At 48.8% G+C, this 121,157-nt stretch overlaps 6 protein-coding genes across 6 annotated transcripts; 3 read left to right on the top strand and 3 right to left on the bottom strand.

Annotated features, from left to right (window-relative positions):
* The first annotated feature begins 2,994 nt into the window (after positions 1-2,994).
* LOC149275525 (uncharacterized) lies at positions 2,995-4,530 on the top strand. The gene has a single exon (XM_089504643.1). The coding sequence runs from the start codon at positions 2,995-2,997 to the stop codon at positions 4,528-4,530; it is 1,536 nt and encodes a 511-aa protein (XP_089360769.1).
* A 10,437-nt stretch (positions 4,531-14,967) lies between these two features.
* LOC149275524 (uncharacterized) lies at positions 14,968-16,083 on the bottom strand. The gene has a single exon (XM_089504642.1). It carries the CDS (start codon positions 16,081-16,083, stop codon positions 14,968-14,970), a length of 1,116 nt encoding a protein of 371 aa, XP_089360768.1.
* A 17,233-nt stretch (positions 16,084-33,316) lies between these two features.
* LOC149275522 (uncharacterized) lies at positions 33,317-70,774 on the bottom strand. Its single transcript, XM_089504641.1, has 14 exons — positions 70,703-70,774; positions 70,404-70,592; positions 70,199-70,322; positions 68,728-69,901; positions 56,490-57,087; positions 56,225-56,430; positions 55,609-55,704; positions 51,287-51,383; positions 50,988-51,176; positions 50,783-50,906; positions 49,282-50,485; positions 38,128-38,548; positions 34,789-35,151; positions 33,317-33,514 (listed from the first exon to the last, which is right to left on the bottom strand). The coding sequence occupies exons 1-14, from the start codon at positions 70,772-70,774 to the stop codon at positions 33,317-33,319; spliced, it is 5,055 nt and encodes a 1,684-aa protein (XP_089360767.1).
* On the top strand, positions 45,571-46,449 carry LOC149275523 (uncharacterized). The gene has a single exon (XM_089504616.1). It carries the CDS (start codon positions 45,571-45,573, stop codon positions 46,447-46,449), a length of 879 nt encoding a protein of 292 aa, XP_089360742.1.
* A 9,725-nt stretch (positions 70,775-80,499) lies between the features above and the next one.
* On the top strand, positions 80,500-84,576 carry LOC149275521 (uncharacterized). The gene is made up of 4 exons (XM_089504640.1): positions 80,500-80,571; positions 80,682-80,870; positions 80,952-81,075; positions 83,033-84,576. Exons 1-4 carry the CDS (start codon positions 80,500-80,502, stop codon positions 84,574-84,576), a joined length of 1,929 nt encoding a protein of 642 aa, XP_089360766.1.
* A 29,751-nt stretch (positions 84,577-114,327) lies between these two features.
* On the bottom strand, positions 114,328-115,977 carry LOC149275520 (uncharacterized). The gene is made up of 2 exons (XM_089504639.1): positions 115,455-115,977; positions 114,328-115,370 (listed from the first exon to the last, which is right to left on the bottom strand). The coding sequence occupies exons 1-2, from the start codon at positions 115,975-115,977 to the stop codon at positions 114,328-114,330; spliced, it is 1,566 nt and encodes a 521-aa protein (XP_089360765.1).
* Positions 115,978-121,157: the final 5,180 nt, after the last annotated feature.

Genomic DNA, 121,157 nt, shown 5'->3' with positions numbered 1-121,157 from the left:
AGCCCCCAGTATCGCCCCGATTACCGGAGCCCCCAGTATCGCCCCGATTACCGGAGCCCCCAGTATCGCCCCGATTACCGTTGCCGCCGTGTCGCCCCAATTACAGGAGCCGCCGTGTCGCCCCAATTACAGGAGCCCCAGTATCGCCCCGATTACAGGAGCCCCAGTATCGCCCCGATTACAGGAGCCCCCAGTGTCGCCCCGATTACAGGAGCCGCCGTGTCACCCCGATTACAGGAGCCCCCAGAATCGCCCCGATTATAGGAGCCCCCAGAATCGCCCCGATTACCGGAGCCCCCAGAATCGCCCCGATTACCGGAGCCCCCAGTATCGCCCCGATTACAGGAGCCCCCAGTATCGCCCCGATTACAGGAGCCCCCGTATCGCCCCGATTACAGGAGCCCCCGTGGCGCCCCGATTACAGGAGCCCCCAGTATCGCCCCGATTACAGGAGCCCCCAGTATCGCCCCGATTACCGGAGCCCCCAGTATCGCCCCGATTACCGGAGCCCCCAGTATCGCCCCGATTACCGGAGCCCCCAGTATCGCCCCGATTACCGGAGCCCCCGTGTCGCCCCGATTACCGGAGCCGCGGTGTCGCCCCGATTACAGGAGCCCCAGTATCGCCCCGATTACAGGAGCCCCAGTATCGCCCCGATTACAGGAGCCCCAGTATCGCCCCGATTACAGGAGCCCCCAGTGTCGCCCCGATTACAGGAGCCGCCGTGTCGCCCCGATTACAGGAGCCCCCAGAATCGCCCCGATTATAGGAGCCCCCAGAATCGCCCCGATTACAGGAGCCCCCGTATCGCCCAGATTACAGGAGCCCCCGTATCGCCCAGATTACAGGAGCCCCCGTGGCGCCCCGATTACAGGAGCCCCCGTGGCGCCCCGATTACAGGAGCCCCCAGTATCGCCCCGATTACAGGAGCCGCCGTGTCGTCCCGATTACAGGAGCCGCCGTATCTTGCCGATTACAGGAGCCGCCGTGTCGCCCCCGATTATAGGAGCAGCAGTATTGCCCCCGATTATAGGAGCAGCAGTATTGCCCCCGATGCGGGAGAGAGAGACATGACACTGAAGGTGAAGGTGTTAAACACAGAGGTAGGTGTGAGGGCGCCATGTCAGGGCGCCGTGCCACACCTACCCCTCGCTGACAGGACCAGTAAATGGTATATATCAGTGGATGGGAAGGGCTAGTCCTGGAGCAGGGGGCATTTTCCCCCCAGGGTGTCCCAGCCATGTACCCAGTATCTCCAGTCCACCCCATGGTGTTCCAGTCATGTACCCACTGCCCCTGGGATCTCACCAGCTCTGCACTCATTACTTCTGGGCTACAGCCTGTCCCCACAGGTTGCCATAGCCCAGGACCTACTACCCCTGAGCTTCCCCAGAAAGTTGCAGCCCCGTACCTCTTACCTTTAGATTTCTAGCCCTGTAGCCACTACCTCTGGGCGTCCTGGTTACACAAATCCCTTCCTGACACTGATCTGCACTGCGCATGCTCCTCCCACAGCCAGCACGTAAAAGGCCGGGGAAACGCAACTATGAGCGGATGTGACGTCTCATGGAGTACACTGGGCGGCCATCTTTGTTTCAGGCAAGTTCCCCCTCACAGCCCTACAGGGAGTCCACCAATCACATACAGCGCTTTCCTGCCAGTGATTGGCTGCTCTGAGAACAGAGTGGGCGGAGCTCTCTAATATCCATCACACTGAGCCGGCCAGGTGTGGCTGTGCATGATAGGAGTTGTATTATTATTAATAATAATAACAATAATATGAGACATCCTTCGTGTGGGGCTTCTCTGCTGTCCCAGGAGTCCTGGTATAGCTGTGAGAGGAACTTGCCAGAAAAAAATATGGCCGTCCTGTGCACTCACTTCCTGTTACATCACATACACTCATTTCCGTGCTGGCTGTGGGAGGAGCATGCGCAGTGCAGATCATTGTCTGCTACTAGGAGGATTCTTAGTAGCAGAACGCCAAGAGGTAGGAACTACGGGTTTTAGACGTCATAGGGAGCTGAGAGGTAGTGGCTACCTGGCTGGGACAGCCTGGGGGAGATGAGGTAGTGGGTACAGGGTTGGGACACACTGGGGGTGGACCAAAGGTAGTGGCTACAGGGCTGGGACACCGTGACTGGTGTAGAGGAACTGGCGTGAAGCACGAGATGTGGGTGAGAGAATCCTGAAGTACCAGAGATAGACGGGGGGGAGAGAGACGGATACGACGGGCGGAAAGAAACCGGCGAGAGAATCCTGAAGTACCGGAGATAGACGGGGGGAGAGACGGATGAGACGGACGTAGCGGGACCGGCGAGAGAATCCTGAAGTACCGGAGATAGACGGGGGGGAGAGGGGTTAGTAGAGAGCTGGATGGAGGAAGATAAGTCTGGCAGCAGCGTTCCTGGCGGATTGTAAGCGGTATGAGGGACACCGGCTAGCACAGAGTTACAGGAGTCAGGATGTTTAATTTCCTTCCATAGTTTGGTTTCATCTTTTAAACATTCAGATATCGCTTTCCGGGCCCTGTTCCCGATCTCTGATCATTAAACTGAAAAGAATGAGACCAAAGGCCGAACCTCGGGGGAGTCGACTCGAAACACCCAACTAGAAAATACCCCATTACCAGAAACTCTGTCTTTTCACCAATTCTCTGTTTTTTTAAATAATATTTAAACATGTTCTCAAATAATTTAATTCAATCTTTTTCTTTAAGGAGTGTAAATATTCCGAATAACCAGACATTCCGACCACATAGATGGAAGATCGTCTCCTGCGTCATCTCTCTCATCATCGAGTCTGAAGATAGAAATACAATCACAAGGATAATCGTAAAACGATCCGTAACGAGGAGTTTGGGGATAAAAGTGCCGCCACTCGCAGCCGAGGAACCCCAATCTCCGGTGGATAAAGTGTTTAGTGAGCAAAATAGAAACATTCATAGAAATTTGAGGTTCTGGATGCGTTGGATCCAATCTCGGCCGTACAGAAATGGATCAAACAGCAGAGGAAGCCTTTCCGTGTTCCGAGTGCGGGAAACGTTTTACACAAATGAGTGATCTTAGAACTCACGAGAGAATTCACGCCGGGGACAAACCGTACGCGTGTTCCCGATGCGGGAAACGTTTCACCTTATTGGCAAATCGTAACACACACGAGAAAGTCCACACGGGGGAGAAGCCGTTCGCATGCGCCGAATGTGGGAAACGTTTCATCACGAAACCCAACCTTATCCAACATGAACGTCGTCACACCGGCGAGAGACCGTTTGTGTGTTCCGAGTGCGGAAAAGGTTTCACCACCAAGCAAGCGCTTACCAGGCACGAGCGGATTCACACCGGGGAGAAGCCGTACGCGTGTTCAGAGTGCGGGAAAAGCTTCTTTACCAAGCCGGAGCTACAGAGACATGCGCAGTTACACAGCGGAGAGAAGCCGTTTGCCTGCTCGGCGTGCGAGAAATGTTTCATCACGAGGTGCGAGCTCAAAGACCACGAGCGCGTTCACACCGGGGAGAAACCGTTCGAGTGCTCCGAGTGCGGGAAACGTTTCCGGCGGAAGATGACCCTTAGTTTGCATGTGAGGCTTCACACGGGGGTGAGACCGTATCCGTGCGCTGAGTGCGGGAAACGTTTCATCACAAAGCCCCAGCTGACCCAACATGAACGGAGTCACACCGGCGAGAGGCCCTTCGCGTGTCCCTTGTGCGGGAAATGTTTTTCTATCAAATCAGATCTCAAGCAGCACGAGCGGTGGCACACGGGAGAGAAGCCCTTCGCGTGTTCCGAATGCGGAAAGTGTTTTAGCAGGAAGTCCGAGGTCAACAAACACCTGAGAACTCACACGGGAGCCAAACCGTTTTCATGTCCGGAATGCGGGAAGCTCTTCACCGCGGCAGGGAGCCTCAGCGCTCACAAGAGAGTGCACACAGGAGAGAAACCATTCGCGTGTCACGAGTGCGGGAAATGCTTTGGCACAAAGTCAGAGGTCAATAAACACATGAGAACGCACACGGGGGAGAAGCCGTTTCCGTGTTCCGAGTGCGGGAAATGTTTCACCACAAAGTCAAATCTCGCGATACATGAACGACATCACACGGGCGAGAAACCGTTTGGGTGTCCTGAATGCGGGAAATGCTTTACCAGCAAGTCAGAGCTCACCGTGCACGGGAAGCATCACGCAGGCGAGAGACCGTTCGCGTGTCTGGAATGCGGAAAGTGTTTTTATACAAAGCAACGTCTCCAGCAGCATGCGCGATGTCACACGGGGGAGAAGCCCTTCGCGTGTTCAGAATGCGGGAAATGTTTCACCACAAAGTCGGGGGTCAATCAGCACCTGAGAACTCACACGGGAGAGCAACCGGTCGGGTGCCCTCAATGCGGCAAATGTTTTAGCAGAAAGTCACAGCTGAGTACGCATCAGCGAATTCACACGGGGGAGGCGGCAATGGCGTGCGCTAAATGCGAAAGCAACTCGAGCGAGCGCCAGGATACAGACGAGAAGACGCACGTCGGAATGGGAGAAATATAACGGAGATGAGCAAATTCCTGCAAAAAGGAAAAAAAAAAAAGGCAGGTTAGATGAAGAACGAGATGCCCACCTGAAGCCGGGTGAGGTGCGGAAGGAGAACAAAAGAACAATTAGAGTCGCTTAAGATCCCAAAGCCAGACCTATCCAACCATTGTATATATTTTTTTCTTTAATTACCACATTTTAATATGGAAAAGAAAAAATGTCGGTGCGCTAAGCTAGTCTCAGGCTCAAATAATACAAATGTATAATATGAGGCCTACCAAACAGTGTGAGCATGCTGCAAATACAGTGTGTTGGCTGTACAATGTATACAAAAAACAAAATACTGTCTGCGCTTCTCACCCTAATAAAGTTGGCAACAAATATATAAACATAATATAAATGAGAGGTTTTGGTTATATGAATTGGCCAAAGCATAATTAAGCTCACCCGCCACGTCAAGGCACACTCTCAATAGGGTGAGAACCGACTCTCACCTCCTACATAGTGGGCACACAAAGCAGTTTATACGGCTACCAAAACCAGATTAATGTATTGGGGGAGGTGCAATTAAACCTCCTCCCATTTAACCCCTGGACAGCAAGCTGCAACCAGACTGATGAGGAGCCAACAACCTCAAATATGTGCCAACAGGGAAAATATATATGTTATTTTACAAACCGAATCTCCATCACGTAGCGAGTATGATCTGTGAAGGCGTCTCTGAATGTTTGACTTCTAACGTCACTCCTGTGATATTGCGACGAGGATATTACGCGATGATCGGGGTTGCGTATATGAGGATTATTACACATGGACGAGTATTTTTTGAAATCATAGCGCATGGTCAGATCTGAATTGATTTTCTGACCCGTAGATTTTGTTAGAAGCGATAGCTGAATAAAAATAACATTTACGCCGCGAGGAGGTCGGCCGTTCTCTGTACGGTTGGGTCTCGTCCTGAAAGAACCGGATTTTTCACAATCCCGGCGGAGCTCACATCGCGGTCGGAATGAAAAGTCACGAGAATCGTTTATTTGTTACATTTCCTAATTACTATAATTCATACTCTGAGGTCTTACGTTGGTTTGAAGAATAGGAAGACGACGTTGGGCCAATGAGCTTTTTATCTGCTGCGCATGCGATGGAAACCCCGTTAGAAGCTGCTCCTTTAGCCCAGGGCAGCAGCCAGAGATGCAGCCTGCGAAGGGTTAAACGAATAGAGGTCTTTGCATGTAACCCCAAACACGAAGCAGAACTAGCGCTGCGGTAAAATGGACTCGTTCTGCCGTAACATTGTGAGGACTGACGGGTAATCCCGCTATCGCCGCTCCTGTCAGGGGGGGGTATATCGGGCAGAGAGTGAACATTTCATCGGCAAAGATGATGTTAGAAGCGGGAAAAGTGGGCAGCGTGAGGGGCCGAGCGTTTGTAGGTGTATGTACCGTGTCTACGTGCGTGTGTGTGTAAAGTGTTTGTGAGAGTGTGTGTTAGTGAGTGTAGGTGTATGTAGCATGTCTACGTGTGTGTGTAAAGTGTGAGAGTGTGTGTGTAAATCTGTGAGGGGGAGTGTGTGTTAGTGAGTGTAGGTGTATGTAGCATGTCTACGTGTGTGTGTAAAGTGTGAGATTGTGTGTGTAAATCTGTGAGGGGGAGTGTGTGTTAGTGAGTGTAGGTGTATGTAGCGTGTCTACATGTGTGTGTGTGTAATGTGTGAGAGTGTAAATCTGTGAGGCGGAGTGTGTGTTAGCGTTTGTAGTATGTAGCGTGTCTACGTGTGTGTGTGTGTGTGTGTAAAGTGTTTGTGAGAGTGTGTGTGTAAATCTGTGAGGGGGAGTGTGTGTTAGTGAGCGTTTGTAGGTGTATGTAGCGTGTCTACGTGTGTGTGTAAAGTGTTTTGTGAGAGTGTGTGTTAGTGTAGGTGTAGCGTGTCTACGTGTGTGTAAAGTGTGAGAGTGTGTGTGTAAATCTGTGAGGCGGAGTGTGTGTTAGTGAGCGTTTGTAGGTGTATGTAGCGTGTCTACGTGTGTGTGTGTAAAGTGTTTGTGAGAGTGTGTGTAAATCTGTGAGGGGGAGTGTGTGTTAGTGAGCGTTTGTAGGTGTATGTAGCGTGTCTACGTGTGTGTGTAAAGTGTTTTGTGAGAGTGTGTGTTAGTGTAGGTGTAGCGTGTCTACGTGTGTGTAAAGTGTGAGAGTGTGTGTGTAAATCTGTGAGGCGGAGTGTGTGTTAGTGAGCGTTTGTAGGTGTATGTAGCGTGTCTACGTGTGTGTGTGTAAAGTGTTTGTGAGAGTGTGTGTAAATCTGTGAGGGGGAGTGTGTGTTAGTGAGCGTTTGTAGGTGTATGTAGCGTGTCTACGTGTGTGTGTGTAAAGTGTTTGTGAGAGTGTGTGTAAATCTGTGAGGGGGAGTGTGTTAGTGAACGTTTGTAGGTGTATGTAGTGTCGGTGTCTACGTGTGTGTGTGTGTGTGTAAAGTGTTTGTGAGAGTGTAAATCTGTGACGGGGAGTGTACATGCGCATGTTGGTGTGTAGGAGTGTGTGTGTGTACATGCGCGTGTTGGTGTGTAGGCGTGTGTGTGTGTACATGCGTGTGCCAGTGCTTATGTGATGGAGTCCTTTGCTCCAAGCACTGAACTCCCAGAGACACTAAAACGGGAGCTCCAGGTAGCCGCCAAAATTCCAGATTGTGGCAATATGTGGCGAAAGATGGCCGATGCGGCCCCCGTGATTAACCCTTACATAAAATTATGGTTGGCGGCCGCCGTCTCCTCTGTGACCGGGGTAACTGACTGAAAACACCCCCTGCGGGACGAGCGGAGCGCGCATGATGCTTTAATAAACAAATCAATCCACCAATCACATCCAGCGCTTTCCTGTCAGTGATTGGCTGCTCTGAGAACAGAGTGGGCGGAGCACAATCATATCCATGCATTAAAGGAGACATCTGTCATCACACTGAGCTGGCCAGGTGTGGCTGTGCATGACAAGAGTTGTATTAGTAATAATAATATGAGCCATCCTTCCTGTGGGGTTCCTCTGCTGTGCCAGGACTTCCGGTAGAGCTGTGAGGGGAAGTTGCCTGAAACAAAGATGGCCGTCATGTGCACTCACTTCCTGTGACCTCACATCCGCCCATAGTCGGGTTACTCCTGTCACTTCCGTGCTGGCTGGCTGTGGGAGGAGCATGCGCAGTGCAGATCAGTCGGAGACAACTTGTGTAGCCGGGACGCCCAGTGGTAGTGGCTACAGGGTTGGGATAGTAAAGGTAGGAACTACGGGGTCGTGACAACCTGGTGGATCTCTGAGGTAGTTGGTACAGGACTTGGAGAGCTCAAAGGGAGTAGGTAAAGGGCAGGGACACCCTGGGGTGGACCAGAAGTAGTAGGTACAATGCTGGGACACCCTGGGGTGGACCAGAAGTAGTAGGTACAATGCTGGGACAGACCAGAGGTAGTAGGTACAGGGCTGGGACACCCTGGGGTGGACCAGAAGTAGTAGGTACAATGCTGGGACACCCTGGGGTGGACCAGAGGTAGTAGGTACAACGCTGGGACACCCTGGGGTAGACCAGAGGTAGTAGGTACAGGGCTGGGACACCCTGGGGTAGACCAGAAGTGCTAGTTACAGTCCTTGGACACCCTGGGGTATAACAGAAGTAGTGGGTAAAGGGCTGGGGCACTCTGGGGTAGAACAGGAGTAGTGGGTACAGGGCTTGGACACCCTGGGGTAGAACAGAAGTAGCAGGAACAGGGCTGGGACAACCTGGGGTATACCAGTGGTAGTAGTTACAGGGCTGGAACACCCTGAGGTAGACCAGAGGTAGTGGGTGCGGGGCTGAGATTTTATCATTGAAGTATGTGGCACAGTCAGAGGCAGTGAGGTTAGTGGAAGGGGTAGTTGCGATGGGGGGGGGTTGAAGGCACTGAAGAGACGCTTAGGGTTATGAGACGAGGAGGTGAGGGAGGTTTCATTAGTAAGGGTGAGAGCGGGGTAATACAGGAAATCAGACATCGAGTTGGGCGACGGTTAGTGTGCCGAGGTTCATAATGGGAGCATCTCGAAGAACGAGGAGTAGTTGGGGCTCCGTCATCGAGCGGAGGTGAGGTGGAGTTGTACAGGGAGGCGGCGAGTTTGGGGAGATGGTTGAGGAAGTAAATTGGTTTAGAAGTCCTGGCGATTGAGAGGTCTTTGAGAAGGCGAGGAACGGGGTAGGAGGCAGGATAAGAAGTTGTGGTCAGGGAGGGGGAATTATAGAAGTTAGTGAGAGAGAACACGCTAGAAAGAAATAAGGTCCAAGGTGTGACATCATCATGAGTTGTGTGAGGAGGTGAAGGAAAGCGGTGTCTGCTGGGACGCTGACGTCTCCAAGGATGACAGAAGGAACATCAGAGGAGAGGAAGAGGGGACCCCACGAGGAGACGCGGTCACGAGAGGGTTAGGAAAGGGAAGGAAGGAAGAAAGGAGGGCCAGGATTTGGGGAGATGTCCGCTCTGCTGCTACAAATAGAAGTGAGAGAGGTGGGGATAGGATTTGTGGGAGCGGAGAAAGGGGGGGGGTGCCTGGTGGCTGAGGGGAGGGAAACATTTCATTAATGACAGAGGAGAGTAAAGGGAGCGGAATAAACACAATAATCCGGTGCGGCAGCAGCTGAGTATTGATTGTCGCGCTCCCTACTTACTGATCGCTGCTTGTTGGGTGTTTACCGACCAATTAATTACCCGGCAATCAAATCACAGACACATGGGGTATCGGAGAGAGGGGGTAACGGGGTACTAATAATTTAATAAAGACAAATCAAACACCCAACCAACAAATGTGACCCATGACAGCTCTGGGGGAGGGGCAGTCAGGGCCCAGGAGTTAGACCCGGACAGTCCCAGAGGCAGCTGCCGAGGGCCCGGATCTGGTCTAGGGGCCGATGCTCCTTCCTCAGTAACCGGCAGACCGTCCTATACAGTGACCCTGTGCCGGGTGATGTGACGGCTGCTGCGCTCTCTTTGGGGGTTTTGTCTTTTTGCCGTCACGTTATTAGAATTTGTGGTACAGGGAGGCGTCTGAGCGCCAAACGCGGTGACCCAGGAAAGAGTCCGGTTTAGGACTGAACATGGACAAGGATCCGGTGACTGAGAAGATCTTGAGCCTCACCCTGGAGATCATCTCCCTGCTGAGCGGAGAGGTGAGGGGCCGGTGTCTCTGGGGCCAGAACATGGATGTCGTTATGTCCACAAACTGCAGCTCAGATGTTTCTTTGCTCATCGATATTTCAATATCTTTCCCGATATACAGGATTATATGATTGTGAGGAAGCCCAGTGACTGCGTCCCACCCAGCGACGGCCCCCGTGTGTCAGACGGACCCCCCGGGACCCAGAGCCCCAGCCCGGTGCCTCCACCTCACTCGCTGACCCACGAGAGGAACCGCGAGCAGAAGATCCTGGAACTGACCAACAAGATGATGTCCCTGCTGACTGGAGAGGTGAGCGCTGCTGGGAACGGGACGTTATACAGTAACACCGAGGCGTGTGTCTGGATGGTGACGGCTCATTGTGTGTCTCAGGTTCCTGTGAGGTGTGATGATGTCACCGTCTATTTCTCCATGGAGGAGTGGGAGTATTTAGAAGGACACAAGGAGCTTTACAGGGACGTGATGATGGAGACCCACCAGCCCCGCGGCTCTCCGGGTAAGAGGTTTAATCCCTGCGGTCTGTGTGTAGATATTAAGGCATCTTCACTGTAACAAATAACGTGTAAAATGTGAGGTCCGTATAATAAATACTCGGCAATAAGGCAGCCGCGAGAGATCTGAAATCTGCTTGTTTGGGAAAGCGGCTGCTTCACTTAATTTGATGATTTCTCTCCGGCAGACGCGTCCGAGGTCAGAGATCGAGCCCCTAATTCTCCGCTGGACTGTAAGACGTCTCATTTTATTAAGGAGGAATCCGCCTCATGTGAAGAGACAGACATTTGTGACCCGGCGGAGTCTCCACAGACAGAGCTCACATCGACTCGTAATGAGGACGGACCCCCCTCAGATGAAGACGGAAATGTCTCAGCCCCCGATACGCACACAGAACACGACGGGGGGGATAATACGTCTGTCCACGTAAAGGAGGAATCCGCTTCCAATGAAGGTTATTGGATCCCAACCGAACCCAAGGGATCTACTTCTACTGATAAAACCCAAACCAGTAACACACATTTTCAGTGTGAAACGCCCCCCGATGAGGGTACATATAGCTGCCCCGAGTGTCAGGAACGGTTTACCAGGGACTCTGATCTTCTTCTACATCAGACCATCCATAATAGATCGGCGGCCTCCTCTCTGGACTGCGGGAAAAGTTCTAACTCTGAGTGCATTAGGCATCGGCGTAAACACAGAGCTAAGAAGTCTTATTCCTGCTCAGAGTGCGGGAAATGTTTTACCAGTAACTCAAACCTCGTAAAACATCTCCGAATTCACACCGGTGAGAAGCCTTTTTCATGTTCCGAGTGCGGGAGATGTTTTGCCAGGAACTGGAACCTTGATCAACATCTCAGACTTCACACCGGGGAGAAACTTTATTCCTGCTCCGAGTGCGGGAAATGTTTCGCAAGGTCCTCCGATTTTGTCTTCCATCAGCAGGCTCACGCAGGGGAAAAAACATTTCTGTGTTCCGAGTGCGGAGAACATTTTAGCAGCAACTCAAACCTTGTTCAACATCTCAGAATCCACTCTGAGGAGAAGCCTTTCTCGTGTTCAGAGTGCGGGAAAAGTTTTAAGAGTAACGCAAATCTTGTTCGACACCTGAGAATTCACACCGGGGAGAAGCCCTTTTCGTGTTCCGATTGTGGGAAATCTTTTAATCAGAAGATACATTTTGTACGCCACCAGCGGATTCACACGGGTGAAAAACCATTTCCGTGTTCCAAGTGCGGGAAATGTTTTACTAGTAGCACGGGCCTTGTTGAACATCTCAGAATTCACACCGGGGAGAAGCCTTATTCCTGTTCCGAGTGCGGAAAATGTTTCGCGCACTCCTCGGGTTTTGCCGTCCACCAGCGCAGTCACACAGGAGAGAAGCCGTATCCGTGTTCTGTGTGCGGGAAAAGTTTTACCAGTAACTGGAACCTTGTCCAGCACGTCAGAGTCCACACCGAGGAGGAGCCTTTCTCGTGTTCGGAGTGCGGGAGATGTTTTAAACAATACTCTAATTTAACCTTCCACCAGCGGATTCACAGCGGAGGACAAAACGTTCTCATGAGTTTGGAATTGTGTGGGGAGCAGCTACTCGATCCTCGTTGAACATCTCAGACTTCATACCGGGGGGAAACGTTATTCCTGCTTATTGCGGGAAATGTTTTACACACGGTCCCCCGATTTCGCCCCCTCCACCAGAGGACTCACACAGGAGAGAAACCTTTCCTGCGTTCTCTGGGTGCGGGAAATGCCTGCCCTGTAACTCGCATCTTGTTTAGCATCTCAGAATTCGAAGCAGGGAGAAGCCATAAAGGGTTTGGACTGTGCCACAACACTAAAGGAAATCCCGGTATCTCTGGGTTCTTCAAACATGTATGTGCTTCTCTGCCACGCACACGACCCTCAATCGCTGAAGAATCGTTTTTCAGCCATCCTGTCATAAATGTCACAAACAATTTTCCATCACCTGACTCCAGCGACTATTATTATGATTCTTTATTTATTAAGCACCAACAAATTATGTAGCGCTGCACAATTTAAATGGAGTGGTTAACAAACACATGACAAATACACATTCAGGATGCAAAAGAAATAAAATGGCTGGCGGGTAAACGGAGGGTGTTAGTGCGTGTCTCAAAATGGTGATTTGCAGAGAGTTTGTGTGGTTTCAGAAAAAGCTGCAAGAGACAGGAAAGAAAAATAAGAGCAGGAGGTCAGAGCGGAGGAATTATGGCTGTAGAAGGTGGGAGGGGAGGGGTTATGGCTGTAGAAGGTGGGAGGGGAGGGGTTATGGCTGTAGAAGGGAGGAGTTATGGCTGTAGAAGGTGGGAGGGGTTATGGCTGTAGAAGGTCAGAGGGGAGGGGTTATGGCTGTAGAAGGTCGGAGTTATGGCTGTAGGAGGTCAGCGGGAAGTAGTTATGGCTGTAGGAAGTCAGAGGGGGAGGGATCAGGAGGGAAGGAAAGTAAGGATGTCCCCAAGATTTGAAGATTTTGCTACCCCGGTGCCATAAAGTCAAGATTTTATTAAAGACAGGAGGCTCGTATTACGCATTATCCTTAATTACTCATTATCAGGAGGTGAGCAGGGTAATAGATGTCTTCTTTCTTTGAACAAGCAAACGTATCGAGCCATTCCGTTAAACGACGAAGTAAAACGAGTAACGATCAAAGGAACCACTTCCGTGAGCAGACCGTGCCGATTAACCTACGAGAGAAAAGATAAAGAGATACATCGGGGGGGGAGGGACAAAACTCGCCTCCTGTCTGTAACAAACGGTAGAAAAATCTCTTTTTCAGGAGGCTCGAATTATGCAAGTTTAAAGCTAAAGTAATTATGAAATATAGAATAAATATATTTAAAATAAAACCTTGGAAGAGTTAAATCACTGGACCAATCAGCTGCCTATGATCCAGCGAACCCATCCAGCTAAAGCGGAAGAAGACGCTGCCAGATCATGAATGGAAATCAACTATTATTGGTTTAATGAACTTCATAAAGGTGATCATTTTGGGTTGTGAGGGGGAACCGGGATAAAAAGATGGATCTAGTCAGCGTTTTTGTCCTTTTTTTAAATAAATGCACCATGGGGTTCAAAACATGGACAAGAGAAATGCAAACAAAAAAAACCCCTTAACTGAACTGCAGATCAATCAGTGCTACTCGCAGACTTCTGCAGGTGCCTCCGCGTTCTTCTCTTCCTGCTTTCCCAGGCGGTACAATGGAGCCATGTGACGGGACGGAAAGTCACGTGACTCTGCTGGTTTCCTGCTTGTCCTGGGTGAAGCGACAGACGTACAGGTGAGTGGCAGGGCGCCCGCGGAAGTGATCACAGGGGTTGCGACCCCTGCGATCACAATTAATGCGGGCTTTTGTCCCACATTAAAGACGGCCATGGCGGCCGGCCGTTTTATTAACATTTAGGGTGGCCTGGGGGCGCCACGGCCCCTCCTTACAATGTTTTTCCAATCAGAGTAAATCCTGGAGTTCTTCTTTGAGGTCGCTGCATTGTCCCTAAATCAGACTTTTGCAAGCAAACGCCCCTCTGACCACATGACTGATTATATGACACCATCCCCAAGAATCGGGTCCCATCTTTGATCTGCCAATAAGTGATGGTGGGGTAAAGGTGATGGAAACCCCTCCACTTAACATAGGAATGGAATTCCTATAACTCAGGGTCCTTATCTGTTAGGCCATGAATCACCACAGGGGTCCTTTGGGAAGATGACCCCTCTACCCAGAACAGATACAGAGGGCATGCACAAAGAAACATTTACATCAACCTCAGATTAACTCATTGAATGCCTAAACAAAGAAACTAACCACCTCTGCTGGGTTACCCTTCCATGCATCCACTACGTTATATGAGTTAATCATGACAGGCATGCCCGGAAACTGAACACAAGGGTAAAGAAGAATGGTGGTCAGAGATGGGGAAAGGGCAATGAGAGGCTACAGGGTAACACTACTTGCCCCCCCCCATACTCTATTGCACGGATGGATATACTTGGCAGCAAGTCTAAAAGGAAGAGTCAGAAGAAGAAGGTGGCGTTTAGGAACGTCAGGTAAGTTTTCTGTAGAGTTCACAGGAGGGTGATACAGATAAAGAGCTTTTCATCCATATAACGGGGAAGGATGCGTATCCGCACGGAATCAGCAGCTTTCATGAGCGATGGCTGCGCCAAGCAGATCCCCCATCTCTCCTGAATCGGTTGCCGTATCAGCACCTCGTAGGGATGGAGGAAACCTGCGCTCTTTGCTCGTTGAGTTTATTCCCCGATGTGAGATCCTGCATCTAATACATGAATTTGTTCATCTCCGTTGCATTTCTTTATACATATTGCCTCTGTAATGATTCGGTGAGGTAGGACCCCGGATGGCGGAGTGAGCCAGGCCAAACAGGAACCAAGAGAACGCCAGAGAACCAGCCGGGTCAAACAGGCAAGCAGGATAAGCCGAATCAGAATCCAGAGGCGAGGCCAACAAGCCGAATCAATACCAGACGAGCAGGAATCAGTAGCCGAATCAGAGAGACAGGAACGAGGTCAACAAGTCGGGTCAAAACAGAGCAGTCAGTAACAATCTAATGCACAAGCAAGCAGCAAAATACACCAACCAAGGGTGACCCAGAAGAGGAAGTCCCAGGCAGAAATAGGGAGAGATGACCTGAGGTTATAAGAGCTGTGTTACTGGTTTGCTGCGTGGCCGACCACGCGGTGAAGACGCCGGACGGGAAGCGGGGAGCACTCGCTGCCCGAGAGGGACGCAGAGTAAGTCCTTACAGCCCCTTTCCAAGGTGCGTTTTCTCGTGTGCATTCCGGTTCTGGCTTAAGTTAAAGCGTTTCCCGCACTGAGAACACGCGAACGGCTTCTCTCCCGTGTGAATTCGCTGATGCCTACCCAGCTGCTGCTTTGTGACGAAACATTTCCCGCATTCTGAACACCCAAACGGCTTGGCCCCCGTGTGAGTTCTCAGATGCTGATTGACCCCCGGCTTCGTGCTGAAACACTTTCCGCAGCGCGGACAAGTGAAGGGCTTCTCTCCCGTGTGCACTCTCGCATGCGCGCGGAGGTTTTCTGCTGCACCAAAGTGTTTCCCGCATTCATGACATGAAAATGGCTTCTCTTGCGTATGAATCCGCTTGTGCTTGGTAAGGTTGAAGTTAATGGCGAAGCGTTTTCCGCACTCGTGACACGCGAAGGGTTTCTCTCCCGTGTGCACTTTCTTGTGAGCACTGAGGTTTCCCGTCGTAGTGAATCTCTTCCCGCATTCAGGACACGGAAACAGCCTCTCTCCCGTGTGACTTTGTTCATGATGGACAAGCTGCGGCTTTGTGACGAAACATTTGCCGCACTGAGAGCACGGATACGGTCTCACCCCCGTGTGAAGTCTCACATGCAAACTAAGGGACATCTTCAGTCTGAAACGTTTCCCGCACTCGGGGCACTCGAACGGTTTCTCCCCGGTGTGATGTCTCTTGTGGTCTCTGAGATCAGCGTTTGTGAAGAAACGTTTGTCGCATTCGGAGCAGGCGAACGGCTTCTCTCCCGTGTGCGTTTTCTCGTGCCTTTTACGATGCGCCATTGAGGTGAAGCGCCTCCCGCAGTCGGAACACGCGGACGTCTTCTCTCCCGTGTGGATGTTCTCGTGTCTGTTACGATTCCCTAACGTGGTGAAACGTTTGCCGCACTCCGAACATTCAAATGGTTTGTGTCCGGTGTGAACTCTCTCGTGTATTCTAAGATCAAACTTTAGTCTAAAACATTTCCCGCAGTCAGGACACGGAAACGGTCTCTCTCCCCTGTGGATTTTCTGATGTTTATTACGATTTGCCAATAAGGTGAAACGCTTCCCGCACTCGGAGCACGGAAAGGTTTTCTCTGTTTGATCCATTTCTGTACGGCCGAGATTGGATCCAACGCATCCAGAACCTCAAATTTCTATGAATGTTTCTATTTTGCTCACTAAACACTTTATCCACCGGAGATTGGGGTTCCTCGGCTGCGAGTGGCGGCACTTTTATCCCCAAACTCCTCGTTACGGATCGTTTTACGATTATCCTTGTGATTGTATTTCTATCTTCAGACTCGATGATGAGAGAGATGACGCAGGAGACGATCTTCCATCTATGTGGTCGGAACGTCTGGTTATTCGGAATATTTACACTCCTTGGAAAAAAAGCAAAAACAGTTATTATTTAAAACACAGAGAACTGGTGAAAAGACAGAGTTTCTGGTAATGGGGGTCATTTTCTATTCATTCTTTTCAGTTTAATTATCAGAGATCGGGAACAGGGCCCGGAGAGCGATATCTAGATATTTAACGGATGAAACCAAACTAGGAAATTAAATCAGAATCGGCCGCCATCTCCCTGCAGAAAGGTTTGGATGAAATAGACTGGGAAGTAAAATGGCGGCTGCGTTTCCACATAGATAAATGTCAGATTCTGCATTTGGGGGAGGAAAGTAAGCAGGATCGTTATAAGCTGAACGGCCACCTACTGGGGAAATCTAGTATGGAGAAGGATCCGCAAGTTCATGCCGATTAAAGACTTTCCAGCCGTCTATATTCTCAACCCACTCAAGGCCGATTGGTTAATGTACAGGAGCCTTCTGTGTCCACAACCCCTGTGTTCTCTATTATCAATACAGCTTTTCCCTCTCTTCAGCCCCCAGCTTCGCCTCCCCCACGCCCCGTGTCTGCCCGCTCCCGCGAATCCTATCCCCACCTTCACTCTCTCTTCTGCTAGTTTTAGCAGCCCAGGATTCCTCCCCAAACACCGAGTCCCTTATTGCTCCTTTCTTTTTCCCGAAACTAGAATAATTTCCTCCGCATACCCCTCCTCTCCTCCTCTCCCCTCTGCTCTCTGGGATGTAAGAAACAACCAGAAGCGATCACCTCTACCTCCCGGCACCTTCTCGCTCTGACTGACGTCTTGTAACGCTGCTTCTCCCGCTGCTCTCTCCTATGGCGGCCTCCACCTCACTCATACTCCCAGACCTGATGTCAGGACGGGTGGTGGGGCCAGCTTCCAGCTCAACGTAAACCTCTCCACCCATTCCCTCCACTCCATCACTCTGTTTCTCAATCTACCGAGACGCCCCTCACTAAAGTTACTAATGACCTCCTGGCTACTAAATCCAAGAGCCACAACTCCCTGCTAACCCTACTGGAGCTTTCTGCTGCTTTCGCCCCGTGGACCATCCTCTCCTCCTTCAGACTCTTCATGCTCTTGGTCTCCGTGACTCTGCTCTCTCCTGGTTCCCTTCCCACCTCTCTGATCGCACCTCCAGCGTCTCTGTCTCCAGTAACGCTCCCCTCCCCTTCTCAGTCGGGGTCCCCAAGGCTCAGTTCCGGGACCTCACTTGGCCGACGAATCTCAGCCTTTGGCTTTTAATATCTCCTGTATGACGACGACACCGAGATCAACCTCTCCTCCCCGATCCCTCCCTGTGATGAAGAAGCGGGTTTCTGGGTGATTGCGGCGGCCCCCCGGATCCCGCCAAGGCTCTGCCCAGACTGCAGGGTCACTCTGTGTAACCCGGTTATTCCCTGTAGCTCAGCGGTGTCCAGTTCTGGCCCCGAGGGCCGCAGACAGAGCAGGATTTTAGTGATTTCATTAAACGATAAGAATTATTTGGATGGCGCTGCCTGTGAATGATCTGCAATCCCCACAATCCCTATCTGTGCAGCTCAGGGCCTGGAGATGTCACATGACAGCTTTATAAAGAGAATTACAACTCCTATCATCCTCAGCACCCCATTATAATACACACACACCCAGCTTCTGCATCACAATACACACAAAGACTGCAACTCCCATCACACAGCGGTCTCCTCTCACATAAGGCTAAGATTACCATAAAGGAAAAGAAGACTTCAATTCCCATCATCCAGTCTACTTCCCATCATGCATTGGGCTCTAGCAGCCATTTTAGGTCAAGCATTACGAACTAAAGATTCCAACTCCCACTATCCGTGTGACCGGGCAGAGAGACAACTCCCATCACCCCTATCTCCGCTTGGACTCAAAACCAAAACCCCAATAATGACTACAAACCGATAATCCTCACAGGAGAACGTCCGGTCTGCAGCTTCTCCATGCACAGGAAAGTACAGCAAACCGGAAGCTAAGTGGAACGCAAAACCGGAAGTAACATATTGCACAGAAGAAACGCATCTTGAGAAAGCCTATGGGAGTTTGCAACTTACGTCCTGTATTGGAATTTAAAGAGAAGTGTGACCCCAGGAGCTGACACTCTCCCTGTAACCCCTGGCAGGTGTGTGTGCAGGTAATTGCTGGGGGAGGGGCAGTCTGGGCCCAGGAGCTGACTCTTTCCCTGTAACCCCTGGCAGGTGTGTGTGCAGGTAAATGCTAGGGGACGGGCAGTCTGGGCCCAGGAGCTGACACTCTCCCTGTAACCCCTGGCAGGTCTGTGTGCAGGTAAATGCTGGGGGAGGGGCAGTCTGGGCCCAGGAGCTGACACTCTCCCTGTAACCCCTGGCAGGTGTGCGTGCAGGTAAATGCTGGGGGAGGGGTAGTCTGGGCCCAGGAGCTGACACTCTCCCTGTAACCCCTGGCAGGTGTGTGTGCAGGTAAATGCTGGGGGAGGGGTAGTCTGGGCCCAGGAGCTGACACTCTACCTGTAACCCCTGGCAGGTCTGTGTGCAGGTAAATGCTGGGGTTCTGGTTATACTCAGCTTTGTAACCATACTCAGTACTGATCTCCGGTGTGGCCGCTTTCTCCTTGATTTCTCCGTTTCCCTCGTTCCGGGGCAGGATATCGCGGCCGGAGCTCCGTCTGAGGTCTCTGTTTTCTTCCAGTTAGACCCGGACAGTCCCAGAGGCGGCTGCCGAGGGCCCTGATCTGGTCGAGGGGCCAATGCTCCTTCCTCAGTAACCCGGAAGCTGACAGGTGAGTGTCAGTCACGGAGGAGACCGTCCTATACAGTGACCCTGTGCCGGGTGATGTGACGGCTGCTGCGCTCTCTTTGGGGGTTTTGTCTTTTTGCCGTCACGTTATTAGAATTTGTGGTTCAGGGAGGCGTCTGAGCGCCAAACGCGGTGACCCAGGAAAGAGTCCGGTTTAGGACTGAACATGGACAAGGATCCGGTGACTGAGAAGATCTTGAGCCTCACCCTGGAGATCATCTCCCTGCTGAGCGGAGAGGTGAGGCGTTGGGGATTATGACTTTGGCCGCTTCATGGTTAATGAGGAAGTTATCAGGAAGGAAATACCTTATTGGCTCGATTATAGGCCGCACCCTTACAGTATGGTGCTATTTAAAAAAAAAAAAAACTACATATGAGTGGAACGGTAAAGCAGCATTTTATCTAATGAACAGGAATAAATGTACTTCATGGTGTTTGGTATCTATTAACCCCTTAAGGACCAGGCTGTGTTTTACCTTTTGTACCATTGGGACCGAGGCTGTTTTAACACTTTTGCGGTGTTCGTGTTTAGATGTAATTTTCTCCTTACTCATTTAGTGAACCCACACAGATTATATGTTGTTTTTTTCAGGACAAGAAGGGCTTTCTTCAGATACCATTGTTTTAATCATATTATCTAATTTCCCATAAAAAAAATAATAAAATATGATGAAAAATGTAAAAACCCCCCCACATTTTCTGACTTTTACCCCAAAAATCTTTTACTCATCCAAAAAAACTAATGAAAAAACCCATTACATAGATTCTACTATTTGTCCTGAGTTTAGAAATACCCAGTGTTTTTATGTTTTTTTGCTTTTTTTCTACACATTATGGAGCATTAAGTACAGGTAGCGTTTTGCTATTTCAAAGCCATTTTTTCCAAATCTAGTAATTCTTCCCCCCATGTGCCATTTCGGGTATCTTTGAAGCCGGCCAATGCAATTTACCCCATCAAGTCATATATTTTTGAAAACTAGACACCCCAAGGTATTTCAAATGCTAGTATTTTAACCCTTTCCATGCATGAGATTCTACCACCAGCCTTTGCCACACTTTGTGTTAGTATTTTTTTGGTATTTTTTTTTACACAAATTGTACTTTGGGTATACATTTATAGCTCCAGGTATACGTCACTATCAAACAACACCCTAATATGTGTTCAATAACATCTCTCGAGTACAGTGATACCACCCATGCATGGGTTTGACTGCTGTTTGGGGTTAAAAGGCCACATTTGGGAAGTGCGCTTTTTTTCCCCTATTTTGGTCAGTCTGTGCCTATGCCCTATCTTTGAGCCTGGCCACTACAATTTACCTCATAAAACCATATATTTTTGAAAACTAGACACCCCAAGGTACTTAAAATGGTAGTATTTAACCCTTTCCATGCATCAGATTATACCACCAGCCTTTGCCACACTTTGTGGTAGTATTTTTTTTTGTATTTTTTTCACACAAATTGTACTTTGGGTATAAATTTATAGCTCCAGGTATACGTCACTATCAAACAACACCCTAATATGTGTTCAGGAACATCTCCCGAGTTCAGTCATACCCCACATGTAGGTGTTTGAGGTTAAAATGCCACATTTTGGAAGTGCGCTTTTTTCCCGCCATTTCGGTCAGTCTGTGCCTATGCCCTATCTTTGAGCCCGGCCACTCCAATTTACCCCATCAAACCATTCATTTTTTTAAATTAGACACCCCTTGGGTATTTGAAATGCTTTTATTTACATTTTTCCACGTCAGGATTTTTGGGAAGATACAGCGCTAATTTTAGCACTTGCTCATAATAATAAACTTTATTTTTTTATTTTATTTATTTTACTCTTTTTGGACTTTTTTTTTTTACATTTTGCTGGAACTGGATAGTTCCTCTAAAGCATAATAATTTTTAAATGTTACCATGTTTTTTTTAAGCTTTTTCTTTTTTTCCTTTTTTTTTTTTTTACATATTTTTTTTTGTTTATATTTTACTAATCACATAGTGATTAGAAAGCTGGGCTCCATTGACTTGTATGGTTGAATGCAGTACCTGTATTCAACCTGCAAGTGGAGCCAGAGTTCTCTAGAGGGTCTGGAGACTGTCTAGCGAACTTTTTCAACTTTATTATTTTTTTTTCCCGGGCCGCCGCCATCTTGCGGATGGTGAAGACTGCGTGCAGCTGCGGCTGTGACCGCTCTCCGGTGCGGTCACAGTCCATCAAGAGGTACGTGTTTGGTGTCGCTGGATGCCTCCTGATCGAGGCATTCCAGCGACACCATTGAAGTTTAGGAGGTGATCGTTGATCGCCTCCTAAACGCTTTTAAAACGGGCGTCCGCCGCCATACAATGTATGGCGGCTGTTGACGCCCCGGGGAGGGGCCAGACATGGCCCATCATGCCGATCTCGGTGTTGCTGAATGCCTCGACATCGAGGCATTACAGCAACACCGTTTAAGCTTAGAAAGTGATCGTTGATCACTTTCTAAGCTTGTTTAAGTCTGATGACATGTCAGGCACGTCATAGGTCGTTAAGTGACCATTTTGCATGACGTGCCTGACCCGGCAATGGACGTTAAGGGGTTAAGCAGTAAGTCAGCATAGGTTATATACAAACAGAAATTTGGAAAACCAATAGCCATTTTAAGGTCCCCCCTTAATTCATAATGCAGCTTACTTATAGACATACCCCCCTGCCCCCTAGATTTGCCACTCTGCCCCCCAGACTTACCAATGCATCTAGCGGGGCAGCCGGTGGACGCCTGAGCGATGCACAACCGCCGAAGTTGTCTGCGTGCATCGCCTAGACCTTCACCGGCTGCCAGAGAGGAGGATACAGGTCCCCTGTAGCGCTGCGGGGGATACGCATCTCTGGCAGCCGGTGGACGTTTGCACAATGTGCTCAGACAACCTCCGCTGGGTTTCTCTGGCGGAGCGCCGGAAGGTCATGTATCGCCGGCGCTCCTTCATAGACCTCCACCGGCTGCCAGACAGAAGGGTCCAGGACCCCTGCAGGGCTGCGGGCAATCTGGATCCTAACCCTGCTGCTTACCCACAGCAGGGCTAAATGAAAAAGAAAAAAACTGGTGCCTGGAATTGCATGTCGCGGACATCGGGTGATAAGAATTGCCCATCCCTGCGCTAAACCCCGATTGTACGCCCCACCCCCACATTAAAAAGTTAAAGTGCGGGGTGTCCTATAATCTGGACAATACGGTACACAGAAGCGTCACTTAAACCTAAATGTGAGCTTGAAGAGAGTAGGAAGATAGATGGAGAACTGGATGCTGGCGGCAGCATCACCCGGGCTCCTCAGAACGGTTCCCCCTAAACTCTGATATACTGGGCATGATCTGCTAAATGGTTATACCGTATCTTTTAACTCAGTGAGGTTGTTTTGTAGTCAAAGGAACACAAAATTGGTGGAGTCTTATTTTGCAAAATCAGCCGGACAGCAGAGGTTCAACCAATCAAAGAGTTTGAAAGTCTCTCTATCTCTGTTAGGACTATATGATAATGAGAAAGCCCAATAACCACGGACCGGCCAACATTAGCCCCAGCCCGGTGCCTCCACCTCACTCGCTGACCCACAAGAGGAACCGCGAGCAGAAGATCCTGGAACTGACCAACAAGATGATGTCCCTGCTGACTGGAGAGGTGAGCGCTGCTGGGAACGGGGCGTTATACAGTAACACCGAGGCGTGTGTCTGGATGGTGACGGCTCATTGTGTGTCTCAGGTTCCTGTGAGGTGTGATGATGTCACCGTCTATTTCTCCATGGAGGAGTGGGAGTATTTAGAAGGACACAAGGAGCTTTACAGGGACGTGATGATGGAGACCCACCAGCCCCGCGGCTCTCCGGGTAAGAGGTTTAATCCCTGCGGTCTGTGTGTAGATATTAAGGCAGCTTTACTATATATATATATATATATATATATATATATATATATATATATGTGTGTGTAAAGGAAAAACCTCTTACACGTATCCTATAGCAGCGGCCATCTTAACTTAATGAGGAGGAGTAATAATGCGGATCATGAGAATAGAAGTTCTCTCTCCACTATCGTTTAAGGGAGACTTTCTAACTTATTGTGCCACTTCCTGCTGCTTGATGTTGATTGGTTTAGGTAGCCATTAGAATAGTGTGGGAGAAGAATGTAGAGAACTTCAGGTCAGGGAATTGATCAGGCCATGTTGACTCTGCCACAGACTGCCACTGAGCTTTACTGAGGTGAACCTGACATTTCAGAGCCTCCGAAATCTGCTTGTTTGGGAAAGCGGCCGCTTCACTTAATTTGATGATTTCTCTCCGACAGACGCGTCCGAGGTCAGAGATCGAGCCCCTAATTCTCCGCTGGACTGTAAGACGTCTCATTTTATTAAGGAGGAATCCGCCTCATGTGAAGAGACAGACATTTGTGACCCGGCGGAGTCTCCACAGACAGAGCTCACATCGACTCGTAATGAGGACGGACCCCCCTCAGATGAAGACGGAAATGTCTCAGCCCCCGATACGCACACAGAGCACGACGGGGGGGATAATACGTCTGTCCACGTAAAGGAGGAATCCGCTTCCAATGAAGATTATTGGATCCCAACCGAACCCAAGGGATCTACTTCTACTGATAAAACCCAAACCAGTAACACACATTTTCAGTGTGAAACGCCCCCCGATGAGGTTACATGTAGCTGCCCCGAGTGTCAGGAACGGTTTACCAGAGACTCTGATCTTCTACATCAGACCATCCATGATAGATCGGCGGTCTCCTCTCTGGGCTGTGAGAAAAGTTCTAACTCTCAGCACATTAGGGATCAGCGTATTCACAAAGGTGGGAAGCCTTATTCCTGTTCAGAGTGCGGGAAAAGCTTCAAACACAAGTCCCATATCATACGCCACCAGCTGTCTCATACGGGTGAAAAACCATTTCCATGTTCTGAGTGCGGAAAACGTTTCAGCAGGAACTGGGACCTTCTTCAGCACTTTAGGATTCACACCGGGGAGAAGCCTTATTCCTGTTCAGACTGCGGGAAACGTTTTAACAGAAACTCTCAGCTTGCTGAACATCTCAGAAATCACACCGGGGAGAAGCCCTTTGCATGTCCTGAGTGCGGGAAATGTTTTAACAGAAACCCTCAGCTTGCTGAACATCTTAGAGTTCACACCGGGGAGAAGCCTTATTCCTGTTCAGACTGCGGAAAATGTTATAAACGAAGGTCGGATTGTGTAGCCCACCAGCGGACTCACACGGGTGGAAAACCATTTCCGTGAGTTTGGAAACGTGTGAGAGATGTCTCCGAAGTCACACCACGGAGAAGCCTTCTTCCTGCTCCGAGTGCGGGAAATCTTTCACACAGTCCTCTGCTTTTACTCTCCATCAGCGGACTCACACAGGAGAGAAACTATATCCGAGGTCCGAGTGCGGGAAATGTTTCACCAGCAACTTTCACCTCAGCACCGATTAACCCGGGGCCGTCACAGGCTCCTTCTCAATCATGGAGAAGGAAACAGCGATAAGATGACCAAGCAGTCAGTTGTTTTGACCGCTGCTTTGACCACGGCCCTTGAATTGAAAGCCTCAAAGTGTTTTCGGGTAGGCTGGTGCATGTCTGTGACCTACCTGTCTCTGGGAATCTCTTTAAGTGCCCTTTGCTCTGGCAGCTGTTGTGGGTTTGCTGCTGTCGCCCCCAGCTAGGGCCTGCAGTATGGGGGATGGAGGGGTAACTGATTTGTGGATCCCACATGGGGGCCGCACATCAGTGCCGTATGAGACTGGAGTCCAGTTCACCCTAGAGGTCGCCATTACCCGGGTCTCAGGGTCACCTTCTTCTTTCCTCACCCCTTCACAAAGCCTCTCCCCAGAAGAGGAGGAGCTCTTCCCTTGCAAAGACTACACAAAGAAGTCATAGATTAAATCGTTTGTGTAATGGACGGTTTGTGGGTCCCCCTGTGAATGGGGGGGGGGTCTACAGAGCGTAACGAGCGGTCTAAGATCGCTGGGGTAGTTTAGTATTAGAGCGCTTCTGATCTAGACTGTGTCTAAACCGGGGCTTGTAAGAGGGGTGAGAAGCTCCGATCGAAGAAGCCCTCCACCCGGGGACAGAGGAGATAGAGGGAATTAGTGGCAGTTACAATAACCCCATTTTAAGATGGAGGTAATAATTGCTCCGAATCACAGAGAAAAGTCTTAGTTTATGTGGTCAAGGATCTGAACCCCCGTCAAAGCATGCAGGAGACACACGTGCGCTTTATATACATGGAATGGAAGGAAGTCACACCTTTATATAAAATCATTGCCATATTTTTTCAGAGCGAATCACCCCTCGTCTTATATTCGAGGTCGTCTTATGATCAGTTTTGACTAAGATCCAGATCCCCGGCAGCGCTGCAGGGACCCGGATCCCCCTCTCTGGCAGCCGGTGAACGCCTGTGTGATGCCCACAGACAACCTCCGCTTCTGCCGGCACTTCCTCTGGGGCTTCTATGACAGAGCAGTGGGAATAAAAACAAAAAATGCACTTTTCTCAATCATCGTTTTTATTAAATATGAAAAGAATAGTTTACATGAATTACTTACTAGTAAAACTTTTTTCCTAAATATTCAGATTTTGAGGGGTCGTCTTATAATCAGGGGCGTCTTCTAATCGAGCAAATACGGTACTTCTGGACGTCTCCCAGACTCAAACCAGTATGGAGCTTACTGGGACCAGTAACACCAGGTGGGGATGGTCTTTGTGATGGCTTTGGGAGAGTTGCAGCCGTATGGTAGCGGCTTCTGATCGGCTGCCCCGGGCCATATCCCTAATTCTCCACCTTAGGGCCCTGAATCCCAGGGATTCACCCCCCCCCCCCCATCAGACAGAAGCCGTGCTCCAGGAGGGCTGATCTGATTCCTGTTTAGATGCTGGAACCTGAGTCTGATCCTGCAGAGCTCTGTGTTCCTCTCTGGGTTTTATCGCTCTGTGCATCTGCCGATGCATTTCACATATATCTTGGCAGCGTTCCTGCTCTTCAAACCTTAAACATAATGGCGCTAAGCGACACTCTTATCCCCTTGATGACAATTGCCGGTCCGGGCACGTCACCGAAAATCGTGACGATTATGACAATTGACGTGCCAGGACCGGCACGTCTTTAAACGGGTGAAAAAATCGATCCGTGATCGATTTTTTTTCACTCAAACGGTGTTGCTCTAATGCCTCGACATCGAGGCATTGAGCAACACCAAAAAAAACATTCCCGGCCCCCCCCGATCGCTCCTAGGAGCAAATAAAAAAACATGTTTGAAAGCCTGCACGTCTTTCAAACATGGCGGCGCCCGCCGCCGAAAAACGGGTTTAGGAAGCGATCGCGAGTCGCTTCCTTTGCTTAGCTGGTGTTGCTAAGATGCCTCAGTATCGAGGCATCTTTGCAACACCTGTTTAGCAAAGAAAGCGACTCGCGATCGCTTCCTAAATGCTCAACTTACCTTCCCGGTGCCGGCGTCTTCGAAACACATGCGGTGTTTCAAGATGGCGGCGCCCATCAAGCCGGGGGCGGAGCCTGCTGTCATCATCGGGGGGGGGGGGGTGTTGCTGGATGTCATGGACATCCAGTGAATAACACCCCTAGTGGTCAGATCACTCATAAGAGTGATCATGATTTGCTAAATCAAAGGCAATGTTTTCTAAACATTGCCTTTGATCAGTATTGGATCTGCCTCCCTCCTTCACTTGCTTCTAGTGAGGGAGAGAGACAGATCGGTGTGTTTTTAGGTATTCTCAATAATATTTATATATATTGATCCAAAGGCTCTTATAAGAGCCACCCATTTAATATTAACCCCTTCATTGCCATTGATCACTGCATAAACAGTGATCTTGCATAGTGGCAATTGTTTTTGGGGTTCTTTTTTTTTACATTTTTTTTTACTTTTTTTTTAGGGTTTTTTTAATTTTTTTTATTAGAGCCATTAACCCTTTCCTTCCCCACTATTTTTGCTGCAATTGTTGCCATGCAGCGGTATACGGCTGAGGAGGCATGTTCCAAATTTGGCCCTTTTGCCCCCAAACAATCTGACAAACCCATGCATGTGGGGTATCAATGTACTCAGGAGATGTTGCTGAACACATATCGGGGTATTGTGTGACAGCAACAACATACCAGGAGCTGTAATTTTACACCTGAAGTACAAAGTATGTTTAAAAAACAGCAAAAACAATTACTATCACAAACTTTGACAAGGGTTGGTGGTAGGATTAGTGCATGGAAAGGGTTAAACTATCAGCATCTAAAATACCCTGGGGTGTCTAGTTTTCAAAAATATATGGTTTGGTGGGGTAAATTTAATTTGCTGGCTTCAAAGATGCCCCAAATACCACATGGAGACAGAATTACCAGATTCAGAGAAAAATGGTTTTGAAATAGCAAAACGCTACTTGTACTTATTGCCCCATAACGTGTAGAAGAAAGCAAAAAAACATAAAAACATTGGGTATTTCTAAACTCGGGACAAATAGTAGAATCTATTTAGCAGGTTTTTTCAGTAGTTTTTTATGATGAATAAAAGATTTTTCAAATAAAAGTGAGAATTTTTTTTTTTTTTTTTCAATTTTTCGTCATATTTTATTATTTTTATTATAGAAAATTACATCATATATAAAAAATTATGGTGTCTGAAGAAAGCCCTTCTTGTCCTGAAAAAAACAATATATAACTTGTGTGGGTTTAGTAAATTGGTTGAGAGAAAATTACAGCTAAACACAAACACCGCAGAAACGATAAAACAGCCATTGTCACGAAGGGTACAAAAAATAGAATCAGCCTTTGTCACGAAGGGGTTATGGAGTCTGACTTTGAACGTGAGAAATAAACCTCTGAACGCACCGATTCAGGGAAGAGGTGAACATCTCCTTATGTAACACGACTATCGTCGGCCTGGCACACAATTTAATCCAGAAGTAACTACTTCCAGGCGCAGGCAGCCTTAGAAATTGCTACCAATTGCGTTGGCAAACGCAGATAGTGAGGCAACCTTTGCCTCCAAACAGCATATCTGTTCCTCCAGCTTGTCAGTGCCCTCAAACAGCTTGCCTGTGCCATCTCTGCCCCCAAGCTGTTTTTGATTAATCACCCCTGCTTTGTTTACTGATCGTGGTCCTCATCGCCTGATTTAACCCCAGCTTGTCTATAAATCAGAAATTATTAAAGGGGACAGGCCCTGGCGGGGGGGCTTCTGTTTTTCTTCTGCTCAATTTTAATTAGATGGGAAAAGAATTTAAAAAAAGAAATAATACACCCTCCGTCACGGCACCAACATGCTCCTAATAGGTAATCCATTTATAATCCTTGAGGCATAAGTAGACGCTTCACTGAATGGGGATCTTTTAATTCACTTTTTTTGTAATCCCAAGGTCATATATAAGCCTATAAGTGACACGGGCATGAATCCTCCTCTTTTATTGTATGCTGTATGACAAATTAAAAATAATTTAATAAAAAACCTTCAGCTATATTCAGCTTTCATTTAAATCTGACACTGTGATGTCATAACTGTGACTTTTTTTACGATGTTTATATAAACCGCTACTCTGGGTAAAAGATTTCCCGCATTGAGAACAGGAGAACGGTCTCTCTCCCGTGTGGGTTCTCAGATGACCAACCATAGCCGACTTTAACCGAAATCTCTTCCCGCACTCCCAGCATGAATAGGGCTTTTCTCCGGTGTGGATCCGCTGGTGTTTAGTGAGGTGCGGACCGTGAGAAAATCTCTTCCCGCACTCGGAGCAGGAATAAGGCTTCTCTCCCGTGTGGATCCTCAGATGCAGAACGAGGTTCGAGCTTTGATTGAAACGTCTTCCGCATTCCGGACACGCGAACGGTTTCTCTCCCGTGTGAATCCGCTGGTGGGTAACGAGAGCGAAGTTAGAGGTAAAGGTTTTCCTGCAGACAGAACATAAAAATGGCCGCTCTCTTGTGTGAGTCTTCTGATGACGGGCAAGAGCTGAGCTCTCAGTAAAATATTTCCCGCATTCTGAACACGAGAACGACTTCTGCCCCGTATCCCACCGTCTCTGCGTCTGCCCTGTGATGCAGTCTGCTATATAATCAGCCTCCCCGTCTGATATGTCACCCTCATCGCGGGAAGCCGCATCCTCGTTAACATGAGACGGAGTGCAGTCCGCGGGCGCGGGTTCTGTCGGAGTATCTGCCGGATCTTCCTGCGTGACGGGGGTCGGCGATGTTTGAGCAGGAGCCCGCCGCGCAGGTTCTTGTGATGTGTGAGTGTCGCGGTCTGACTGCCCTGTAATATCTTCCAAAGACTTGCTCGTCGTCACACTTTCTATATTCACATTCTGAGGGTCTGTTTGAAGAAGATCGCGTTTCTCTTCATTCTCACAATCCCCGGAATTAATGAAGATGTCGCCGCAGGCAGATTCAGCTACTGGCATAAAAAAAAAAAGAAATGAAACCCAACTCTAGATATTAATCCACCTGAAGATCACGGAGACAGCACTGCTTGTGACAAACAGGCCAGAGATCGGTCATCGTATTACCTGGAGAGCCGCGGGGCTGGTGGGTCTCCATCATCACGTCCCTGTAAAGCTCCTTGTGTCCTTCTAAATACTCCCACTCCTCCATGGAGAAATAGACGGTGACATCATCACACCTCACAGGAACCTGAGACACACAATGAGCCGTCACCATCCAGACACACGCCTCGGTGTTACTGTATAACGTCCCGTTCCCAGCAGCGCTCACCTCTCCAGTCAGCAGGGACATCATCTTGTTGGTCAGTTCCAGGATCTTCTGCTCGCGGTTCCTCTCTTGGGTCAGCGAGTGAGGTGGAGGCTTCGGGTTGGGGCTCCGGGTCCTGGTGTACCCGTTACACACATAGTGACTCCTTTTACACATGACGGGGCCACCACGTTTCTTCATAATAATATAATCCTACACAGCGTGAGAAACACATAATGCCAGCAGATATCATCACTTAGCCCTGGAATATGTATAATTCAATACACTTTCTGCACTCCCTCAAACGCTGTTGAGACCAAACAGATTATCAGATCTCCGGCTGCTTGGCTCAGTAAAATAAAGTGTCTACCTCTCACCTCTCCAATCAGCAGAGACAGGATCTCCAGAGTGAGGTCCAGGATCCTCTCGGCCACCCGGTTCCTGTTGATCATCGTGTCCGTCCTGTCCGTCCGTCCGTTAATCCTTGGCGTAACCAGGAACAGAATATATTGTATTATAAAAACGGCTCTCAGAGCAAAGCAATTAGATGAATGGGGAGGCAGCTGCAGTTTAGTGTTAGAAGAATCCCAACGCAAAAGCATTGAGGACCCTGGGCATTAGTGGGCGTGATGTGTGATAGGTGAGATGAGAGTGACGTTTTATGGGAGTGATGTGTGATAGGTGAGATGAGAGTGAAGTGTTATGGTAGCGATGTGTGATAGGTGAGATGAGAGTGACGTTTTATGGGAGTGATGTGTGATAGGTGAGATGAGAGTGACATGTTACGGTAGCGATGTGTGATAGGTGAGATGAGAATGACGTGTTACGGGAGTGATAGGTGAGACGAGAGGGACGTGTTATGGGAGTGATGCGTGATAGGCGAGATGAGAGTGACGTGTTACGGGAGTGATGTGTGATAGGTGAGACGAGAGTGACGTGTTAAGGTAGCAATGTGTGATAGGTGAGATGAGAGTAAAGTGTTATGGTAGCGATGTGTGATAGGTGAGATGAGAGTGACGTGTTACGGTAGTGACGTGTGATAAGTGAGCTGAGAGTGAAGTGTTATGGTAGCGATGTGTGATAGGTGAGATGAGAGTGACGTGTTATGGTAGCGATGTGTGATAGGTGAGACGAGCGGGACGTGTTATGGGAGTGATGCGTGATAGGTGAGATGAGAGTGATGTGTTATGGGCGTGATGTGTGATAGGTGAGATGAGAGTGACGTGTTACGGTAGCGACGTGTGATAGGTGAGCTGAGAGTGAAGTGTTATGGTAGCGATGTGTGATAGGTGAGATGAGAGTGACGTGTTACGGTAGTGATGTGTGATAGGTGAGATGAGAGTGACGTGTTACGGTAGTGATGTGTGATAGGTGAAATGAAAGTGACGTGTTACGGGAGTGATAGGTGAGACGAGAGGGACGTGTTATGGGAGTGATGCGTGATAGGCGAGATGAGAGTGACGTGTTACGGGAGTGATGTGTGATAGGTGAGACGAGAGTGACGTGTTAAGGTAGCAATGTGTGATAGGTGAGATGAGAGTAAAGTGTTATGGTAGCGATGTGTGATAGGTGAGATGAGAGTGACGTGTTACAGGAGTGACGTGTGATAGGTGAGATGAGAGTGACGTGTTACGGTAGTGATGTGTGATAGGTGAGATGAGAGTGACGTGTTACGGGAGTGATAGGTGAGATGAGAGTGACGTGTTACGGTAGTGATGTGTGATAGGTGAGATGAGAGTGATGTGTTATGGGAGTGATGCGTGACAGGCGAGATGAGAGTGCCATGGTTATTACATTAATGTGTGCGTGTTAGTGCGCAGCTGTGTGTGCGTGTAAGCATGTTAGTACGTCTATAAGTATGTTATTGCGTGCATGTAGGAGGAGCTGGGGGCCCCAGCATTTTTTGTTCTGCCCCCAGATGAGTAAGAGATTCCTCTGTACAGTGCAGCCGGTCAGCCATCATAATGTCCGTCTATAACTGCACTGCACCGAGTACATTAACAATCTATGATTTGCCCAAATACCCCAGCTGACCCCGAGCTGGTGTCCAGGACGTGTGTACGTTTCACATACCCGTTAGAAGTCAGTGCTGCCCCCTGCAGTAGGAGGGGATTGGAGGGGTAACTAAATGCTGCCCCCTGCAGTATGGGGGATGGAGGGGTAACTAAATGCTGCCCCCTGCAGTTTAGGGGCGGGTAACTAAGTGCTGCCCCCTGCAGAATGGGGGATGGAGGGGTAACTATGTGCTGCCCCCTGCAGTATGGAGGGGTAACTAACTGCTGCCCCCTGCAGTATGGAGGGGTTACTAAGTGCTGCCCCTGCAGTATGGAGGATGGGGGTACTAAGTGCTGCCCCCTGCAGTATGGAGGATGGATGGGGTTACTAAGTGCTGCCCCCTGCAGTATGGAGGATGGATGGGGTTACTAAGTGCTGCCCCCTGCAGTATGGAGGATGGATGGGGTTACTAAGTGCTGCCCCTGCAGTATAGGGGGTGGAGGGGTAACTACGTGATTTACCCCCTCTAGCTGCCCCTGTGTACGCCCCATTCACCCCGTTGTGTAAAACCGGCACTCACCTCTTTTCCTCGACTACCGTGCAGCGGAAGTGACGTTACTTTCATGGATCGCCTTAGCGGCCGCCATTGTTTATATGGGCAGACACCCATTCTCCCGGTATTTAAAATCCTTTCTCATCCCGAGGGGTTTATTCGTGTCGGAACTCCGCGGGGATAGAGAGGAATCTGCAAATAATCCCCAGAAACAGCTTCCGGTAAGTGGAAGAAACGCCGAGTAACTGGAGTTACAGTGTCGATTGTACAGGCAGCAGTAGCCGCCATCTTGTTGGTGGATTAAAGTTTACATTACTGATGGGTTAGAGAGTCTGTTTTCCCGCCCACAGAATGGCCGCCATTTTTCCTCTTTCCCTTATATTTATATGTAGAAAGATGAACAGAGATCATCAGGCAGTAAGATGGAGAGGAGATAAAGCAGAGGGAATTACTTACACTTAACAATAACCCCATTTTAAAATGGCAGTTCTTTCCGCATATAATTAATTGCCAAGAATTAAAGAGAAACGGTCTAGTTTAAGGGGTCAGCGCTCTGAAATCCCCGCCAATGCCTGCAGGGGACACACGCGTGTGCTTTATATACACGCCTTTTACGCCTGCCTGCGTCCCACATTCAGACCAGTATAAAGCTCACTGGGACCAGTAAGACCAGGCGGGGTGGCCTTTGTAATGGCCGCCGGAGGGTTACAGCCCTATGTTAATGGCTCCTGCCATATGGCCCGGGCGTGTCCCAAATCCTGTCTCCATTTTTGAAGGACACTACACCTGTTGTGCCTGGTGCCATGTTTTAGCCCTGGGGTCCGGTGGCACCACCGGCTTGCCTCATCCCCCAAACTTCTGGATCACGAGCAACATTGTGTGGACGATGCCCATTACACACCACGCAGGACTCTGCGTACGCGTGATGACCCACCACGCAGGACTACGCGTACACTTGATGCCGCACCTCGCAGGACTCTGTGTACACGTGATGCCGCACCTCGCAGGACTCTGCGTACATGTGATGACGCACCTCGCAGGACTCTGCGTACACGTGATGCCGCACCTCGCAGGACTCTGCGTACACGTGATGCCGCACCTCGCAGGACTCTGCGTACACGTGATGCTGCACCTCGCAGGACTATGTGTACACGTGATGACGCACCTCGCAGGACTCTGTGTACACGTGATGCCGCACCTCGCAGGACTCTGCGTACACGTGATGACGCACCTCGCAGGACTATGTGTACACGTGATGCTGCACCTCGCAGGACTCTGTGTACACGTGATGACGCACCTCGCAGGACTCTGCGTACACGTGATGCCGCACCTCGCAGGACTCTGCGTACACGTGATGACGCACCTCGCAGGACTATGTGTACACGTGATGCTGCACCTCGCAGGACTCTGTGTACACGTGATGACGCACCTCGCAGGACTCTGCGTACACGTGATGACGCACCTCGCAGGACTATGCGTACACGTGATGCCGCACCTCGCAGGACTACGCTTACATGTGATGACCATACCGGGGAACTCTCCGGGTTTGACCCAGAGATTGGAAACGGTGCACAATGCCAGTCAGCAGCCACAAAGGCTAATAAGATATTGGCGTGAATAATATTCACGGGAGGAGGATACCATCTGCCTCTTTACAGGTAAATGGTAAGACCTCACCTTGAATATGCAATTCTGGCCACCGTTCCTTAAAAAGGACATTATGGAACTAGAAAATGTGCAAAGGACGGCCACAAAATGATTAAGGAGTGTAACATATAATAATAATAATTATTTATTGTTTTATATATATCGCCATCAAATTCCGTAGCGTTGTAAATACTTGCAGGGCCAATATAAAAAGCCTTGTATAAGTGGGAAAGTCTGAAAAATACCTTAATTGGGGTTTTCGTTATGCCTTCTTTTGGATCAAAGCAGGAAGGAGGTAGAAAGGCTGAACTTCGTGGGCTGAAGTATTTTGTTTAACCTAAATTACTACGTTACTATGTATTAGGAAAGATACCGCGAAACGCCACCATCACTTATCCTGACACTGAAAGGGGACGGAGTTACATGAGGCACTACCAGCAGGATCGTTATGTACAGGTTTCCGTGGCAACTGCTCCACTTCTAGCTCCTGGGCCACAATGCTTTTATTTGATGCGAGGCGGGAGGATAGAGATGGTGGTGAAGACGCCACCAAAGAAGACAGGAGGCGACCCCTATAAACAGCAGCTTTGGCAGAAAACATTCTGTATGTTCATGGGAAAATTAATATTTTTTCCAGTCACATTATATAATTTGAGCTATTTTAAGAAAAATAGCTCACCCCATCAACAGCCTGCACCCCTCCTTGGAACATCATATTGTTTATTAAGGCATAGATATTCACGTAAATCTGGCACTATGATGTCATACCCGTGACTTCTCCCTCACATGGATCTTATGATGTTTGTTTAAAGCGGATCTCTGGGTAAAAGATTTCCTGCACTCACTACACGAGAACGGCTTCTCTCCCGTGTGGGTCCTCTGATGTTTAACCAGAGAGGACCTTTCCGTGAAGCTCTTCCCGCACTCCGTGCACGAGAACGGCTTATCTCCCGTGTGGATCCTCAGGTGGCTAATGAGGGAGAAGTTATGGGTAAAGCGCTTGCCGCATTCGGGACACGAGAACGGCTTCTCCCCCGTGTGGATCCGCTGATGCTTCACGAGAGACGAGCTATGAGTGAAGCTCTTCCCGCACTCCGAGCAGGAATAGGGCTTCTCACCAGTGTGGACCCGCTGATGGATAAAGAGGTGCGAGCTCTGGTTGAAACGCTTTCCGCATTCTGAACATGTGAAGGGCTTCTCTCCCGTGTGAATCCGCTGGTGAGTAATGAGAAAGAAGCTATAGGTGAAGGTCTTGCCGCACTCCGAGCATGACAGCAGCCTTTTCCCTGCGTGGGACTTCGGATGACGGGCAAGAGCCGAGCTTTCGGTGAAATGTTTCCCGCATTCAAAGCAGGAGAGCTGCTTCTCCCCCCTGTCGTATTCTTTCGAATCAGTCTCTCCTCCTTCCCCACATGATTTGTTACAGAAGCATTTCTTCCATTCCCCGTAGTCCTTCGGTGGCAGTTTCCTCGCGCCGACCCCACTTATGCTGTAACTGTATTGTGTCTCGGAACGTTCTCCCTCCTCAGAGGAATCCGGCTCTTCCTTAATCCGGACCGTTAAGTAGTCCTCCCCTGGAAGCTCCATGGACGTGTCTGGCAGGTGTCCATCTTGACCTGAAACGGCTTCCTCCTTGACAAAGAAAGAGGTAGATAACGTGCCGGTGGGCTCCGGAGGTGAATAAATGCTGTTGTCCGAGAGACCTTCATCTGAGTCTGGCTCCTCTTTGATGCAAACTGCTAAGTAATCGGCCTCCCCGTCAGTGGCGTCTCCCTCGTTGCAGGAGGCCGGTTCCTCTTTAGTATGAGATGAAGTCTGAGGGTCTGTTTGAAGAAGGTCACATTTCTCTCCACTCCCACAATCCCCAGAATTTATAAAGATATCCTCGCAGGGAGATTCATCTACGGGAAGGAATAAGCGATCAATCATTACATCATCCAGTAATTAATGCTAAACAAAAAAAAAAAAGACCCATCACCATCCCCTTACCTGCTGAGCCGAGGGTCTGGTGGGTCTCCATCACCACGTCTCACGAGATCTTTACATCCTGCTAATTACTCCTGAGACACACAATGAGCCGTCACCATCCAGACACACGCCTCGGTGTTACTGTATAACGTCCCGTTCCCAGCAGCGCTCACCTCTCCAGTCAGCAGGGACATCATCTTGTGGGTCAGTTCCAGGATCTTCTGCTCGCGGTTCCTCTTGTGGGTCAGCGAGTGAGGTGGAGGCTCCGGGTCCTGGGGGGTCCGTCTGACAGACAAGGGACGCAGTCGCCAGACTAAAGACAACAAAGAGATAGTCACAAGTCAGATGCTGTCTCGTTAGCTTAAATATACGTGTTGTCCGTGCGTGTCCTATGTGAACATACGTGCGATTTAGTTTGCCGTCCCTCCACCTCTTGACCCTCCCAGACACGCGGCTTCTGCCCCGTCACATCCCTTTGCCAAAATCAAATGGATTCTGGACCCTGTTGAAGTCTTTGAAGTCTCCATTTTCCCATGACCAGAATGTGACTGGCCTGATGTGTCCTCTCTGGCCCCGGGGAGCCCTTTCAGTAGTACATGCGCTCTGAGGTGCTGCAAGGGACGCTGGGTAATCTCCGCATACGGGCTGAGTCCACAGAACCTTTGCAGTACTGAATTCTAAACCACAGCATTTGGACTTAGGTTATAAATCCAGGGCAGCTGGGAGGTATGGTGCATAGCACTAATACACACAGTGTATGGGGGGGTATATACCTCCAGCATTATATACCCCTTCTAGTTACCCCTGCCCCCTGTATGCCCCACTGATTAGCAGGAGGGGACCCCCCCATCACACAGTTACCCCATTGGGGAAACCCCGGACACAGACAAGTGTTCGCCCTCTTGACGTCACACACAGCTCTCCCCGATAATTCGAAACACGCACTCACCTGTTTGTAACAACGCCGAGTATGTGGAAGTGACGTTTGATTCGGTATACCGCCTCGGCGTGCGCCATCTTTGTTATGGGAAAAAAGCCTTTTTCCAGAACTCCAGTTATTCCGACATCTTCGCTTCCTCCCGAGAGGTTTATTAGTATTAAAGACGCAATAGCAGTAACACAAAATGATCTGCGACTATGCGCTGAACGACACAGGCAGCTTCCGCTAACGCGCCCATGACAAAACGGAAGCGTCGCTATTAACGTCAGCGGCCGCCATCTTGTTGGTGGGCTCCAATTGACATTTTGAAATATTCTCCTTCCCCACATAAATTACCGCGAAACAAGTAAAGGAACCCCAAAAGCAGCCCTGTAAGTATATTTAAATATATCTCATTATATAAAATATTACTAATCACCCCCAAAACGCCTTCATTTATTGTAAGCTCACCACAACGCAGCAAGACAGAGCGGCAGTGTATTTATTTAGCAGAACGGAGGTCACACAGACAGCAAGGACACAACATGGACGCCACACAGAAACGGCGATAGTAAAGCGTTAAATAACAACGGTCTCTTTTATAACATTAAATGCGCTTAGACGGTAATTGCACCTTCTGTCCAATAGGTTGGCAGTTTATATTGGCCGCTGGTGTTCAATTGAACTTCCTTGTGAAGGCCAAGGTGCCCCTGACTGCTAGTTCCACTCCAAACACCGCTTTGTTTCAGTGGGGAGAGGTTTTGAGGTGACACCGGTACGAGAACGGTGCTATCCACCAGGAGGCCAGAAACCCCCACAGCGGAGATTCAGATCACGGCCCAGAACGGAGTCACGGGGTCTCCGAATATCCGAGTGGCGGCCACGAGCCTCACATCCGCGCATGCGTTTATTACCCAACCAATTGGATACATTCTCCCAGGACAAAAAATACCCCAAGCAGGTTATAGGCGACGTTTCCCGGGAAGAAGACCTGGAGTGGAGGCCATAAATATGGGGGGGTCCGTTTTCGGAGAAAAATGAAATGGATGCAGAGAGGCCGAAACGCTACACAGAGCAAGCTTCCCTATCGGTAGTGAGTGTGTTCTCCCTCACGGCCCGTGCTCTGGTGGAGTAATGGACGGACGGCCTTAGGAAAATGAAATCCACAGGAGCTCCCTTTCCAGCAGCAGGTTGCATTTCTTCTCCCTTTCCGAATGAACCCGCATGTGCGTCTTGAGGCTGGACTCCTGGCCGAAGCGCCTCCCGCAGCTGGGGCAGGTAAACGGCTTCTCCCCCGTGTGAGTCCTCAGGTGCGTCAGGAGACTCGCCTTCTGAAGGAACCTCTTCCCGCACTCAGAGCAGGAGAACGGCTTCTCCCCCGTGTGGGTCATCAAGTGGTATTTAATCGTCGACTTCTGGTTAAAGCATTTGCCGCACTCGGGGCAGGAAAACGGCTTCTCCCCCGTGTGGACGGTCTGGTGCCGGACCAGGTCGGATTTCTTGATGAAGCGCTTCCCGCACTCTGAGCACGGGAATGGCTTCTCCCCCGTGTGAATCCTCTGGTGGACGCGAAGCCCCGAGTTGTGGCTGAAACATTTCCCGCATTCCGAACAAGAAAATGGACGATCGGCCGGCCGCGGTCTCTTTTTAGCGTTACAGCAGTGACATCTTTCTGGATCTGTCTCCTCACAGGACGCCTCCATGATATAAGGAGACGTGTGCTCTGTCTGCGTATACTTTGTAGACGTGTAAATGTTCGAGTCCGTGACCTCCTCGTCCTCCCATGCGGCGGGTTCCTCCTTGATGATGGTCAGTGTATATTCTGTCTGTGTGCCCTCCCCGGGGGCAGAAATGTCTCGGTCTGTGAAACTTCTCAGCCAATCCAATTCCTTCTTATCTTTGGTATTAAATTCTTTGGTAACGGGACCCGGAGCCAAAACCCCGTGGTGAGACCCGTCAGCCACCATCTTCTTGGCCATGGAACCATCTACTGGGGGGGAAAAAGGACAAAGCTCTTTAAAAGCCTTTCCTTAAAGTACGATACAGTCTCTTCTACAGACCCTCTGGAGGTCTCTACGGGGGGGAAGAGAACTGTCTCTAAAGGGAGGACCGGCATAATAACAACCCCTCTCTAGATACCCCTTCAGTCTAAGCCTCTCTTGCTAGAGGTGAACATCCACCATTATTACTGATGCTTTCTCTGGGTCTTCCCTATTACTTCTAGAGCCAACAGACCAAACTCGATCTTACAGAGCGGGGCATACCAGGCGAGCCGAATCCGCCACCGGAATCCATATTCCTACATTCTTCCAGAACGTCTCTCTGCCGTTTCCTCCATGGCTACAGCTGCCCCTGCCACAAAGGAGATGACCTTCGGGTTCTGACTGTCTCTTGGGTATTACGGCCCTCTCGGGGTTTTATTTTATTTCTGAGATTAAAGAATGTCTCTGCTCGAGGCTGATTTAACCCCTTACCCCACGACATGAGCAGCTGGTGGTTTTCTACTGTCCCTCCACCGATGTTCCTCCATTGTCCCTACGCAAAGAAAAAGACAGAGACCTTACAGGAACCTGAGACACACAACGAGCCGTCACCATCCAGACACACGCCTCGGTGTTACTGTATAACGTCCCGTTCCCAGCAGCGCTCACCTCTCCAGTCAGCAGGGACATCATCTTGTTGGTCAGTTCCAGGATCTTCTGCTCGCGGTTCCTCTCGTGGGTCGGCGAGTGAGGTGGAGGCACCGGGCTGGAGCTCCCGGTCCCGGGGGGTCCGTCTGACATTTGGGGGATGCGGTCACCAGGTTTCTTCAAAATCATATAATCCTAGAATATGAGAAATGATATAGTGGGCGCCTCTCATACAGAAACGTCTCCCCCACGCTCTCTCTCGGAGTAGATACTCCCTCTGCCCCCCCGATCCTGTAATTATCAATTAAATTCAGTAAAGGTTATAATGAGAGATAAAGGTGCAGAGTCATCATATTCCGGTCCACCCTCACCTCCCCGGTCAGCAGGGAGATGATCTCCAGGGTGAGCTCCAGGATCCTCTCAGACACCCGGTTCCCGTCCTTCATGTCACCGAGCCGGTCAGACGCCTTCAGAAAGGACTCTTCTCACAGAGGAACGGACTCCCTGCAGAGACCACGGCGGTCCTGGGATCACAGAAAACACCCCCCATATTTATAAATGTAATAGACGATCAGATATTAGCAAAGGAAAAGCAGGGGTGGGGGGAAGAGGAGCAGACTTGAAGAGAGGTGGGGAGAGGAGCAGGCATGCAAAGCGATGGGAAGAGAGGGGAGAGGGTGGGGTTTGGTGGCTCATTCAGCACAGGGGCAGAAGTGCGCGCAGCCATCCATATACTGTCGCGCGCACACACACACACATACACAATCACTCACACATACACAATCACTCACGCACACACATACACAATCACGCACACACACAATAACGCACACACATACACAATCACACGCACGCACACTGTCCATAGCATGGGATTAAAAAAATGAATGGAACGCAAAAAAGGACCCAGCTATGGAGTAAATGCTGCCTTACCTCCTACTGAGATTAACCCCCTGGTGGCTGTACCAGGAACAGCAGGGAAATCATGCAAATATTCAGCCCTCCCTTGGTTACCCTGCAGATAGTGGGGCATGCACCTTATGGGTGTCAAAGTCCTGTATCTACTACCTCTGCTATGCTCAGAATGTCCAGCCCTAAAGCCTCAACTTCTCCTCCCCAGGGGGTAACAGGCCTCTATTTAATACTTATGGGCACCTAGGAGTCTTAGATCTGAACCCATTATCTCTGGGCTCCCCCTGGGTGTACCAGCCCTGTACCCACTACCTTTGGTCTGTCACACAGCTCAAGGGCCTGATCCACAAGCAGCCTTGCAGTTGCTGAGCAGGCTCTGCGCGCATGCGCGAAACACGAGCGGCACTAGGACCGGGCAGAGCAGGAATCATTCCTGGGGACGGGACGCTTTAATAACATGTCACAGCACCAAGCGGCCATCTTGGTTTAGGGCATTGCTCCAATTACTGCCTATGGAAAGTAAGGGCAAGGCCTGAAATGATTAAAAAAATGCTTAATACTTAATGACCCGTTTTTTTGCATTTATAAAAATTTGTAAACTTATTATATACACACTCACACCAATGCCATACAGTAACATACATACTAACACCATGCACACACGCTAACACATTATATACACACTCACACCAATGACATATAGTAACATACACACTAACACCATGCACACACGCTAACACATTATATACACACTCACACCAATGCCATATAGTAACATACACACTAACACCCTGCACACACACTAACACCCTGCACACACGCTAACACCATGCACACACGCTAACACATTATATACACACTCACACCAATGACATATAGTAACATACACACTAACACCATGCACACACGCTAACACATTATATACACACTCACACCAATGCCATATAGTAACATACACACTAACACCCTGCACACACGCTAACACCCTGCACACACGCTAACACATTATATACACACTCACACCAATGCCATACAGTAACACACACTAACGCATTATATACACTCTCGCACCAATGCCATACAGTAACACACACACACCGTATGCTCACATACGCTACAAGCACACTGATGCCTAATCACACAGCGCACTCCTGTGGAGGACCTTCTTCCACACGCTATCCAATATTCTGTCCCTCCCTGCCCCCAACCGGCTCCCAAAAACTTCTGGAAGATTCTGCAGCTCCCTGATTTGTGTATCAGATCAAATTCCCCAGCAGCAAAAGGGGTGGGAGGAACGGCTATCTTCTCCATTAGAACTGCTGGTTGCTAGGCAACCCAGCAGCAGATTTGCCTGTAGTTCTCGGTAGTGACCAGCAGATGGAACCTCTGAGCACACGGCTGGATCTATCCAAGACGGCATTTTAGTGCTGGGTGTGAAAGTTAAAGGACTCCTGCTCAGCAGTGAGTGAGGCCTGGGATTGGGGCCTGTTTATCCAGTGTGCAGAGGGATGCTGGAGCTTCTCAGACGAAGCATCCAGGGAGACACCTGTAACCAGAACACCATAGAGAACTGTTCAGGTGGAGATTGCTGTGACCAGTGAAGATGGCCCAGCATTCGGTGAAGGAACAGGCCCCAGCATTCGGTGAAGGAACAGGCCCCAGCATTCGCTGAAGGAACAGGCCCCAGCATTCGCTGAAGAAACAGGCCCCAGCATTCGCTGAAGAAACAGGCCCCAGCATTCGCTGAAGAAACAGGCCCCAGCATTCGCTGAAGAAACAGGCCCCAGCATTCGCTGAAGAAACAGGCCCCAGCATTCGCTGAAGAAACAGGCCCCAACATTCGCTGAAGAAACAGGCCCCAGCATTCGCGGAAGAAACAGGCCCCAGCATTCGCGGAAGAAACAGGCCCCAGCATTCGCTGAAGAAACAGGCCCCAGCATTCGCTGAAGAAACAGGCCCCAGCATTCGCTGAAGAAACAGGCCCCAGCATTAGCTGAAGAAACAGGCCCCAGCATTCGCGGAAGAAACAGGCCCCAGCATTCGCGGAAGAAACAGGCCCCAGCATTCGCTGAAGGAACAGGCCCCAGCATTCGCTGAAGGAACAGGCCCCAGCATTCGCTGAAGGAGAAGGCCCCAGCCTTCCCTGACGGAGAAGGCCCAAGGAGCGGTCCCCAGCATTTGCTGAAAGAGCGGTCCCCAGCATTTGCTGAAAGAGCGGTCCCCAGCATTCACTGAAGGGCCCCAGCATTCGCTGAAGGAACGGGCCCCAGGGTTCGCTGAAGGAACGGGCCCCAGGGTTCGCTGAAGGAACGGGCCCCAGGGTTCGCTGAAGGAGAGGGCCCCAGGGTTCGCTGAAGGAGAGGGCCCCAGGGTTCGCTGAAGGAGAGGGTTCCAGGGTTTGTTGAAGGAGAGGGCCCCAGGGTTCGCTGAAGGAGAGGGCCCCAGGGTTCGCTGAAGGAGAGGGCCCCAGGGTTCGCTGAAGGAGAGGGCCCCAGGGTTCGCTGAAGGAGAGGGCCCCAGCGTCCGCTGAAGGAGACGGCCCCAGGGTTCGCTGAAGCAGAAGACCCCAGCGTTCGCTGAAGGAGAGGGCCCCAGGTTTCGCTGAAGGAGACGGCCCCAGGTTTCGCTGAAGGAGACAGCCCCAGGATTCGCTGAAGGAGCGGGCACTTCCCTTGCTGAGCTGCTGTAGTTGCAGGCTGTGGAGCGGTAAGGCTTAAAACTTCACCCCATCCCCTCCCATCTAACGACAGGGTCCCCTGAACCCCCTACACAACTAAGAGACCTTGGTGCCCAGTTCTCTCTGACATACAAAATCTGGGAAAGATTACAGCATAACCCGAGCCATATGGTGGATACCATTATAATGGACCCCAACCATGTGCCCCAACTAACAGTAACCGACTGCTCTGAGGGTGATGCCTTGGAGTGGGTAAAGTTTGTATAGACACTTAAACTCCTGGTAGAGCAGGGCTCAACAAGCCCCAGGTCTCCATGGCGAGCGGCTATATCTTTTTGCAGGACAAAGGGGAAGCACTGACCTCAGCCACCATTAGGGAATCCAAGCCCTACTGGTAGGAAGGAAGTGGCAGTGGAGACACAAGGAGGGAGGGGGAAAGAAGGATGTGTGTATGCTGTAGAGGCAGTGCATGTGTGTATATGTATAGTGTTAGCTAGTGTGTGTTCGTGTATGTTGGTTAGTGCATATTATATTATGGAGACATGATAGTGGACCCTTAGAAGACAGAATCTAAAGGGGATTTATGACATTAAATAGATGAAAATAAAACATGATGGGGGGGTCCTACATTTTTTGTCTGATCCAAACCAAATTTGCAGACCCCTTATATTCCTGCATAGTACGTGTTATTGTAAGGCACATGCCTCACAGCACTGTCCCCGAATGTCACTCAGGAAGGGGGAACGCTGGCGTGCAGCACAGTGCCGCTTCTCTGACGTCATCATTCAGTCGCCACCTCAGCTCGTCATGAGGAAGCGGTACCCAGCATGACGTCCAAAGCGGTGGGTCAGCACCATTATACGTGAGGTCACTCCCAGCAGCCCCGTATAACCTCTCAGTTCCTTGTGCTCTTTATTCTTATGCACTATGTGTGCTCGTCTGCCTCCAACCAAAAAACAGTGACAACAATGGAGGGTTTCCAAGCTAGAAGCACGGCCATAGTAGCGTCTGAGAACCGGGTTTTCCATGACATGGCAGGGGAGAACAGGGTCTCCCAGGCTACAAGCAGTGGGGGTGGACAAGCAATAAGTGGCTGAACTAGGCGGGGAAAGTAGGCTGGTTATTGGCGGAGAAAACAGGATAAAAGACAAAGCCGGGTAGAGTTTAGGGGAACCGTTCTGAAGAGCCTAGCTTTAGCCGAGTTGATGCAGGCGCGTTTATGATGCTTCCAGTTTTCCAGTGGGGGGCAAATGTTAGTTACCCATTATTAGTAAAATTAAATGACTAGTGTAGTAGTAGCTACAGACCATCATGAACCTGCGCAATACAAGCTTCTCTGTCTAGTTAAACTACTTTAAGCAACATATTGCTTCTCCCTCCCATGCTGCTCTTTGAATTTCCAGGTGGAGAAGTGCCCCCTCTTGCCCCCCTCCACACGTATAGTGCTTCTGCTGTGACTGTTGTGTTAATATTGCGGTAATTGGGACGCTGCGTTGATAATTGTCTCTCTGGTGAAATTATTGGTGTTTTGTTAGAGCAGGTTTAAGTTACTATTGTTTATTAAACATTGTAATCTCTGCTAGTGTTCAGGTGCAGATTGTATTGGGGTGCGTATTGCGTTGTTTGGATAGTTCTCTTCCAGAATGGTGCCTGTGTCTGTAATTCGCCGCTCAAACGCCATCTTGGTGCAGAAGTCATAGACAATCGCTCTAAAATAAATCTGTTGTGTGATTGGGATCGCGATAAGCAGGCAATGCTTAAGAATATAGATGGCTGGAAAGTCTTTAATCGGCATGAACTTCCAGATCCTTCTCCATAGTAGATTTCCCCAGTAAGTGGCCGTTCAGCTTATAACGATCCCGCTTACTTTCCTCCCCCAAATGCAGAATCTGACATTTATCTATGTGGAAACGCAGCCGCCATTTTACTTCCCAGTCTATTTCATCCAAACCTTTCTGAAGGGAGATGGCGGCCGATTCTGATTTAATTTCCTTCCATAGTTTGGTTTGATCTGTTAAATATCTAGATATCGCTCTCCGGGCCCTGTTCCCAATCTTTGATAATTTAACTGAAAAGAATGAATGGAAAATGACCCCCATTACCAGAAACTCTGTCTTTTCACCAATTATTTGTGTTTTAAACATGTTTTCAAATTACTTAATTCAATACATATGTCTTTTTTAAAGGAGTGTAAATATACCGACCACATAGATGGAAGATCGTCTCATGCGTCATCTCTCTCATCATCGAGTCTGAAGAAACAAATACAATCACAAGGAAAATCGTAAAACGATCCGTAACGAGGAGTTTTGGGATAAAAGTGCCGCCACTCGCAGCCGAGGAACCCCAATCTCCGGCGGATAAAGTGTTTAGTGAGCAAAATAGAAACATTCATAGAAATTTGAGGTTCTGGATGCGTTGGATCCAATCTCGGCCGTACAGAAATGGATCAAACAGCAGAGAAAACCTTTCCGTGTTCCGAGTGCGGGAAACGTTATACACGAATAAGATATCTTCGGATACACAAGAGAATTCACACTGGGGACAAACCGTATGCGTGTTCCGTGTGCGGGAAACGTTTCACTACACTGGGACATTGTAATAGACACGAGAAAATCCACACGGGGGAGAAACCGTTTATATGTCCTGAATGCGGAAAATGCTTTACTAGAAAGTCAGAGCTCACTCTACACGAGAAACATCACATAGGCGAGACGCCATTTGTATGTTCTCAATGCGGGAAGTGTTTTTATACAAAACAGCATTTCAAGGAACATGAGCGATGTCACACGGGAGAGAAACCATTCACGTGTTCAGAATGTGGAAAATGTTTTACTACAAAGCTTGGGGTCACTCAACATCTGAGAATCCACACGGGAGAGAAACCATTTGGGTGCCCCGAGTGCGGAAAATGTTTTACCATAAAGTCAAATCTTCTCATACACGAGAGATATCACACGGGGGAGAAGCCGTTCGCATGTTCTGAATGTGGAAAGTGTTTCTATACACAACATCATCTCAAGGAGCATAAGCAACGTCACGCAGGCCAGAAACCCTTCTCGTGTTCAGAATGCGGGAAATGTTTCGGCACAAAGTCCCACCTGAGCACGCACGAGCGAACTCACACGGGAGAGAAGCCATTCGGGTGCTCTGAGTGCGGAAAATGTTTTAACTCAACGTCAAACCTGATCAGGCATCAGCGAATTCACACGGGGGAGAAACCGTTTGAGTGTTCGAAGTGCGGAAAATGTTTTATCACGAGTGACTGTCGGAATAAACACGAAAGAACACATCGGGAACGGGCAATCAGAATAGAGAAATGACAGGAGATGAACAAAATCACACATAAAAACACGAACAAGGAGAACACAAGGCGCCTTAAAAAATGGCTGCAGAGCCACTAAAGTCCACGTTCGAGACCCCTGAACACAGACTAAACCCAGACCTATCTATTTCATTATTCTACAAACTGAAACCCCATAACCTTTCTAACGTCACTCCTGTGATATTGCGACGAGGATATTACGCGATGATCGGGGTTGCGTATATGAGGATTATTACACATGGACGAGTATTTTTTTAAATCATAGCGCATGGTCAGATCTGAATTGATTTTCTGACCCGTAGATTTTGTTAGGAGAAGCGATAGCTGAATAAAAATAACATTTACGGATTTTTCACAATCCCGGCGGAGCTCACATCGCGGTTGGTATAAAAAGTCACGAGAATCAGTTATTTGTTACATTTCCTAATTACTATAATTCATACTCTGATTCTTACGTCGATTTGAGGAATAGGAAAACTACGTTGGGCCTGAGGTTCTCTTTATCTGCTGCAAGTTTTAATATTTCACAACCGTTTTTTTTTTTTTCTTTTAAAATCTTTTTATTGAGTTTTCCGTCTTTCGTTTACAACAAAATCAAAAGCAACAAAAACGCGATCCCACAAGTACGTCCCCCAGAGAAAACCAAAGGACAACACTGCTACAAATCAGAGACCGTTAAAGACAATGGGTGAAGTCACAGATTTTTTCCCATTTTTAAATCTATTTTTATATATTTTTTTAAATTGTGTGGTACAAAATGTAACTTGTATTTGTATAAAAAAAAAATTCCCAAAACAATTCAATGTTATACGAGTTGCAAAAAGTGCTACAGAAATAAAGTCGTGGACAGGAGGAAGGTTCATCATGATTGATGAGATCATTGTAATTTATTTTACAATGATCATTGTAATCATTGTAAGTTTTTATTAAAATGTCACCAACAAGATGCTAAAATCAATAACTTCCAAATATATGGGTAGAGACTGACATCTAGTGGTCAGGACCGGTACTGCAAGGAGCAACAGCTGGAGTACGGGACCAAACCGTTCTAGCGTTGTAACCGGATAATGCTCTAACGTTATAAATCTGGATTATTACATATTTAGGAGAAGGTTAAGGATAAGACGAGGAAGAGCTGGGATTTTCTCTCCAAGAGATGATCTATCACACATTATTCATTCACTATACAGAATGATTTGTGGACAGTAAAGTATACGGGATTTATCTGATTCCTTCATTTCATTTTGTTAATTCCCCAATTATGATTTATTTTGTGTACGGTGGGTAATGATGGAATGCAAGCCTCTGTTATGGAATAATTGATGGACAGATTTCTACTGGGTAGAATCATATTGTCATCCCCAATAAAGATAAACGTGTTTTCTTTAATACATTTGAGTCAATTTACTTAAATTAAACCTAAACTAATTTACTTGAATTGTCTATATGTGACCTGGAGATGACTAAATGGCCTTCATTATGTACAAAAGACTGGAGCTGAGTGTCCATAACCCTCCTCATCTCGGAAGTAATAATCTCGTATAATGACATAAACACCGGTCTCTGACACGGAAACAGGAACCGGCCACGTTGAAGAGATGGTTGTTATGAGGTAACACGTCTTCTGTAACAGACGTTAGCTCAGAGTAAATCCCATTCTTAATAACCCTGCGTCTTTCTCTTCATATCTGTTGTGCTGACCGGCGCACACGCAGAGGAGGGTCTGGATGGCCGGAGGGCACAAGCAGCCAGGACTAAAACTACACCTGATATTGAAGTAAGAAGGTAATGGAGGGAGAGAGTGAGCCAGGGAATGAGAGTGTACGTGAACAGGTGTATTGAACAGGACATGGGTATATATACACACCGACCCGGGTGAAATACACATCCCGCCCATAGTAAACACTCCAGCCGTCTGCCTGGCGCCTTTCCCCCTGGTGCCCTGCTGTGAAATGTTTCATTGTACAGAAAACAGGGTGCATGGTACAGGGTAATGAAGCCCAATGGCGAAGCGCGTTCGGGTAGCTGACTATACTGAAGAACGGTCATGAATATTTCCTTATCATCATCATCATCAGTTGGGGTAGCTGAAGAGCAGGTTCACGTTTCCGCTGACTCAGCAGCAACAGAAACCTTGACACTGACCTACATCAGACTTAGATGCAAAATGCAGACTTAGAAATCAAACTGACAAATACAAGTAAGCTAACGAAACTAACCCTAAAACAGACAAAATCTGCTAACTACTTAAAATCTAACCTACCAACATTTTTTTTGAAGGGGTTAGAATTGATCCAAGGAAAAATCTGATGGCCTTTTGGAGTCAAGAAGGGTTTTTTTCTCCCTAGGTGGTAAAATAAAAAAAAATGGCTTGATTAGTTTTTTTTTGCCTTCTCTAGGATCAAAAACAGGAAGGATTCAACATAATAAGACTTTTTTTTTTTACTAATCAATACAAACCAGTATCTTTTAAGAGAAAAGGCCCCATCGGTGAGTCAGGAGCAGGGACAATTCAGCTAGGAGTAAGGTGAAGGCGCGCTCCCCATCCACAACCAAGCAGAACCGATGTTGGAGATCAAGTGATTTATTACCTGGGATGTTCAGTGATTGGTGGATTAAGAAGGGGTTGTTGCTATAAAACACTTCTTTGCCATTTGTAAACAGTTTCTAGCTTGTGTGTGCGCTCTGGTGCTTGCTGAGATTTGTTTTAGTGCTAAAACATTTGTCACAGTCCAAGCACTTGTACGGCTTCTTCCGGCCATGAACGCTGAGGTGTTTACGACGGTTCGAGTTACAGGTGAAGCATTTTCCGCACACAGAACACGGAAACGGTTTCTCTCCCGTGTGAGTCCGCTGGTGGAGGGAAATATCTGAGGAGTGCGCAAAACATTTCCCGCACTCGGGGCAGGAATAAGGCTTCTCCCCCGTGTGACTTCTTAGATGTCGGGCAAGGCTTGCCTTACGGGTAAAACATTTCCCGCACTCGTTACATGGAAATGGTTTCTCTCCTGTGTGACTGCGCCGGTGGAGGGCGAAGTCTGATGACCGTGCAAAACATTTCCCGCACTCAGAACAGGAATAACGCTTCTCCCCGGTGTGAATTAAGAGATGCCGACCAAGACTTGACTTGCTAATAAAACATTTCTCGCACTCAGAACACTTAAATGGTTTTTCACCCGTGTGAGTCTGCTGGTGGCGTACAAAATATGACTTTTGTTTGAAATATTTCCCACATTGTGAACAAGAATAAGGCTTCTCCTCGGTGTGAATTCTGAGATGTCGACCAAGGTTTGAGTTGCTGATAAAACATTTCCCACACTTGGAACACATAAATGGTTTTTCTCCTGAGTGAATCCGCTGGTGGTAGGTGAAATTGGAGTATTGTGTGAAACATTTCCCACACTTGGAGCACGAAAAAGGCCTCTCTCCGGAGTGAATTCTGAGATGTTGAACAAGGTGCCAATTACTGCTAAAACGTTTCCCGCATTCAGAACAGGAATAAGGCTTCTCCCCTCTGTGAATACGGTCCGGCCTAATGCGCTCAGATGTAGAGGTAGACTTTTTCCCGCAGTCTAGAGAGGAGACCACTGATCTATCATGGATGGTCTGATGTAGAAGAAGATCAGAGTCACTGGTAAACCGTTCCTGACACTCGGGGCAGCTATATGTACCCTCATCGGGGGGCGTTTCACACTGAAAATGTGTGTTACTGGTTTGGGTTTTATCAGTAGAAGTAGATCCCTTGTGTTCGGTTGGGATCCAATAATCTTCATTGGAAGCGGATTCCTCCTTTACGTGGACAGACGTATTATCCCCCCCGTCGTGCTCTGTGTGCGTATCGGGGGCTGAGACATTTCCGTCTTCATCTGAGGGGGGTCCGTCCTCATTACGAGTCGATGTGAGCTCTGTCTGTGGAGACTCCGCCGGGTCACAAATGTCTGTCTCTTCACATGAGGCGGATTCCTCCTTAATAAAATGAGACGTCTTACAGTCCAGCGGAGAATTAGGGGCTCGATCTCTGACCTCGGACGCGTCTGTCGGAGAGAAATCATCAAATTAAGTGAAGCAGCCGCTTTCCCAAACAAGTAGATTTCAGAGTCTCTTTCAGATAAATGTCTTCCACCTGCGGAGACGCCGCCATTTCTAAACGCTCCCCGTCTGGCAGAATCTGTAAAACTCGCAAGTCTTAACAGCGGCCCCGGCTCCTGAGATCTCTCGCGGCTGCCTTATTGCCGAGTATTTATTATACGGACCTCACATTTTACACGTTATTTGTTACAGTGAAGATGCCTTAATATCTACACACAGACCGCAGGGATTAAACCTCTTACCCGGAGAGCCGCGGGGCTGGTGGGTCTCCATCATCACGTCCCTGTAAAGCTCCTTGTGTCCTTCTAAATACTCCCACTCCTCCATGGAGAAATAGACGGTGACATCATCACACCTCACAGGAACCTGAGACACACAATGAGCCGTCACCATCCAGACACACGCCTCGGTGTTACTGTATAACGTCCCGTTCCCAGCAGCGCTCACCTCTCCAGTCAGCAGGGACATCATCTTGTTGGTCAGTTCCAGGATCTTCTGCTCGCGGTTCCTCTCGTGGGTCGGCGAGTGAGGTGGAGGCACCGGGCTGGGGCTCCGGGTCCCGGGTGGTCCGTCTGACACACGGGGGCCGTCGCTGGGTGGGACGCAGTCACTGGGCTTCCTCACAATCATATAATCCTGTATATCGGGAAAGATATTGAAATATCGATGAGCAAAGAAACATCTGAGCTGCAGTTTGTGGACAGAACGACATCCATGTTCTGGCCCCAGAGACACCGGCCCCTCACCTCTCCGCTCAGCAGGGAGATGATCTCCAGGGTGAGGCTCAAGATCTTCTCAGCCACCGGATCCTTGTCCATGTTCAGCCCTAAACCGGACTCTTTCCTGGGTCACTGCAAGAGCAAAGAGGATTTCCAACCACTGGCGGGAAAAACATTATAGAGACATTATAAGTTATGTTGGCGTACTTCTCACTGCAACAAGACTTTAAGGATCTGGTGAAAGATACGAAGATGGAGATATAGGCTGTTGGTGATCGCACCTCGCAGCCAGAGGAAAAGATGGAGGAAGGTAGAGATGCCCACCATCACCCTGTAGATAAATACAACTCAACAGACGATAGTGAGAAACTCAATAATAACTAACATGGAGGATCGTAACAAGCCAAACTAAGCTTCCAATACATAAGAACGGGGCGCTAAACGACATTGCCTCGCTGCAAGCAGGAAAGCAGAGGCTTCTGACCGAACCTGATAAATCCCCACCGGCTGCATCCACTAAATCCCTCGCAAGCGATTCAAGCAGTAATTACTCAAACGCACGCGCTCCTCTCCGACTGAGGGCCTTTTGATCCACACAGACCTGGCAGGGGTTACAGGGAGAGTGTCAGCTCCTGGGCCCAGACTGCCCCTCCCCCAGCATTTACCTGCACACAGACCTAGCAGGGGTTACAGGGAGAGTGTCAGCTCCTGGGCCCAGACTGCCCCTCCCCCAGCATTTACCTGCACACAGACCTGGCAGGGGTTACAGGGAGAGTGTCAGCTCCTGGGGTCACGCTGCTCCTCAAGCCCCGACACCGGAATCAAATTGGAAACTTCCTCTGGCTTCCTCAGGATGCGTTTCTTCTGTGGTATACGCTACTTCCGGTTTTGCGTTCCACTTAACTTCCGTTTTGCGTTCCAATCCTTTGCAGTACTTCCTGTGCACCGATAAACTGCTGACCGGACGTTCTCCTGTGAGGATTACCGCTTTGTAGTCATTGTTGGGGTTTTGGTTTTAAGTCCAAGCGGAGATAGGGATGATGGGAGTTGTCTCTCTGCCCTGCTCCACGGATAGTGGGAGTTGGAATCTTTAGTTCGTGATGGTTGACCTGAAATGGCTGTCAGCGCCCAGTGCATGATGTGACACAAACAAAGCGGGCATCTGGATGAAGGGAATGAAACTATTTATTTGTTTTATGTGAAAGGAGACCGCTGTGTGATGGGAGTTGCAGTCCTTGTGTGTATTGTGAGGCAGAAGCTGGGTGTGTGTGTATTATAATGGGATGCTGAGGATTATAGGAGTTGTAATTCTCTTTATAAAGCAGTCATGTGACATCTCCAGGCCCTGAGCTGCACAGATAGGGATTGTGGGGATTGCAGATCATTCACAGGCAGCGCCATCCAAATAATTCTTATCATTTAATGAAATCACTAAAATCCTGCTCTGTCTGCGGCCCTCGGGGCCAAAACTGGACACCGCTGAGCTACGGGGAATAACCGGGTTACACAGGGTGAGGGACACAAGGAGCTTTACAGGGACGTGATGATGGAGACCCACCAGCCCCGCGGCTCTCCGGGTAAGAGGTTTAATCCCTGCGGTCTGTGTGTAGATATTAAGGCATCTTCACTGTAACAAATAACGTGTAAAATGTGAGGTCCGTATAATAAATACTCGGCAATAAGGCAACCGCGAGAGATCTCAGGAGCCGGGGCCGCTGTTACCCAACAAGACTTGCGAGTTTTACAGATTCTGCCAGACGGGGAGCGTTTAGAAATGGCGGCGTCTCCGCAGGTGGAAGACATTTATCTGAAAGAGACTCTGAAATCTACTTGTTTGGGAAAGCGGCTGCTTCACTTAATTTGATGATTTCTCTCCGACAGACGCGTCCGAGGTCAGAGATCGAGCCCCTAATTCTCCGCTGGACTGTAAAACGTCTCATTTTATTAAGGAGGAATCCGCCTCATGTGAAGAGACAGACATTTGTGACCCGGCGGAGTCTCCACAGACAGAGCTCACATCGACTCGTAATGAGGACGGACCCCCCTCAGATGAAGACGGAAATGTCTCAGCCCCCGATACGCACACAGAGCACGACGGGGGGGATAATAGTGGTGCCCTCTAGTCTGGCTTAATTGCATTTGTTAGCCAAGGTGTGAAACATCTGCCTCCTGTATGCAATCGCCTTATCTGACCATTTGTGAGGCAGCCCTATAAATTCCCGGGCCTTTAGAAAAAAGGTTTCTTGAAAATGTAGCTGCCGTGGCCTCTCCCCAAGTGGCTTCCTCGTAAGTCCTCAGCCTTAGAGGGTTACCGTGGCAAAACAAATAGGAACATTCAGTTATCTCACCTTCAGAGGGCAAGGACATTGAACCCCGAGAACTGAGAGAAACACAGGTTCAGGGGGTAGACAAGAGGTTCCCTGTTCTCTGTGTGCCACCAAAACAACCCTAACCTGTCGAGGCATGGACTGCACTAGACCTCTGAAGGTGGGCTGTGGAATCTGGCACCAAGACGTTAGCTGCAGACCCTTTCAGTCCTATAAGTTGCAGATCAGACTTATTTGTCCAGCACATCCCACCGATGCTCGATTAGATTGAGATCTGAGGAATTTTAACTCATTGTTGTTCCTCAAACCATTCCTGAATCATTAATGCTTTGTGGGAGGGTGTGTCACGCCAAACTGTGTAGTACATACACGGACTTGCTACACGGTAGAGATGGTATGGCCAATTTCAGCATGAGAGGGGTTAATTTGATTGTATAGGCATGTGGTGCCAAAAGGTCTCGTCACATAAATGTGTCTTTTGAAGCTGGGACTCCAACCAGGGCCCACTGCAAGGTGTGAAACATTACAGAGGAGGTGCCGCTTTGTCTAGGTTCAAATGCAAACGGACCGAGTAATCCACCATATGCCTGGATCCCCTCATAGATACTGGATTCTTTGATATGCTAAGTGACCACTAGCAGTCAGGAAAACCATTTCTTCCAGGGTCATATCCAACACATATCAATAATAACCCATAGAGTCATAATCATACCTCCTTTACTGCATCTAGAACGGGGAAAGCGCACCCTACAAAAATAATGCAAATATGGCCAGTACGACAATTGTGGAGTCCGTGGTATTCAGTCATAAGTAGTGAGTGTGACATATCTACGACTTCATAATGTCACGTTTGCTAACACCAAAAGCACTCACCGCAGGAGATCTTCAGAATAAGGAATCACCAGGAACTCAGGATGATCCCAACAGTGAGGAAGCTGCAGTGATAGCTGAAAATGGTGGATACTGAGCTGAAGCAGCGAGGTGCAGAAGCGGTAGATATAGGAGCAGCCCAGGATCAGATATACGATGCGGATAGTCAGCCAAGCCAGGGTCAGGTACACGATGCAGGTAGTAAGACAAGCCAGGGGTCGGATACACGATGCGGATAGTCAGCCAAGCCAGGGTCAGGTACACGATGCAGGTAGTAAGACAAGCCAGGGGTCGGATACACGATGCGGATAGTCAGCCAAGCCAGGGTCAGGTACACGATGCAGGTAGTAAGACAAGCCAGGGGTCGGATACACGATGCGGATAGTCAGCCAAGCCAGGGTCAGGTACACGATGCAGGTAGTAAGACAAGCCAGGGGTCGGATACACGATGCGGATAGTCAGCCAAGCCAGGGTCAGGTACACGATGCAGGTAGTAAGACAAGCCAGGGGTCGGATACACGATGCGGATAGTCAGCCAAGCCAGGGTCAGGTACACGATGCAGGTAGTAAGACAAGCCAGGGGTCGGATACACGATGCGGATAGTCAGCCAAGCCAGGGTCAGGTACACGATGCAGGTAGTAAGACAAGCCAGGGGTCGGATACACGATGCGGATAGTCAGCCAAGCCAGGGTCAGGTACACGATGCAGGTAGTAAGACAAGCCAGGGGTCGGTAACGATGGTCACAGGCAGAGGTACAAAATCAGCAGGCAAGAGGGTAGTCAGGAAATCCAATGGTCAACCAAATAGCAACAAAGCAAACTCAAAACGGAGATAAGACCACAACAGGGTGCCTGTGGACAGATCTGCAGGGTTTTTTAATCTGGCGCCACAGAAAGCCACGCCCCCAACAGAGCGTCAGGGGCGTGCCCTTAGACGTCCCTCTGACTCACGGCTCCAGCCGTGAGAATTGACTGCGCCCCCAGTGGAGACCGGCGAACCGGTAAGTAAACCTCTCTGGGGATTCCTTAGGCAGCGAGCAGTTTTCATTCTGATCGCTGCCGAATCCCCAGATCTGCCTTCCTGCACCGGCGATCGGGTTGCAAATCGCCAGTGCAGGGAGATCGGGAACTCCGGACCCCACCGCACTTACGTGCTGACGTCCGCCCGCCGGAGACGGAGCCCGAGCTCTCCAGCTCGGGTCTTCGTGACCCGCGAGCGGATCGCCGCACACAAGGACCCGGGACCGCTACCGGAACCGCGACACATCATTTACAAGAAATTCCTAAACGCATGAACTATTGCTGCGGCGAGCACAGGAGGGAGAATAAGATGAAAATGAGTTATTTTGACCAACATGTTTCCACAACACAGGGGAGGGCACTTACGGTTCCTATAGGTACCCCTTCCCTCCGTGTATAAAACCTCGAGATGAACTGGTAAAGGTATCAAGTTAATTGATGTCTTTATTGAACAGGACATCAAAAAGCAATTAGTGATATTAAGTTTCATAATGAACATACGTCTAAATTGCAATAAGAAACTGAATAACAAAACAATTTATTACACTAGAAACGCTTTCTAACCGGTGTGCGCTCCGGTGCTTACCGAGATTTGCTTTAGCGTTAGAATATTTTGTCACAGTCCAAACACATGTACGGCTTCTCCCTGCCGTGAATTCCGAGATGTTTAAGGCGGTTCGAGTTACAGGTGAAGCATTTTCTCCACGCAGAACACGGTTCTCTGAGTCCGCTGGTGGACAGCAAAACCTGAGGAGCGAGCGAAACACGAATAAGGCTTCTCCCCGGTGTGAACTCAGACGTTGAACGAGGTGAAAGTTGCTGGTGAAACATTTCCCGCACTCGGACCTCGGCAATAGTTTCTCTCCTGTGTGAGTCCGCTGATGGAGAGTAAAAGCAGAGGACTGTGTGAAAGATTTCCCGCACTCGGAGCAGGAAGAAGGCTTCTCCGCAGTGTGACTTCTCAGACATCTCTCACACGTTTCCAAACTCACGGAAATGGTTTTCCACCCATGTGAGTCCGCTGGTGGGATACACAATCCGACCTTCGTTTAAAACGTTTCCCGCATTCAGAACACGACAAAGGATTTTCCCCGGAGTGAATTCTGAGATGTCGAGCGCGGTGATTGCTCCTCTTAAAACGTTTCCCGCAGTGGGGACAGGAATACGGCTTCTCCCCGGTGTGAGTCCTAACGTGCTGAACAAGGTCCCAGTTCCTGCTGAAGCGTTTCCCGCACTCAGAACATGGAAACTGTTTTTCTCCTGTGTGACTCCGCTGGTGGCGGGTGAGAGTTGAGTAATGCTTGAAACGTTTCCCGCATTCAGAACATGAAAAAGGCTCCTCCCCGGAGTGATTTAAGAGATGTTGAGCGCGGTGAGAGCTCCTCTTAAAACGTTTCGGGCAGTGGGGACAGGAATAAGGCTTCTCCCCGGTGTGAATCCTAACATGCTGAACAAGGTCCCAGTTCCTGCTAAAATGTTTCCCGCACTCAGAACACGGAAATGGTTTTTCACCCGTGTGAGTCCGCTGGTGGTGTATAAAATCCAACTTCCGTTTGAAACTTTTCCCGCACTCAGGACAGGAATAAGGCTTCTCGTCTGTGTGAATACGCTGATCCCTAACATGCTGAGAGTTAGAACTTTTCTCACAGGCCAGAGAGAAGGCCGCTGATCTATTATGGATGGCCTGATGTAGAAGAAGATCAGAGTCACTGGTAAACCGTTCCTGACACTCGGGGCAGCTATATGTACCCTCATCGGGGGGCATTTCACACTGAAAATGTGTGTTACTGGTTTCGGGTTCACCAGTAGAAGTAGATTCCTTGTGTTCGGTTGGGATACAATAGGCATCTGAAATGTATTCCTCTTTTACGTAGACAGACATATAGTCCACCCCTTCGAGGTCTATGTGTGTATCAGGGGCTGAGACATTTCCGTCTTCATCTGAGGGGGGTCCGTCCTCATTACGAGTCGATGTGAGCTCTGTCTGTGGAGACTCCGCCGGGTCCCAAATGTCTGTCTCTTCACATGAGGCGGATTCCTCCTTAATAAAATGAGACGTCTTACAGTCCAGCTGAGAATTAGGGGCTCGATCTCTGACCTCGGATGCGTCTGTCGGAGAGAAATCATCAAATTAAGTGAAGCAGCCGCTTTCCCAAACAAGTAGATTTCAGATCTCTCGCGGCTGCCTTATTGCCGAGTATTTATTATACGGACCTCACATTTTACACGTTATTTGTTACAGTGAAGATGACTTAATATCTACACGCAGACCGCAGGGATTAAACCTCTTACCCGGAGAGCCGCGGGACTGGTGGGTCTCCATCATCACGTCCCTGTAAAGCTCCTTGTGTCCTTCTAAATACTCCCACTCCTCCATGGAGAAATAGACGGTGACATCATCACACCTCACAGGAACCTGAGACACACAATGAGCCGTCACCATCCAGACACACGCCTCGGTGTTACTGTATAACGTCCCGTTCCCAGCAGCGCTCACCTCTCCAGTCAGCAGGGACATCATCTTGTTGGGCAGTTCCAGGATATTCTGCTTGCGGTTCCTCTCGTGGGTCAGCGAGTGAGGTGGAGGCACCGGGCTGGGGCTCCGGGTCCCGGGGGGTCCGTCTGACACATGGGGGCCGTCGCTGGGTGGGACGCAGTCACTGGGCTTCCTCACAATCATATAATCCTGTATATCGGGAAAGATATTGAAATATCGATGAGCAAAGAAACATCTGAGCTGCAGTTTGTGGACAGAACGACATCCATGTTCTGGCCCCAGAGACACCGGCCCCTCACCTCTCCGCTCAGCAGGGAGATGATCTCCAGGGTGAGGCTCAAGATCTTCTCAGCCACCGGATCCTTGTCCATGTTCAGCCCTAAACCGGACTCTTTCCTGGGTCACCGCGTTTGGTCCTCAGATGCCTCACTGTAGGAAAGAAAAAAAGACAAAATCAGGGTCGTCACAAGGAGAACGAAGAGGAAGGTCGACCACGGGTGGGAAAAACATAAATCATGTTGGCGGACTTATGATTCTCTCGCAAAAAGGCTTTAACCATTTCAAGACCGGGACGTACCAGGTACGTCATCGCTGGAGCGATCGTGTGGCAGCCAATCCTCCTCAGTTCTGCGCACGGAACTGAGAAATTTAAATAGGTACCTGGTCTTCTAGCAAAGACGCTGTACCCAATAGCCAGTCCTGAAGGGGTTAAGGATTTGGTGAAATATATAAAGAAAGAGATAGAAGCTCTGGGTGATCGCAGCCAGAGGAAAAGATGGAGGAACGTAGAGATGCCCACCATCACCCTGTAGATAATTAGAGACCCCCAGAAACTCAAGAAAAACCAACATGGAGGATCAGAACAGGTCCAACTACATGAGGATCAGGGGTCCAGATGAATCCAGCGGCCCTCAAACATTTACTGCGTATCTTAAAGGCTTCTTCAGCACCTCACAGAATACGAAGTAACGTAGCACAGAACACACGGCCGGCCCAAAGAACCCCCTGAGACGCCCTCACCAGAGCGGTAAAGAGATCATGTCTGTGGCCAGAGATAGAGAGGAGGTCCCCCTCCATCTTTGGGCTCCTCTCATACCGCTGCTAAACAGAGATCATTCCGGATCACCGCGGCGGCTCGGAGGGAGCAGCGCTTACTCAAACGCACGCACTCCTCTCCAACTGAGGACCCCTGGGCCACTGGTTTGGATGTTCTGTATGCTTATTTTTATTGGTATATTCGTTAGTCCTTTTGATCCACACAGACCTGCCAGGGGTTACAGGGAGAGAGTCAGCTCCTGGGCCCAGACTGTCCCTCCCCCAGCATTTACCTGCACACAAACCTGCCAGGGGTTACAGGGAGAGTGTCAGCTCCTGGGCCCAGACTGCCCCTCCCCTCAGCATTTACCTGCACACAGACCTGTCAGGAGTTACAGGGAGAGTGTCAGCTCCTGGGCTTCACGCTGCTTTTCAAACCCCAACACCGGAAGCTTCATGAAGACGCGTTTCTTCTGTGTTATACGTTACTTCCGTGTTCGCGTTCCACTTAACTTCCGGTTTGCGTTCCAAGCCCCTGCAGTATTTCCTGTGCATGGAGAAGCTGCAGTCCGGACGTTCTCCTGTGAGGATTATCGGTTTGTAGTCATTGTTGGGGTTTTGGTTTTAAGTCCAAGTGGAGATAGGGATGATGGGAGTTGTCTCTCTGCCTGGACACACGGATAGTGGGAGTTGGAATCTTTAGTTCATGATGGTTGAGCTAAAATGGATGGTAGAGCCCAGTGCATGATGGGAGGCAGACGAAGGGGCATCTGGATGATGGGAATTAAACTATTTATTTGCTTTATGTGAAAGGAGACCGGTGTGTGATGGGAGTTGCAGTCCTTGTGTGTATTGTGAGGCAGAAGCTGGGTGTGTGTGTGGATTGTAATGGGGTGCTGAGGATTATGGGAGTTGTAGTTCTCTTTATAAAGCAGTCATGTGACATCTCCAGGCCCTGAGCTGCACAGATAGGGATTGTGGGGATTACAGATCATTCACAGGCAGCGCCATCCGAATAATTCTTATCATTTAATGAAATCACTAAAATCCTGCTCTGTCTGCGGCCCTCGGGGCCAGAACTGGACACTACAGTAACGGGAGAGCGCAGAGTCACAGAGACCAAGAGCATAAAGAGTCTGAAGGAGGAGAGGATGGTCCACGGGGCGAAAGCAGCAGAAAGCTCCAGTAGGGTTAGCAGGGAGTTGTGGCCATTAGTAACTTTAGTGAGGGGCGTCTCGGTAGAACGCGGAGTCCGGATTGAAGAGGGTCGAGTAAGGAGTTGAAGATGATGTCAAACTTTGAAGAGATTAGTTTATTATGATCCGATTTATGGGGTCTAAGAACGGCCTCGCGCTGTAAAACCTCTCTACGTCTGCGTCATTCCAGAAAATCACTAAATCACTCCCTTCCTCCAAGATTTAAGGGGTTGCTGAGACTCTTAACAGAGACCGCTTTCTCCTTGATTTCTCCGTTTCCCTCGTTCCGGGGCAGGATATCGCGGCCGGGGCTCCGTCTGAGGTCTCTGTTTTCTTCCAGTTAGACCCGGACAGTCCCAGAGGCGGCTGCCGAGGGCCCTGATCTGGTCGAGGGGCCAACGCTCCATCCTCAGTAACCCGGAAGCTGACAGGTGAGTGTCAGTCACGGAGGAGACCGCCCTATACAGTGACCCTGTGCCGGGTGATGTGACGGCTGCTGCGCTCTCTTTGGGGTTTTGTCTTTTTTGCCGTCACGTTATTAGAATTTGTGGTACAGGGAGGCGTCTGAGCGCCAAACGCGGTGACCCAGGAAGGAGTCCGGTTTGGGACTGAACATGGACAAGGATCCGGTGACTGAGAAGATCTTGAGCCTCACCCTGGAGATCATCTCCCTGCTGAGCGGAGAGGTGAGGGGCCGGTGTCTCTGGGGCCAGAACATGGATGTCGTTCTGTCCACAAACTGCAGCTCAGATGTTTCTTTGCTCATCGATATTTCAATATCTTTCCCGATATACAGGATTATATGATTGTGAGGAAGCCCAGTGACTGCGTCCCACCCAGCGACGGCCCCCGTGTGTCAGACGGACCCCCCGGGACCTGGAGCCCCAGCCCGGTGCCTCCACCTCACTTGCCGACCCACGAGAGGAACCGCGAGCAGAAGATCCTGGAACTGACCCACAAGATGATGTCCCTGCTGACTGGAGAGGTGAGCGCTGCTGGGAACGGGACGTTATACAGTAACACCGAGGCGTGTGTCTGGATGGTGACGGCTCATTGTGTGTCTCAGGTTCCTGTGAGGTGTGATGATGTCACCGTCTATTTCTCCATGGAGGAGTGGGAGTATTTAGAAGGACACAAGGAGCTTTACAGGGACGTGATGATGGAGACCCACCAGCCCCGCGGCTCTCCGGGTAAGGGGTTTAATCCCTGCGGTCTGTGTGTAGATATTAAGGCATCTTCACTGTAACAAATAACGTGTAAAATGTGAGGTCCGTATAATAAATACTCAGCAATAAGGCAGCCGGCGAGAGATCTCAGGAGCCGGAGCTGCTGTTACCCAACAACATGTGAGAGTAACGCTGGGGAGACAGCAGGAAGTGAGTTTATGCTCATGAGAACTGTCACTGATTAAAGTAGATTTGGCCCTTTTCTCAGATCCTCCATGTTGAGTCCCTTTCCGCTAATCCATAGAAGAAAGTAACCAATATATACAGTATCTCCCAGAGGTGAGTACACCCCTCACATTTTTTGTAAATATTTTATATCGCTTCATGTGATAACACTGAAGAACTGACACCCCTAAGTGGAAATGTCCAAATTGGGCTCAAAACTGTCAATATTTTGTGTGGCTACCATTATTTTCCAGCACTGCCTTAACTCTCTTGGGCATGGAGTTCACCAGAGCTTCACAGGTTGCCACCGGAGTCCTCTTCACTCCTCCATGACGACATCACGGAGCTGGTGGATGTCAGAGACCTTGCACTCCCCCGCCTTCCGTTTGAGGAGCCCCACAGATGCTCAATAGGGTTTTGGTCTGGAGACATGCTTGTCACTGTGCAAGAGTGGAGTTGGACAGGGCCTGGTTCAGGGCAACTGCACTGTCCAGGGTGTTGAGCACCTAGAGTTGTGCGGCCAAACACCAGGGCCCTGACATAGCAGCGGATGTTATCCAGAACAAAACACTGTGATATCCTGCAGGCACCCTGGAGCAGGCATGAGACATAGCTCAACAGAGAAATGTGCAAGATGCTGCAGGCTAGGAGTAGGGAGGCTAACAGAGTAACAGCAGAAACATAGCGAGCACGAGGGGGACAGAGCAAAGAACAGGGAGACCAAGCAAGAAACATAGCCTGACAAGACATTATTATTATCCTTTATTTATATAGCGCCAACAGTTTACGCAGCGCTTAATACAATACATAAATTCAAGGGATCTGACAAGACAAGAATTGACAGACTAAGACAAACCGATACATTAGGTGGAGAGAGCCCTGCTCGCAAGCTTACAATCTAGAGGGAAATGGGGTGACAAACATAAGGCATAGAGAAAGGGCGAGAGGAATTGTGGCGGTTGTATCAATGACAAGGAGGTTCTAGCAGATAAGATGGTGCGGCTTCTCTGAAGAAGTGGGTTTTTAGATGTTTCTTGAAAGTTGGGAGGGAGGGAGAATGCTGAAGGTTCCTTGGGAGTAGATTCCAGAGATATGGGGCAGCTCGAGTGAAATCTTGTAGACGGGAAAAGGAAGAGGTGATAAGGAGAGCCTTAGCCCATGGGAAGAATGTAGGGATGGAGTAGGAGAGTATTTGTTAACGAGGGCAGAAATGTATACATACATACATGGTACAGGACACAACAGAGGACCAGGAAACAAGGCACACAAGGGATGGAGTGAGGAGCCGGGATTCTCAGACGCTTCTCCTTTAAGCAAGGATAGGATATCTTAACTGGGACATGGGGAGAGGAACTGAAATCCTCAGATGATTCAGGGAAAAGAGGGCAAAGGCACCTAAGACTAACACACATAAATACAGGACTAGCCTAGGACTACTAACTAAGCTGAAACTAAACATTAAATCTATACACAGAACAGAGAAGGACAAACCTATAGACTGCAGACTGAGACAAACATAACAAACGGTAGCACAACTTATAAAGGAAACAGGAGCTGAAGCTAAGAGCAGAACTGGAATCAAAGAATCAGAAGTACAGGACAGAGCACAAGAAAATCCAGGAATGGATTACAACAAAGTGGGAACTGTAGCGAGACAGGGGAACCTAGAGACAAACAGCTTCGCGGCCTGGATGGGGCCTGACACTTTAGCAAGGCAGTGGTGGTCTTGGAGGTGTGTTTGGGGTCGTTATCAAGTCGGAATACTGCCCTGTGGCTCAGTCTCCGAGGGGAGGGGATCATGCTCTGCTTCAGTACGTCACGTACATGTTGGCATTCATGGTTCCCTCAATGAACTGTAGCTCTCCAGTGCCGGCAGCACTCATGCAGGCCCAGACCACCGCACTCCCACCACCATGCCTGACTGTAGGCAAGACACACTTGTCTTTGTACTCCTGACCTGGTTGCAGCCACACGCTTGACACCATCTGAACCAAATAAGTTTATCTTGGTCTCGTCAGACCGCAGGTTGTGGTTCCAGTAATCCATGGCCTTGGTCTGCTTGTCTTCAGCAAACGGTTTGCAGGCTTTCTTGTGCATCATCTTTAGAAGAGGCTTCCTTCAGGGACGACAGCCATGCAGACCAGTTTGATGCAGTGTGCGGCGTATGGTCTGAGCGCTGACAGGCTGACCCCCCACCCCTACTACGTCTGCAGCAATGCCGGCAGCACTCATACGTCTATTTCCCAAAGACAACCTCTGGAAATGACGCCGAGCGCGTGCACTCGACTTCTTTGGCGGACCGTGGCGAGGCCTGTTCTGAGTGGAACCTGTCCTGTGAAACCGCTGGATGGTCTCGCCCACCGTGCTGCAGCTCAGTTTCAGGGTCTTGGCGATCTTCTTGTAACTTAGGCCATATTTATTTAGAGCAGTGACCAGTATGAGAGAGCGTGAGAGCGATAACACCAAATTTAACACGCTTGCTCCCCATTCACACCTGAGACCTTGTAACACTAACGAGTCACATGACACCGGGGAGGGGAAATGGCTAATTGGGCCCAATTTGGACTTTTCCACCTAGGGGTGTACTCACTTTTGTTGCCGAGGTTTTAGACATTAATGGCTGTGTGTTGAGTAATATTTGAGGGGGCAGTAAAGTTACTCTGTTATACAGGCTGTACACTCACTGCTTTACGTTGTAGCAGAGAAGATATAATAAAATATTTACACAAATGTCAGGGGTGTATTCACTTTTGGGAGATACTGTATGTAAAGAAACCCCTCTTACACGTAGACTATAGGAGCAGCCATCTTAACTTAATGAGAAGGAATAATAATAATGCAGTTCAAGAGAACAGACGTTCTCTCTCTCCCCTGTTCTTAAAGAGAAACTTTGTAACTTAGCGACTGTTTCTTGGTGTTGATTGCAGCTTTTGTAAGGGTCTGGGAGGAGAATGTAGACCCATCAAAACAGGGAATTGACATCACACAAGCTGTAGGCAGTTTAATTAATGATATTAGTAACGCATAAAAGCGGTGATGGCCGCCGTTCTCTTCGAAAATAATCTGAAAATATTAGTATAACAGAGAAACAGATCCTGGCAGACGGGGAGCGTTTAGAAATGGCGGCGTCTCCGCAGGTAGAAGACATTTATCTGAAAGAGACTCTGAAATCTACTTGTTTAGGAAAGCGGCTGCTTCACTTAATTTGATGATTTCTCTCCGACAGACGCATCCGAGGTCAGAGATCGAGCCCCTAATTCTCCGCTGGACTGTAAGACGTCTCATTTTATTAAGGAGGAATCCGCCTCATGTGAAGAGACAGACATTTGTGACCCGGCGGAGTCTCCACAGACAGAGCTCACATCGACTCGTAATGAGGACGGATCCCCCTCAGATGAAGACGGAAATGTCTCAGCCCCCGATACGCACACAGAGCACGACGGGGGGGATAATACGTCTGTCCACGTAAAGGAGGAATCCGCTTCCAATGAAGATTATTGGATCCCAACCGAACCCAAGGGATCTACTTCTACTGATAAAACCCAAACCAGTAACACACATTTTCAGTGTGAAACACCCCCCGATGAGGGTACATATAGCTGCCCCGAGTGTCAGGAACGGTTTACCAGCGACTCTGATCTTCTTCAACATCAGACCATCTATAATAGATCGGCGGTCTCCTCTCTGGACTGCGGGAAAAGTTCTAACTCTGAGGGCATTGTTCATCGGCGTATTCACAAAGGTGGGAAGCCTTATTCCTGTTCAGAGTGTGGGAAACGTTTCAAACACAAGTTCAATTTTGTACGCCACCAGCGGACTCACACGGGTGAAAAACCATTTCCGTGTTCCGAGTGCGGGAAATGTTTTAGCAGTAACTGGGACCTTCTTCAGCATTTTAGGATTCACACCGGGGAGAAGCCGTATTCCTGTCCCCACTGCCCGAAACGTTTTAGGAGGAGCAATCACCGCGCTCAACATCTCTTAAATCACACCGGGGAGGAGCCTTTTTCGTGTTCTGAATGTGGGAAACGTTTCAAGCATTACTCAACTTTCAGCTACCACCAGCGAACTCACACTGGAGAAAAACCGTTTCCATGTTCTGAGTGTGGGAAATGTTTTAGCAGTAAGGCGCAACTTACTCAACACTTCAAAACTCACACTGGGGAAAAGCCCTTTGCATGTTCTGAGTGCGGGAAATGTTTTAGCAGGAACTCTTACCTTGTTCGACATCTCAGAGTTCACACCGGGGAGAAGCCTTATTCCTGTTCAGACTGCGGGAAATGTTATAAACGAAGGTGGGATTGTGTAGCCCACCAGCGGACTCACACGGGTGGAAAACCATTTCCGTGAGTTTGGAAACATGTGAGAGATGTCTCAGAACCGTTTCCGTGTTCTGTGTGGGGAAAATGGTTCACCTGTAACTCGAATCGCCTTAAACATCTCGGAATTCACGGCAGGGAGAAGCCGTACATGTGTTTGGACTGTAACAAAATATTCTAACGCTAAAGCAAATCTCGGTAAGCACCGGAGCGCACACCGGTTAGAAAGCGTTTCTCGTGTAATAAATTGTTTTATGTTATTCAGTTTCTTATTACAATTTAGACGTATGTTCATTATGAAAATTAATATCACTAATTACTTTCTGATGTCCTGTTCAATAAAGAAGGGAATAATTACCTAAAAATGCAAGTTTTTCTGATTTTGGGTGATGGATGGCACTAAATCTCATAATGCTTCCCTGGAAAGGAAATATCATGGTGGTCATGACCACGAGAAGACTGGGTCAGAGCATCTCCAAAACTGCAGCTCTTGTGGGGGTTCCTGGTCTGCTGTGGTCAGTATCTATCAAAAGGGGTCCAAATAAGGAAAAGTTGTGAACCGGTGACAAATTGTCGAAAAAGTTAATGCTGGTTCTGATAGAAAGGTGTCACAAGACACAGCGCATCACAGTTTGTTGTGTATGGGGCTGCATTCCGCGGGATGCCCGCCGACGATTTGAACAGCTTTGCTACGGACGCCCTTTGCCCCACCATGTCACTCTTTTGATGCTGCATTAAGCTTGTGGTGGAACTCTGGCCCTGGTGTCTTGCGGACTGTTCCCGGGGATGTTTCTGCCGTTGCCGCTCAGGGTCCCGACGTTGGATCACGCCGCTTTTTGGACCATAACATCTTCAATGGGATTGGGCTCTCCAATGGGACTCACACCGCTTCCTCTGGCTCACCCCGAAATAATGACTCTGTCGGGTGGGCATTGCTGGCCATAGAACTGTACAGAGAAGCCGGGCTTTCTGGGAGTGATGAGATTATACCTTAATCCTATGATGTTTGCTGTATAAATACCTGTGCTGTTCTGTTTTGACCGCTGCTTTGACACGGCCCTTGAATTGAAAGCCTCAAAGTGTTTTCGGGTAGGCTGGTGCATGTCTGTGACCTACCTGTCTCTGGGAATCTCTTTGAGTGCACTTTGCAGCTGTTGTCGCCGATGCCTTTAGTTTCCCCCTTGAAGCAAAGCTCCACTACGATGTGCTTGTAGGTAGGATTTAAATGTCCTTTCACCTTACCCTGTCCTTAACCTTACGACAACTTGCACTGCGCCCATCTCCCATGGTCTTAAATGCTCCAACACTTTACTATGGCATGGTGACCAGACCAGGTAGCCGTGGTGCTAGAGAGCGATGTGGGGCAAAGGGTGTTCCAATTCTTGGCGGGCATCACCATGGTTCCCGGTCAGGCGCATTGAGCGTTTCCTGGCTTGTAAAGCCCCCCCACAGCCGACTAGTTCATGGGAGTCTGGTTCTGGCAGAACAGACGGGGTTTCACGGTCACCCTGTGCCCCCCAATCGACATAAGAGGAGACTGGGCAGGCAGGTAAGGCGTCTCCCCAGGAATACACTAGTGCCCCCCCCCCCTCTTAGTGCCTTAGAGGATTACCGTGACGATACAAATAGGAATATTCAGTTATCTCACCTATTTCAGAGGGTAAGGACATTGAATCCTGGAAATTGAGAGGAATAAAGGTTTAGGGGATAGATAAGAGGTTCTCTGTGTGACACCATGAGGCTCACAGGTGGAAGGCTATTAGGCATCTGTTGGAAGGTAGCTTGCATTTCAAATTTAAGCCATAACATAAAATCTTTCCTATCTCTAGGGGATTCGGCCCCAGCCATGGCTTTGAGACACGCAGAACACGGATTCTTTGGGGTGTTACGCAATGGTTTATTGCAAGCTACACATGAAAGGCGTTTAGTCTGAGCCAAAATCTTCTTAGTTTTTTTGTCAGGTACTTTGGTAAATCAGGAGCAGACGTGGTCACTGACTTGCATGGTACACACACACACACACACACACACGATCCGTCTGGGGCTTTAAATACCTTATCTTGAGCCATCTTTAACAAGGTTGGCGTCTCAGCCTGTAATTCCCCAGGTACATAACGTGAAAAAATACCACAATGGCATTAGAACCGCTTCCGCCACGTTTATTATAAAATTGGTGATACAGCGACCGTAACGCTCCACGTGTTCTCCACATAAGCCACGCACCCTGCCATCCATGTGAACGAACAGAACGAGCACAAACTTTTTCACCACTTTTCCTTCCTTGGACCCCTTTTGATAGCTACTGACGTTACAGACCGGGAACCCCCACAAGAGCTGCAGCGTTGGAGATGCTCTGACCCAATCATCTCACCATCACAATGTGGCCCTCATCAAAGCCGCTCAGACCCTTACGCTGCCCGTTTTTCTTGCGTCTAACATCAACTTTGAGTACAAAATGTTCACACTCTGCGTAATATACCCCCCGACAGGAGCCACAATACCAAGACTATCCGTGTTCTTCCCTTCCCCTGTCAGTGCTCACACTGTTATGGCTGACCGGTGTATAGTTGGTTGCCTGCCTCTAGCAGTAGGTCAGAGATGTCTTGGCAATGGTTGTATGGGTTATGACCACCATGTTGTCAGATTTAATGCCATCCTTTCCATTGTCACCCAAAATCAGTGAAATTGGCATATTTAGGTAGTTACCCAAACTCACGGAAGTTGTTTTTCACCTGGGTCTGCTGGTGGGCTACAAAATGTGACCTTTGTTTCCTGCACTCATGAATGAGGCTTCTCCCCGGTGTGAATTATGAGATGTTGAAGAAGGTGAGAGTTCCTGGTAAAACATTTCCCGCACTCCGGGCATGAAAAGGGCTTCGCCCCGGTGTGAGTTCTGAGATGTTGAGTAAGGTGCGACTTACTGCGGAAACATCTCCCGCACTCAGGACACGGAAACGGTTTTTCTCCCGTGTGAGTCCGCTGGTGGTGAGTGAAACTTGAGTGATATTTGAAACATTTCCCGCATTCAGAACACGACAAAGGCTTCTGTTCAGAGTGAATTAAGAGATGTTGAGTGAGGTGACAGCTACTCTTAAAACGTTTCCCGCAGTGGGGACAGGAATAAGGCTTCTCCCCGGTGTGAGTCCTAAAATGCCGAATAAGTTGCCAGTTTCTGTTAAAACATTTCTCACACTCGGAACACGAGAAAGGCTTCTCCGTGGAGTGAATTCTGAGATGTTGAGCAAGGTGAGAGCTGCTCTTAAAACATTTCCCGCATTCAGGACAGGAATACGGCTTCTCCCCGGTGTGAGTTCTAAAATGCTGACTAAGCAGCCAGTTACTGCTAAAACATTTCTCACACTCGGGACACCGAAATGGTTTTTCACCCGTATGAGTCCGCTGGTGGCGTACAAAATCGAAATTGCGTTTGAAACGTTTCCCACATTCAGGACAGGAATAAGGCTTCCCACCTTTGTGAATACGCCGATGCCCAATGCCCTCAGAGTTAGAAATTTTCTCGCCGTCCAGAGTGGAGGCCGCCGATCTATTATGGATGGTCCAATGTTGAAGAAGATCAGAGTCGCTGGTAAACCGTTCCTGACACTCGGGGCAGCTATATGTACCCTCATCGGGGGGTGTTTCACGCTGAAAATGTGTGTTACTGGTTTGGGTTTTATCAGTAGAAGTAGATCCCTTGTGTTCGGTTGGGATCCAATAATCTTCATTGGAAGCGGATTCCTCCTTTACGTGGACAGACGTATTATCCCCCCCGTCGTGCTCTGTGTGCGTATCGGGGGCTGAGACATTTCCGTCTTCATCTGAGGGGGGTCCGTCCTCATTACGAGTCGATGTGAGCTCTGTCTGTGGAGACTCCGCCGGGTCACAAATGTCTGTCTCTTCACATGAGGCGGATTCCTCCTTAATAAAATGAGACGTCTTACAGTCCAGCGGAAAATTAGGGGCTCGATCTCTGACCTCGGACGCGTCTGTCGGAGAGAAATCATCAAATTAAGTGAAGCAGCCGCTTTCCCAAACAAGTAGATTTCAGAGTCTCTTTCAGATAAAAGTCTTCTACCTGCAGAGACGCCGCCATTTCTAAACGCTCCCCGTCTGGCAGAATCTGTAAAACTCGCAAGTCTTAACAGCGGCCCCGGCTCCTGAGATCTCTCGCGGCTGCCTTATTGCCGAGTATTTATTATACGGACCTCACATTTTACACGTTATTTGTTACAGTGAAGATGCCTTAATATCTACACACAGACCGCAGGGATTAAACCTCTTACCCGGAGAGCCGCGGGGCTGGTGGGTCTCCATCATCACGTCCCTGTAAAGCTCCTTGTGTCCTTCTAAATACTCCCACTCCTCCATGGAGAAATAGACGGTGACATCATCACACCTCACAGGAACCTGAGACACACAATGAGCCGTCACCATCCAGACACACGCCTCGGTGTTACTGTATAACGTCCCGTTCCCAGCAGCGCTCACCTCTCCAGTCAGCAGGGACATCATCTTGTGGGTCAGTTCCAGGATCTTCTGCTCGCGGTTCCTCTCGTGGGTCAGCGAGTGAGGTGGAGGCACCGGGCTGGGGCTCTGGGTCCCGGGGGGTCCGTCTGACACACGGGGGCCGTCGCTGGGTAGGACGCAGTCACTGGGCTTCCTCACAATCATATAATCCTGTATATCGGGAAAGATATTGAAATATCGATGAGCAAAGAAACATCTGAGCTGCAGTTTGTGGACAGAACGACATCCATGTTCTGGCCCCAGAGACACCGGCCCCTCACCTCTCCGCTCAGCAGGGAGATGATCTCCAGGGTGAGGCTCAAGATCTTCTCAGTCACCGGATCCTTGTCCATGTTCAGTCCCAAACCGGACTCTTTCCTGGGTCACCGCGTTTGGCGCTCAGACGCCTCCCTGTACCACAAATTCTAATAACGTGACGGCAAAAAGACAAAACCCCAAAGAGAGCGCAGCAGCCGTCACATCACCCGGCACAGGGTCACTGTATAGGACGGTCTCCTCCGTGACTGACACTCACCTATCAGCTTCCGGGTTACTGAGGAAGGAGCATTGGCCCCTCGACCAGATCAGGGCCCTCGGCAGCCGCCTCTGGGACTGTCCGGGTCTAACTGGAAGAAAACAGAGACCTCAGACGGAGCCCCGGCCGCGATATCCTGCCCCGGAACGAGGGAAACGGAGAAATCAAGGAGAAAGCGGTCTCTGTTAAGAGTCTCAGCAACCCCTTAAATCTTGGAGGAAGGGAGTGATTTAGTGATTTTCTGGAATGACGCAGACGTAGAGAGGTTTTACAGCGCGAGGCCGTTCTTAGACCCCATAAATCGGATCATAATAAACTAATCTCTTCAAAGTTAGTGACATCATCTCATCGCCCGGGATACAGACGACTATAGATGGAGAGCAGAGATTCACCGATTCTGATAAACGGTGACAGGATTATAGATACCGTAGATGGGGATCCTGGATGTTATGGTGTAACTCCCACATCTGCTCCTGAGGATGCAGACTCAACTACTACTCACTCTCCGCGGCGCTCTGCCACTCGCTGCTTCCTCCGCTGCTGAACGTAGACATTCGATGTCTGACTTCCCGCACCAAAAACTCGCCCTACGTTCCCACTACTCCTCTCTCACCCTTACTAAGGAAACTTCCCTCACCTCCTTCCCTACTCATAACCGCAAATGCCTTTCAATCCCCCCCATCACAACTACAACTCCTATAATCCTCAGCACCCCATTACAATCCACACACATCCAGCTTCTGCCTCATAAACACACAAGGACTGCAACTCCCATCACACACCTTTCAAATAATGCCAAGATTAGCATAAAGCAAAGGAAGACTACAATTCCTATCATCCCGTCTGCCTCCCATCAAGCACTGGGCTCTGACAGCCAATAAAGGGCAACCAATCACGAAGTAAAGATTCCAACTCCCACTATCCGTGTGTCTCGGCAGATAGACAACTCCTATCATCCCTATCTCCGCTTGGACTTAAAACCAAAACCACAACAATGACTACAAACCGGTAATCCTCACAGGAGAGCGTACGGTCTGCGGCTTCACGGTGCGCAGGAAGTACTGCAAGGGCTTGGAACGCAAAACCGGAAGTTAAATGGAACGCAAAGCCGGAAGTAGCATAGCATAAAACGCATCCTGAAGAAGCCTAAGGGAGTTTGTAAGTTGCAATTTACGTCCGGTGTTGGGGTTCACTGGGCAGCATGACCCCAGGAGCTGACACTCTTCCTGTAACCCCTGGCAGGTGTGTGCAGGTAAATGTTGGGGGAGGGGCAGTCTGGGCCCAGGAGCTGACACTCTCCCTGTAACCCCTGGCAGGTCTGTGTGCAGGTAAATGTTGGGGGAGGGGCAGTCTGGGCCCAGGAGCTGACACTCTCCCTGTAACCCCTGGCAGGTGTGTGTGCAGGTAAATGTTGGGGGAGGGGCAGTCTGGGCCCAGGAGCTGACACTCTCCCTGTAACCCCTGGCAGGTCTGTGTGCAGGTAAATGTTGGGGGGAGGAGACCGTCCTATACAGTGACCTTGTACCGGGTGATTATCTTTTATTTATATAGCACCAACAATCTATGCAGCGCTTAATACAATAGATAAATTCAAGGGGTCTGACAAGACGAGAATTGACAGACTAAGACAAACCGATACATTAGGTGGAGAGAGGAGTGATGTGACGGCTGCTGCGCTCTCTTTGGGGGTTTTGTCTTTTTGCCGTCACGTTATTAGAATTTGTGGTTCAGGGAGGTGTCTGAGCGCCAAACGCGGTGACCCAGGAAAGAGTCCGGTTTGGGACTGAACATGGACAAGGATCCGGTGACTGAGAAGATCTTAGAGCTCACCCTGGAGATCATCTCCCTGCTGAGCGGAGAGGTGAGGGGCCGGTGTCTCTGGGGCCAGAACATGGATGTCGTTATGTCCACAAACTGCAGCTCAGATGTTTCTTTGCACATCGATATTTCAATATCTTTCCCGATATACAGGATTATATGATTGTGAGGAAGCCCAGTGACTGCGTCCCACCCAGCGACGGCCCCCGTGTGTCAGACGGACCCCCCGGGACCCGGAGCCCCAGCCCGGTGCCTCCACCTCACTCGCTGACCCACGAGAGGAACCGCGAGCAGAAGATCCTGGAACTGACCAACAAGATGATGTCCCTGCTGACTGGAGAGGTGAGCGCTGCTGGGAACGGGACGTTATACAGTAACACCGAGGCGTGTGTCTGGATGGTGACGGCTCATTGTGTGTCTCAGGTTCCTGTGAGGTGTGATGATGTCACCGTCTATTTCTCCATGGAGGAGTGGGAGTATTTAGAAGGACACAAGGAGCTTTACAGGGACGTGATGATGGAGGCCCACCAGCCCCGCGGCTCTCCGGGTAAGAGGTTTAATCCCTGCGGTCTGTGTGTAGATATTAAGGCATCTTCACTGTAACAAATAACGTGTAAAATGTGAGGTCCGTATAATAAATACTCGGCGATAAGGCAGCCGCGAGAGATCTCAGGAGCCGGGGCCGCTGTTACCCAACAAGACTTGCGAGTTTTACAGATTCTGCCAGACGGGGAGCGTTTAGAAATGGCGGCGTCTCCGCAGGTGGAAGACATTTATCTGAAAGAGACTCTGAAATCTGCTTGTTTGGGAAAGCGGCTGCTTCACTTAATTTGATGATTTCTCTCCGACAGACGCGTCCGAGGTCAGAGATCGAGCTCCTAATTCTCCGCTGGACTGTAAGACGTCTCATTTTATTAAGGAGGAATCCGCCTCATGTGAAGAGACAGACATTTGTGACCCGGCGGAGTCTCCACAGACAGAATTCACATCGACTCGTAATGAGGACGGATCCCCCTCAGATGAAGACGGAAATGTCTCAGCCCCCGATACGCACACAGAGCACGACGGGGGGGATAAAACGTCTGTCCACGTAAAGGAGGAATCCGCTTCCAATGAAGATTATTGGATCCCAACCGAACCCAAGGAATCTACTTCTACTGATAAAACCCAAACCAGTAACACACATTTTCAGCGTGAAACACCCCCCAATGAGGGTACATATAGCTGCCCCGAGTGTCAGGAACGGTTTACCAGCGACTCTGATCTTCTTCTACATCAGACCATCCATAATAGATCGGGGATCTCCTCTCTGGACTGCGGGAAAAATTCTAACTCTCAGCACGTTGGGGATCAGCGTATTCACACAGACGAGAGGCCTTATTCCTGTCCTGAGTGCGGGAAACGTTTCAAACACAAGTCACATGTTGTACGGCACCAGCGAACTCATACGGGTGAAAAACCATTTCCGTGTTCCGAGTGCGGAGAATGTTTTAGCAGTAACTGGCTGCTTGTTCAGCACTTTAGAAATCACACCGGTGAGAAGCCGTATTCCTGTCCTGAGTGTGGGAAACATTTTAAGAGGAGCTCTTACTGCACTCAACACCTCAGAATTCACTCCGGGGAGGAGCCTTTTTCGTGTTCTGAATGCGGGAAACGTTTCAAACATTACTCAAGTTTCACCCACCACCGGCGGACTCACACGGGAGAAAAACCATTTCCATGTTCTGAGTGCGGGAAATGTTTTAGCAGTAAGGCTCACCTTACCCGACATCTCAGAATTCACACCGGGGAGAAGCCTTATTTCTGTTCTGAGTGTGGGAAACGTTTTAGGAGGAATTTTTACCTCGTTCAACATCTCAGAACGCACACCGGGGAGCAGCCTTTTTCATGTTCCAAGTGCGGGAAACGTTTCAAACAAAGGTCACATCTGGTATCCCACCAGCGGACTCACGCGGGTGAAAACACATTTCCGTGAGTTTGGAAATGTGTGGGAAATGTTTAGTTCTAAATTGTTTTTGTTTGTCTTATTACAATTTAGACATAATTAGTTCATTATGGAAATTACTAATTACTTTCTGAAGTCCTGTTCAATAAAAAAAGGGGGTAATTACCTAAAAATGCCAATTTCTCTGATTTTGGTTGACAATGCAAAGGATAGCATTAAATCTCATACTGCTTCCCTTAAAGCGAAGCATCATGGTGGTCTTGACCTGTAAACATATTGCCAACATTTTCAGTTCAACCATTACCAAGACCTCTTTGAGACAGGCTACTGCTAGAGACAGGCAACCAACTATACACCGGTCAGCCATAACAGTGTGAGCACTGACAGGGGAAGGGAAGAACACGAATAGTCTTGGTATTGTGGCTCCTGTCGGGGGGGGGATATATTACGCAGAGAGTTAACATTTTGTACTCAAAGTTGATGTTAGAAGCAGGAAAAAGGGGCAGCCTAAGGGTCTGAGCGGCTTTGACGAGGGCCACATTGTGATGGTGAGATCACTGGGTCAGAGCATCTCCAAAACTGCAGCTCTTGTGCAGTACCTATCAAAAGGGGTCCAAGGAAGGAAAAGCAGTGAACCGATCGCAAATTGCTGAAAAAGTTAATGCTGGTTCTGATAGAAAGGTGTCAGAAGACACAGCGCATCACAGTTTGTTGTGTACGTGGCTGCATAGCCGCAGACGAGTCAGGGTGCTCATGCTGGCCCCCCGTCTACTGTCGAAAGCATATACGTTGAGCCGTGAGCATGAGAAATGGAGCAAGGTGGCCGGTCTGATGAATCACGTTTACATCACGTGGATGGCCGCGTATGTGGCTTACCTGGAGAACACATGGCACCAGGATGCACTATGGGAAGAAGGCAAGCCAGAGTAGGCAGTGTAAAAGTCTGGGTCCTGCCATTCATATGGATGGTACTTTCAGACGTACTGCCTACCTAAGCATTGTTGCAGATCATGTACACCCTTTCATGGACAGGGTATACTCTGATGGAACCGGTCTCTTTCAGACCAAGGGCTAATGCGCCCTGCCACAAAGCAAAAATGGTTCAGGAATGGTTTGAGGAACACAACAAGTTCAAGGTGTTGGCTTCCAAATTCCCCAGAACTCAATCCAATCGAGCATCTGTGGGATGCGCCGGACACACAAGTCTGATCCGCAACTTACAGGATCTGCAGCTAAAGTCTTGTGCCAGATACCACAGCCCACCTTCAGAGGTCTAGTGGAGTCAATGCCTTGACAGGTCAGGGCTGTTTTTGTGGCCAAAGGGGGACCTACACAAGATTAGGCATAAAATGTTGCGGCTGATTGGTGTGTGTGTGCGTATAAATATATATATATATATACCCCAAAGAATCCGTGTTCTGCGTGTCTCAAAGCCATTGCTGGGACAGAAGTCCCTAGAGATATTTTATGTTATGGCTAACATGAAATGCAAGCTACCTTCCAACAGTTTAGGGGGAGATTTCCTCATCCTCAGAGGGTCTAGAGCGGGACCTGGTTGCACACCTGTCAGTAGTGCGTAAGGATGGCAGAGAGTCACGTTCCCAATAGCCTTCCACCTGTGAGCCTCATGGTGTCACACAGAGAACCTCTTGTCTATCCCCTGAACCTGTATTTCTCTCAGTTTCCGGGATTCAATGTCCTTACCCTCTGGAGAAGGTAAGATAACTGAATATTCCTATTTGTATCGTCACGGTAACCTTCTAAGGCTGAGAACTCATGGGGGTAGATTTGAGGGAGGGGGGAACTAGTGTATTCCTGCCCAGTCTCTTCTTATGTCTAAGTAACCTTGTGCTGATTTGGGGGAGGGGGGCACAGGGTGACCAAGAAACCCCACCTGGTCTGCCGGAACCAGAATCACATTAACTAGCCGGATATAGGGGGGGGGGGGGCTCTACAAGCCAGGAAATGCTTGATGCACCTGACTGGGACCTAGCGCCACATTCATTGAACTGCACGGAGGCTAGGAACCGAGGCGATGGCCGCCGACAATTGGAACAGCGTCGCTACGGACGCAGTTTCCCCTCGTCGCTCTTTTATGGTTACGTTAAGCTTGTGGTTGGCGACACTCATGGTGGTCACGGAGAGAGAGTTCGTTTGGGAACCCTGGTTTTATTACCAATCTTTATGACCGGGGACTACTAGCCGCGGCTATGGAACTAGAATCTTCCCGGGGGTTTTCCGACTGTCGCTCAGGGTCCCAACGTGAGATCACGGCGCTTTTTCGATCATAGTATCTTGGGACCCTGAGCTCTCCATTGGTACCCTGGGACTGTCGCCGCTCACTCGGGATCACCCCAAAATAATGACTCTTTGTGGGGTGGGCATTGCTGGCCATAGAAGCGCCAGGCTGGCGGTTGATGAGATTATACCCTTAATCCTATCATGTCCTGCGTATAAATACCGGTGCTGTCCTCAATAAAGAGAGTTCTGTTTTACCCCTACCCTAAGTCTTTGCTAGTGCTTGGGGGAATATGAAGGGTTAATCCCTTGAGCAATTAAGCTTTCAGCGAGTGAGGTGGAGGCACCGGGCTGGGGCTAATGTTGGGTCGTATGTGGTCATTGGGCTTCCTCATTATCGTACAGTCCTACGAGAGATAGAGACGCAAAACAACTTTCAAACTCTTTGATTAGTATCAACCTCTGCTTTCCAGCTGCACACAGACCTGCCAGAGGTTAAATGTAGAGTGTCAGCTCCGGGGCCCAGACTGCCCCTCCCCTCAGCAATCCCTTAGAACAGAACCGAGGAATGGCGCAGACGCAGAGAGGTTTTACAGCGCGAGGCCGTTCTTAGAACCCATAAATCAGATCATAATAAACTAATCTCTTCAAAGTATCTAACATCATCTCATCGCCCGGGATACATCTTGAGGATGCAGCCTCAGTTACTTCTCGTTCCTCGCGGCGCTCTGCCACTCGCTTCTGTCCCCCTCACTCTGACCGTGCCCTCCCACTGACTCCTCTCCCCCTCATCCACTGAACGCTCTTTTCTCTACATTAAACTAGTTTCTGCTCCTCTTTGTTCCTCTTGTCCGACTGCGCGTCCCCTCAATCCCTTCTCATCTCCCAGGTCTCTCTCATCTACTCATCCATACAGTAGCTCATATCTTCAACCTCTCCCTCTGTGCTGGATCCATCATATCATCCTTCAAGCTACCATCACTCCTATCCTGAAAAACCCGTCCTATCCGTCCAACTCCCGTCCCTCTGCTTCCTCTCGCCTCCGAGCTTCTAGAAAGAATTGTTTGCATCCAACTAAGTTTCTGGACTCCAACTCCTTACTCGACCGCCTTCAATCCGGACTCCGCTCTCCGCGTTCTACCGAGACGCCCCTCACTAAAGTTACTAATGGCCTCCTCGCTGCTAAATCCAAGGGCCACAACTCCCTGCTAACCCTACTGGAGCTTTCTTTTTTTTTTTGTATTTAAGTTTATTATACAAACTGATTATGATAAAACAGACATCAACCTGTTTTAGCAGGAGTACATAAATCGGTATTATCGGTACAGGTAGACGATAAGCAGTACTGCGACGCAGGGCAATACACGTTACAGTACGACTTCAGTTACGGAAAGCTCAGTAGAAGCAGTGTACAATTACATTTCCAGACGTGGCGCATATGGTTAGCATTTGGTGGAACATAACCTGGGGAAATGGGGGGGGGGCCGAGGAGAATGGGGCTAGTCTTCAGCCTCTAGACTGTCCTTGAGAGAGTAGTCTCTCAGCAGGCTGTGGATAAGCCTGCGGCAGTCACGGACTGTGACCTGCTCCCTCCTCAGCACCAGGCGGTTCCTGGCAAACCATAGAGCGTCCTTTACACAGCACATGAGACGCTAAGCATCGTCAATGGCGCTCTCCGTGTGTGTTCCTGGAAAAAGTCCGTAAAGTACCGAATGGTAGGACAGGTACTTTCTCTCGATAGAGTCCTTGAGATCCAGCTCCAGGGCTCTGAACAAAGCCTGTGCAAACGGGCACTGCCAGAACAAGTGAAGGGAAGTCTCCTCCTCCACAATGCACTGTGGGCAGTGTCTATATCTGCACAGCCCCCTACTGGAGCTTTCTGCTGCTTTCGGCCCCGCGGACCATCCTCTTCTCCTTCAAACTCTTTATGCTCTTGGTCTCTTTGACTCTGCGCTCTCCCGTTACTGTAGTGTCCAGTTCTGGCCCCGAGGGCCTCAGACAGAGCAGGATTTTAGTGATTTCATTAAATGATAAGAATTATTTGGATGGCGCTGCCTGTGAATGATCTGCAATCCCCACAATCCCTATCTGTGCAGCTCAGGGCCTGGAGATGTCACATGACTGCTTTATAAAGAGAATTACGGGTGTAATAGAAGCATTGCTGCCACAACCACAAGGGATTCTGGGTAGGCGCATGCAAATACGGTCAACAACAATCACCCTTGGCCTCTATATCCACTTTATACACGGATCCCTTGGAAGTAATTGCCCCGCTGTACAAGTCTGTAGATGAGTGTGTAATAATAACGCTTCTACTACCCCCTTCATTTTAAGAGGAAGGGGTTTCCATCACCTTTACCCACCATAACCTTGGTTAAAGAGAACTACAACTCCCATAATCCTCAGTACCCCATTAGAATCCACACACACCCAGCTTCTGCCTCATAACACACACAAGGACTGCAACTCCCATCACACACCTTTAAGATAATGCCAAGTTTAGCATGAAGGAAAGGAAGACTGCAATTCCCATCATGCACTGGGCTCTAGCAGCCATCAAGAACTTAAGATCCCAGCTCCCACTATCCGTGTGGCCGGGCAGAGAGACAACTCCCATCATCCATATCTCCGTTTGGACTTAAACCCCAACAATGACTACAAATCGGTAATCCTCACAGGAAGTACTGCAGGGGCTTGGAACGCAAAACCGGAAGTTAAACGGAACGCAAAACCGGAAGTAACGCATTGCACAGAAGAAACGCATCTTGAGGAAGCCTATGGGAGTTTGCAACTCACATGCGGGATTTAAAGAGCAGCGTGACCCCAGGAGCTGACACTCTCCTTACAACCGCTGGCAGGTAAATGCTGAGGGGAGGGTTAGTCTGGGCCCAGGAGCTGACACTCTCCCTGTAACCCCTGGCAGGTCTGTGTGCAGGTAAATGCTGGGGGGAGGCACAGTCTGGGCCCAGGAGCTGACTCTCTCCTTGTTGTAACCCCTGGCAGGTCTGTGTGGATCAAAAGGCCTAACGAATATACCAATAAAAATAAGCATACAGAACATCCAAACCAGGGGTCCTCAGTCGGAGAGGAGCGCGTGCGTTTGAGTAATTACTGCTTGGATCGCTTGCGAGGGATTTAGCGGATGCAGCCGGTGGGGATTTATCAGGTTCGGTCAGAAGCCTGATTGTTTTGAGCTCTTCCTTTCCTGCTTGCAATAAGGTGACGGCGTTTAGCTCCCCGTTGTTATGTATTAGACGGTTAGAAGCCCCATCGGTAAGCGCTGCTCCCTCCGAGCCGCCGCGGTGATCCGGAATGATCTCTGTTTAGCCGCGGTATGAGAGGAGCCCAAAGATGGAGGGGGACCTGTAGGCCTCAGGGATTTCCTCTCTATCTCTGGCTGCAGACACCGCGCGGCCATCCAGAGCGGAATCCAAACCTCGACTCTGTCTTTTTTGCCGTCACGTTATTAGAATTTGTGGTACAGGGAGGCGTCTGAGCGCCAAACGCGGTGACCCAGGAAGAAGTCCGGTTTAGGACTGAACATGGACAAGGATCCGGTGGCTGAGAAGATCTTGAGCCTCACCCTGGAGATCATCTCCCTGCTGAGCGGAGAGGTGAGGGGCCGGTGTCTCTGGGGCCAGAACATGGATGTCGTTATGTCCACAAACTGCAGCTCAGATGTTTCTTTGCACATCGATATTTCAATATCTTTCCCGATATACAGGATTATATGATTGTGAGGAAGCCCAGTGACTGCGTCCCACCCAGCGACGGCCCCCGTGTGTCAGACGGACCCCCCGGGACCCGGAGCCCCAGCCCGGTGCCTCCACCTCACTCGCTGACCCACGAGAGGAACCGCGAGCAGAAGATCCTGGAACTGACCCACAAGATGATGTCCCTGCTGACTGGAGAGGTGAGCGCTGCTGGGAACGGGACGTTATACAGTAACACCGAGGCGTGTGTCTGGATGGTGACGGCTCATTGTGTGTCTCAGGTTCCTGTGAGGTGTGATGATGTCACCGTCTATTTCTCCATGGAGGAGTGGGAGTATTTAGAAGGACACAAGGAGCTTTACAGGGACGTGATGATGGAGACCCACCAGCCCCGCGGCTCTCCGGGTAAGAGGTTTAATCCCTGCGGTCTGTGTGTAGATATTAAGGCATCTTCACTGTAACAAATAACGTGTAAAATGTGAGGTCCGTATAATAAATACTCGGCGATAAGGCAGCCGCGAGAGATCTCAGGAGCCGGGGCCACTGTTACCCAACAACGTGTGAGAGTCACCTATTGACAGGTTGCTGGTATTTGCATCCCAACTTCCATAGGTGGCTTTGAGGATGGGGTGGACGGCTGCCTCGTTCCACACATACGTTTCAACCAGCTTTGACCCTCTCCTAATGCTTTCAAAAATGCTAAAAACAAATAAAACAAAAAATATAACATTGGCCTACGAGTCAAAGGGCCAGGTCGGTTTCTGTCAGTGAAGGCTCTGCTGCAGAGACAATTACGATCAGTAAGGATGATCAGATTACTTCTGACCAGTAGGAGTTCTCGTTGTTATGACATTCTTATTATTATTATTATCCTTTATTTATATAGCGCCAACAGTTTACGCAGCGCTTAATACAATACATAAATTCAAGGGATATGACAAGACGAAAATTGACAGACTAAGACAAACCGATACATTTGGTGGAGAGAGCCCTGCTCGCAAGCTTACAATCTAGAGGGAAATGGGGTGACAAACATAAGGCATAGAGAAAGGGTGAGAGGTAGTGGGGGGTATAAGGCACAGAGAAAGGGTGAGAGGTAGTGTGGGGGGTATAAGGCACAGAGAAAGGGCGAGAGGTAGTGTGGGGGGTATAAGGCACAGAGAAAGGGCGAGAGGTAGTGTGGGGGGTATAAGGCACAGAGAAAGGGCGAGAGGTAGTGTGGGGGGTATAAGGCACAGAGAAAGGGCGAGAGGTAATGTGGGGGGTATAAGGCACAGAGAAAGGGCGAGAGGTAGTGTGGGGGGTATAAGGCACAGAGAAAGGGCGAGAGGTAGTGTGGGGGGTATAAGGCACAGAGAAAGGGCGAGAGGTAGTGTGGGGGGTATAAGGCACAGAGAAAGGGCGAGAGGTAGTGTGGGGGGTATAAGGCACAGAGAAAGGGCGAGAGGTAGTGTGGGGGGTATAAGGCACAGAGAAAGGGCGAGAGGTAGTGTGGGGGGTATAAGGCACAGAGAAAGGGCGAGAGGTAGTGTGGGGGGTATAAGGCACAGAGAAAGGGCGAGAGGTAGTGGGGGGGTATAAGGCATAGAGAAAGGGTGAGAGGAATTGTGGCGGTTGTATCAATGACAAGGAGGTTCTAGCAGATAAGATGGCGCGGCTTCTCTGAAGAAGTGGGTTTTGAGAAGTTTCTTGAAAGTTGGGAGGGAGGGAGAATGCTGAAGGTTCCTTGGGAGTAGATTCCAGAGATATGGGGCAGCTCGAGTGAAATCTTGTAGACGGGAAAAGGAAGAGGTGATGAGTGAGGAGGAGAGCCTTAGCCCATGGGAGGAACGTAGGGATTGAGTAGGAGAGTATTTCTTGATGACCCCTCTCCTTCTTAGATGTCCTAGAGAGAGAAGTCATCCAAGGATAAGGTTGGGCTGAATGGGTCTTATCTGCCGTCACTTTCTATGATAATAATAAAAAAAAAAAACCAGACATTTTTAATTTTAAAATTACATTTTATTTTATTTAATACTGATTATTACTACCTGATCGCTTATCAGTGACACTTTAGGTCACTGGTTATTGCTTGGTCTCGCTGATCAATGTTAGGGGAGACAATTTTTTTTTATCGTAAAATATTTAATTTTTAACCTAATAAAATTATATTAGTAACGCATAAAAGCGGTGATGGCCGCCGTTCTCTTCTAAGACAATCTGAAAATATTAGTATAACAGAGAAACAGATTCTGCCAGACGGGGAGCATTTAGAAATGGCGGCGTCTCCGCAGGTAGAAGACATTTATCTGAAAGAGACTCTGAAATCTACTTGTTTGGGAAAGCGGCTGCTTCACTTAATTTGATGATTTCTCTCCGACAGACGCGTCCGAGGTCAGAGATCGAGCCCCTAATTCTCCGCTGGACTGTAAGACGTCTCATTTTATTAAGGAGGAATCCGCCTCATGTGAAGAGACAGACATTTGTGACCCGGCGGAGTCTCCACAGACAGAGCTCACAGCGACTCGTAATGAGGACGGATCCCCCTCAGATGAAGACGGAAATGTCTCAGCCCCCGATACGCACACAGAGCACGACGGGGGGGATAATACGTCTGTCCACGTAAAGGAGGAATCCGCTTCCAATGAAGATTATTGGATCCCAACCGAACACAAGGGATCTACTTCTACTGATAAAACCCAAACCAGTAACACACATTTTCAGCGTGAAACACCCCCCGATGAGGGTACATATAGCTGCCCCGAGTGTCAGGAACGGTTTACCAGTGACTCTGATCTTCTTCTACATCAGACCATCCATAATAGATCGGCGGTCTCCACTCTGGACGGCGAGAAAAGTTCTAACTCTGAAGGCATTGGGCATTGGCGTATTCACAAAGGTGGGAAGCCTTATTCCTGTCCTGAATGCGGGAAACGTTTCAAACGCAAGTTCAATTGTGTACGGCACCAGCGGACTCACACGGGTGAAAAACCATTTCCGTGTTCCGAGTGCGGGAAATGTTTCAACAGTAAATGGCAGCTTGTTCAGCATTTTAGAAATCACACCGGGGAGAAGCCGTATTCCTGTCCTGAGTGTGGGAGACTATTTAAGAGCAGCTCTCACCGCAATCAACATCTCAGAATTCACTCCGAACAGAAGTTTTTCTCGTGTTCCGAGTGCGGGAAACATTTTATCGGTAACTGGCAGCTTGTTCAGCACTTAGGGATTCACGACACAGAGAAGCCATATCCCTGTCCCGAGTGTGGGAAACGTTTTAAGAGGAGCTCTCACCTTGCTCAACATCTCAGAATTCACTCCAGGGAGAAGCCTTTGTCGTGTTCTGAATGCGGGAAATGTTTCAAACAATTTTCCGCTTTAACCTACCACCAGCGGATTCACACTGGAGAAAAACCGTTTCCATGTTCTGAGTGCGGGAGATGTTTTCGCAGTAAGGCGCACCTTACTCAACATTTAGTCGTTCACACCGGGGAGAAGCGTTTTTCATGCTCCGAGTGCGGGAAGTCTTTCACACAGCCTTCGGCTTTTGCTCTCCACCAGCGGACTCACACAGGAGAGAAACTATTTCCGTGTTCTGAGTGCGGGAAAAGTTTTAGCAGGAACTTTCACCTTGTTCAACATCTCAGAACTCACACCGGGGAGAAGCCTTATTCCTGTTCAGAGTGCGGGAAATGTTTTAAGGGGAACACTGACCTTCTTCGACATCTCAGAATTCACACTGGGGAGAAGCCTTATTCCTGTTCGGAGTGCGGAAAACGTTTCTCCAGGAACTCCCACCTCGTTCAACATCTCAGAATTCACACCGGGGAGAAGCCTTATTCCTGTTCAGAGTGCGGGAAACGTTTCAAACAAAGGTCAAATTTTGTAGCTCACCAGCGGACTCACAGGGGTGAAAAACCATTTCCGTGAGTTTGGAAAAGTGTGGGAAATATTTCGTAGTAGCCAGAGAAGCGTTAAACGTCTCAGCATTGACTCTGGGGAGACTTTATTCTCGTTCCAAGGAGATTTTGCCGTCTGTCAGCGGACTCTCAGGAGAGAAACTATTGCTGTGTTCGGAGCGTGGGTAATGTGTTACCCGCAACTTTCACAATAACATTTCATACCTGAGAGAAGCCTTATTCCTGTTCCAAAGCCGGGAAATGTTCCACACAGTCCTCAAAGTTTGCCGCCACAGGAAATAAACAGTTTCCGTGTTCTGCGTGGGGAAAATGCTTCACCTGTAACTCGAACCGCCTTAAACATCTCGGAATTCACGGCAGGGAGAAGCCGTACATGTGTTTGGACTGTGACAAAATGTTCTAACGCTAAAGCAAATCTCGGTAAGCACCGGAGCGCACACCGGTTACAAACTTTGTCTGTGTAATAAATTGTTTTGTTATTTAGCTTGTCTTATTACAATTTAGACATGTTTATTATGAAAATTAATAGTACTAATCATTCTAATGTCCTGTTCAATAAAAAAAAAAGGGGATAATTACCTAAAAATGTGCATTTCTCCGATTTTTGTGACAGCGCAAAGGATGGCATTAAACCTGATAACGTGTCCCTTAAAGGGAAGCATCATGGTCGTCATGACCAATACGAACATTACCAACATTTTCAATTCAACCATTATGAAGACCTACTCCTCTGGTCTGCAGTGGTCAGTATTTATTAAAAGGGGTCCAAGGAAGGAAAAGCGGTGAACCGGTGACAAATTGCTGAAAATGTTAATGCTGGTTCTGATAGAAAGGTGTCAGAAGACACAGTTTATATGGGACCGCAGGCCAGTCAGGGTGCTCATGCTGGCTCCTGTCTGCTGCTGAAAGCACCTACATTGGGCACGCAAGCATAAGAATTGGACCACGGTGCGATGGAAGAAGGTGGCCTGGTCTGATGAGTCACATTCACATCACGTGGATGGCTGGTAGTGTTACTTACCTGAATTACACATGGCACCAGGATGTACTATGGTAAGAAAGCAAGCCAGCTGAGGCAACGTTCTGCTTGGGTCCTGCCATTTATGTGCATGTTACTTTGAGACATACTGCATGCCTAAGCATTGTTGCAGACCATGTACACTCTTTCATGGACAGGGTATTCTCTGATGGCATTGGCTTCTTTCAGCAGGATAATGCGTGCTGCCACAAAGCAAAAATGGTTCAGGAATGGTATGAGGAACACAACAAGTTCAAGGTGGTGACTCGGCCTCCAAATTACTCATATCTTAATCCAATCGAGCATCTGTGGGATGTGCTGGACAAACAATTCTGATCCGCAACTTACAGGACTTATGGATCTGCAGCTAAAGTCTTGGTGCCAGTTGCCACACAATGTTTGGCAAACAGTGTTATGGCTGATCAGTGTGTGTGTATAGATAATCTTCTCCGCCACATGTAAGACCAGCGTAAGAGGACATTTTTCTGCTATCCCGTCATAAAAGTCACAAAGCCATTTCTTCCCTGCCATCCCTGTTGTCACATGATGTGAGAGACTCCTTAAGAGAACTCTGTCCCTCAGTTTGTTGTTTTTCTTGACCCCAGGTCGGGTCTATATGGAGTTCCTAAGCCCTCTAGGTTAAAGGTAGCATGGGCCAGAAATCTTACCTCCATTTGGATGCCCCCATGCACTGCGGGTTCGGTAGTCAACCGGAGGTTTATCAGGACAGCCTGCAGGTTCTATGAATCTGCGCTCGAGGACAAGATGGCGGCTGAACTTCGGGTGTGATGCGCTTACAGTGTTATGAAACGCTATATCACCAACCAATTTTAAAATAAACAAGGCAGAAGCGGTTATGACACCATTGTGATTTTTTCATACTATTTACCCGGGGAATTACAGGCTGATGTGCCAACCTTGTTACAGATGGCTCAAGATAAGGTATTTAAAGCCCCAGGTCTCATCTGGTACATGTGTGTACTGTGCAGGTCGGTGACCATGTCTGCTCCTGATTTTCCTAAATACCAGAGAAAGAAAAGCCTAAGGAGGTTTCAGCTAAGACTAAATGCCTATTGTGTGCAGCTTGCAATAAACCTTTGCAAAAGTACCCTAAAGAAGCTGCACTGCGCCCATCTCCCACAGTCTCGCAATGCTCTAACACTTTACTACGGCGTTGCCGACCAGATGAGGTGTCTCTCCTTCCCTGGGTTTGGGGCTAATTTTCAAATGTGGCGTTAGTGTCTCAGAATCAACTAGTACAAAAAAAATTAACCTAACAGTTCAGTAAATATATCTAGGGGTTAAGTTAGGGAATAGCGGGGCGGAGTTAGCGCTCGAAGAAGATGGCCGCTTAAGCCTCTAGCTCCGCTCACCGTCCGACTTTTCAGCTTTTTGTGGGCGCTTACCCCGGCCGATGGGGAAAACTAACCGTGTGGGGAGCACCCCACGATCTTCTGGGACGCGGGACAGACCGCCTAATCCTTCTGTCCGGTCCTATTTCCACGGTCCGCCCGACCGAGACTCCCGAGATTCGGAGGCCAAGATGGCGCCGTCTCCCGCCAGCCAGCTGAGCGAATGCTCGGAAGAAGGCCTTCGTGACCGGGATGCGGGCTCTCCCCCTCCGATGGCGGTTGGCTCATCATGGCAAGAGGCTCTGAAGGCGCTCCCGACGAAAGCAGACTTGGTGGCTGTGATTAACTCCTCGCTGGACCAGGCCCTTCGGGGCGGGCCGACCTCGTGGTCATCAAACATGACCTGAAGCAACTGGGGGACCGTGTGCTCTCACTTGAGGAGTCTTATACGACCACCTGTGAACGCATCGACTCTCACTCCACCACTCTACATGCTCACACAGATACCATTCATCAACTCAGATGACAGCTGGAGGACCTCGACAACCGGGGGAGGCGAAATAATCTCCGCGTCCGCGGCCTACCTGAGTCGGTTCCTCCCGAGCAGATTCGTCAGGTGTTGCAGCTGGTGTTTAACTCTCTTCTTGGCGTGCCAGAAGATGCACCGATCCAGTTCGACAGGGCCCATCGTGCCCTGAGACCGAGGGGCTCTCCATCTGCACCTCCAAGGGACGTGGTGTGCTGTTTCCACGAATACTCGGTCAAGGAGGCGGTGTTGAAGGCTTGTCGCACCGCCGGCGCTGTGGAATATGAAGGGGATAAGCTCTCCATTTATCAAGATCTCTCCCCGCTCACTCTCCAAAAGCACAGGGCATTGCGGCCCGTCACAACCGCGCTTCGGGAGGCTGGAGTTCCCTACCAGTGGGGCTTTCCATTTATGCTGATTGCCAGACGGAATGGCGCTACCTTCACCCTGCGACACCCGGGCGAGCTGCAATTATTCCTGGAGGATCTACGTCTCCCGGCAGTGGAAGCTCCAGATTGGGAAGAAGCGCCGGTGCCCATGCCACCTTTGTCCGACCCGGCTGCCTCCTGGACCCTACACTCCAATCGACGGAAGAGATCCCGCCGCGACCCCAGAGGACACCGGCTGAGCCTCTTTCATCTGCGGCAATTCGGCCACCCCGTCTTCACCGTGGAACCTTTCGGCGAGTGAGTCGGGAGTCTGGATCTTCTCCCGCTGATCCTTGCTCCTCTCCGGCTGTCGTCTTGGACTGGACTTTCACAATCGTTCGGGTATTTTCTTTTGCCGGCTTTCGTTTTATTGTTTTTCCGCTATTTTTCGATCTGTTTCGGTTTTGCGGCGCTCGTTTTTGGTTTTGCACACACTTACCTTCGCTCTTGTTGAGCTTGATGGTGGTTTCCTAGCCAGGGCGCTTACCACCTTATGCCTTCTACCTTGCATTAGTTGCCACTTACACTTTTGCCACATGCACCACACACACATATGCAGTTGATGCCTTGCTGGGATCCTACGGACTGCCCTGTCCGATTGTCTCAGACAGCGGGCTTGTGGCCCCTCTCATTTCGGGCTTCACCTTATTTCTTCGGTTCCTGCTCTGTCTCACCTGTTTTCCTCTTTCCCCTGCCCTCTTCTGCTTGTGTTCATTTTTGTTACTATTGTCCTGTCTGATTTTCTCTTTTCTTTGTTTTTTTTGCCCCGGGTGTATGTGTTTCCTCTTCCCCATACGGCGCCTTACGCAATCCCCTTTTGGGGCTGCGAGGGTTCGCTTGTCTCTCTCCTTGGTCCCCTATGTATGGCTGTTTGGGTGTTTGGGGTCTTCCCCCCTTTATTTTATGCCCCCTCGGACGGTGGTGCGGTAGCAGAGGTCCTCTTTTCTACCTTTTTCCTATTCTCCTGTTTTCTTCCCTTTCCCGCTTGCCTTCCCCCCCCCCCCGAGCTCTCCTGTCCTCCTGTGGACAGTGATTTCGGGACTCTCTGTAGTCCCTCAGCTCATTGGTTATCGACACTTTGTGTCGTCATGGTAGGTGCTTCCACGACCTACCTACGCTACACACGTTGCATCTCACACACATGTTTTTTTTGTTGTTGTATTTTATTGTTCTTTGTTTTTGGTTCATTTGACCTGTGGTGGCTCCATATCCTACTTACATGCTTTACTGGCCCCAATTATGTCCTCTAACCATCTAAATTTTGTGACGCTTAATATAAGGGGCTTAAATAAACCAGAGCAACGGTCTAAACTTTGCTCTTTTCTCCGTTCATCTAAATCCCACGTTGCCTTCATTCAGGAGACCCATTTTAAACGCGGCACTGAGCGCCGGCTTGATGATAGGGCCTTCTCTCATGCTTTTTTCTCTAGCTCCCCTTCCTCGAAAACTAAAGGCGTGGCTCTCCTAATACACAAAGCGGCCCGCTTCCAACTCTTAGACGAATGGACGGATGATGAGGGGCGTTGCATATTTGTCAAAGGCTATGTAGGCTCCCAGAAGGTCACCCTGGCGAATCTCTATGCTCCTAATAGATCTCAAGGGCGCTCCATCATTGCAATACTTAATAAACGGGCGGACTTCCAGGAGGGGGTTACTGTCCTGGGGGGGGACTTCAATATGGTTTTCGATCCCCTGTTGGATACTTCCTCTGGTAGATCACACCTCCCGTATTCTATCATACGCAAGGTCCTCAAACACCTTAAGTTTAATCAGCTAGTTGATGCTTGGCGTACCTTGCATCCCGAGGCGAGGGACTATACCCACTTCTCCGCCCCCCATGCCACCTATTCCAGGATAGATACCTTTTTCATCTCTCACTTTCATCTCTCCTTTCTGCGCTCTGCGGCGATCGGCCCTTCTACTATTAGTGATCATGCCCCGGTGTTCATGAGGGTTTCCCTGATTGCTCTTCCCAGGCCCCGGTGGAGCTGGAGGCTTAATGAGTCCTTGTTGGATGATCCTGGCAATTTGTCGGCTCTGTCGTCCCATATCACTGACTATTTCAACGACAATACCACTCCGGACGTCCCCACCGCAGTCGTATGGGAGGCCCATAAGGCAGTTATAAGGGGGTGTTTGATAGGTATGGGGGCCGCGGCCAAACGGCAGCACTCGGATGCTGTCCTCTCCTTGATCAGACAAATTGAGTCCCTTGAATTGCGGCATAAGGCCACTCTCCTCCCGGCGCTCCAGCTTCAGCTCACCGCTCTTCGCGCTCGACTGGCGACTATGCTGGACACCTGTGCCAAGCGTAATTTTTTGCTGACGCAACGTCTTTTTTATGAGTTTGGCGATAAACTGGGCAAGTTACTGGCTAGGGCTCTGCGGGCGAAAAGGGCTCATACTTATCTGACTAGGATCCGAGACCGCTATAATAAATTGCATTTTCACTCCCATAAAATTGCTGAGTGTTTCCACCAATACTATTCCTCCCTTTACAATCTCCCCCCTGAGACCCGCCCTGGCCTAGATATTGATACTGCCACCGCGGAATTTTTGGACGCGCACCTTACCCGGGTCCTTACGGCAGAGGACAGTGCGGCTTTAGAGGCCCCGATCACTTTGTCGGAAATTGAATTCGCAGTCAAAAATTCCCCTCCCGGCAAGAGCCCGGGCCCGGACGGCTTCACAGCTGTCTATTACAAGAAATTCCTCCCGCTTTTAGGCCCCCATTTGGTTACTCACTTCAACGCTATTGCCAGGGGTGAGCCCTTTGACCCCCGGGCGCTCGATGCCAGCATTGTCGTGCTTCCTAAACCGGATAAAAATCTGGATCTTTGTAGCAGCTATCGGCCGATCTCGTTGATCAACGTAGATGTCAAGTTGTTCGCTAAAGTACTTGCCAACCGCCTCTGTTCCCTTCTGCCTGGCTTGATTCATCCGGATCAGGTGGGGTTCGTGCCAGGGAGGGAGGCGCGAGACAATACGATCAAGGTTATAGACTTGCTGGCGCATGCGCACCATTCTGATACTCCTTTGGTATTGGCCTCGATGGACGCCGAAAAGGCGTTTGATAGGGTCTCCTGGCCCTATCTATTTCGAGTCCTGGAGCGCATCGGCCTGGGCTCTAGGTTTCTGACGTGCGTTCGCGCCTTGTACTCCTCCCCGTCTGCGCGGGTTACGGTTAATGGCATTCAATCTGGTCGAGTCGCTCTTTCTAACGGTACGAGGCAGGGCTGTCCCCTTTCCCCCCTGTTGTTCCTCCTGGTGGTTGAACCCCTCGCGGCGGCCGTCCGCGCTCATCCGGATATCGCGGGGGTTGATGTCGCCGGTCGCTCTCATGTGATTTCCCTGTTTGCCGATGACATCTTGGTGACGCTCACTGATCCGGGTCGCTCCCTCCCCGCATTGCTATTGGCTCTTGACCGCTTCTGCTTTATATCCAACTATAAGATTAACCTTTCAAAATCGGAGGTGATGGGATTTCGCTTAACGCCAGAGTTGTCCCACCGCATTCGTACCACCATGCCTTTCCGTTGGAAGGTTGATTATATTAAATACTTGGGGGTTCTTATCCCTGCGGACATGTCTCAGATCCGGTCCCTCAACTTTGATCCCCTTCTGAGCTCCCTCCTTTCTGACCTCCACAAATGGGCTTTCCCTCACGTGTCCTGGTTTGGGAGGGTCAGCGTCCTCAAGATGAATGTTCTCCCCCGCTTTTTATATCTCTTCCAAACGCTACCTATTTTTCTTCCCCGCTTTTATTTTCGTAAATGTCATGGTGCTTTTCTCCGCTACATTTGGAGGGGCAAACCACCTAGACTGTCTTTCTCTTACCTGACAAGACCTAAGACATTGGGGGGGATGGGCCTTCCTAATTTGGAGCTCTACTGGAGGGCTGCTCATCTCCGCCGGGTGGTGGAGTGGTCTGTCGGCGCTCGTCGTCCATGGGTGTCTGTGGAGGCTGCTGCGCTATCCTGCCCGATTGCCACTCTCCCGTGGATTGTTAATCCCCAGCGCTGCATCTCTCAGGCCCCACATCCCTTGATTGGCCCCACCCTGAAGGCCTTAGGGCATGCTGTGCGGTCGGGGGGCCTCGTGTCCGATCCCTCTCCCCTATTTCCCATCTCGGGTCACCCGGACTTCGTCCCAGGCCATGATGCAACCCGCTTAGCGCCCTTCTTGCCTGCTGGTGTCTCCACTCTTCGAGTGTGCCATGTGACGCGGGGCCCTGCCCTTAAGCCTCTGACGGAACTGACGGGGACTGCGACTAACTCCTTCCTGTCTCTTTTTCTGTACCACCAACTCAAACACTTCCTCTCCTCCACCGGGGCCTTGGGTGGTGGCGCCCGTCCACCCACTGTTTTTGAACAACTATGCCTTGAGGCGCAAGAAGCCCCGCACCTGCTCTCTGCTTTATACGCTATCCTGCTTTCCCCGGCGGTAGTTACCAAACCCTACTATTTCAGCCTCTGGGAAAATGACCTGGGCCTCTCCTTCTCCCTGGAGGATTGGGAGAGGATGCTTATGATTGTTCACAAGGGGACCGTGTCTAGCAGGGTGCAGGAAACCCTGTTCAAAATAGTTACCCGGTGGTATAAGGTGCCCCTCGATCTCCACAGGTTTTTGCCTCAAATCCCTCCGACGTGCTGGCGCTGTAATGCCCATCCGGGTTCCCTCTTCCACATCTGGTGGGATTGTCCTGCTATTCGGCCCTTCTGGGACAAGGTAGCCGAGGTTATTCGGGAGGTGTCGGACTCTACGTTTACGGCTACCCCGGCCGCTATGCTCCTTCACTACAACTCGGTCCCGTATCAGGCATATAAGGGCTCAATTAAGTTCCATTTGATCAATGCTGCGCTCACTACCCTTCCCCGCTCCTGGAAGTCCGTTGTACCTCCCTCTATGTCCGCCTGGTTCCGCCGCGTGGAATTTATCTATCAGATGGAGGTCCTTTTGAGCGCCTCCAGGGGTCAGGATCATACGGTGGAACTCAAGTGGTTCTATTGGCGTTCATTCATTTCTTCCCTGGGCGGCTACTCGGGCCCCTCTCTGCCCTGAGTCTTTAAGCACTTTTTTCTCCACAATTGGTCTCTGGATTAATTTGTTTTCATTTTCTTTTGTAATTCCTTTTTGTCAGCGCGCCACACAGGTTTTTTGTTTTGTTTTAGTTTGGTTTAATTTGATATAATGTGTACCCGTCTCTCATGGGTCGTATGGCCCGCTCTCTCTGCCGTTTGGTATTGTCGCACTCTGGAGCTGGTTGCTCCTTCTGGGTACTGTTTTTGCCATCTGCTCCGTATGCTTGGTTTATAGCTACATGTCTGTTACACGATTTTATCTGTAACTGTATGTACCCGCCTTTTATTTGGCACTCTGTTATGATGCCCTCTTGGACTGTATACCTGTGGGTCATTGTCGCCCGTATTGTGGTGCTCTATGCCTACCTCGTTTGTGCCTTACTATTGCTGTGATGCTGTGTAGTGTCATGTTGATCTTCAATAAACGGAGAATTGACAAAAAAAAAAAAAAAAAAAGTTAGGGAATAGCATATACAGTAGCGCCAGGGTCCTGCAAGTGGATTGTGAAACAATTAGATACAGTTAGATGTTACAGTTATGTATAGCGTGAGTGATAGTGGTGGTGATCAGATTAGGTCAGTGGATATTGATCGTGAGACTGATCAATGATAAGTCACCTAAAGGGTTATTAATCAGTGATCACATAGCATTTTATTAGGTTAAAAAATATAAATATTGTACAATAAAGAAAAATTGTATCAGCTCAATATCAGTGGCCTAAACTTGTCACAAGTGATCAGCGAGATCAAGCAATAATCAGTGACCTAAAGCGATCAGGTAGGTAAAATAATGTATTAAATAAAACATTCAAATGTTTATTTTCATTAATAATTTGTAATGTGTGTTTTGTTTTTTACCTTGGATAAACCCTCTTTCTCTCTAGGGCAGCTTTCACTAATGAGGGAGGGGTGTGTCATCAAGAGGTTGTTATTAGGGATGAACCGATATATCGGTGGACGAAATATAATGGCCGAAAAGGGCATTATCGGCAAAATGCCGAAAAAAACAGGCTGTTTACTTGTGGGAGCAGCGTCTCTTGTACCGGCCAGGAGAACAGGAACCCAGCAGAGTGACGTGAATGAACGTCACATGACTGCTCCCTTCCTTCTTCCCCTGGGGGCGGGTCAAGAGAAGTTGCTCGCACAGCCGGGCCCCTGCAGTAGTCTGCGAGTGAGAGATCTGCAGTTCAGGTTAGGGGGTGGGGAGGGTGTATGAGCAAGTATGCGTGCTTAAGGGAATGAATGAGTGAATAAATGTTTCTGAATGAGCGTGTGTGTGTGTGATAGCATGGATGTGTAAGTGTGTGGGGGGAGAAACATGGCATAGGGGGCCTCTAATCACACACCTATCATGCCCAGGTTATAGCATGTACTGGCTGCCTGGGAATGATAGGAGTGTAATTGCTGTTAGCAATTATATATATGATTTTTTTTGGTCCAATTTTGGTATGTTAAACACACTTTTATTAAAAGTAACACATCAAAATTGGTCCTCCTCATCCAATTGTTACAAACGTAATGAACAAACTGGGTGTTAAAAAAAAAAAAACAGCAGTGTCATTGTACTCAACACTTGTCTCTATCACAATGGCATTTCTCTAATTGCCTTATTATTTCACTGACATAATATTTTATAAAAATATTTTAAAAGGTACAAGAAACCAAACACAATATTTCTAAAAAAAGTTTTACTAGTAAATATTCAAATCTAAACTATTTTTTCATATTTAATAAAAGCCATGATTGACAAAAATGCATTGTGACGGCCCCGGGTTAATCGGTGCCGTCTGTGATAGTTCTTGTTTGTGATACCTGCATTTCCCGGTATATGTTGTAATTATGGTGTGTGCTTTTGTTCCCCTTGTTTGCTACCCTGTCCAGGTACCACATGTCCTGCCCCCTCCCTCCTTACACAGACTACAGTAGAGACCCCCTACTGGGCTGAGTGCTAATACTCAGTCATATGCAAAGGAGGGCAGGATGTAATTCCCTTGTGTCTATTGAATGCAATTCCCTTGTGTCTATTGGACGCAATTCCCTTGTGTGTCTATTGGACGTAACTCAATCCCTTGTACTGTTTAAATACCCCTGTGTTCCCAAATAAAGGGAGTTCCTGTTTTCACCTCAACATGAGTGTTGCCTGATGCTTGGGGTGGGCTGATATGATCCTGTATTGTCCTTTTCAGGACAATAAGCACGCTGTGTAGCTAAGCTTCGGCTAGCCACAGCGCCAAGGTAGCTCCGGTGCAGCGAAGCCCACCCTTCTATCTACAACGCTGGTTCTGCCTGGCGCTGAAGGGGTTAATTGTTGGTGTCCCGGCAAGAGGAAGCAACGTTTGGCGGGAGTACCCAGTCGGGGTACAGGTCGGTCTCGTCACATGCATTTCATGTTTTTATTTCCTTTTATTTGCCACCCTGTCTCCCAGTTATGCCTTATACCCCCTTTATATGCCACTGTGCCTCCGATATGCCTTTTATCTCCTATATACTACTGTGCCCCCTGATATGCCTTATATCTCCCTATATGCCACTCTGCACCCCTGATATTCCTCAAACCCCCTGATGGAGCACCGGCCACTCTGCCCCCTCATTCTCAGTGGTGTCTAGCGGGGGCAGTCTGTGAACCTCCGCTGCTGACCAGCACTTTTGCTAGAGCTTTGATGAGTGAGCCCCCAAAGATCATGTGATGCCGATGCTTCACCAGCTGCCAAAGAGGAGGATCCTCCGCAGTGCTGAAGGGGACCTGGATCCTGCTGTCTGACAGCCGATGAACGTCTGCGCGCTTCTATGATGGAGCACTGGAAGGTCATGTCATGCCGTGCCGTCGCTCCGTCACAGAAGCTCCAGAGGAAGTGCAGGGCAGAAGCAGATGTTTCTGCGCGCATCACACAGATACCCCCCACTGCAAGAGAGGAGGATCCGGGTCCCCTGCGATCTGGATCCTAGTGATCAGATCATAATAAACTAATCTCTTCAAAGTATCTAACATCATCTCATCACCCGGGATACATCTTGAGGATGCAGCCTCAGTTACTAATCGTTCCTCGTGGCGCTCTGCCACTCGCTCCTGTCCCCCTCACTCTGACCCCTGCCCTCCCACTGACTACTCTCCCCCTCACTCTTGCTTTTCCCTCAGAAATCTCATGGTGCTGCCACAACCACAAGGGATTCTGGGTAGGTGCATGCAAATACGGTCAACAACAATCACCCTTGGCCTCTATATCCACTTTATACTCGGATCCCTTGGAAGTAATTGCCCGCTGTACAAGTCTGTAGATGAGTGTGTAATAATAAGGCTTCTACTACCCCCTTCATTTTAAGAGGAAGGGGTTTCCATCACCTTTACCCACCATAACTTTGGTTAAAGAGAACTACAACTCCCCTAATCCTCAGCACCCCATTAGAATCCACACACACCCAGCTTCTGCCTCATAACACACACAAGGACTGCAACTCCCATCACACACCTTTAAGATAATGCCAAGTTTAGCATGAAGCAAAGGAAGACTGCAATTCCCATCATGCACTGGGCTCTAGCAGCCATCAAGAACTTAAGATCCCAGCTCCCACTATCCGTGTGGCCGGGCAGAGAGACAACTCCCATCATCCATATCTCCGTTTGGGCTTAAACCCCAACGATGATTACAAATCGGTAATCCTCACAGGAAGTACTGCAGGGGCTTGGAACGCAAAACCGGAAGTTAAACGGAACGCAAAACCGGAAGTAACGCATTGCACAGAAGAAACGCATCTTGAGGAAGCCTATGGGAGTTTGCAAGTCACATCCGGGATTTAAAGAGCAGCGTGACCCCAGGAGCTGACACTCTCCTTACAACCGCTGGCAGGTCTGTGCAGGTAAATGCTGAGGGGAGGGACAGTCTGGGCCCAGGAGCTGACACTCACCCTGTAACTTCTGGCAGGTCTGTGTGCAGGTAAATGCGGGGGGAGGGGCAGTCTGGGCCCAGGAGCTGACTCTCTCCCTGTAACTTCTGGCAGGTCTGTGTGCAGGTAAATGCTGGGGGAGGGGCAGTCTGGGCCCAGGAGCTGACACTCTCCCTGTAACCCCTGGCAGGTCTGTGTGTGCAGGTAAATGCTGGGGGAGGGGCAGTCTGGGCTCAGGAGCTGACACTCTCCCTGTAACCCCTGGCAGGTCTGTGTGCAGGTAAATGCTGGGGGAGGGGCAGTCTGGGCCCAGGAGCTGACACTCTCCCTGTAACCCCTGCCAGGTCTGTGTGGATCAAAAGGCCCTCAGTCGGAGAGGAGCGCGTGCGTTTCAGTAATTACTGCTTGGATCGCTCGCGAGGGATTTAGTGGATGCAGCCGGTGGGGATTTATCAGGTTCGGTCGGAAGCCTGATTGTTTTGAGCTCTTCCTTTCCTGCTTGCAATAAGGTGACGGCGTTTAGCTCTCCGTTGTTATGTATTAGAAGGTTAGAAGCCCCATCGGTAAGCACGGCTCCCTCCGAGCCGCCGCGGTGATCCGGAATGATCTCTGTTTAACCGCGGTATGGGAGGAGCCCAAAGATGGAGGGGGACCTGTAGGCCTCAGGGATTTCCTCTCTATCTCTGGCTGCAGACACCGCGCGGCCATCCAGAGCGGAATCCAAACCTCGACTCTGTCTTTTTTTGCCGTCACGTTATTATAATTTGTGGTACAGGGAGGCGTCTGAGCGCCAAACGCGGTGACCCAGGAAAGAGTCCGGTTTAGGGCTGAACATGGACAAGGATCCGGTGGCTGAGAAGATCTTGAGCCTCACCCTGGAGATCATCTCCCTGCTGAGCGGAGAGGTGAGGGGCCGGTGTCTCTGGGGCCAGAACATGGATGTCGTTCTGTCCACAAACTGCAGCTCAGATGTTTCTTTGCTCATCGATATTTCAATATCTTTCCCGATATACAGGATTATATGATTGTGAGGAAGCCCAGTGACTGCGTCCCACCCAGCGACGGCCCCCGTGTGTCAGACGGACCCCCCGGGACCCGGAGCCTCAGCCCGGTGCCTCCACCTCACTCGCTGACCCACGAGAGGAACCGCGAGCAGAAGATCCTGGAACTGACCAACAAGATGATGTCCCTGCTGACTGGAGAGGTGAGCGCTGCTGGGAACGGGACGTTATACAGTAACACCGAGGCGTGTGTCTGGATGGTGACGGCTCATTGTGTGTCTCAGGTTCCTGTGAGGTGTGATGATGTCACCGTCTATTTCTCCATGGAGGAGTGGGAGTATTTAGAAGGACACAAGGAGCTTTACAGGGACGTGATGATGGAGACCCACCAGCCCCGCGGCTCTCCGGGTAAGAGGTTTAATCCCTGCGGTCTGTGTGTAGATATTAAGGCATCTTCACTGTAACAAATAACATGTAAAATGTGAGGTCCGTATAATAAATACTCGGCAATAAGGCAGCCGCGAGAGATCTCAGGAGCCGGAGCCGCTGTTACCCAACAACGTGTGAGAGTCACCTATTGACAGGTTGCTGGTATTTGCATTCCAACTTCCATAGGTGGCTTCGAGGATGGGGTGGACGGCTGCCTCGTTCCACACATACGTTTCAACCAGCTTTGACCCTCTCCTAATGCTTTCAAAAATGCTAAAAACAAATAAAACAAAAAATATAACATTCGCCTACAAGTCAAAGGGCCAGGTCGGTTTCTGTCAGTGAAGGCTCTGCTGCAGAGACAATTACGATCAGTAAGGATGATCAGATTACTTCTGACCAGTAGGAGTTCTCGTTGTTATGACATTCTTGATGACCCCTCTCCTTCTTAGATGTCCTAGAGAGAGAAGTCATCCAAGGATAAGGTTGGGCTGAATGGGTCTTATCTGCCGTCACTTTCTATGATAATAATAAATAAAAAAAACCCAGACATTTTTAATTTAAAAATTACATTTTATTTTATTTAATACATGATTATTACTACCTGATCGCTTATCAGTGACACTTTAGGTCACTGGTTATTGCTTGGTCTCGCTGATCAATGTTAGGGGAGACAGTTTTTTTTATCGTAAAATATTTAATTTTTAACCTAATAAAATTATATTAGTAACGCATAAAAGCGGTGATGGCCGCCGTTCTCTTCTAAGACAATCTGAAAATATTAGTATAACAGAGAAGCAGATTCTGCCAGACGGGGAGTGTTTAGAAATGGCGGCGTCTCCGCAGGTAGAAGACATTTATCTGAAAGAGACTCTGAAATCTACTTGTTTGGGAAAGCGGCTGCTTCACTTAATTTGATGATTTCTCTCCGGCAGACGCGTCCGAGGTCAGAGATCGAGCCCCTAATTCTCCGCTGGACTGTAAGACGTCTCATTTTATTAAGGAGGAATCCGCCTCATGTGAAGAGACAGACATTTGTGACCCGGCGGAGTCTCCACAGACAGAGCTCACAGCGACTCGTAATGAGGACGGACCCCCCTCAGATGAAGACGGAAATGTCTCAGCCCCCGATACGCACACAGAGCACGACGGGGGGGATAATACGTCTGTCCACGTAAAGGAGGAATCCACTTCCAATGAAGATTATTGGATCCCAACCGAACACAAGGGATCTACTTCTACTGATAAAACCCAAACCAGTAACACACATTTTCAGTGTGAAACGCCCCCCGATGAGGGTGCATATAGCTGCCCCGAGTGTCAGGAACGGTTTACCAGTGACTCTGATCTTCTTCAGCATCAGACCATCCATGATAGATCGGCGGTCTCCACTCTGGACGGCGAGAAAAGTTCTAACTCTGAAGGCATTGGGCATTGGCGTATTCACAAAGGTGGGAATCCTTATTCCTGTCCTGAATGCGGGAAACGTTTCAAAAACAAGTTCCATTGTGTACGGCACCAGCGGACTCACACGGGTGAAAAACCATTTCTGTGTTCCGAGTGCGGGAAAAGTTTCAACAGTGAATGGCAGCTTGTTCAGCATTTTAGAAATCACACCGGGGAGAAGCTTTATTCCTGTCCTGAGTGTGGGAGACTATTTAAGAGCAGCTCTGACCGCAATCAACATCTCAGAATTCACTCCGAACAGAAGCTTTTCTCGTGTTCAGAGTGCGGGAAACATTTTATCGGTAACTGGCAGCTTGTTCAGCACTTAGGGATTCACGACACAGAGAAGCCATATCCCTGTCCCGAGTGTGGGAAATTATTTAAGAGGAGCTCTCACCTTGCTCAACATCTCAGAATTCACTCCAGGGAGAAGCCTTTGTCGTGTTCTGAATGCGGGAAATGTTTCAAACAATTTTCCGCTTTAACCTACCACCAGCGGATTCACACTGGAGAAAAACCGTTTCCATGTTCTGAGTGCGGGAGATGTTTTCGCAGTAAGGCGCACCTTACTCAACATTTAGTCGTTCACACCGCGGTGCAGCGTTTTTCATGCTCCGAGTGCGGGAAGTCTTTCACGCAGCCTTCGGCTTTTGCTCTCCACCAGCGGACTCACACAGGAGAGAAACTATTTCCGTGTTCTGAGTGCGGGAAAAGTTTTAGCAGTAAGGCGCAAGTTACTCAACACCTCAGAACTCACACCGTGGAGAAGCCTTATTCCTGTTCAGAGTGCGGGAAATGTTTTAAGTGGAACACTGACCTTCTTCGACATCTCAGAATTCACACTGGGGAGAAGCCTTATTCCTGTTCGGAGTGCGGGAAACGTTTCTCCAGGAACTCATACCTTGTTCAACATCTCAGAATTCACACCGGGGAGAAGCCTTATTCCTGTTCAGAGTGCGGGAAACGTTTTAAGGGGAACACTGACCTTCTTCGACATCTCAGAATTCACACCGTGGAGAAGCCTTATTCCTGTTCAGAGTGCGGGAAACGTTTCAAACAAAAGTCAGCTTTTGTACGCCACCAGCGGACTCATACGGGTGAAAAACCATTTCGGTGTTCCGAGTGCGGGAAATGTTTCAACGGTAAATGGCAGCTTGTTCAGCATTTTAGAATTCACACCGGGGAGAAGCCTTATTCCTGTTCAGAGTGCGGGAAACGTTTCATACAAAGGTCAAATTTTGTAGCTCACCAGCAGACTCACAGGGGTGAAAAACCATTTCCATGAGTTTGGAAAAGTGTGGGAAATATTTAGTAGTAGCCAGAGAAGCGTTAAATGTCTCAGCATTGACTCTGGGGAGACTTTATTCTCGTTCCAAGGAGATTTTTCACACAGTCCTCAGATTTCGCCGTCTGTCAGCGGACTCTCGGGAGAGAAACTATTGCTGTGTTCGGAGCGTGGGTAATGTGTTACCCGCAACTTTCACAATAACATTCCAGGTCATACCTGAGAGAAGCCTTATTCCTGTTCCAAAGCCGGGAAATGTTCCACACAGTCCTCAAAGCTTGCCGCCACAGGAAATAGTTTCCGTGTTCTGTGTGGGGAAAATGCTTCACCTGTAACTCGAACCGCCTTAAACATCTCGGAATTCACGGCAGGGAGAAGCCGTGCATGTGTTTGGACTGTAACAAAATGTTCTAATGCTAAAGCAAATCTCAGTAAGCACCGGAGCGCACACCGTTTAGAAAGCGTTTCTCGTGTAATAAATTGTTTTATGTTATTCAGTTTCTTATTGCAATTTAGACGTATGTTCATTATGAAAATTAATATCACTAATTACTTTCTGATGTCCTGTTCAATAAAGAAGGGAATAATTACCTAAAAATTGCAATTTCTCTGATTTTGGGTGTCAATGCAAAGGATGGCATTAAATCTTAAGTTCCCTGGTGGGTGGATGTCTGGTTGGTGAATGTAAATATGGAATTTACATGAACACCATTTTGTATTAAATATACATGTTGTTGTAGACACTTTTGCCAATGCAGACAAGTCTTGGTATTGATTTCTTTCTCATCCTCAAGTAACGGGATAACATATGTTTGCTTGTCCGTATGCTAGGACGATATTTACTCTGTGTAAATAATGTTTTCACCTTAGCCTATGTTTGATGTGGATTAGTTGTACCCACTGTATGCTGAGTGTTTACGTTTTTCTTTGTGAATGGTTTACACCTTGTTCTTCTCCCGGATATCTGTGCTCACCACTCTGAAGGTTCTGCAGATTTATTCAAGAGCTCCTGGGAGGCTTTCAGCTCAAGAGAGGTGTCCCCCATAAGAGGAGGAGTGAAACATTTTCAGTGCATAAGTCCCCTGGTGGGTGTCTCGACCAACCAGACATCCACCCACCAAGGAACTTATACGCCAACCAGACATCCACCCACCCACCCGGGAACTTATTAAGGTGCTGATTTCTTCCGCAAGATACGCGTGATGGAGATCCATACTCAGACTGCGTAGCTCCTTGCCACTGAAAGATTGGTAATAGATCCAGGGTTCCCGTATGAGCTCCCTCTCTGTAACCGCCACCTAGTGTTGCCCACCACAAGCTTAATGCAGCATCAAAAGAGTGACAGGGTGGGGCAAAGGGCGTCCGTAGCGAAGCTGTTCCAATTATCGGCGGTTCCTGCCCGCCACACAGTTCCATGTATTTGCAGCTAGGTCAGGCACATCGAGCATTTCCTGGCTCGTAGAGCCCCCCCTTAGCCGACTAGTTCATAGGACTCTGTTTCTGGCAGACCAGATGGGGTTTCCAGGTCACCCTGTGGCCACCCAATGACCCCAGGGATACTTAGACACAAGAAGGGAATGGGCAGGAAGGCAAGGAGTCTCCCCAGAAATCCACCAGTGCCCTTCTTCCTAACTCAAACATAGGTAGCGCATCACAACCAAAGTTCAGCCAGCATCTTGACTGTCCTGATAAACCTCCGTCTGACTACCGAACCCGCATTGCATGGGGGCATCCAAACCGAGGTAAGGTTTCTGGCAAAACTGACCAGCCCAAACAGGGGCTATATGGTCCCATACTACCTTCAACCCAGAGGGCTTAGGAAATCCATATAGACCCGACCTGGGGTCAAGAAAACAATAAAGCGAGGGACAGAGTTCAATTAAGGAGTCCCTCACATCATGTGACACCAGGGTTGGCAGGGAAAAAGGTTTTTCTGACTTTTATCACAGGATTGCAGAAAAATGTCTTCCTCGCTCTCTTACAGGGTTCTTATGTGTGGCTGAGATGATATATATATATATATATATATAATGTTATTATACACACACACACACTGATCAGCCATAACATTGTATGCCTAATATTGTGTAGGCCCCACTTCTGGACACCAAAACAGCCCTGACCCGTCGAGGTATGGACGCCACTAGACCTCTGAAGGTGGGCTGTGGAATCTAGCCTTTTTAAACCCGGCCCGCTCCCGCTGATTTTATGTCCAATGCCGCCCGCTCCTGCAACATGTAACCCGCTCTCGCCACATGATCTGCAGATTTCCTGCGCACTCCCGCAAGGCTGCCTTTGTGTTGCTCCCTCACAGCGTCTCTTTTCTTGTTCCGCCCAAGAACACAGCGGAGTCATGGGAAGTGATGTAAAATCACGTGACTGTGCTGTGTTCCTGGGCGGAGCAAGAGAAGAGACGCTGTGAGGGAGCAGCGCAAAGGCAGCCTTGCAGGAGTGCCCGGGATTACTGGGACCCGCAGGTACAGTGTCTTGAGCGCCTGCTCCCGCCTGCAACACCAGCAATTGTACCGCATACTCAAGGTGACGTCTTACCAATGACTTGTAAAGAGGCGGATAATATCCTCCTCCCTTGAATGGATACCTCTTTTTATGCATGCTAAAACCTTATTGGCCCTCGCAGCTGCTTGCTGGCATTGCGCACTGTTGTCAAGTCTGTTGTCAACCGTTATTCCTAAATCCTTCTCATTGGTAGTTTCCCCCAAGGATATTCCATTTAAAGAATAGGTTGCATTTTTATTATTTTTACCATAATGCATAACTTTGCATTTCTCTATGTTGAACCTCATCTGCCACTTGCACGCCCGGCCCTCAACTCTGTCTAAATCTTCCTGCAAAGAAGAAACATCAAGATTAGTCTGAATTACCCGGCCTAATTTTGTGTCATCAGCAAAAACTGTGACATGGCTCTCAATGCAGCCTGGGAGATCATTTATAAATAAATTAAAAAGAAGAGGAGCGAGGACAGACCCCTGAGGCCTCCACTTAATACCTGCGTACAGACTGAGAAACATCCATTCACAACAACCCTCTGCATTCTAACTTTCAGCCGATTTCGGATCCACAGACAGACATTTGCCCCGAAGCCTATTTCTGTTCATTTATAGAGTAGCCTTTTATGCGGAACCGTATCAAACGCCTTGGCAAAGTCCAGATAAATCCCATCTACAGCCACCCCCAGGTCTATATTTACTAACTTCTTCATAGAATGCTAATAGGTTGGTTTGACGAGATCCGTCTTTCACAAATCCATGCTGACTTCTACTGATTGGATTCTGGATCAAGATATGATCTTGAATGTATAACCTTTATTATTATTATCTTTTATTTATATAACCTTTATTATTATTATCTTTTATTTATATAACCTTTATTATTATTATCTTTTATTTATATAACCTTTATTATTATTATCTTTTATTTATATAACCTTTATTATTATTATCTTTTATTTATATAACCTTTAGCAACCCTTCAAATAATTTCCCCACTACCGATGTTAAGCTTACTGGCCTGTAATTGCCCGGTTGAGATTTTGATCCCTTTTTAAATATGGGCACAACATCTGCCTTGCGCCAATCTAATGGAACTATGCCCGAGCTGAAAGAATCCCTAAAGATTAGTAATAATGGTTGGGCCAGAGTTAGGCTTAACTCCTTCAGTACCCTTGGGTGTATACCATCCGGTCCAGGGGCCTTGTCTACCTTAACAGTATTTAATAGCTTGAGCACTTTTTCTTGTGTCAGCCAATCCCATGTTTGCTGCAACGGTTCCTTAAAATTAGCCAGCAGGGACTCATCACACCGACCACCTTCCTCCATTGCCCCATTTCTTATGTTCACAGATCAATGTAGGTGCTTTTGACAGACAGGGGCTAGCATGGGCACCCTGACTCGTCTGCGGCTACGAAGCCCCATACACAATAAACTGTGATGCGCTGTGTCTTGTGACACCTTTCTATCAGAACCAGCACTACCTTTTTCAGCAATTTGTCACCGGTTCACCGAAATTGGCATTTTTAGGTAATTATTCCGTTCTTTATTGAACAGGACATCAGAAAGTAATAAGTAATATTAATTAGCGTTAGAATATTTTGTCACAGTCCAAACACATGTACGGCTTCTCCCTGCCGTGAATTCCGAGATGTTTAAGACGGTTCGAGTTACAGGTGAAGCATTTTCCCCACGCAGAACACGGTTCTCTGAGTCCGCTGGTGGACAGCAAAACCTGAGGAGCGAGTGAAACACGAATAAGGCTTCTCCCCGGTGTGAACTCAGACGTTGAATGAGGTTAAAGTTGCTGGTGAAAGATTTCCCGCACTCGGACCTCGGCAATAGTTTCTCTCCTTTGTGAGTCCGCTGATGGAGAGTAAAAGTCGAGGACTGTGTGAAAGATTTCCCGCACTCGGAGCAGGAAGAAGGCTTCTCCGTGGTGTGAATTCTCAGACATCTCTCACACGTTTCCAACATCACGGAAATGGTTTTCTACCCGTGTGAGTCCGCTGGTGGGCTACACAATCCGACCTTCGTTTATAACATTTCCCGCATTCAGAACACGACAAAGGATTCTCCCCGGTGTGAACTCTGAGATGTCGAACAAGGTGAGAGTTCCAGTTAAAACATTTCCCGCACTTAGAACATACAAAGGGCTTCTCCCCGGTGTGATTTCTGAGGTGTTGAGTAAGGTGCACCTTACAGCTAAAACATTTCCCACACTCAAAACACGGAAACGGTTTTTCTCCAGTGTGAGTCCGCTGATGGTAGCTGAAACTAGAGTAATGCTTGAAACACTTCTCACACTTGGAACATGAGAAAGGCATCTCCTTGGAGTGAATTCTGAGATGTTGAGTAAGGTGCGCCTTACTGCTAAAATGTTTTCCGCACTCGGGACACGGAAACGGTTTTTCACCCGTATGAGTTCGCTGGTGGCGTATCATATGGGACTTGTGTTTGAAACGTTTCCCGCACACTGGACATGGAAACGGTTTTTCACCCGTGTGAGTTCGCTGGTGGCGTATCATATGGGACTTGTGTTTGAAACGTTTCCCGCACTCAGGACAGGAATGAGGCCTCTCGTCTGTGTGAATACGCTGATCCCTAGTGCGCTCAGAGTCACAACTTTTCCCGCAGTCCTGAGAGGAGACCACCGATCTATCATGGACGGTCTGATGTTGAAGAAGATCAGAGTCACTTGTAAACCGTTCCTGACACTCGGGGCAGCTATATGTACCCTCATCGGGGGGCGTTTCACGCTGAAAATGTGTGTTACTGGTTTGGGTTTTATCAGTAGAAGTAGATCCCTTGGGTTCGGTTGGGATCCAATAATCTTCATTGGAAGCGGATTCCTCCTTTACGTGGACAGACGTATTATCCCCCCCGTCGTGCTCTGTGTGCGTATCGGGGGCTGAGACATTTCCGTCTTCATCTGAGGGGGATCCGTCCTCATTACGAGTCGATGTGAGCTCTGTCTGTGGAGACTCCACCGGGTCACAAATGTCTGTCTCTTCACACGAGGCGGATTCCTCCTTAATAAAATGAGACGTCTTACAGTCCAGCAGAGAATTAGGGGCTCGATCTCTGACCTCGGACGCGTCTGTCGGAGAGAAATCATCAAATTAAGTGAAGCAGCCGCTTTCCCAAACAAGTAGATTTCAGAGTCTCTTTCAGATAAATGTCTTCTACCTGCGGAGACGCCGCCATTTCTAAACGCTCCCCGTCTGGCAGAATCTGTAAAACTCTCGAGTCTTGTTGAATAACTGCGGCTCCGGCTCCTGAGATCTCTCGCGGTTGCCTTATTGCCGAGTATTTATTATACGGACCTCACATTTTACACGTTATTTGTTACAGTGAAGATGCCTTAATATCTACACACAGACCGCAGGGATTAAACCTCTTACCCGGAGAGCCGCGGGGCTGGTGGGTCTCCATCATCACGTCCCTGTAACGCTCCTTGTGTCCTTCTAAATACTCCCACTCCTCCATGGAGAAATAGACGGTGACATCATCACACCTCACAGGAACCTGAGACACACAATGTGCCGTCACCATCCAGACACACGCCTCGGTGTTACTGTATAACGTCCCGTTCCCAGCAGCGCTCACCTCTCCAGTCAGCAGGGACATCATCTTGTGGGTCAGTTCCAGGATCTTCTGCTCGCGGTTCCTCTCGTGGGTCAGCGAGTGAGGTGGAGGCACCAGGCTGGGGCTCCAGGTCCCGGGTGGTCCGTCTGACACACGGGGGCCGTCGCTGGGTGGGACGCAGTCACTGGGCTTCCTCACAATCATATAATCCTGTATATCGGGAAAGATATTGAAATATCGATGAGCAAAGAAACATCTGAGCTGCAGTTTGTGGACAGAACGACATCCATGTTCTGGCCCCAGAGACACCGGCCCCTCACCTCTCCGCTCAGCAGGGAGATGATCTCCAGGGTGAGGCTCAAGATCTTCTCAGCCACCGGATCCTTGTCCATGTTCAGTCCCAAACCGGACTCTTTCCTGGGTCACCGCGTTTGGCGCTCAGACGCCTCCCTGTACCACAAATTCTAATAACGTGACAGCAAAAAGACAAAACCCCAAAGAGAGTAAAGCAGCCGTCACATCACCCGGCACAGGGTCACTGTATAGGACGGTCTCCTCCGTGACTGACACTCACCTGTCAGCTTCCGGGTTACCTCGCCAGCTGCCTCTGGGACTAGCCGGGTCTAACACCTGGGCTCAGACTACCCCTCCCCCAGCATTTATCTGCATACAGACCTGCCAGGGGTTATAGGGAGAGGGTCAGCTCTTGGGGTCATGCTTCTCTTTGAATCCGAACACCGGACGTAAGTTGCAAATTTTCTTTGGTTTCCTCAGGATGCGTTTCCTCTGTGCAATATGTTACTTCCGGGTTTGCGTTCCATTTAACTTCCGGTTTTGCGTTCCAAGTCCCTGCAGTACTTCCTGTACACCAATAAACTGCGGACCGGACGCTCTCCTGTGAGGATTACCGGTTTGTAGTCATTGTTGGGGTTTCGGTAGGAGATAGGGATGATAGGAGTTGTCTATCTGCCGGGACACACGGATAGTGGGAGTTGTAATGTTTAGCTCGTAATGGTTGCCCTTTAATGGCTGTCAGAGCCCAGTGCGTGATGGGAGGTAGACTGGATCATCGGAATTGTAGTGTTCCTTTGTGTTATGCTAAATTTGTTAAAATCTGAAAGGTGTGATGGGAGTTGCAGTCCTTGTGTGTATTGTGAGGCAGAAGCTGGGTGTGTGTGGATTATAATGGGGTGCTGAGGATTATAGGAGTTGTAGTTCTCTTTATAAAGCAGTCATGTGACATCTCCAGGCCCTGAGCTGCACAGATAGGGATTGTGGGGATTGCAGATCATTCACAGGCAGCGCCATCCGAATAATTCTTATCATTTAATGAAATCACTAAAACCCCCGCTCTGTCTGCGGCCAAAACTGGACACCACGGTGCTAGAGGGTATAACGGGGGGTTACACAGGGTGACCCTGCAGTCTGCGCAGAGCCTTGATGGGATCCGGGGGGCCGCCGTAATCACCCAGAAACCCGCTTCTTCATCACAGGGAGGGATCGATCTCGGTGTCGTCTTCATACAGGAGATATTAAAAGCAAAGGCGTCTGAGTGCCAAACACGGTAACCCAGGAAAGAATCCGGTTTAGGACTGAACATGGGCAAGGATCCGGTGGCTGAGAAGATCTTGAGCCTCACCCTGGAGATCATCTCCCTGCTGAGCGGAGAGGTGAGGGGCCGGTGTCTCTGGGGCCAGAACATGGATGTCGTTATGTCCACAAACTGCAGCTCAGACGTTACTTTGCTCATCGATATTTCAATATCTTTCCCGATATACAGGATTATATGATTGTGAGGAAGCCCAGTGACTGCGTCCCACCCAGTGACGGCCCCCGTGTGTCAGACGGACCCCCCGGGACCTGGAGCCCCAGCCCGGTGCCTCCACCTCACTCGCCGACCCACGAGAGGAACCGCGAGCAGAAGATCCTGGAACTGACCAACAAGATGATGTCCCTGCTGACTGGAGAGGTGAGCGCTGCTGGGAACGGGACGTTATACAGTAACACCGAGGCGTGTGTCTGGATGGTGACGGCTCATTGTGTGTCTCAGGTTCCTGTGAGGTGTGATGATGTCACCGTCTATTTCTCCATGGAGGAGTGGGAGTATTTAGAAGGACACAAGGAGCTTTACAGGGACGTGATGATGGAGACCCACCAGCCCCGCGGCTCTCCGGGTAAGAGGTTTAATCCCTGCGGTCTGTGTGTAGATATTAAGGCATCTTCTCTGTAACAAATAACCTGTAAAATGTGAGGTCCGTATAATAAATACTCGGCAATAAGGCAGCCGCGAGAGATCTGAAATCTGCTTGTTTGGGAAAGCGGCTGCTTCACTTAATTTGATGATTTCTCTCCGACAGACGCGTCCGAGGTCAGAGATCGAGCCCCTAATTCTCCGCTGGACTGTAAGACGTCTCATTTTATTAAGGAGGAATCCGCCTCATGTGAAGAGACAGACATTTGTGACCCGGCGGAGTCTCCACAGACAGAGCTCACAGCGACTCGTAATGAGGACGGATCCCCCTCAGATGAAGACGGAAATGTCTCAGCCCCCGATACGCACACAGAGCACGACGGGGGGGATAATACGTCTGTCCACGTAAAGGAGGAATCCGCTTCCAATGAAGATTGTTGGATCCCAACCGAACCCAAGGGATCTACTTCTACTGATAAAACCCAAACCAGTAACACACATTTTCAGTGTGAAACGCCCCCCGATGAGGGTACATATAGCTGCCCCGAGTGTCAGGAACGGTTTACCAGTGACTCTGATCTTCTTCAGCATTGGACCATCCATAATATAACAGCAGCCTCCTCTTTGGACTGCGGGAAAAGTTGTGACTCTGAGTGCATTAGGGATCAGCGTATTCACACAGACGAGAGGCCTCATTCATGTCCTGAGTGCGGGAAACGTTTCAAACACAAGTCCCATATGATACGCCACCAGCGAACTCATACGGGTGAAAAACCGTTTCCATGTCCCGAGTGCGGGAAACGTTTTAGCAGTAACTGGCACCTTGTTCAACATCTCAGAATTCACTCCAAGGAGAAGCCTTTCTCGTGTTCAGAGTGTGAGAAATCTTTTAACAGTAACTGGCAACTTGTTCAGCACTTTAGGATTCACACCGGGGAGAAGCCTTTTTCATGTCCCCACTGCACGAAACGTTTTAAGAGCAACTCGCACCGCGTTCAACATCTCAGAGTTCACACCGGGGAGAAGCCTTATTCCTGCTCCGAATGTGGGAAACGTTTCAAACAATTCTCCAATTTAACCTACCATCTGCAAACTCACACAGGAGAGAAACCGTTTCCGTGTTCTGAGTGCGGGAAATGTTTTAGCAGTAAGGCACGCCTTGGTGATCATCTAGGTGTTCACACCGGGCAGAAGCCTTATTCCTGCGCCGAGTGCGGGAAATCTTTCACTCAGTCCTCGGCTTTTGCTCTCCACCAGCGGACTCACACAGGAGAGAAACTATTGCCGTGTTCAGTGTGCGGGAAATGTTTCACCAGCAATTTTCACCTCGTTCAACATGTCAGAACTCACACCGGGGAGAAGCCTTTTTCATGTTCTGAGTGCGGGAAACGTTTTAACAGGAACTCCCACCTCGTTCAACATGTCAGAATTCACACCGGGGAGAAGCCTTATTCCTGTTCCGAGTGTGGGAAACGTTTCAAACAAAGGTCGCATTTTGTGGCCCACCAGCGGACTCACGCGGATGAAAAACCATTTCCGTGAGTTTGGAAGTATGTGGGGAAACGTTTAGCAGGAGCAAAAGATTTGATTAATATCTCAGAAGTCCCACCAGTGAAAAGCCTTATTCCTGTCCCGAGTGCGGGAAATGTTTCACACAGTCCTCAGATTTTGCCCTCCACCAGCGTAGTCACACAGGAAAGAAACCATTTCCGTGTTCTGCGTGGGGAAAATGCTTCACCCGTAACTCGAACCGCCTTAAACATCTCGGAATTCACGGCAGGGAGAAGCCGTACATGTGTTTGGACTGTGACAAAATGTTCTAACGCTAAAGCAAATCTCAGTAAGCACCGGAGCGCACACCGGTTAGAAAGCGTTTCTCGTGTTATAGACGTGAAAGAAGTGTGTGTGTAACAGGACAGGCTTCAATTGACTTTAACCCCTTTCTGTATTGGAATATTTTTTATGTTATTTTGTCTTAGAACGATTTAGCCACATGATAAGATTATTAAAATTAATATTACTAATTATTTTTGATGCCCTGCTAAATAGAAGGAGAAGTTGCTCCTCTAGACACGTATTCCTCCAAGCTTGGAAGACGCTGTACAGGACGGCATTAAATTTGGTACGGTTTCCTCTAGAGGGAAGCATCATGACGGTCATGGTCAATATGGCAGAAAAGAAGACAATTCAACCGTTACCAAGACCCGTATGACCTACTGCCAGAGACAGACAATCAATAATATATGTGTGCTTCTCAGCCAATCGAAAGACCCTCAAACAGAGAGGAAGACATTTTTCTGCAATCCTCTCATAAAAGTCCCAAACATCACAATTTTTCATCACCAGATTCCAACAAATCACAGAGAGAGCTGTAGTAACTCCCAGAGATCACCCAGATGTATCCTCCTCTTGTCCCCGGAATCACTTCCAGCACCAGCCAGCATGCGCACCTTGGAACCCTGCTATGTGCACCCAATAAGTAGACACAACTACCTTGGATTGAGTACAGCAGGAATGAACAGTTTATTGATGTAAAACACAGACTCATATAGCCACAGAACTTCATTAACATAAATCAACATTGATAAACAGGTACATGACAGGTACATGTAGACAACCCAACCTTTAATCCCCTTTAGCTACTGAATCTCCCCCTGGCAGCCATCCTGTTAATGGGATTAGTTTACACAATGGAGTTCCTGCCTGTTTGGTAGCCGGGCTGGAGCCATCTCTGAGTACCTTGGGGCCTGTATGACAGCTCATTCTGTCACAGTGATCCTTTGTTTATTAAGCACCAACAAATTACTTGGCGCTGTACAGAATAGAGGAACAGCGTCCCGGGTTCCCTTACCAGACTGTGACTCGATTAACCTACCAGAGAAAAGATAAAGAAGTATCTCGGAGGGTCGGTAAAATAGTAAAGAGGGGGGATTCATAGTAAAGAGAGGTAGAGACGTGAACAATCCGTTTAAGATAAATCTTCCTAGAAGTCACTGGACCAATCAGCTGCCGTAAGAGTAACCTGTAAACCGCCTCCAGAAAGAAAAGCAAAATGAGGATTAAAGTGTGAATTCCTGCTAATTTCATGATCCAGCGACCCCCTTTTAGTTAAAATAGAAGAAGAGACCGTCCGATGTGGCTTATGGAAAGAAATCTTTCCTTGCCGGAGCCCTACGGACAGAAAAACTGTTACTTTACCTGTGACGGCCCAGGGTTAATAGGTGCCGTCTGTAATAGTTATTGTTTGTGATGCCTGCATTTCCCGGTATGTGTTGTAATTATCGTGTGTGCTTTTGTTCCCCTTACGTCTTACCCTGTCCATGTGCCCCATGTCCTGCCCTCTGACTTTAACCCCTTTTATCCCGGACACCGTCAACCCCACTAGAGCGCTCTTTTGTGGAGTAGACCCCCGGCTAGTTGGGTGCGGACCAGGGATGGTCCTGGGAGGGAGCCGCCTGTAGATTCCCGACCGATGGGACTTTGAAGTGCTGCTACTCGGGGTCCCTTCGACGATCACATCGCTTTTTGGACAGAGCTATCCATCGGTAACCCGGGATCGCCACCGCTCTTTCGGGATCACCCCGAAAACGACGGTTTAAGGCTGTACAGATATTGCGGGGCTCGGTGGCCAGAGTATGACACCGCACTGCCTGGGCGGGGTTATGTGGACTACCTCTTATCAGGGCGGTAGAGCGCTGTAATGCTATACTTCCGTATACTACAACACCCCGAGGTTGAGCTGTGTCCTCTGCTATGATCACTTATTGTCCTTTTCAGGACAATAGCCCCACTGTGTGGCTCAGCTTCGGCTAGCCACAGAGGCAGAACAGATATGATGTGAAATCTAGTATGGCACTAGAGGACATGCAGCAGTTGCCGCTGCCCTATCAAGCTCCCTGGTGTGCTGTTTTGGGACGAGGGCAGCAATTGCGAGAGGCGTCCAGGAATATACTGGGGACCCTGTTTTCTGTATACCCGGACATTTTACAGTAGTGTATCGGGGGGCGCCAGCCAGACGGCCATAATGTTCACCCTGGGCCGGACGGGGTGGAGGATATTGTATTTCATCTGGTTCGATGTATAAATACCCGAGTGCTTTTCAATGAACCTGAGTCTGTTTCTCACTCTACATCGTGTCTCGGCAAGTGAATGAGAGCTATAATTACTCGGCTGCCTCGTGAACTGTCGGGACGGAAGACCTACACGGCGGAGCTACTCATCCCAAGAGCAGCTCTCCTTCGCAATTCTCTGCTGTGAAAGTGACCTATGTGTTTTAAGTAAATGATTTATTTTAACCTGAAATGGTTCATTTCATACATCTCTAAAGCTTTTGATACAGAATCTAAGACTCATCGATAAAAGAACCTTTTCCTCCTGTCCATCACTTCAGTTATGGAGCACCTTTGGAGCTCGTCTACTTTTACATTTTCGATAACATCTATTTTTTTTTATACAAATAAATGGAAATTTGCTCCACACAATTTATTTATTTTTTCAACAAAAAAAATATTTCAAAATAGAAACAACAAACAAATGATTATGAAACATAAACCTCGCAGCAGATAATGGCCACCTTGACCCAGATTAGTCTTCCTATTCTTCAAATCGACGTAAAACCTCAGAGAATATGAATTATAGGAATTAGGAAATGTAACAAATGATTTTCGCGACTCGGTATATTCTGCGCCAAGATGGCGTTGGAGCGGCGAATTACAGACGCAGTCGGCATTCCGGAAGAGATCTATCCAAACAACGCAATACGCACCCCAATACAATCTGCCCCCGAACACTAGCAGAGATTATAATGTTTAATAAACAATAGTAACTTAAACCTGCTCTAACAAAACACCAATAATTTCACCAGAGAGACAATTATCCACGCATTTTTTTCCCACCACAATGTGAGTTTCGACAGAATTGTGAAAAATCCGGTTCTTCCCTTTCAGGACTCGAAACAGATTTCTCCCCGATGTGAATTCCTGTATCTAATAAAGCCGTTATTTGTACCATGGACATCTTTTTTCTTCCTTAATGTGTGAATTTGCTACTTTCCGTTGCATTTCTTTCTACAAATTCTCCCTTTCCATGGTGCTTTTTCACGTGGAAGTTCCGGTTCCGGCTTGAGTTAAAACATTTCCCGCATTGAGAACACGCGAACGGCTTCTCTCCCGTGTGGTAGCTCTGATGTGCAGCGAGGCCTGACTTTGTGTTAAAACGTTTCACGCATTGAGAACACGCGAACGGCTTCTCTCCCGTGTGGTAGCTCTGATGTGCGGCGAGGCCTGACTTTGTGTTAAAACGTTTCACGCATTGAGAACACGCAAACGGCTTCTCTCCCGTGTGGTAGCTCTGATGTGCAGCGAGGCCTGACTTTGTGTTAAAACGTTTCACGCATTGAGAACACGCGAACGGCTTCTCTCCCGTGTGGTAGCTCTGATGTGCGGCGAGGCCTGACTTTCTATTAAAACCTTTCCCGCATTCAGAACACGTGAAAGGCTTCTCTCCCGTGTGATAGCTCTGATGTGCGGCGAGGCTTGACTTTCTGTTAAAACGTTTCCCGCATTCGAAACACGCAAACGGCTTCTCTCCCGTGTGAGTTCTCACATGTCGAATTAATGCTGACTTTACGTTAAAACCCTTTCCGCATTCTGAACACGCGAACGGCTTCTCTCCCGTGTGATATCTCACATGTGCGCTGAGGGCTGAATTTGTGATAAAACGTTTCCCGCATTGAGAACACGCAAACGGCTTCTCTCCCGTGTGGATTCGCTGGTGTATGACGAGAGAAGACTTTGTGGTGAAACATTTTTCACATTCGGAACAGGCGAATGGTTTCTCTCCTGTGTGCGTTCTCACATGAGCACTGAGGTGTGATGACTTGATGAAACGTTCCCCGCATTCAGGACACGCGAATGGTTTCTCTCCCGTGTGCACTCTCTTGTGAGTGCTGAGGCTTCCTTTCGCAGTGAAACATTTCCCGCATTCCAGACACTTGCATGATTTCTCTCCAGTATGGAATCGCATGTGTCTGGTGAGTTCTGACTTTAAGGCGAAACGTTTTCCGCACTCCGGACACGAAAATTGATTATCTTCACTATGATACAGCTCGTGTCTCCGTAGCCACGGCTTTGTTGAAAAACTTTTCCCGCACTCTAAACACGCGTACAGCTTCTCCCCGGTGTGAACTCGCTTGTGCCTGGTAAGCGCTTGCTTGGTGGTGAAACTTTTTCCGCATTCGGAACACGCAAACGGTCTCTCGCCGGTGTGACTCCGTTCATGTCGGATAAGGTTGGGTTTTGCGATGTAACGTTTCCCGCATTCAGCGCAGGCGAACGGCTTCTCCCCCGTGTGGGTCTTCTCATGTTTATTACGATTTCCTATTTGGGAGAAACGTTTCCCGCACTCGGAGCACTCAAAAAGCTTCTCTCCGGTGTGATGTCGCTCGTGTTTTTTCAGCTCATGACTTCTCGTGAAACATTTCCCACATTTGGAGCACAAGAATGGCTTCTCCCCTGTGTGCTTTCTCTGGTGAATCGTAAGCGCCGTCTGGGAGGTGTAACACGCAAACGGACTCTCTCCCGTGTGGATTTTCTCATGTTTATTACAATTTCCTATTGAGGTGTCACATTTCCCACATTCGGAACACGGAAAGGTTTGTTTTGCCGTTTGATCATCCATGTCTCGAGATTGGGTTCAGAAGATAATGGAGAACCTCAAATTTCTATGAATGTTTCTATTTTGCTCGCTAAACACTTTATCCACCAGAGATTGGGGTTCCTCGGCTGCGAGTGACGGCACTTTTATCCCCAAACTCGTTTCAGGATTTTCTTGTGATTGTATTTGTTTCTTCAGACTCGATGACGAGAGAGATGACGCAGGAGACGATCTTCCATCTATGTGGTCGCAATGTCTGTATATTCGGAATATTTACACTCCTTAAAAAAAATAAAAATAATAATTTTAAATCATGTTTAGAACACAGAGAATTGGTGAAAAGACAGAGTTTCTGGTAATGGGGTATTTTCTAGTTGGGTGTTTCGAGTCGACTCCCCCGAGGTTCTGTCTTTGGTCTCATTCTTTTCAGTTTAATGATCAGAGATCGGGAACAGGGCCCGGAGAGCGATATCTAGATATTTAACAGATTAAACCAAACTATGGAAGGAAATTAAATCAGAAACAGTCGTCAGCTCCCTGCAGAAAGGTTTGGACCATGTAAAAGTCTATTACAAAGTCTGGGCCCTAAGACCGATCTCTTAGGGGCCCCATTAGGAACAAGACCTTCCTCTGACTTGTGTTCTGTTACTAATGTTATACGAGGCATCAGGAGAGAGAGAAGGGCAGGGGCTTTATGGGGGTTATAAACAGCAATAAACCAACAGACACCTCAAACTAGTAACACTCAACAAAATGAACACTACAAACACACAGACAATATAATATACACAATAAAGAACACACAGCAAACCTGAACATACAGCCAGGGGCAGATAGAGTTACCACCCCAGGCCTGTACACTGCAGTCCCTGCAGGCCTTTTCCTTCCCACGAGCTTCTCCTTAGAGTCTCCCCTCAGCTTGGGTGAGGTTTTTATACACATTTTCTCTTTGGAGTCTGGGAGAGTCAGCACTGCATAGTTTCCCGAATACTCAAGGAGGTCGGGAGACAGTCCACCCACACCTGGTCATTTGCATATGCGAGAGCTCTGGCTCCAGGACGTAGAGGTGAGAAAACCCTCATCTTCCTTTTCAGCGGTTAGGTGTGGAGACCGTATGGCATCCACCGCCCGGAAGAGAAGGTTATTGTGATCACTACTTTGCATATCAAAGGGAATGAAACCTTGATTATTGATACACCGGATGGTGAAATTCCCTGATGTTCCCAGGAGAACCATGTGTTTTATGATATTAAAATTAGATCAACTACAGCATAGAGACCAGTTCAATAGATTTCTTACAATGTGCCATTTGCATTCTTTTTATACTTGTTGCAAGGAAAGGAGGGGGAGTTGTTTTGGTGTAAAAGGTGCTTGTGTCAAAATGGAGTCGCTGACCATGTGCTTGGGAGGTAAATACACAACCCAATTATACTCAAAGCGCTCACCAGATAGAAACGCTTACAGTATTAGTCACACTAATAAACACTCGCTAAAGAACTTGGGATTATGTCACAGGAGCCAATCACACGACACCAAGCAGATTTATTTTACTGCGACTGTCTGAGTTCTGCGCCAAGATGGCGTTGGAGCGGCGAATTACAGACGCAGTCGGCATTCCGGAAGAGATCTATCCAAACAACGCAATACTCACCCCAATACAATCTGCCCCCGAATATATAAACAGCGTGATACCCGTATACTTATCAGCTCCTGGGCAGTCTCACGGAGACAACGTAACCGGAAACGATGGAGAACTGGAGACACACGGCTGGATCAATTCGGCTAAAGTCACGCTCTTCAGAACGGTTCCCCCTGACCTGGTCTTTTATGTTATCTCCGCCCGTAACCGGTCTATTTTCCCCGCCTAGTTTAGTCACTTATTGGTTGCCCTGGCCCCCTGCTTGTAGGCTGGGAGACCCTGTTCTCTCCTGCCTGGGAGAGCCTGTTGCCCGTGCTTCTAGCTTGGAAAATCTCCATTGTGTTGGGGAATATCTGCTAAATGGTTATACTGTATTTTTGTAATTTTGTGACTTTTTCGGTTGTAGGAACTCAAAAAGAGACGTAAACCGTTCCACATTTATCTGTGTCCATAACACCTCCTTACACCCCGCGGGGGGATCCTGAGCCTCCGCTCCCAGGGAGACGGGGTACATGGCTTCGTTATTGCCTCCAGCCAGCTGGGCACCCAGGGTATGGATGTGGGGTCCAGTTGGGAGCAAATCTAAGCCAGCAATAAACTCTGACACAGAGCTAACTTATATATAACTATGTACTGCTCAATAACACAATACTATGCGGGAATATAGGGGTTAAATGATGCAATAGTCAGTATTGTGTCCATATAACCTTCACCCGCCCGCAACCAGTACTGTGGCCCTCCCCAGGCCTCACCCTCGGGGTAGTTGGGTACCGTTAGTTGGGGCACATAGTATGGCTCAGGTTATGCTGTATACATGGACTTGCTACCCAGTAGAGATGGTATGGCCAATTTCTGTATGAGAGGGGTTAATTTGATTGTATAGGGATGTGGTGCCAAAAGGTCTTTTAACATGAATTTGTCTTTTGAAGATGAGACTTCAACCAGGGCCCTCCGCAAGGTGTGAAACATTACAAAAGAAGGTGCCGCTATGTCTAGCCCCAATGTAAAAGGACAGAGTACTCCACCATGCCTGGATCCCCTTTTTGTTCATAATATATATTCCTTTATTAAGTTCTGCCTGATGAGACCGTTTTATTGGTAATTTGAAATCACGTAATTATTGCGTTAAAATATATTGTGTGGGTTTTTAGTCTAAAAACCAAGGCACCCCATTTCAGTGACAATGCCCAACGCCCCCCGGAGGTGACCCACAATTTAATTGTTTACATAAAATAAGGTCCCATTGTATAGGGACCCACTGCTGCCCTTTCTAAATAAAACCCCAGAATAATTTAGGTGTTTCTTTGTTACCCCGGCCTGTGGCACAATCAGGAAGAGGAGAGCACAGGACAGGAGCAGAGTCTGTCACAAAAAGGGTATTAGGTGCCCTTCCTGCCCCTATCACCCAGGACTCTGCGTCACAGAATACCACAGAAAAGATATTATTTTTTACCTGGTGGGGGCAGCAGCCAAGTGACGGGGCAAGTAACATTTTGGGGTATTTGAGGGTATTTTGAATTGACACATTCCACAAAAACCCTCTGTCTGCGGGGTATTTCAGTAATCTGGAGATGCGGCTGGATTAACGCGGCCGGATTTGTGGTGCTGAGAAAACGCAGGAAATTACTGCGACGGCTGCAATCGGCGGCCAGTGGCAGCATAGAAAGTGTCCAGAAGCCCCTAGCGACATCCCCCGGGCTACTTTAGTTTTTTTTTGTTTCTCTGTTCTAAATGCCTCTCCATTTGCAATGTAGCCACTCTATTTACTCTACCTCCTCTGCTGCTGCTGGGTTGCCTAGCAACCAGAAGTTGGCAGTTCCTCCCATCCCCCTTTTGCTGCTAGCAAATGTGATCTGATACACCAATCAGGGGAACCAGAACAACCAATAAGTGACTGAACTAGGCGGGGAAAGTAGACCGGTTATGGGCGGAGATAACATAAAAGACCAGCTCAGGGGGAACCGTTCTGAAGAGCGTGACTTTAGCCCAATTGATCCAGCCGCGTGTCTCCATTCCTCCATCGTTGTCTCCGTAAGACTGCCCAGGAGCTGATAAGTATACGGGTATCACGCTGTTTATACAATATTTATTAGTGACCGGCGTATGGTGCTTCTGCTGTGACTGTTGTGTTATTATTGCGGTAATTTGGACGCTGCGTGGATAATTGTCTGGTGAAATTATTGGTGTTTTGTTAGAGCAGGTTTAAGTTACTATTGTTTATTAAACATTATATTCTCTGCTAGTGTTCGGGGGCAGATTGTATTGGGGTGCGTATTGCGTTGTTTGGATAGATCTCTTCCGGAATGCCGACTGCGTCTGTAATTCGCCGATCAAACGCCATCTTGGCGCAGAACTGAGACAGTGGTAGTAAAATAAATCTGCTTGGTGTCGTGTGATTGGCTCCTGTGACATAATCCCAAATTCTTTAGCGAGTGTTTATTAGTGTGACTAATACTGTAAGCGTTTCTATCTGGTGAGCGCTTTGAGTATAATTGGGTTGTGTATTTACCTCCCAAGCACATGGTCAGCGACTCCATTTTGACACAAGCACCTTTTACACCAAAACAACTCCCCCTCCTTTCCTTGCAACAAGTATAAAAAGAATGCAAATGGCACATTGTAAGAAATCTGGACACCTTGAGAAGGAAATCTATTGAACTGGTCTCTATGCTGTAGTTGATCTAATTTTAATATCATAAAACACATGGTTCTCCTGGGAACATCAGGGAATTTCACCATCCGGTGTATCAATAATCAAGGTTTCATTCCCTTTGATATGCAAAGTAGTGATCACAATAACCTTCTCTTCCGGGCGGTGGATGCCATAGGGTCTCCACACCTAACCGCTGAAAAGGAAGATGAGGGTTTTCTCACCTCTACGTCCTGGAGCCAGAGCTCTCGCATATGCAAATGACCAGGTGTGGGTGGACTGTCTCCCGACCTCCTTGAGTATTCGGGAAACTATGCAGTGCTGACTCAAACTCCAAAGAGAAAATGTGTATAAAAACCTCACCCAAGCTGAGGGGAGACTCTAAGGAGAAGCTCGTGGGAAGGAAAAGGCCTGCAGGGACTGCAGTGTACAGGCCTGGGGTGGTAACTCTATCTGCCCCTGGCTGTATGTTCAGGTCTGCGGTGTGTTCTTTATTGTGTATATTATATTGTCTGTGTGTTTGTAGTGTTCATTTTGTTGAGTGTTACTAGTTTGAGGTGCCTGTTGGTTTATTGCTGTTTATAACCCCCATAAAGCCCCTGCCCTTCTCTCTCTCCTGATGCCTCGTATAACATTAGTAATAGAACACAAGTCAGAGGAAGGTCTTGTTCCTAATGGGGCCCCTAAGAGAACCCTTCTGCAGGGAGATGATGCCTGTTTCTGATTTAATTTCCTTCCATAGTTTGGTTTCATCTGTTAAATATCTAGATATCGCTTTCCGGGCCCTGTTCCCAATCTCTGATCATTAAACTGAAAAGAATGAGACCAAAGACAGAACCTTGGGGGAGTCAACACGAAACACCCAACTAGAAAATACCCCATTACCAGAAACTGCGTCTTTCCACCAATTCTCTG

Source organism: Sceloporus occidentalis, unplaced genomic scaffold (genome assembly GCF_023333645.1).
Source record: "Sceloporus occidentalis isolate IW3139 unplaced genomic scaffold, rSceOcc1.0.p SCAF_282, whole genome shotgun sequence".
NCBI lineage: Eukaryota > Metazoa > Chordata > Lepidosauria > Squamata > Phrynosomatidae > Sceloporus > Sceloporus occidentalis.
This window is presented reverse-complemented; position numbering and strand designations above follow the sequence as displayed.

What these genes read in the sequence shown, in the direction of transcription:
- LOC149275521 (XM_089504640.1), top strand. Translation starts at nt 80,500, where the DNA reads ATGGACAAGGATCCGGTGGCTGAGAAGATCTTGAGCCTCACCCTGGAG. An exon ending in TCTCCCTGCTGAGCGGAGAG is followed by an intron (nt 80,572 to 80,681) that starts GTGAGGGGCCGG and finishes CCCGATATACAG; the next exon opens with GATTATATGATTGTGAGGAA. An exon ending in TGTCCCTGCTGACTGGAGAG is followed by an intron (nt 80,871 to 80,951) that starts GTGAGCGCTGCT and finishes TGTGTGTCTCAG; the next exon opens with GTTCCTGTGAGGTGTGATGA.
- LOC149275522 (XM_089504641.1), bottom strand. Translation starts at nt 70,774, where the DNA reads ATGGACAAGGATCCGGTGACTGAGAAGATCTTGAGCCTCACCCTGGAG. An exon ending in TCTCCCTGCTGAGCGGAGAG is followed by an intron (nt 70,593 to 70,702) that starts GTGAGGGGCCGG and finishes CCCGATATACAG; the next exon opens with GATTATATGATTGTGAGGAA. An exon ending in ACTCACACGGGAGAGAAACC is followed by an intron (nt 38,549 to 49,281) that starts GTTTCCGTGTTC and finishes CGCTAAAAAGAG; the next exon opens with ACCGCGGCCGGCCGATCGTC.
- LOC149275524 (XM_089504642.1), bottom strand. Translation starts at nt 16,083, where the DNA reads ATGGATCAAACAGAGAAAACCTTTCCGTGCTCCGAGTGCGGGAAGCGT.
- LOC149275520 (XM_089504639.1), bottom strand. Translation starts at nt 115,977, where the DNA reads ATGGATGATCAAACGGCAAAACAAACCTTTCCGTGTTCCGAATGTGGG. An exon ending in GGAGAAGCTGTACGCGTGTT is followed by an intron (nt 115,371 to 115,454) that starts TAGAGTGCGGGA and finishes AATTTTCGTGTC; the next exon opens with CGGAGTGCGGAAAACGTTTC.
- LOC149275525 (XM_089504643.1), top strand. Translation starts at nt 2,995, where the DNA reads ATGGATCAAACAGCAGAGGAAGCCTTTCCGTGTTCCGAGTGCGGGAAA.
- LOC149275523 (XM_089504616.1), top strand. Translation starts at nt 45,571, where the DNA reads ATGGATCAAACAGCAGAGAAAACCTTTCCGTGTTCCGAGTGCGGGAAA.